This window comes from Ictalurus punctatus, chromosome 6 (assembly GCF_001660625.3).
Source record: "Ictalurus punctatus breed USDA103 chromosome 6, Coco_2.0, whole genome shotgun sequence".
Lineage (NCBI taxonomy): Eukaryota > Metazoa > Chordata > Actinopteri > Siluriformes > Ictaluridae > Ictalurus > Ictalurus punctatus.
Genome location: NC_030421.2, coordinates 22,446,646 through 22,571,168, shown reverse-complemented (window position 1 = coordinate 22,571,168; position 124,523 = coordinate 22,446,646). Strand labels below are relative to the sequence as shown.

The 124,523-nt window shown below is 37.2% G+C and overlaps 3 protein-coding genes across 6 annotated transcripts; 1 reads left to right on the top strand and 2 right to left on the bottom strand.

The window, feature by feature from the left end:
- Positions 1-5,408: 5,408 nt before the first annotated feature.
- On the bottom strand, positions 5,409-112,139 carry LOC108266954 (diacylglycerol kinase beta). Of its 4 annotated transcripts, none has more exons than XM_053681023.1 (26): positions 111,637-112,139; positions 74,585-74,939; positions 67,346-67,422; positions 63,958-64,111; positions 62,934-62,996; positions 62,283-62,513; positions 60,924-61,076; positions 59,779-59,828; positions 59,366-59,440; positions 58,979-59,098; positions 58,704-58,821; positions 58,281-58,369; positions 56,581-56,697; positions 55,926-56,024; positions 55,712-55,819; positions 55,523-55,596; positions 54,354-54,428; positions 50,311-50,396; positions 49,003-49,092; positions 47,410-47,570; positions 35,973-36,037; positions 26,872-26,962; positions 23,155-23,356; positions 13,720-13,840; positions 12,592-12,652; positions 5,409-9,506 (listed from the first exon to the last, which is right to left on the bottom strand). In XM_053681023.1, the coding sequence occupies exons 2-26, from the start codon at positions 74,649-74,651 to the stop codon at positions 9,408-9,410; spliced, it is 2,646 nt and encodes an 881-aa protein (XP_053536998.1). In that variant the 5' UTR covers positions 74,652-74,939; positions 111,637-112,139; the 3' UTR covers positions 5,409-9,407. The 4 variants fall into 4 exon arrangements, with proteins under 4 accessions (XP_053536998.1, XP_047011983.2, XP_053537000.1 ...); XM_047156027.2 differs by lacking the exon at positions 111,637-112,139 and adding an exon at positions 96,803-97,164; XM_053681025.1 differs by lacking the exons at positions 62,934-62,996; positions 111,637-112,139 and adding an exon at positions 96,803-97,142.
- A 6,876-nt stretch (positions 112,140-119,015) lies between these two features.
- LOC108266955 (gamma-crystallin S-1) lies at positions 119,016-119,865 on the top strand. Its single transcript, XM_017470795.3, has 3 exons — positions 119,016-119,069; positions 119,199-119,441; positions 119,531-119,865. Exons 1-3 carry the CDS (start codon positions 119,061-119,063, stop codon positions 119,804-119,806), a joined length of 528 nt encoding a protein of 175 aa, XP_017326284.1. The 5' UTR covers positions 119,016-119,060; the 3' UTR covers positions 119,807-119,865.
- Positions 119,866-121,438: 1,573 nt separating this feature from the next.
- Positions 121,439-122,519, bottom strand: LOC108266801 (gamma-crystallin M2). Its single transcript, XM_017470544.3, has 3 exons — positions 122,511-122,519; positions 122,171-122,413; positions 121,439-121,856 (listed from the first exon to the last, which is right to left on the bottom strand). The coding sequence occupies exons 1-3, from the start codon at positions 122,517-122,519 to the stop codon at positions 121,584-121,586; spliced, it is 525 nt and encodes a 174-aa protein (XP_017326033.2). The 3' UTR covers positions 121,439-121,583.
- Positions 122,520-124,523: the final 2,004 nt, after the last annotated feature.

The window sequence follows — 124,523 nt, the reverse complement described above, 5'->3', positions numbered from 1 at the left end:
AGGCTCTTAAAGAGACACGCACAGAAAAATTAGACTCACAGGTAAAATTCCCCTCACTCTTATCTTTAAGAGTCACGACACGTTTTCAAGGATATTTGGACGTCCTGCTTTGAAAAAGTCCGACACCGTAGTATATCATAAAATATGTTTGCAACAGTCAAGTAAAAAAAAAAAAACAAAAAAAAAAAATCTAGAATACACTATGAAATATAGGACAGATATATATATATATATATATATATATATATATATATATATATATATATATATATATATATATATATATGACAGAAATATATTCTCTGTAGGCCATTGTATCACCTGCAGTGTCTTATAGCAGACTAAAAACAGTTCAACTAGGTGGATATTATTTACAAGCTGATTATTGTACCTGTTCTGAACTAAGCCTATACTTCGATTATATATATATATATATATATATATATATATATATATATATATATATATATATATATATATATATATATATATATAAAACAATTTTATATAAATTTTGGCAAGTGATAACTGATACTGATCATGAATTATCACTTATTCTCACTCACTTTCAGTAAGCACTTTATCCTGGTCAGGGTCAAACTGGATCCAATACCTATCCCAAGAAAATTGTCTGTGAGGCGGGAATACTTCCTGGATGGAATGAACAGTCCATTGCAGGTCACCATGCATACATACATCCACACATTCATTTAGACATAAGGGCAGTTTAGCATAGCAAATATAGCTACTGATATGTTTTGGGAGGTGGGAGGAAACCAGAGAACCCAGAGGAAACCCATGCAATATAGGGAGACCATATGAAACTCTGCACAGAGAGTAACCTGAGCCCTGGATCAAACACTGGAGCTGTGAGACAGCAACGCTACCCACTGCATGACTGTGCCTCCACTTATGAATTATGTTTTGCTCAAATATGATAGAATAGACACAAGATCTTTTAAAGGATGTCACTGAAAAAAAATCATAAATCAAATTAATTCAGTTTTTATATCAATTCTGAAGATTGATCTTGCTTTTGTGTTGTGGAAGAAGTCTGACATGCATCAGTGGTTATACAGTATAAAGTCAGACCATGTAATTTTTTTCAGACAGCCTATGGTCAAGCCAACTTCTTTGAACATGAGTGAGAGAAATCCTTCATCTGATGTAGAGCATTGAAGTCAAGCTTATATCATTTGAGGCAGACAATTTTATAAAACAGATACATTACAGATGTTATTATTGCCTCTGAAGGAGGGTCTGTCAATTACACCGTACTGTGGAGGTCTCCTTTTTATAGTATGCTTCAGTTGGCCACTGCGGATGCAGTGGGAGGTGAGGGGGGGCGGCGGGAAAGAGCATATTGTGTTTCTATTCTGATTCTTTCCTTAAATAAATCCAAAATGGTGACACATACTACAGAGTCACTGCAGCATATCTCCCATTGAAGATTTTTCACAGACAAAATTTTAAGGGAGTCAGGAAATGATTATTGAAACAAGGGAAAGGGCCTATTTTTTTCTTTCCTTTAGTACACGCATTTGCTTGATGATGTGATGTGGTTACTCTGACAGGGATAGTGTGCAAGTTTGCCTCTTTTTGGAAAAAGTTTCCTACTTAGACGTCACATCAAATTTTGGCTCTAGATTTAAGAATGAGGAAGCATTGTTCATATTACAGCACATCTGCTCAATAGTTTCAAATGTGCTATAAATCCCAAAAGCTATTATAGTATCACAGTACTATTTGAATATATTAATACCCAGTCAATCAAAATGTTCTACAACCCCAATTCCAAAAAAAATTGGGACAGTATGGAAAATGCAAAAAAATCAAACAAAAAAATCAAACAAAAAGTGTAATTTGAAAATTCAGGTCACCCTGTACTATATTGAAAAAAAAATTATTAGATATTTTACTTTGTGAAAATTTAGATTAATTTCAATTAAATTTATGAACTAGATTACGGTCAATAATTAGATTATTGCTGTGCATGTAAACATAGTCAGTGACTACGTTTACATGGACAGCAGTAATCTAATTATTGACCTTACTCTGAGTAAGATAATGTGATTAAGGTGTTTACATGAGTCGCTTTTACAATACCCTGTTCCCGTTTTACATGTTTTAGAACATAATTAGATTAACAGCCCGCGTCATTACGTCACCGTGCCACGCCGTCCCTCCAGAATTTCACGTATCAACATACAGTTCGTCTCCGTTATGGTACCGTATACAGTTTTGGGTGTTTTTATTTATTTTTTTTTTACGAACGCCTTAAGTGCAGTTAATTATTTGTCATGCTATACGTGCTAACAGACAACTGCTTGAAGCGGTGGGTGTGTCCCAAATCGCGTAGTTACCGTCTATATAGTAGCCGAGATACATGTATTTTTCCCCACTACAGACCTATAGTAGGCAAGTATGCGGTTTGGGACGCAGCCGAACTCTCTTGTTCTCCGTAAAATATAAAACTGCCGTGTGTGATCGTGTCCTGTCGCAAAATGCGGTGAAAACTCCCACACGACGCTCATAATGTGATTAAGGTGTTTACATGTCACTACTACACGTCCATAATGCGACTAAAACAGGAGTACTCCACGTGTCTTAATTAGATTATTGCTTACTTCGATTATGACCTTAATTAGATTAAGGTAAGTAAAAATTGCTGTTTACATGGTAGTTTCTTAATTAGAGTATGGTCTTAATCGGATTAAGAGTGGATTATTGTTGTCCATGTAAACGCAGCTAGTGTTGATGTATGGCTTCTACTCTGTATAGTAAAGCCTTAACTTGCATCTCTGGATGCAGCAGCGAATGTTGTTGACTGACAAAGTTTTACCAAAGTATTCCCGAGCCCATGTCAGGATATCCATTACAGACTCATGACGGTTTTTAAGACAGTGACATCTGAGGGATCGGAGATCACGTGCATTCAGAAGTGGTTTTCGGCCTTGCCCTTTACGCATGAGATTTGCCCGGATTCCTCTAATCTTTTAATTATATTGTGTACTGTAGAAGGTGTAATGCCCCAAATACTACCATCTTTGGGGATTTATCTTTGGGGATTTGTCTTTGGGGAATGTTGTTCTCAAAGTGTTGGAATATTCACCGATGCATCTGTTGGAAGATTGGCGAGCCTCAACCCATCCTTGCTCTTGCAGGACTAGGCCTTTTTTTGGTGGTTCCTTATATACTATGATTAGATGATTACCTCACCTGTTTCACATTACCATCTTATTTCAACTCATCACGTCTCTATTAGTCCTAAATTGCCCCTGTCCCCACATTTTTGGAACGTGTTACATGCATCAGTTTCAAAATATACGTTTAACGTCTATGCAGTTGATTAGGTAAAACATCAAATAGCTTGTCTTTATACATTTTTTTGTTTAAATACAAGTCATGTAAGTACATTTACAAATCATTGCTTTTGTTAGCATTTTCCATACTATCCCAACTTTTTCAGAATTGGGGTTGTACGTTAAGCATAGCTGAGTTACACATCTGTAGCCTTGATGGGAAATCAGTCAGATGCAGATGGTTGGTGAAAGTGGAATGAGGGGAGGTAGCGGCTACAGGCCCTTGGTAGTCTCCAAAGCAAAGACGAGATGTGACTTGCGGACTATTAATAGCTCATACAGAGATAATTCCTGTCTCATTATCTGTGCATGCCCAAGATGCCCAGCTTTCACCCTAGGGCTGAGCTTCTACTTGTATAATCAGCATACTTAAAGACCTATTTTGGCAAGCAAAGTGCATGCCATGATAAACAAATTTGCAATCTGTAATCTGATTCATTGTGTAAACATATTGTATATTGTGTTTGGTTGATTCATTCCTGTGAAAACACCAATTTGACATATATTAGACTTTTCAAAAAATGCCATATTTTAGCTGTCATTACCCTATTTTTTCTGTTGAATATGTGTAATAATTAAGATGAACATATGACACCTTATATAATTAAAATAAAGATCACTTCCTTATGAGTTGGAGGGAGAGTATAAAATATACGAATGGAGAACCCCACACTACAGAGTGGGCCGGAGGGTAGAGAGTAGAGAATAATTTGGAAATTACTAGAGAATAATTTGCTCATGACCATGGAGACAATTTGACATATGACCATGGAGATAATCTGTATGCTTGGTATTTTGTCTGTGAAACAATATGAAACAAACAAGCTAACATGCATAGTGATGTTGGCATGAGACAATATTGGAGCTCCTTTCTGCCCTGTTACTACAACACTGACTGAACTAAAGAGTATTCCCCAAGAGGGATTCACATCATTAGCATAAAAGCTGTGACTTTGATTAAATTGAAATTCAATCAGGTTAAATGGAGGATAAACTGAGTGCCATTATTGGATAAGTGCATTTCTGCAGCTCTTTTCCAATCAACAACACCAAAGTCAGTTCACAACCTGCCCTTTAATTCAATTAATCTTTTGTCCATCAACATGGATGCCTAGAATGACTGAGTGCTGGAGTGGACAGACGATAAAAGGGTCAGGAGAAGAAGCAATCAATCTTTTCTCTTGAATCACATCTCAGTTCACGGCTCAGGGTTTCAACAGTGCCCTTGACCCTTGCTGCTACACAGATAAGAGTTCCAGCAAGCCCACTAAGTCAAAGGACATGGGTTTATACAAACATGTGGGAAAATCACACTGAGCGATAATACAGACTCTACTGCATTTCTGTCATCTAATACTGTTTATCTGTCCCAATTAAGAATATGTGTGCATTTGGCCTTTGTCAGACCTACAAGGTCAAAACCAGAGTAAAGGAACAATGCAGAAAGGATACTAGGCATTTTAATAGCATACTTGCCGTTTCTGTTAAAAGAAGAAGATGTGTTGATCTGAGACTGGGTTTCCTCAGAATATTCCATTTCTAATATATGAGTAAGGTATTCAGACAAGAAGTAGCATTTTTTTTTTTTTAGATTATATCACAGTGTTACATGTAAGAACAGATGTAAGACAATAATAGTATTAAACACTGATCACTAAGACAAGTTAGAGAAAATGTGCATGTGAAATATTAAGGACAAAAGACTCTGATGACATTTGTGATGTCAAGACACACAGAGGCTGATAATAGGGCAGGCCAGAATGTACAAGTAATGGTAATGGGTAACTAATCTTGCTACACAGTACAAAAATGCTTGATGACGTTCTTGGTTGAACATTCAGTTTGTATTGAAATGCTATTTTGTGTTTCCTGTTTAAGACTACTAGTTATTTAATGTATATTAACAAATAATGAAGAAGGTGACAGTGGTATGTATCAGAGACGATGATGCCCGTGGGAAGAATATTACTTCTGTTCCCTGTTGACACATGATCTGGGTGCCAGACATTTCTCTACATAGAACCTAACAAAGAACAGCCACATTGGTGCTTTTACTATGAACATGTTTCAAACATATTATGGGAAAACACAATGAATAAAGACAATAGGCTACAACAATTAAGCAAAAGTAGAAAAGGTCTAGGAATATAATCATGAGAAGATGGCAGACTCTTGCGACAATCAAGATGGTCTCTCTACGAGCAGACAGTGTTGTCTTCTTTGCTTCAGTAGGCATGCAGTGGTGTCATGTTAGCTAAAATATATATACAACAATCATTGAACAACCCCAATTTTGAAAAAGTTGGGACAGTATGGAAAATGCTAATAAAAACAAAGAGGAATGATTTGTAAATGTTGTTTGACTTGTATTTAAACAAAAAATGTATAAAAACAAGGTATTTGATGTTTTACCTAATTAACTGCACTTTTTTTTTGAAGGTAAGTGTTTATTTTGAAATTGATGAACATGCAACATGTTCCAAAAAAGTTGGGATGGGGCAATTTAGGACTAATAGCGATGTGACAATTTGAAATCATCTAATCATAGTATATAAAGGAGCCTAGTCCTTCAAGAGCAAGGATGGGTTGAGGCTCGCCAATCTGCCAACAGATGCATCAGTGAATAATCCAACACTTTGAGAACAATATTCCCCAGAGACAAATTGGTAAGATTTTGGGCATTTCACCTTCTACCGTGTACAATATAATTAAAATGGTAAATGGCACACTTATATAGTGCTTTTATCCAAAGTGCTTTACACTGTGTCTCATTCACCAATTCACACACATTCACACCAATGGTAGCAGAGCTGCCATACAAGGCACCAACTTGCCATTGGGGGCAACTTGGGGTTCAGTATCTTGCCCAAGGACACTTTGGCATGTGGAGTCATGTGGGCTGGGAATCGAACCTCCAACCCTACAAATAGTAGACAACCCGCTCTACCACCTGAGCCATAGCTGCCGCAAATTAAAAAATTTGAGGAATCCAGACAAGGTAAAGGGTAAGGCTGAAAACCACTTCTGAATCTGTAATGGATATCCTGACATGGGCTCAGGAATACTTTGGTAAACCTTTGTCATTAAACACCATTCGCTGCTGCATCCACAGATACAAGTTAAGGCTTTACTATGCAGAGCAATAAGCCATACAGCAATACTGTCCAGAAGCATCGCCGAGTTCTCTGTGCTCTGTCTCATCTGAGATGAACAGTAGCACAGTGGAATCGTGTTTTGAGGTCTGACGAGTCAACATTTCAAATAGTTTTCGGACAAAACAGCCGTAATGTTCTCCGGGCCAAAGAGGAAAAAGACCATTCAAGCTGTTTTCAGCGTCAGGTCTAAAAGGCAGTATCTGTCATGGTATGGGGGTGTGTCCATGCCCATGGCATAGGTAAGTTGCACATCTGTGAGGACACCATTAATAAAGAAAGATATGTACACATTTTGGAGCAACATATGCTGGCATCCAGAGCAGGACAACGCCAAACCACATTCTGTCCGGACTACAAGCACATGGTTGCATAAGCAGAGAGTGCAGGTACTAGCATGGCCTGCGTGCAGTCCTGACCTGTCTCCGATTGAGAATGTGTTGCGCATTATGAATCGCAAAATAAGGCAATGAAGGCTCGCTCCGTACAGTTGCGCAGCTGAAGAAATGCATAATGGATTAACTTAACCAACTGTTGTGTTCAGTGCCTGAACGCTTAATAAGTGTTATTAAAAGAAAAGGTGATGTTACACAGTGGTAAACAGTCGACTGTCCCAACTTTTTTGGAGTGTGTTGCAGTCATCAGATTTGAAAAGAGTAAATATTTTCAAAAATGTAAAAAATTAATTTCACAAAGTAAAGCATCAAATAATGTGTTTTCAATATAGTACAGGGTGAACTGAATTTTCAGATGACTCTTTTGTTTGTTTTTGCATTTTCCATACTGTCCCAACTTTTTCGGAATTGGGGTTGTAAATTGTAAAATGAAAAGAAATTGTAAACATGCACTCATAACCAAACCAACATTCTTTAAGCACCAGAGGACCATAAAAGTCAACTGTCTGATGACCACAGGAGACATTGAAGTTCTAGTGAAATTCACTATTACTTTTAATTGGAATGACATGAGCTTTGCTGATTAAAAAATACCAAAGTTATATCCTGTGGTTATCTAGGCAAATTTGCACTTTGTAGGACCTTGATACTGCATCTTTGATTTGGTGTTCATTAAAGGGAACCAGAGGCAGAGTAGTCTGCCTGTTTGAAGAATTGTGTTTTGAGAACATCAGCTGTACAATCAGTGCTGATCTGAAATTACCTTAAAAATGTCAAACTTGAAGTTAAATAATCTCAGACTAAAAAAACCTTATCTGATCCCAGATTTAAAATGGTGACGCTTAAGGAATTTAACTGTTAGGCACACAGTTCTACACAGTGCCAATATATCTGACTATCATAGAGTGCTTATCTATATTGGGGACAATATGTTGGAAATTCATGTCACCCGTGAGATAACGCTACTAGTTTCTAAAGCTATATTACATTACTCACAAGTTATATCGTCAAACACATTCAAATATATGCACACAGGGTTCTCAGAATATACAACTACTGTGTATTCATATACATGATGGTAGACATCTTTAGTCTAACACTGATATCATCTCCATCTGCTATATATGAAAGGTTTAAAAAGTTTACTTCACAGCATATATGATGTCCAGCCATCAGAACATGAATATTTTCTAAGCTTGGACACTGGCACAAACACAGTAACATAGATTTGTTTCCTACATGGATGATTTAGGTGTTTTAATACCCCTGTCATCAGACTTGAAATTATGAGCTGATGGTTTCATGATGTATTTTGGTATAGTGTTTCATGGGAAAGATAGTGCCTGAAATACTGTGATATATTTAGGTTTATGGTCAGTCAGATACCCATGTAGGATCATAGGGCTGGTTTTAATCCAATGTGGTCTACTTAATATTGTAGACATGGCCTGAGATGTTAATTTCTGACACTTGTTTACTCAATCTATAGTGCATATGCAGACTGATGAGAAATTGATGTTAGGGAAAGGACCACCCTCTTGATTTCTAAATAGCTAAAAAAGACTTTTTGATAAACACATCAATTTTTTACCTCCCTAGATTATCCTCTAAACAGTGTCTATGGTGTCTGGACCTACCAGTAAGCTATGTATTATTTTACAAAATTGACACTGGCTACCTGTGGATATCAGTGGTCTGAAGGTGGATACCAGATAGGTTAGAAGCAAATGATAGGGCCTACCTCTTCTAAACAGCCCACAGGCCATAAACTAAACACTGCATAAAATATGAGCTCACTGTTTTGTGTCTTTAATTAGTGGCATGTTGTGGGGCTTTAAAGAGGCGTTTGAGTGAACACTCTTCATGAATTGATATATAATTCAGCTGACTCCTTCAGGATGATGGTGTCATTTGGTGTGCCCCACCCACTTTAACTTTCATAACAGGGTAAATATGTCAAGCAGTCACCCCTGGCCTTAGCACTCTTTTTGAAGATGTTCCTGAGCACCTTAGTTTATTCTTCATATATCCCTTCCCTTCTCTCTCTGCAAGTCAGTATTGTCTGATGAACCCACTGACAGGAAGTGAGAGAGAGCACAGAATGATACAAAGTTAATGGTCTGGTGGTCCTGGCTCTGGCAGGAATTGTTAAAAAGCTACAGCCTATACAGCCCATTGTAGGAATATCAGAGATTCAAACACACAGGTATTGGTCAAGATGCTGGGTTGGCTTCTTCAGTCACTGAAGTCTCTAATGGTTAGGCTACTACAGGCATCAGAGTCCTCTGTCCATGCAATATAAAGGTATGAGTTTAATATTTGTCCATCGCCAAATATTGGACTTCTGTACTAGTTTTCCTCTCAGATGTCCATCTTCACCACCCCAGCAGAGTAGATACAGTGACTGAGATTAGTGAAGATATGTGTGTGTGTGTGTGTGTGTGTGTGTGTGTGTGTGTGTGTGTGTGTGTGTGTGTGTGTGTGTGTTGGAGGTGAGCCTAGTCCCGACTTCTGTTGCGCCTTTTGAATAATAAGAAGGGGGTTTTCTGTGGAGGACCCATCAGCATGGGTACCTGATTCTTGTGTGTAATTCGTATCTGTGGACAGAACAGAAAAAAGATTAGGACATTAATCCTATGTACATTCAGGTTACCTGTAACCTGAAATTCACACTGGATGTGACACTGGATGTGTAAACATTACCAGTTTGTAGGCAATAAAACATGGGGGGGGGCAAGATGAATTTACTGTATCATTACTGTGCAATCATTTGCTCTGCTGCTTCACTCTTAAAAATTGGTTCCATCTAGCACCCAGAGTTCATCCTGTTTGCCTCTCTGAGAACCTTTGGAGGTTCCCATGTCGAACCTTACAGGAGAGGGTTTTACTTTCAGAAAATGTTTCAAGTTGAACCCCATTAATAAGAATTTCAAACTAGTCTAAGAACCCTTCATGAACCTTTTTCTCTATGAACTTAATGTTCACACACTCATATAGAGCTGCAACAACTAATCGATAAACTCGGTAATAATCAATTATGAAAATCGTTATCAACGAATCTCATCATCCATTAGTTGGTCTGAGCGCGGCACATTTACTACATTACTTCTGTTCCGAAAACACACATCAGAGAGTAAATACTAAAAGTTGTGTAAGAGAGTAAATACCAAAAGTTGTGTCCCAAATAATGTACTCCACACTTACACTATGCATTATATACTCTACCGTCTAGCGCGTGTATCTTAGAAGGGTAATGTCATCTCAAATGGAACACTAGCGGTTTTTTACTAACCCGAAGTATAAGCTCTTTCCCAGTTGATGGCTCATGATGTAAAATGCTTGTAATGTGACACCTCTCGCTTTAGCAGATACCCAGACTCACCAACAATGAATTTCTTCAGTTTACTGTTTGTCAGCATTACCTTTTATTCCCAACATGACCTCAGTCACCATCAGACGGAGGAGAAATCATCAAGTGACTGAGGAAGAAAGTGTGCGACCCAAGTCCTATAAGGCAGGGGGGGCATTTTAAATTAAATGCTGTGAAGGTGATCAAATTTTACAAAGCGGAGCTTGTGTAGCACGGACACACGACATTGATGCACAAGCACAAACTTCTGTTTTAATCCAAAATGCTCCACTGTGTGCAAGGTGTTGGGGAAACTGGTGCGAGTTGCTTAAAAGGTTTAATTTAATTCACGTTTATTGTGATTAGATGCTGTATTTGCGTGATGCAGTGTAAATTCTGTCGTTTATTATAACAAGAGCGATCTATCTGTAATGAGCCCGCGTTGCTCCTCGTGCGCAATGTAGACGGTGATAAACAGTGTAGCGCAAGTAAGATCTGTAATGTTTAATTAAAATGGTATGATCAAAGTAAACATAAGTAAAAACAATATGCCTAAAGGCAGTGAGTAACAGAAACTGTAAGGTGCAGTAAAAGTGAGATTGTATTATTAATTTAGAACTGTAGTTTAATTATCAGTGCTTTTTTTTGTGCATCCATAAAAAAATAATGCATAAATACTTATATATAATAAATTAATATATTTGGACAAACATATAAAAATATGTTCAAATACATTGTGTAATTGTAAAGTTTTAGTCTGAAGTTTATATTTGTAACACTGAGTTTGTGGAGTTTATTTTAAATAAACGAGAAAATGGTATTGAAAATTTGTCGTCGTATATAAAAATAATCGTTAGTTGCAGCCCTACACTCATAATACTTATGAACTTTATGATTTTATTCAAATGAAATTAGCAAAAGTATAGAAAGTGGCAGTATGTGATTTGAACGTATCGGTATGGACTTTATGCTTCACAGTGTGAAAAACAGAGCAGGTTGAAAGGGGTTGTGCTTTGACAGATGTGAGTCACCCACCTCAAGGAATGATACCTAGTTAAGATAAATGCTAACAGACAACTAAGAAGACTTATAGGGATCACCCAAAAATTAAAATTCTATCATCAATTACTCTCCCTCATGCAGTTCCAAACATTCTCTCGTGAGAACGTCCGCTCTCGCAATACAAAGGTACCCGGAAGCGCTGTGCTGTTTACAGCAGAGGAAGAGGGATGCTGTACATAAACTGAGTAACATAGAACAATCTTTGTAACAAAGATGTCTGCAGAATTCGACATAGAGGAGGACGTGCATTTTTTTTTGTCTGCTCTTGCGGACATTTTTTTTGTCCGCTCTTGCGTCTACACAACACAGCATGCGTTGTGGTTCTCTCGTGAATGTGCATCAGAGATCTATGCAGAAGTGAAGATATTTTGTGAATAAAGACTAATTTGAGTTTTTTTGCACACACAAAGCGTTTGTATCGCTTCAGAAAATTGTGATTAAACCGCTGGAGTCATGTGGATTACTTTTACGATGCCTTTATGATATTTTTGGAGCTTGAAAGTTTTGGTTACTTGGACTGTAGATGGTGGGACAGAAATCTCCCTGGTTTCATTAAAAATGTCTTCATTGTGTTCTGAAGATGAAAGAAAGTCTTACGGGTTTGGAACAATGTGAGGGTAAGTAATTGATGACAGGTTTTTCATTTTTGGGTGAACTATCACTTTAAGAAATGCTTTGCTGTGTGAACTGTATTACATATTTTACAATGCATGTATAGTTCATTTAATTTACTTTGCAAGAGCTCATTGCTCTGTCAGTGCCATTTTCCGACTGTGCTACGGCTTTATCTCTGCATAACTGGACAAATGAGAGAAGCCTAATAATGGGTTGTAGGTTTAGCAGAGGACTTTGTGCTGTAGCTGCTATATATGCAGACAGACTTCTTTGTGCACATTCCTCTCTCTTTAATAGCATAATCAGTCAGTGGTGGGGTGTGACATGACAGTGTTTTAATTAACAGGGAGCTTGCTGAGATGCCTGCAAGTGTCGAATAGAGGGATTAGGGCTGCTATGGATATAAAAACACAGTTAACCAAATGGTCTGTCTTTCATTTTGTATAAACCTTAATATATTTATCTTTTTCATACGTATGCTTAATATGTAATTAATACATAAGTATATAAAGAAATAAAAGAAAGGCACTGTTGTCAGAAGGACAGAAACAGTGTAATGAGCTATGGTTTGTAAAAAGAAGTGGTGAGCTCAGAGTTTGGCACATAGACACATGTAAATGAGGGAAAACACTGAATGAAACCCAAAGTCACCTCACCGTGCATGGAGGCTGCATCCATGGCTCCCCGTCAATCTGCATAGGCAGCAGTCTGAATGTCCTGAGAGAGAGAGAGAGAGAGAGAGAGAGAGAGAGAGAGAGAGAGAGGCTGTCATGGGTGAGTTTGCAGGCGACATATAGACATCAGGTTCCTCTGCAACACCATTGCGGGATGATTCTGCACACTGCTTTCTTTGTTCCCACGAGTCATTTCCCACAGTGGGCCCCAGTTTCACTAAACTCAACACACACACACACACACACACACACACACACACACACACACAATTCAGCACCCCTGCCCCCCTATATACACACTTCTACAAAGTTAGTACACTGTACTGGTCTTAACCCCTTGAGAAACCTTTTTATTCAGACAACACTTGAGAATTTTTTAACAAAAGCAAACCTAATGTAATTTTAGAGTTTTTAAGAAAAATAGATTTAAAAAAAAACTTTATATAGAGTCCCTTAGACATTTCCCACCATGAAAATAGCCATAGAAGCTGGCATGGCGTTAAAACACAAACAAACAAACAAACAATCTACAAAGTTAGTTTAGCCTTTACAGCTGGCCCACTGAATATAAATGCAATGCTGCATGGGAGAAGATGGAAAATGAATGGCCTTTTATTATTGATTTTATTTGATGTATTTATTTATTTTTTAAATATTAGGTAGACAACATGTGAAAGGGAGAAAACTGTTCACAAACTTTCTTTTTTTCAGTGAAATGCAAACTGCTTATTTTCAATGTAAAGGCAAACAGAAAGGCCAATCTACTTAAACCCTCCACTGGTAAATTAACATAAACTAGCATAAACATGCAGTGCATGCTCAGACATTATTACTGTGTTTGTGACAACATTATTGTTCATTGGGCCTGGCTGCTTTGAATGCTGAAGCTGCTTGACTGAGTAGAGTGGTGCGAGGCTAAAGGTTAAAGTTATTGGCTGAAGTGCTCAGCAGAAAGCCACCTCCTGTTGTGTCATCAGGGTTGTGACGGAGAGCAAGGGCCGCTTCTGTCTGGGCGCATGAGCAGACAGAGAGGCAAATGAACCCTGAAGTATATGTATATGAGATGGAAAGATGGTGACAATATAGTCAGAGTGTTTGTTAGACACTAACCTGATGGTGACACTGGCACACTGGGCGAGGCGTCGACCAGCACTCTTGAGGCCTGTGTAGATCTGGCCCATCTCTATGGCCCCTTCTAAGCCCACCACCTCAAGCAGCTGGTCACTCAGATCTGTCCAGAAAGACAGATAAAGAGAGAGGAATTAGTCAGTCCTGACTAGGACTATTATAATACGTAAAAATGTATTATAAAGCTAGAAGTGACTGAGATAAACATTGACAGATAGAAGTAGCAGAAATAATAAGATCAAAGGTTCAGCACTAGACAAGGCTAAGCTTTAGTACTTGCTTGTAGAACACTGTTTAATCGCTTTACACACACTCATTAACTCTCTGTCTTGCTCATGTAGGCATGTAAAAACAGGGTCATGCAAGCATAGCGATACACACCATGGTAATGACGCAGTATCTGTGTAGAGAGCAAGGGTCTAGGGCAGGACATGAATGAGTTATAAAGTACTTCTGTGAAAATACACATACTGCAATTATTTGGTACAGAATCAGGGCTGGCTAAAGTGGTCACTGACCCACTACTTGTCTTCAACTGTGAACATGTTGCTGATTTGGTACAGTTCGATGTTAGTGCATCATTTGACACTATTGATCATGAAATGAACTGACTTGAAAACACAGCCAGTTCACACAGACAAAGGGTCTGGTTCTTCTCGTTTGGTTTAAATCTAACCTAAAAGAGACTATTCCAAATTTGTTAGCATAAATGGAGATACTTTGGAGCTTAAAAAAGTGCAGTGGTGTTTCAAACATTATGTTGGTGTTTGCTTCTACAGTGATGATACACAATTATATTTATTAGTTCAGCCAGATTTAAGGGCAGCGATACGGTAAAAAGAATATTGTACAAAAACACTTCCTCCTCCAAAACCAAAATATTGTTGTTAAGCAAAAGACTTAACAGTAAGGTTTCAGATTTCACCCTAAAGCTCTGTGGCTATTCTGTGAAACCAAACACTACAGTTAAAGACATTGGTGTAAGTCTAGATGCTGGTTTATCATTCAATTCCCATATAGATAACATGTCTGCAACTGCATATTATCATGTGAGAAACATAGGTAAAATAAAACATATTCATAGTTTTAGAACCTCTAGATAGGATTATTGTAACATGTTCTTGACTGGCTTCTTGAAGGAAGCTTCAGTATTTTCAGAATGTAGTGTCCTTAGCCGGAAAAGAAAACCAGAGGACATTACCTCGGTCTTATTCAAAGTACACGGACCGACTATTAAGGTCCACACTGACTATAAAGTCTTGCTTTTGATGTTTAAAGCTCTGAATGCTTTAGGTCCGGCATATCTCGCTGATCTTCCGAAATAAGATAGCCCATCCCGAGCACTTCACTCAGCTGAGGCAGGTGTACTTTTAGACCTGAGGATCAGTTGCAGATCAGCTGGTGGAAATGTTTGATATTGCCTATAACCTCTGGAATCATGTTTCAGAGAACATTAGGAACACTAGCTCAGTGGGTGTTTTTAAATTCAGATAAAGGGTAGGTAAAGCACAGAAGTACTGTAGTCATATGCATGTAGAAAGAGTGAGACTAATAATGCAGCAATTATTGGCTCCAAAGGCTGCTCTCTCCCTCTCTCTTGTCTCTTTATAAAACCTGACCTACATTCCCTGATAATCGGTGTGTACTCTCACTGCTCAGTGGCCATTCAGCCAATTAAAAATGGCTTCATCTCCACATGCCCATCACTACAGTCTTTTTATTCAAACATCTAAACCACTGCTGGGCATGATGGCCAATTCAAGACAAGTAATCTCTATAATTCAAAGCCCTGCTATATCATTACACAAGGAAAACAATGCATTCTGCAATCTAAATGGGAGACCAACAAATATGTAGCTGGCGTACAGCACTACACTCTGTGCCAGAGTACAAACACTATTAATAATTGCACATCTGACATAAGACAGATATGTTATTGTAAGAGAGGAAATTGTTTCTGGTTTATTCTGGACAATGTTCGAGCATGATGATTTATACAAGGCCAGTGATGCAAGTCTCAACTGTGCAGGAAGGTCAGAACAGGGACACTCCATGCTGACCTGGCAAAATCTGGGCCATTTTTGAGACTGGGTAAAGTATTGCTAGGCAGTTTGTAAATTGAATATTTTCAATAGATACAGTGCCCTCCACTAATACTTGCACCCTTGGTAAATATGAGCAAAGAAAGCTTTGAAAAATTGACTTTTTTGTTCAAACTTTTGATATTTTGTTAAAAAAATTCACAAAAATAACCTGCTTTCATGGATAAAAACAACTGTAAACACAACAAAGGTTTATCCAAAAAAAAAATCTTTGTTAATTATAGCTGTGCAACAATTATTGGTACCCCTATTCATATGGGAAAAATATTTTAAGTATATTCCCATTGATATTTAAATTATGTTTTTAGTACACCTGGGTGACTAGGAACAGGAAATTGTTCAACCATGACATTCACAGAAGTATAAATATGAGGTAACACAGGCTAAATTCCCTTAGTCATTCATAACAATGGGTAAGACCAAGGAATATAGCTGTGATGTGTGGCAAAAGGTTGTTGAGCTTCACAAAATGGGAAGTGGCTATAAGAAAATAGCACAAGCATTGAAAATGCCCATTTCCATCATCAGGGCAATAATTAAGAAGTCCCAGTCAACTAGAAATGTTATGAATCAAACTGGAATTGGACGTGTGTTTATATTGTCTCAACGCACTATGAAGAGGATGGTTTCAATGGCCCAAAAATCTCCAAGGATCACAGCTGGAGAATTGCAGAAGTTAGTTGTGTCTTGGGGTCAGAAAGTCTCCAAAACTACAATCCAAAATTACCTACATCACCACAAGTTGTTTGGAAGTTTTTCAAGAAAAAAGCCTCTACTCTCATCCAAAAACAAACTCAAGCATCTTCAGTTTGCCAGACACTACTGGAACTTCAAATCGGATCAGGTTCTATGGCCAGATGAAACCAAAATAGAGCTTTTTGGCAATAAACACCAGAGGTGGTTTTGGATCACACAGAGAGGTAGCCATATGGAAAAGTATCTCATGTCCACGGTTGAATATGGTGCTGGCTCTTTAATGTTTTGTGGCTGTTTTTCTGCCAGAGGACCTGGACATTTTGTTAGGATACATGGCATCATGGACTCTATCAAATATCAACAGATATTAAATGAAAACCTGACTGCCTCTGCCAGAAAGCTTAAAATGGGCCATGGTTGGATCTTCCAGCAGGACAGTGATCTAAATAAATACATCAAAATCAACACAAAAATTATTTACTGACCACAAAATCAAGGTCCTGCCATGGCCATCCCAGCCCCCTTACTTGAAACCCATAGAAATTCTGTGCGGTGAACTGAAGAGGAGAGTCCACCAGTGTGGGCCTCGAAATTTGAAGGTTCTGGAGAGATTCTGTATGGAGGAATGGTCTCAGATCCCTTGCCATGTATTCTCCAACCTCATCAGGCATTATAGGAGAAGACTCAGAGCTGTTATCTTTGTCAAAGGGAGGTAGCACAAAGTATTGACTAAAAGGGTGCCAATAATTGTTGTATGTGCCAATAATTACACCTGTGTTTTGTTTGCAATTGTTTCATATCCATGAGAGCAGAGTGTTTTTGTGATTTTTTTTTTTAACAAAAGATCAAAAGGTTAAACAATAAAGGCAATTTTTCCACAGCCATCATATTTACCAAGGGTGCCAATATTAGTGGAGGGCACTGTATATTAGTCCCGGTATATCAGATATGCCAGGACTGATATACAGATCTAAGAAATGGTTCAATGTTTAAGGCAAAAATATTGTCAAACCCATGGCTGAGATAATGGCCAAGAACTGATGTATCTAAAGACCATTAACACACCTAATATTAAAAAAATAACAACACACAAAAAAACACACACATGAGGGTTGGGTTAAAATGGCAGCCCTTCAGAGTGTATGTATCCATAAAACTCCACTACATAAATAACTTGGTATAAATCCGTTTTCTATGAGATCTATGTGAACTCATGAAAGCAGCCTTGACTATTGGAATATTAAGTTAAGAAAGTTAGTGAGTCATTAAATGTTTGAAAAAACATTTAAACACAACAAATCCTTTGGGTGAACATTACTAACTGTTAAACTGAGCCAAGAACAAGCTGCTTACGCCTACTCCTACTTTCATTTATATAATAACTAGAGCACTCAGACAGTATAATATAAAAGAGATAGTTGCAAGTATAAACCTATAAACAATGTACAGCATATGTAAGAGAGTAATTAACCTGTAAGCAGTTGGTGTGTTATTAAAAAAAACAAACATTTATGTATCTATTTTATTAATTTTGTATTACATTTAATATACCAAATGTATTAAATTTAACATAGACACTGTGGTCAAGGTTTTTTTTTTTTTTTTGTATTATTTTAAACAAAAATTTGTATTAAGAAAAATAGCAACGGCTACTTTACATCCCTTGCATGACTTTCATCTAAACTCGACACAAAAATATAAAAGCAGTAATGCAAATGTTATAGGGTAAAGTTAATGGCAGTCAGAAATATGACCGAGTTATAATTTAACACATGAAGTCTTGGCTAGTTGTATCATTTTTCTCCCTCATGTTAACACACACTTAACACAATATGATACAAACCGTTTTAAACAGGGAGGACAGAAAAAAAGTATGTTATTAATTAACACAGATTTCAAGAGTGCAGGTTTTCCCCGCTTTTCCCCTTTTAAATTTGGATCATGATTTTCACCTTGACTTATGGTGAAAAAACATGACTTGGCTTATTGTACAAACGAAAATTGAAATACTATGCAGAGAATTTTGAAATAGCAGCACTAGACTGTCCTTGAGTGGTGAGATATGACCTTGTGGCCCTCCCCCAAAGACTGCTCTATCGGCTAAACTAGTCTGAAATGCAAATGCACACCAATGCTTTGGTTGTATAATTGCCTAAGCCTAATGGAATATAATCTGTATCTTTATACTGCTGATCTTATACTAATATGCCAAACTGATAAGCATTTTTTAATTTTCCCAGAAACACTAATAACACTAAGAGTAACACAAATTTGAAAATGGCTTCATAACTTTTGAGTGCAGATCAGTAATAAGCATACTAATTTATACATTTAGGTATTAGTAATCAGTAATATTTTACTGTGGTATCAGTAAAATCGATTTTGAAAGAGTTTTCCTTGTATTTTCTTTACATCATAAATGCTCACAGCCTCATCTGGGCTTTTTTATACCAGGCTTTTCATTACAGAAAGGCAAAGCTAAGAATAACTCAGAAACAGCTTCTTACATAACCCCGTAGAATGTATTCTGGTGAGGATGGCAGATACTAGACATACTGAATTGGCTGTTTTTGCTCCAGTCTCGAACCAGATTAACCAACATCAAATTAGATCACTGTGACGAATCTCAAATCGGCTCTTAAATCCGCTCTGCCAAAAGCCCAAGTGCTTACTCTGGGGCCATGCCAAAAGACACAGACAGGCTTAAAACAATAGCCCAGACGTGGACTAGAGACACACCTAACCTCACAGCAGAGGCTCCAAAATGCACTGGAATTGGTAGGCAAATTTAGTTCTGCTCTGCAAAGCATCTGTTTGCAAATGGGCTCCTTTTAAAAGAAGAAAAGTGTCAGGTATTTCTTTCTGTACATTGAAATCTGCCACAGCTCCCAAAACATTAGTAATAAAAAGGGGTGTGATTGAATTGTAAAAAGTGACAGTAAAAACTTAAAAATAACTACAAACCCGTAATTTGTTACAATTATGGACAATTTGGATGTATGGGTTTTTTTTTTTTTAAATGAGAGCTTTTATAAAACCATGTACTTTTCTCCAGCGTAGTCAAAATATCAGCCTTCACCCAGTGTGTGAGAACTCCCTGTTATGCAGACAAATAAGTGGACATGTATTTATTTTGTGTTTCCGATCTCCTTGTTCCTGAGCTCTACTCTCAGTTTTTTGGGCTGCTTAGAGAAATGGCAGATGGTCAGGAGGAACTGGCCATGGTGGAGTCGTAGTGGAGGTGCGGGGGCGGCCCATAGCTTGGTGTGAGAATAGAGTGCAAGTGCTGCCTCTATTTCACCATCGCACATGTTTAGAGAGCAGAGAGAGAGAGAGAGACTGACTAACTGCTTGAGAAAGATGTTAATATATGCTAATATGTTAAAATTGGCAACATTTTACTTTTTAGAAAATTTTATTTGTAAAGTTATACCAATTTTATTTAACTACATAACAATATAACACAAGATAGTATATAGCATGGGATTACATAGGTGTTATGTAGCCCTATGAACACTATTATTAAGTAAAGTTATCAAAAAATCAAGTGATATTTTTCTGCAATAACATACTGCTTTCAATTTTCTAGTCTACTCTTTCCAAGCTTGTCTGATCTCTTCCTTTGCATTCTATGTACATCCTATGAACTTTCAAGTTAACAGCAATTCCCATGAAGTCATAAAAACACAAGTACCCTTTTTAATTTTCTTTCATCTTAGGTTTTTTCTGTGACTTAATTTGCAAAAAAAAAAAAGAAAGCGAACCTGCAGAAACCAATAAAAAATTTATAGACTGCTGTGAAAATAATCTTCTATTTAATTAAGTATTGGCACCCACTTTCTTCCTGTGCATGCTGTATGAGCCCACTTGAGGCATAATATGTGCTTGTGCTGCATACATAAACGCATCCCGTCCCATCTTAATTATTTCAAACCAAGGCTCTTTATTCACACGCTCTCTTCTTATGCACTCTGTACTAACACACTGTTCACGTGCTCCATGCTTACCCAAGCGCTTGTCACTCTCTCAACCTCTGTTTCCCATGCCATTCACAAACAAAGCTTCTCTCACAAAGTAGGCCCACAAACACAACTGTGAAGAAACAGATCATGGGAAACAGCCTTTCAGGTCAAAAGCATCCTCAATCAATATGAACTCCAAAAGGATGAGAGACACACTTAAAGATGCCCGTTGGTCTGTTGAATGCGAATGACTGTTGAATGGCTGGTGATGATCGCTGGTAGAAGAGACTCTTCAACTAAGTCTCAATGCTTCCATAACAATTCTACTTACTGCATTCAACTTCTACTGTGTGTGTGTGTGTGTGTGTGACAGAGAGAGAGAGAGAGAGAGTATGGGAAGTAGGCCAAGCGATTAGTGTTACTACTCCAGTTTGACCCTGTCACAAGGAGAGATGAGGTGAAATAACACCTGCCATATGACAGCTGCATTAATTTAATCTTATAAAAATTATCCAAATATATGATTTCATAAAGAAATTAGTATTTCTCAGACTGATTATTATGGCAATTGCAGACACTGAATGTAATTAAAGACAATTAACGCTGATTTAAGAGCTGAAAATTGTCTCTATACATGCTTCTACTAGGCTTATAAACACATGAACTGAATTATATTGCAGTTTCTCAATATAAAATGATTTGATCAATAAATTAATTTGATCTGTCTTTACTTAGTTAAAAAAAGCACCTTTATAACCTTTAAAGGCTCTACAAAATGCTTTACACTGTGTCTCATACACCCATTCACACACATACTCACACCATGACAGCAGGCTAGTAAGGTGCTAGCCTGCCATTGGGAGCAACTTGGGGTTCAGTATCTGGCCCAAGGACACTCTGGCACGTGGAGTCATGTGGGCCGGGAATCAAACCGCCAACCGCCTACGATTAGTAGGGACAACCCGCTCAACCACTTGAGCCACAGCCGCCCCACAGTTAGTGCAGGTGTGGTAGCTTAAATTGATTTTCCTGTGTAGCTGTGTATTAATCACATCATGCAGTAACTTTAGTCTCATTTAAATATTAATTGACTGGTGCATACTCAATGAGGCCTTTAATAATACATACTCTATTGTAAACATATGGATAAAAAGAGCATTTTTTATTTCTTTGTTTCAAAAAATTGGCTGAAGAGGTCAGATGATACCATCCACCTATACAGCTGTAAATAGCAAAACCAGCTATACAAGAAATCAACAATCCTGGCAGTGTTCTCCTACTACTCCCCGAGAGCAGGACGTTAATGCAGTTTTCTTGTAGCACAGCATTAATGATAGACTGAAAGTATGATTCAGTGAAAGAGGACGAAAGTGATGTGAGCACAGAGCTACACTCCATCCTGGTACATGCTGTATTATGTGCTGGGTTGAGTATTTCTGCCTCTAGGGCAGATTACAGATATGAGTCATGTTACTGGTAACAGCACCAACACCATCCTCCCACCGATCCCTCCATCCTACCACAAACTCCCCCCTCCTTGATTTCTTTGTACATTTGTGACTCCCATCAGTCCTGTTACTATGGAGACCCCCAGGCCCTGCACAATAAGAATGACAGGACTGGAGTCAGGATGAGAGAGCAAGATATTGTGCGAGAGAAAGAGAGAGAGAAGTATAAATAGGATAGTGATAAATCAGAATGATGTTTTCAAGGGCGAGAAGGCAAATAAAAAAGGGCTGAGGTGTCAGTTTCTTCTAAAACATAAATGCATCAAAGGCGGATATGACATTATGATATACTTCTCACATAGGTCACGGCTATCATCGCCTCGATAACAAATAACACTTCAAAGAACAATTTTAATTGCCCAATGCTTCACAGAAGGATACTGAAATGCAGCATATATAAAGAATAATGCATTAGGAAGTGATTTAGTATGAGGTGGAGATGAATATTACAAAAAGAAACTATGTTTTATACACAAATCTGACCCAAATGACCAGAATACCGAAGATTCAGGGTGTTTGAAGTTAACTGCTGATGGCATACAACAGCTGTTCCTGCTCTGACCTTTTGCACTATTAATACAGCACAATGTGTTCTTTCCAACTCTGAGCAGTGAATAATGACGTTGTGCACCGAAGGAAGCATCCCTAAGGTGTGTGCTGTAAAATGCTTCTTGGAGGGAACTCAGAGTTCTGAAAACCAGCATCAAATATGACATTGTGAGAGGCTACAAAGTGGAGCATCTGACCCAGATCCCCAAATGCCCATTAACACTGCTAATCATTTAGCCTGCAACACTAATGAAGGAAAGTCCCAAAACACAGTGAGACTGGAGAGAGGTGGAGTGGTAGCCTCACTCATGAAAGCTGTGAAAGAGCTATTGGTGAGTCAGAGCTGCAGCTAGTGATAATGCACATTAAGCAGCTCTGAATTGCCAGCTGCTCCACAGAGACAACCACCAGTTTTATACTCGAATGGAAATGGCTGGAAATCTGATTTCACTCAAACCTCTTCAGGCAAATTACCTCAAACGTATCCCAACAGTGAAAATTTATAGTTTTTAGGGAGTACGTGGACTGAGGCTTCTCTCATATAAATACTCGCTCATATAAAATGCTAAAAGATTGGAATGTTCCCAGACTCTGACTTACCTTGTACACAAAATTTAAGTTCCTTGGCATCAGTGACGGTGGTGACACACGTCCTTTCAGGTAGCTTCTTACTCATGCGGTTGTAGTTGCGTCTCTTCTTGGTTTCCCCCCACAAGTTGGAGCCACCATGCATGCTGGGAATATTGAGCACAGCAATCCCCTCCAGAGACGTGTTGCTGAGGTCCAGGATGATGCCATCACACTAAGAGTAAAAATTCAAATCAATCCATCTGTGAAAAAGATAACGTATCATACTGTATATATTTGTAACTGTTCACTGACACATTTACAGTATGTAAGATAATTAAGGCTTCCTTACATAAACTAGCTGAGATTAATAGTATGCAAAGTTTTGTGTGTTCCAGTTTAAAACAAGGCTAAAACTTATTTCTATTTATTTTTAGCTCACTACCTTGTTCGTGTCACTTTTCCCAAGACACGTTATTAGTAAGGGTGAATCCATATTTTTGAACTTATTTAGAATTAAAATAATAAATTGGGCATTTCTAAGTGCTATATAATAGAAATCCCAGTAGTTGCAGAAAAAGCACACCATCTGCGAGCAGGTGTGTGGCTGCCTGCAGGCTTTTCTTCATGCCTGTATAAACTAAGATGCTTCTTGCCAGTAAAGTGGTTTGTTTCAGTGGTTGCGTGTTAAAAGGTAAACAGCAAACGGAGACAGATTTGAGTTTGATTAAACCATAATTACAGCTGCAAAGAGTAAACTCCAAAGCAGAAATGCCTTCTCTAATAGAAAAATGGTGGTGAAGTGATTTTGTCGCTCATCGTCTGTATGTAACTACCTGTGTGGTGAGGCAGTACAGAGACAGTTTATTTTACCTAGTTTAACATTCCTTAAGTTGACTCAACACCTCACAAGTATGTCAAATTTTAATTAAGATTAAAAGTGGAATATGATGGTGAACCAGCTGTAGTAATTTTAATGTGTACTCTAAACATGAACACATAATGCAGTGGATAAAAAAACAATAACAAAAAAACCATTTCATGCCATACTGGTCATTTTTCCTGTGTGTGGGTGACAGTGGTATATATTTTGAATAATGCTTTCTTTTGAAAAAAATAAATAGTAATTTTGCCTGAAATGCCTAATTGGTGGATCCAGACTCACTTACCTATTAGTTTTATTGTACTTACTAAATAATTCATGGTAATTACTAAATAGTTCCTATGCAGGACTGTAACTACCAGCTGGGGATTAACTGCAAATCTCCTGTACCTCGTGCCAAAAATATTGTCAGTTGAAGCTATCATGTGACACATGTTATTGGTTTGTAATAGTGGAAAACATTGGCATGACTGTACAGCAGTTTTAAGAGTGACCCAGATACAGATACAGATCAAGTATTCAGTTTTCCCAGGAACGTTCGGCTGCAAACATACAAACATTAAAAACTTTCTTCCTCAACAAGCTGAACAACCATGATGTCACAGTAATACTACTACTACTACTACTACTACTACTACTACTACTAATAATAATAATAGAGTATGAACTGTTGCAATTATATTACAATTACAATGCAGTTACAGCAGAGATAAGATCATGCTCCATGCCTAGCTCAGTCTTGACTGACTGTTAATAAGTAATTGTAGTTTATATGTAGTGGTTTTAGTGACCAAACAGTGAAACCATGAGAAAGTATTTCTCAGTGAAGATATCATGTAATATCCAGTTGTGGTCATTGAGTTTAAAAACTCTGTTAATGTAAACCCAGATTTCATTTAAGTATGAAGTAAAAGTAAATAAACTTATGTTCTTCACAAGCACTACTGGGAGAGACACATGAAACAGAACATAAATAAAGAAGTATAAGAACAAAATATCCAAGGAGAAGAAGCTAAAAAAAAACACAACACATTACTGTATGATGTCAGTGACCACTGTGATTTAACTCAAAAAATACACAAAGTCTAAAAAGCTGAAAGCTGACACATTTATGACATAATGAGATGTTTCAGTGTGCAGAAGAACCCACAGAGTGCAGCAATAAGAAAACACAGCTTTGGAGACTTTACTCTTCATAATTCCATTCCCCAAACAGTTTTCATGGAGTGTTTATAGTTTGACAGGTGGGTCCTTGATGATCCCTAACTTCTGGATGCAACTATTCAAGTATGAAAATAAAAAGTTGCCTGACCAAGCTGAAAAAGCCAAATGTCATAGCAATGGATGATGTATGTGAGCTGCTAAATGCAGCTTCTAATATCTCCTTCTTTCCATGCACTTCAATCCATTTTGAATTAACCAAGATGTTATGAACAGATAAGATGATAAAAAGCACTTACACTTGAGGTTACATTTTGGTACCAAACAAACAATGAAGAAGCTACAATTATTCTGATTTAATATTAAGGGTATTTAGCCAGTGCAACCCAAGGGAACGTAATGTACAATGAGAATTCAGCCATCTCATTGCCCTGAAGTGAACAGTGATTTAATACAGGTTATAGCACAGTACTGGTGAATTCTCAAATCTGATTGGCCAGAAGGTGTGGATAACTCATTATAACAGCACAGCTCTGACAACAGTTTCGGCTGCAAGACAAATCACAGGTTATATTAACGTGTTCATTCTAATATTCTATCCTTTCTATAGTAACAGCTCATTCAGTGGGACTCATATAATCTAAGATTATTAATAAATTTAAATCGTGTTATTTGACAAAGAAAAAATATGCTACAATTGTTTTTGTGGTAAAGCTTTATATTATAAGCTTCTAGTATAAGTGTCTATTTAATATTATGGAAGGAGACTCCAGTGTCAGTGCTTTGCAGCAGTCAGTATGTTTTCCGCAACAGAGAAGTCTTATTATTATTATTATTATTATTACTTTTTTTAAAATAGTATTATTAACTTCAAGAGAGATAGGAAAAGAGAGGCTGGTGAGGAAAAACCATTTATAGTTGCTATAACGTAAGTGATTAGAGGAGCTAAGCTTGTTTTGCACACATTCCACAACATTAAATGTAATATATAAATGTTTAAAATGTATGATGTGTTGTTCTTTAATAAATAAATAAATAATATTCGAGATGTGATAAAAAAAAACAAAAAACCAACAACCTCATTTCGAGGTATCACACTGCCATGTTTTATCCCTTACATAAACTACTTCAATCTGTGAGGTAAGACATGTTTATGTACCCAATATACTGTATTATGGTATAAGTAGAATGATTATACTGTAGCTGTATTAAGTGAGGCCAGAGTGGTTCACTGTTTTACATTTTAATTAAATTTCTTCAAACCTTTGAAATTAAACACAGGCCCACCAGTCACTTATTAAATATGTCCTGCATTGTTCTCCACTTCATTCTGAGATAAAAATAGGTCAGCTCCTTTCTTCTTGCGCCTATGGCCTGGTCTAGATTACCAGAATTTTGCTGTGACTGTGTGCTTTGGGCCCCTCATGCTGATGTGTTGCCGCACCACAGCACAGATAGCTGATAAGACCAGTAGGAGCAGCCTGAAATCTGTCGTATCTGTGAAAAGCCTGCTACTGGATTGACAAATCACAGTTTATGTCTTTAGAAACACCTTGTAGTTGATAGTAGGCTAGTGGAATAGCATTTTGAGAGTGACTGGCACCTTCAATGTCTTTACTAAAATTCTAAACATGCCATAGAGTTAATGTGGGATTCCGTGTGGCCTTTAGATACCCTTTTTAAAGGGGTTTAGGAGCTGAACTCACCTCCACTTCCACACCCTCATTCAGCTTCTTGCACGTGGCTGAAATAGTCTCTGTGGTGCCAAATTCAAAGTACCAGAGCTTATTCTTCATCCTGAGAGGGGGTAAGAAATATATAATTGGAGACATATAGAAAGAGAAACAGGTATTCATGAAAGAAAAGTGATCTTAAGGTTTTAAATAAATCTGTGATGGTAATACTGTAAAAACCTTCAAGATAATATAACCGTGTGAATCCCAATGCTGTCTTTTTACAATCGCACTGACTAAAAGTTAAACTAGTATCTGAATTTGCAGCTGCTCTGTCATTGGAACAACAAACAAGCTTGTGTTGACACACCCGTATGCTAATGCTGGTGTGACAACAAACACTTCGGAAAAAACGCTGCCTTGGGTTGTCAACAGATCAAACAGGTTACCCCCACTGATCTCCAGCATACAACACACTTTCAGCAATTACAGATATTTATGTTCATCCCAGCCATCAATGTGCCACATTCTTTACTCTTCTATACTGTCATGAGCACTCGTTTTTGATCCTGGAATATAATCGATGACATTTAACAAAGCTCTTTGAATTTAACTGAATAGCCTAAATGTAAGTGAATTTGTTTTTAAATAGCTTAGATCATTCCAGGAGAGCCTTTTTGTGAATCGCATCTTATCTCTTTGGTATCCAATTACAATCTCTCTTGTCCCGGAGGACATGACATGGCTACTTCTGCCAAAGGAGCTTTGAGCTTATCTCCCACCCTGTGCCCTTCCTCTTGCTGCTGAAATATTGATGTGCAACACTGAAAGCCTGGGCAGACAGGTGTGAGAGATCATGAGTGGCACTGAACACAGCTTCAATCCCAGAGAGAGAACAGAGCTACGGACAACAACCTGAGCATGACATCCCACATGGGCCCTGAGAGCTTGTGAGGAAGGAAACAGTGTGGAGAGGAGAGAGGAAAGAGACGGGCGTTTGGTGCAGTGTATGTGGGTGAACTTGACAGAGTACCAGAGAGAGGAATAATTTTAGAAACTATCAGAACATTTGAATGAACACAGTACCACAGGGTCCTTTCGAATCTCCATCCTACATAAAAGTGTTGTATTTTCACTTTGCTAACAAAATAAGCAATTTACACCTATGCCTACCCATGAGAGAGTCCAGCACAGTGGAGCACTGCCGATAATGATGGTATGAGTGTTTAATCAACGAGCCCTGCTGCAGCTAGAGGCTGACAGTGTAAATGATGGATTGCACCTGTTAGTCATGAGATTTAGAACCCACAGAACCAAACACAGCTACCTAGGGCCATATTATATATAACATCTACTATTTATTATATAAATGAGATAAAGAGTACTTTACCAGTCAAGTGTATTATTGTCAAATTACTTCATTGCTCAATTCATGCTTAACGTTAGACTGCACTATCATTTTAGGTCTCTTTGTCTCTCTCACCTCCAGCAGCTCACTACCTTTACTCTGTCAAATTAAAGGATTATGGGCATATTTGAGATCACAATTAGACATGCTTTGCATTCTCAATGGGGCAAGCTGCCTAACCTCATTAGCGAGCTTCCACTTGAAAAGCCCTGTAAGAAAACAATTAGGCCATGATTTTCTCCTCGCTTTGGAATTAACACTTACAAAATTGAGTTTCTTTAGCAGCATGTTATCAGCATATAAGCATTCACTTTGCCAAAAGCAGAGACACCCACCTAAAAAGTTATAGGAAATAATGTTTAAAATGGGCTTTTCTTTCAGAAGTAAATAGTTTTTGTTGGCACTGGTAGGTCCAGTCATCAAAAGTTAACAAGCACTCTGTCAGTGTGATTCCTCTGTATTTCACTGTTTTACTACAACTTTGGGTCAGTGGAAAGAACACATGAAGACTTGAGTGACTGAATGTGTGACTTTATCACAGCATTGGTCAGCATGTGAATTTACATAAGCCAAAGGTCAGCGACCTTTGGGATTACACAACCACATTACTTAAGCCCAACACACACAAGTACCAAATACACACCCACACCAACATACACTTAACTCAGTGTTACCACCTCAAGATAACCATCTCCTATAATCCCCTCAAGGTCGATGACCTGTGGTGCTCTCTCTCTCCATCTCACTATGGTGACCAGTCACAATGCAGCTTAGTACTCCAGTAACTGATCCTAATCTAGTTAGGCAATCTAGACAGCCTCTGGGTGATGTTTGAAGGGATGGAGTGTTGGGGAGCCTGGGGGTGTTCAGGACATTTAAGATGAGTTGGGGGAGGAGAGACAGCAAGGCCACACTGACCATCCACTCCACCCATCCACATGACTGATTTCCATCCACTTCCATTCAACAGATAAAGACAATAATCTAAAAGATCACACAGTGTACAGATTTATATGCTCAAAATAAACATTTTAATTTATTAACCCTTCTATAGATTTTCCCAGTTTTATTATACTATTTTCTCTTTTTCATGCACCATATCACCCTTATGAACCCTTGATTCAGGCTGTAATTTGAGCTGCACACCTAGTATATGAACCTCTGACCTTGCAGTTGCAGACTTCCTGGCAATGTGCCACTGTTTCAATTTGCTTTAGATCAACACACTTGCTCCTGATATAGACTGAACGGTGCCTTGAATTGTTAACAATGGCATGGGCCAACTGCACACCATGGTCAAACATGCTCAAACATGACTTTACATGTCACTTGCAGTGACATGTAAAGTCAGTACCATACAGTTTGTAATCTTCAGCTCTTGCCTTTATAGACACTCATTAGACACATAATTGTATGCACAGAGCTCTGCAGCTTCACAGTAAAATGCAAAGGCAAAGCAGAGGGATGACTCAGGTCTGGGTTCAGGTAGCCTGCGGTGTGTAACAGCCCCTTGCAGAGTGTATACGACTGAGGAACAGCAGGAGAGAGGCGTGAGGCTTTGTCGGGCTGTTCTTTTGGCAGGAGAGGAGTAGAGGAGTATATTTATCCCTCCACACCGCAGGCATGGAGCAGCAGGGAATGACACGTTCCAGAACACAGCCACATTGGGTCTCTTCTGGACCCTGGCTTACAAACACACACACACACACACACACATTCACACACGTACGTATATATGCAGTCATCACACTCGTACACTCATGGGCACATGGCATACTCACAGACAATGCAAACACAGACATATGGCTTATGAAACCCAAGCTGGTATGACAAGCAGAGGCTGGAGTTAGGACCATATTTGGTATTTTCCTCTCTCATGTCACAGGGACTTACAAAAGTCTCTCATGGACTTTTATCTGAAATCCTTCAACCCATGCTATTTAAATCAATGGCTAATGGAGGATAAAAGAAACTAAAGGCTAGATAAGGATTGAATAAAAGAGTATCATCCATTATACTGAAGTTATTTATTTTAGCCATGAATTAACTGAAATAAATGTGATTATGAACATATTTAACCTACATCACTGCAGTTTTGAATTCCGACCTTCCATGTGGCAAACACTTGATTAAGAGTCATACTCTAAGCAGTCTTGACTTATTGCTTTGCCAGTGGTGTGTGTACCTTAAGCCACTGTTCTCATTTAGACAATATCCACTGTTCTTCTGAGATCAGCAGCAAAAAGGAATAACCGACAGTATTACTGACTACAACACAATGTGCTAATAATCAATACCTCACAACAAAGCCAATATTCAGCATTTCAGTACCAACCTCAACCCGCACGCATACAGACCCTTTTTAAAAATCTAATGCATATGAACAATGTGAAATAAATAGGGAAATAAGGGATGTTTTTGTGAGGACCAGAATAGATCATTGATAATAATCTACAATTATTCTATATTGATTATGAAAACATTTGAAAGAGAATAATTTAACCTTTGAATTGTTGACCTTCTTACCATTGTTCTGCTTGGAAACTGAATGCCAGAATCTTTATTGTTATTGTAATCAAACAGACAAAGATTTCCCCCCTTTTCAATAGGGCAATCTGATGCCTCTTAATCCAAAACTTCCTCTCTGTCCCCACAGTGAAAGGGTGGGAGTGGAATTGGACACACATCCATGGTCCACCGTGATCTGTCTGATCATTAGTACTTGGACTACATATAGTACTCCTTGGGGAGTTCACATGCTAGTGAAGCAACATCACCTAACACATATAATGAGGTATTGTACATGTACAAATACATTCACAGGCACACACACACACACACACATAAATATAAATATAAACCATTGGGTAATTCGGTTTCCTCCTCCAGCATGCAATTTTAGGCTGATTGGTGTCTCTAAATTGTCTGTAGTGTGTGAATGGGGGTGTGAAGGGCGTCCCGCGCCTTGTGCCACAAGTTCCCTGGGATAGGTTCCAGGTTTCCCCGTGACCCTGTGCAGGATAAGCGGTATGGAAAATGGATGGATGGATGGATGGAATTTGGAAATGCCAATCAGCCTACAACACGTCTTTGGACTGGCGAAGGAAAATCGGAGAACCTGGAGAACTTCGGGCACAAAGGGCGGAGACAGAATGCTAACCTCCAAATGTGCTAACCACTAAGTGAATATATATTAGGGACAAAACAAATACATAAATAAAAATAAAGTAAGAGTTAAAATACTTTGGGACATGCTGTTACAGGAAAATAATCAATCATGGGGTAGTGTGAAGTTGATTATTTTCAAGTGTTTTATTTTTCTTTTTATTCCTGTTTTATAACGTTGTGGAATTTCAGCAGATAGTGTAGACTCCAAAAATAAATGTCTCTTCACAGAAAGCTGCACCACACCAACATTTACACATTTTTTTCAATCCCTGTGTTAGCTGTTACTATAGATATGATAACATACTAGAATGAGTGCATTAAGATAAATGTATGGTTTGCCTTTCAGCCAGCACTTCTGTAAGAGTTGTGCTGTTCTTCTGACCAATCAGATTTGAGAACTTAACAGCACTATGGTATATTTAAAAATAAACACTTTAGCTCTTACTTATGACCTCTTATACCATAGTGCTGTTGAGATCTCAATTCTGATTGGTCAGAAGGTTTTTTTCTATGACAGTATGCCCCATTGCATTTTATTCCTTACATTGTAAGGAAACACGTATGCAATGACAAGAAAGTGGTAAAGCTATATACAATAAATATAATTTTACTGTTCATTTTACATTTAAACCTACAATAGAATATAGAACATGTTTTTTTCCCCTGTTGGGCTCATACTTGACTAACTCTGGGACCTGGTATTGAACATTACAATATGCTCATAACATTTTTTCCCCCTTCACATCTCATCTCATTTCATCTCTCTATCCTTCAGCCATTTGAATAAGCTCACCAAATACTGCAGTGTGAAATTGACACCACTGACAGGCTGCTAAAATCTGTCCAAGAAGACGCCACGTCTCCTTTAAGTCACTGTAATATGAGAAGTTGTGCCCATAAATTAGGACTAAATCTGGACTAAACCAGCTAATTCACCCAGTTTGGTTCTACCGCACTACCACTGATTATAACGGATCTGATTATAATGCCTTTGTGCCACTAGTGCCATTGAAACTTACATTGTTAGACTTTAAACAACATGAGCCTTACTGTCTTTATGTAAATCTTTATGTAAATCTAAATATTCAATGTCACCGTACTGTGCTAAAGTCACAGATAGATGTTTTTCAAAAATAATGACATGAAAAGTTTCTTTTTTTATATAATATTATTTTTTCCCCATTTTCCTCTGAGACACATGAAGACAGCCATTCGACTCTTTTTGAAACGGTGCTCATACTGCACCACAGGGCAGCATAACGCACTCAAAGGAAAGCACTATTTGTGCTGTTCTATACACAAAAGCTCACAGGTGCACATGATTGGCTAGTGCTGCTGTGATTTACAGGAGAGAGAGAGAGTATGCCAAAATTTAAAGAAATCTAAAGAAATTAGGGTGCTGAAGACTTTTGCACGGCACTTTGTCACTCTACTCTCTGTACTGTTTGAGAAATTAAAAGTTGGAACTGAAATTACAGCATTTATTGTCTGCCCTGGAAGAGTTCAACTGCAAGCTGCAAGCTGACCTTCCCTGCATAGTATGCTGAAGCCTTGAGGGAAGAACTACTAAGTAGGGCTAAAAAAACAGCCCTATTTTAGTGGAGGTCTTCTCTTAAGTTGACCTGCCAGGGGCTACATAGGCTTTTTACTTTCTCAATAGATGCGGCATCTGATAAGAGCACGGGACAATACAGCAGCTCCACTTCAAAGCAGTCTATGTCCAGCCGCTGTATATGCACTAGAGGCACAAAATACCTCTTTCATAAGTGACAAATGCATTGTATTTTGATACTGAGAGTGGTCACCTATAAGTGCTGTTATTAGCCCCAGTGCAGTGTGTCTCTGAGGTGGGTAACTACATATAAAGCCTCCAAAAGTTTTTCTTATTCAGAATATGGTATCAAGTCTTGGTGATGCTTTAAATGAATTTAAAGAAATTAATTTCATTCAGTATTATAGTGTGAATATATATTTGTTGTTTTTTAGAAACATCAATATCTTCAGAGAGCACTTACAGTATAAAATGGTATGATAAAATGGTATATGATATCAGTGAATATTATATCTAATGGACTATAATTTTAGTTTTCTAACAAACATGACATAAAACATAATATTTTAAATAACTTATACCACAGCATGGTTGAATTCTCAAATCAGAAGGTGTGGATATTAATTTTTCGTGACAGTCTCAGATAGTAGTTCTGGCTGTAACATAAATGCTAGGCTTATACTGTACAGGTGCATCTAAAAAAAATTTAGAATATTGTGGAAAAGTTCATTTTTTCCTGTAATTTCTTTCAAAAAGTGGAACTTTCATACATTCTAGATTCATTACACATAAAGTGAAATATTTCACGCCATTTTTTGTTTTAATCTTGATGATTACGGCTTACAGCTCATGGAAATCTAACATCCAATATCTCAAAATATTAGAATAATGAATTTATAATACAGAAATGTTGACGTGAGAAGAGCTCTAATCAGCTAATTAACTCAAAACACCTGCAAAGGTTTCCAGAGCCTTTAAGCTGTCAGTCTGGTTCAGTACACACAACTACAATCCTGGGGGAGGATGAAAGTAAATTTTGCATTTCATTTGGAAATCAAGGTCCCAGAGTCGGGAGGAAGAGTGGTGAGGCACAGAATCCAAGCTGCTTGAAGTCCAGTGTGAAGTTTCCACAGTCAGTGATGATTTGGGGTGTCATGTCATCTGCTGGTGTTGGTCCACTGTGTTTTCTCAAGTCAAGAGTTAATGCAGCGTCTACCAGAAGATTTTAGAGCACTTCATGCTTCCATCTGCTGACAAGCTTTATGGAGATGCTGATTTCCTTTTCTAGCAGGACTTGGCACCTGCCCAAAGTGCCAAAACTACTAGTAACTGGTTTGCTGACCATGGTGTTACTGTGTTTGATAGGCCAGTCAACTCTCTTGAACTGAATTAAATGTGCAAAGGACAAGCAGAATCTATGAGAGACACCAGACCCAACAATACAGATTAGCTGAAGGCCGCTATAAAAGCAACCTGGGCTTCTATAACACCTCAGCAGTGCCACAGGCTGATTACCTCCATTCCACGCCGCATTGATGCAGTAATTTGTGCAAAAGGAGCCGCAACCAAGTACTGAGTGCATAAATTAACATATTTTTCAGAAGGTTGAAATTTCCATATTATAAATTCTTTATTCTAATATTTTGAGATACTGGATGTTAGATTTCCATGAGCTTTAAGCCGTAATCATCAAGATTAAAACAAAAAAGGCTTGAAATATTTCACTTTATGTGTAATGTATCTAGATTATATGAAAGTTCCACTTTTTAAATTAAATTATGGAAAAAATGAACTTTTCCATGATATTCAAGTTTTTTTTTTAGATGCACCTGTATATTAATGTTATTAAACAAAGAAAAACATATAATCATTGATATGGTGAAGCTTTCTGTTAGGAAATGTTTATTTAACATTTTTGGAAGGACTTTCCAGTGTTAGTGCATTGCAACAGTCATTAAGTTTGCTGACATGGGAAAGTCTTCAGGAGAAAGGAGTTTGCATTTTCATATTTCTCAGTAATGCCAAGCTGTTTTTTTTTTGTCCAATTAGCTTCAAGAACATTTGCTTCTTTGATAAATTTGTCTGTCTCTACATTTCAGATTAAATGGTACAATTAGAAGAATATGGAAAAGCAGTTCAGATAAGGTTCAGTCTATTTTCCTTCTTGCTATAAATGTCCTTAATGAGAAATGACTAGCACTGCCCTGTAAGCTTTGGATTCTGAATTGACAAGAGATGTATTACACAACATTTAATTACAAAGTGACATTCATTCCACCTCTTCCTGCATCTTGGCCACAAGCACCATTGTGCTTAACCTGACAATGACCTAGACAGTTTTCAAAGAGGAATGAAGCAAAGGAGCTCTCATTTATCAAGCTTTTCTGTGTCAAAGCTTCTTTTAGAAGGTTACAAGGCAAACTCACTTCAACAAATGTCTTTGTGTTTGAGGATGTTGACTAATGGAGCACAAGTTTATGTTCCTGATCACTTTTTAACTGTGAAAAAAAAACGCAAGACCCCAAAACATACTGTACGCGAGGAAGGAAATATCAGACATCACAAGCTATACAGACTAGAAAAGTTCAAGAACTCAGCAATAAAGAGCATGGTTATATAAAACTGTTACACATTATGAACTGGTTGCAATTTCCGACTGTAGCCTAGCAACAGTAATCAATTGATCTTGCCAGGTAGGTGGCATTTATTCACGTATTGATTTCAGTGAATTGCCCAGTAGTTAAAGCTGCAGCCACAAGAGGCACAATAAAGCAGCAGTGTCAGTGAGAAAGACCAGAACTAGAACACTATTTCACTTTTTTAAGGACTAAGTCTTAAATATTACCATTTTGATAACCTATGGGTATCTAAAACAATCAGGGTGGACAGTGAAGTATGTAAAACAGTTAACGTTTAAGATTGAAATGGTTATTTCTTCTTTTAATCAATTCATTGAAAACATGTCACTCAGATTTTTCTAATCCATTTACACTGATAGAACTTTACCTGCTGTTGAACTTTTCAGGATGTTTTTCCCTCATCAAGTGGAATCGGTGAGCTATTGATGCATCCTACAGAGAAAGAAAAAAACATTAGCTAACATACCTGTAAGACAGGCATTTATGATTTGCACATTCAGAAACTGTTCCTGCATGCATGGTTGTGTGTTTAAAAAAAAACAAAAAACCTTTGGATTCTACATCATGCATAAATTTCTAGGGCTTAAGAGCACATCATTACATTGCCCAGATATGACTCAGACATGTCTGTCTATTGCCCCTAGCAAAGATCAATGTCTTTTTTGAGATGCATCTGTATTTTTAGTGCAAAGCTTTATGGAACCCTGATCCAGCACCAGTTTTAACATATTCCATAATGTGCTGTAATCCTGTTCTGTGCTGTAATGTGCTGTATCCTGTTCCCAGATCAGTGATTGGGGGGAATGTTGAGTTTTTTTTGCAATGAAAATGACATTTTGTTGCTGAAAAATGAAGCATGCTCATGTATTTAGGGAAATGAGGGGAGAGGTGAATGAAAGCCCTTTTTTGTGGCCAAATGAGAAGATGTTTCAGCAGATAGTCCTGTCTGACTGGAAAAAGTGGTCAGTGGGGCCACAGGGTGCCTTAGCTTAATATATAAGTGTCAGTCAGCCAGACGCATTCCAGGAACATGGGTTGAGGGAAGTAGAAAGGGCCAAGGATTAATGACATGAACATCATAGCAGTGGCAGAGCAAAACCATACTAAAGTCTCACTCATATTTTTCAAACAAACCCTTTTTTTTCTGTGTAATTTCATAGGTTTTAATTTCACAGCAAATGAAAACATCTGATGTCCATTTTCATCATTCTCTTCATTATAAAATGCTTTCAACAATCTTTTCTTTTCAGACAGGGTTCTAAGTAGAACAAATTAAGGAAGCTGATAATCAATAACTATCCAAAATCCCTTAAAAAAAAACTTTTTCAAATTTTTTTTAGAGCATACTTAATTAGGTAAAAGAAACAATATTATGCACAAGGTATAACTCAATCTCATCTCTTCTCAAGTATGTTCATTAACAACATACCTTATTTAGAAAGCAACAATAAGAAATTCAGCATTCAGAACAACATTTTCAACAGACCCTTCAACGTTCAACAGGAACAAACAAACTAATTCTATTTCTGAAAGTAAACCTATCAAAAATAGTTCTTAATAGTGGATTAAAAAATGGCACTCAATCACTCAAGCTTGCATGATATAATGAGCCAATGATGGTCAATATTCCTTCTCTAAAATCACTAGTCTACAGTGTAATGAGTCATGATGTTAAATTTCGATTTAATGATATAAGCACGTTATCTTAATCAGCCTCCTTTAGGAAATATAACTCTTGAGGGGCAGGGGTATGTTTAATGAAACTATCTAATTCATTTATCAACCGAAAATTTCAATTTATCTTTAGCTTCCAGCTTTTTTGCTGAACATCAATCATTTACACTCATTTAATTTAAGAATTGTTTTTCCTTTTTTTTGTTGTAATAATTAACAGAGATAGAAGATGAGAGAGATGAAATGGCAACAGAAATGTGCATCTACTTTCATGCTACAGACCTGAACTGGATTTAATGTAGTTTAATTGCAAGGTAGATAGGCAGGAAGATGAAGGCATGGTCTCAATGGTAAATGAAAAAAATAAACTACAGTGACTCATTACATGTTCTGCACTTCTCTAGCTACATAGAAATGCTGAGTCTGCCTATGCAATGTGGTAGTAAGGGTTAGGGTTAAGGTTAACCCTAACCCTAAGCCTTGGATTTGGTGGGGCAGGACATTAATTACGATACAACCTCTGACAAAATTAAGTCGAGAGGGTATCACACTTGACTTATGCTATAGGCTACTTGTGAATTTTTAGAGTAACCGTGTAATAGACAGTTGAGAGCTGACAACATGCAGTCATCCATCATACAGTCTACCAGCTCATACTGAGCAGATTTACACATACATTTATTCAACTCGCTTATAGCAGGTGTGTTAGCCAAGTTTCAAGAAAAATTTCCAGCCCATCTACATTTCATCAACCACACAAAAGACCTGAGATGATCCTAAATTTGAATCTTTTTTCTAGGCCTTTGTCTGGGAGAAAGGTCACTGTGGTGGGCACACATTTCTGATTTACAGATATTTATCCACTTCAATGTCCAGCATTACACACATTATACATAATCTCCCTTTCCCTCTCCTAATCTATGCAATATGTATTCCAATAGAAATGTTTCTGTACATCATACACACACTATCTGCACTTATACTTTGCCTTTGTTTGTGGAAATGTATTAGAGTTAATTCTTATTATTTGCTATAAAACAGGATCACCAGATGTCACTCAACACAGGTAACTTGTATTTTAGTGGAATTTAAGATGTATAGAATTCTGATTGAGAACATTTGATGAGGAAGATTCATATTTGTTGAATGGCTGATGTACTGTATATGATGGGGGGCTCTGCCCCACCTTCCACCACTGGAGAAAACCAGAGCAAATTAGCTTTGATAATGTTTTTTTTTTTGTTTTTTTTTTTTTAAATGGATAATAGTAATATTGCCCATATTTATATATCAATATCAAGGCTGTTTGTGCATGTAGTAACTATCAGGTCTAAAATACATCCAAACACAATGCTTGGATGAGAACTGATACTTATGATTAAATGAATTCACCACTGCAGAGAGTTATGACACACTGAGCAAACAGCGTCAGAGGTTGTTTGCTGCTTGCTTGTCTAGCAACACGCTGTTGTCACAGCGATGTTGTCTCAAGGGTACGTGCTGCTGTCAAACTAAACCTTGATTAAAATCAAAGCAACAGAGCCAAAGAAGAGAAGCCAATTGATAAGTCAGGCTTCTAACTGTAACAGATCCATCCCTATATTTAGACGCAGACATGCACCAAGTCAAGGGAGCTTAAAAGCCACCACATCCTTTAGCAGGCCCAAGCTCAATAATGCACACACACACACACACACACACACACACACACACACACACACACACACACACACACCGCCTGTCTCAGCGAGTGACATGGAGCAGGGTCTCAGCACCTCACGGTGCACACTCAGACAGACAGGAAGTGAGCGAGTGCGGGATTTGCAGAGTTTGATAACTGACGGGGCGCTGATGAAGCCACGAACAGACCAGGCTACGTTAGCACCTGCGCTGGCTTCCTGCCTGGCTCTGCAGGTGCAGCAACGGGAGAAACAGGAAACATGCAAGGTGGTCGGTTTAGGGGAGTATACCTACTTTGGTTTGCATTCTGCCCCTATCTGAAAACAGCAGAACACATCTTTAAAATTTAGCATTGTATTAGCTAAATTATTTACAAGGTACAGAATACTTGTATCACCAAAAGTATGAGCAAAGTTTTTAGACTTTCCTGCGTATTAATAACTGAATTTGTGCCAATCGTAACATTTTAAGTACCTTACATCTCAGAGAAAGTTTATAATTACAATACTGAGATTTTTTTTTTATTGTAAAAGTTTTAGTCTGTTTTAGCCTGCATAAGCTGAAGCTGATGCTTTTGTGATGTGGAAGTATAGTACTAGCAAGACTAGATGTGTGTGACTGAAGAAGGCCAAGGCAGCTAATATCATGACATGATATGACATGAAGTGACACTAGACTAATACAGTGTTTGCCAGGGTTTCTTTAGATATGTGACACAGTGCAGTGACATTTCTAGTTGGACACCATTGAAGGTTGTTTTGATTTTGCTGTTTGAACCTTTGCAGTAAGGGGTCACTGGGGAAAGAACAGAGACAAACAACCCAGTCATGCACCAGAGAATGTCACTCACATCAACAGTGGATTACCTCTTCAGCCTTCATTTCTGTAACTTACACTTTCAGACACACATGTGCTGTTTCAGACACTGATATGTACTAGCAGTTTATTTAAAATTTGCTGCATGAAACCTACATAAGCCATTCCTGACAACCGATTATTGATTAAATATTAAAGTGGCAGGTTTTTGTTGACATAAGGTTGTGTTATAGCACTTTCCAAACTGACTTCCATTTGAACATCATGACAACTGACACTGTATCGGTGCAATTCTGGTACGTTAAAGTCACATACTGGTGATGATGTCAAACATCAAATCTATACTCAATCTAATTTATTGTAAGGCGACGTAAAAATGAATAAACTCATTTTACTTAAGGAGTGAAAGAAAAGGTAGAGGTTTCTGTCATGACCAAGGAATGGAAATCGACTTATCAGACATTTTCAATCAGTATAAACAAATTAATTATTTTATCACCCCAAGTCTGTAACAAGACTGTTGAGGACACTGTTGGGTATCTGTTTGGAGAGTATCATGACTCTGTATTTAGCTGCTGGTGATGGGAAAATGGAGGCGAGTGTGTCTCCTGCTGCGCAAACAATTCCCACCTCTGCACAATAACGTGGTACGGACAGCACAATTAAAGCCTTTTTGATGGTAAAACACTGTATACAACTGCCAAAATAAAATTATAACATTAAACCTAGTAGGCTAGATAAAAAAACAGGAATACTTATGGAAAACTCGAAATTCTTAAAGCCCTGAGTGTCTAACTTCATATGAACCATTAAATACTACTGTGGAGTTAAAATGTTCATGTGGATGGCACAGTGGTACAGTTTCACATGTTTTTCCTGTGTCCACATGAGTTTCCTGTGGGCTTCTTCAAACTTCCAAAAATATATGTCAGATACATGTAGATGAATTAACTGCTCTAACAATTGCCTCTAGGAATCACTGTGTGCATGGTACAATGGACAGTGTTTCTAAGGTGACGTCATGATCCCTCAATAAAGATGACAGTTTGTCTTTGGGTACATAACCCCTCCCATAAGCCAAGGAATCTCTGGCGCTTAGAATCCACTGCCCTAATGACTTGAATCTGGTGATTTATCCTTACCAGATTCAAGTCATTAGCTAATTACTAAGGTCTTCATGGGCTGCTTTTGAAAAACTCACACTGTCCATATTACACATTTGAGAGTGTATTGCAAGGGTGCAAAGTTTAAGAATATTAAAATGTGGTGATATTCATGTCACAGTAATTGACATACAGAGTTATTACATTAGTCCACTGTGTTACTGTTAATCTGTGGTTCTCATAGTATATGAACATGGGACTAATCATCAGCCTGGTAATAACTATATGCAACTGTAATGGGGTTTTTTTGCATTTGTTTTTCATGCTTGGCTGAGGGGAAAAGTTCTGCGTTCTTTCTCTCTTTAAGACTCTCGAGGTGTTACTCAGTACAGCCATTCGTTACAGCAGTAACCTGGTCTGAACTTGGCAGCCAAACACTTCCTGACACTGATACTTCCTCTGACCTTCAGCCTGTGCCAGACGCACACACACACACACACACACAAAGAGCAGCAGCAGCATAGAGCAAACATGCTTATCATACTGTTGTTTCCTGGCTTTTTTTGATCCCTGATTACTCCTCTAACCATGGCAGCCTCTTTCAGCAATAACCCCACCAAATACCTGAGCTGCCAGACTGCACAGCACATATGGAGCAAAGGCCATTAATGGAACTGAATTCATCTGAAATCGACTAAATGAGGGGAAAAACTGAGTGAGACTAAGGAGAACATGTTGCCAGAGCTATGCTTCACCCACTGCCAATCTAGGGAGGAAAGAACAGGGACACAGATAGCTTGTTGATGGCAGGAGATGAGGTTAGATTTCATCTGCCAGGCCTAAGGGAGCTGACCTGTGCTGGGGGGCAGAGCAAGGTGACGTGTGTTTAATGCCTGCTGGTGTAATGTGGTTGCTCTCTCTAATTCCCCAGGACATATTCTTTCCAGATAGGGGGAACTTGATCAAGCAGAAAACACTTTTCAGCAGGACCACTAGACTGTATTAAGACAAGATAGAAATGTCTCAGAAATTTTATTCATAGTTTTCACTTATGAACTGGGCTTGCTTACTTGAAGTCACTAAGTCAGACTGAGATGAACTAAAGGGTCTAACTCATTCTCCTATCTTCTGGGACATCAAATGTTAGTGCTGAGGGTAGCAAATAAAGAATGGACATGAAACCTAAAGAAAAAACTGTCCAAAGTACACATACTTGAATCCATACTTTAGTGTATCTATTGATTAATACTGTATATCATTTTGGGTCAGAAATCACAATGTAGAAATCAGATTTTAGAACACAAACACAATTCTGGGCTCATTTTATGTTTGATTGATTAAAATAAATCAAATTCTCATCCTTAATGCTGTGTCATATATAATATTGTAAAATTCAATAAATATATGTTGAAAGCTCTCAAAAGCTAGTGAGCTAAACATTATATCTAGCTCTCTTTCTGATTTTTGCCCCTTCATCCACCCTGCTATTGTATTACACATTAAAGAAAAAAAAAACCCTTGAATGAAGAATTGTGGGGATGAAACATAGAACAATTGGATGAAAAAGTATCATATTTCCTGATGATGCCTGATCAATCACAACGTTTCCCATGTGGGATAAACGCATCACTAGCACTGACATCATTGTAAATATTTATGAAAAACTAATATTTGTATTACTGAATAACTTAAACGTTCCATTTTGAACTATTGTACAAAACTCAAAATGTTGTTCTGAATCAACCTGACGTCGAATTTTGGAACAGCTCACATTTGGAAAGTTTCATTACTCTCTTTGGCTGTCAAACAGGCTTTCTGTTAGCCCAAATTAAATCACCGTCATCTACACGTGGTATCTTGCAATTGAACAGATAGGATGTGGATGTATTACTGCTTTTTTTTTTTCACTTGTCTTACATAAGCAGCTCTTTTCTTTCTATGAAATGTACTCTTTTGACTGGCAGCAAACATGAAACAGATGACCCTGAAGCTAGCTAGCAATGGTGGCCTGGTAACCACTAATGCCATGGCAACCCCGGTGGAGGGTGGCAGGAAAATGTTCCCTTTTGGGAATTATAAGGCTGTGCAGCATTGCTAATGATTACATCAGCACATGAGTCACCACACTGGTTTGCTCAGGTGTCAGAGGCTCCCGATGTGGAGCCATCTGTCCTCTCCTCATGGACCATGCCATGACTGTGCGACAGATAGCAGGGCCTCTGTTGCCACACCATTCCTACAATCTACAATTTATTACACTACGAATACAATTCAAAACATTGGATGCAAACATTGCAATAAGTAATACTGTAATATGCTCTGTAATATAAGAGAAATACAACATAATGTGATGAGATGATGAACATTGGGGTGGTGGAGTTACTGTTAAGTCCCCAAAGTTGTTCATTTTCCTTCTTCTTCTGCTTCTTCTTAAAACAGCATGTCCCAACAGCATGTCCCAATTCAGCGCAGCAATTTGCCAACATTAAACATTTTATTTATCAAAGAATGTCATGTTGTAGGTTTTATCCATTTATAGTTACATTTAATATTTTGGAATATTTTAGAAACAAGTTAGTGCCCAAAAATGCAAACTTTCTCCCTGTAACCTCAGTCATATGTTTGCACTCTGTCCCAAATTGCAGAACTTTTGGAACTCTTTCTTCGAAACTATGTCCGACATTCTTAAAATGAAATTGGATTTCTGTCCTTTAATTGCCATTTTTGGTGTTTCATCTCAGCGTCAGCCTCTGAACCATAAACAAGCTAGTGTTGTGGCCTTTGCATTGTTACTTGCTCGGCGCAGAATATTACTGTCTTGGACCTCACCACAACCCCCCTCAATATCAGTCTGGCTTAAAGACTTAATGTTCTTTTTAAAACTTGAAAAAATCAAGTACAACATCAAAGGAAGGTGTGACTAATTTTTGGGAAAATGGCAACAATTTATTACCTACTTCAATGATGTATGCACCCTGGAGGTGGACTGAGGAGAGGTAGACGGTAAACACTAATCATCTTACCTTTTTTTTGTTATTGTTTTTTTGTTGTTGTTTTTTGTGTGTTTTTCTTTGAATATTTGTTTGTTATTGTCTTTTGTTTCCCCCTTTCTTTTGGTTTTGGCAGTGGTTGTTTTGTTGGGGTTGTTGGGTGTGGTTATAATGTGTAAAATGCAAATTTCCAATAAAATTCTATGATAAAAAAATAAACAAGTTAGTGCCCTTTATCACTTTCATTATAACAGCTTTCTCCATGGCAGAACAGCTTCACCTTAAAGCTGACACTGACTAAATGCTTCTTTTATACATAAATAAATGTCTCCTTACAGGAACCTTCAACAAAGCAATTATTATGTCCACTTATTGTTAGGTTTAATTTAGTGAGCATCTGCTATATACTTCCTAGTGAATATGTTGTTGATATAGAAACCATAATGTATTAACGCAGTAGTATATACCTGATATTTGAATTATTGCTGGAACTTCTGTCAGAGCTATGTAGTTATTAAAAAAGAAGAAGAAGAAGAAAAGAAAATCAACACCTTCTGACCAGAATCAGAACTACATATCTAATAAATCTAATAAATAAGTATCTACAAAGTGCTATATACTTCCCCAATATTTCTAATTATGTAAAAAACAAAACAAAACAAAAAAAACGCCGATTTATTTATTTGCCTTGTGAGGACCAGAACTGGTGCCAAGCCATGCATGGAGCCTCCTGGCACAGGCAGCCAATACTCATCATAGGACTCACGATTCACAGAGCATCCATTGTCCACAGTCAGCAGTCACACTGCCGCCCCACCACATCACCACAAATGGGCTGATGCATGCTTCATACTCTCAATACCCAACACTGTTACTTAGTTTCCTCTTGTATATTATGATAAAAAAGAAATAGCATGCTGTTTGCTTCAGAGGGAACATGATGATACGTTTTCTTTTAGTAGTGTTGATAGATTGGTCAAATCCGATCTTGTAACCAAGTCTAGGTGTTATTTTTCCATTAGTTCAGCATTCTGAAGAGTCAGGGTATTACACTAGCACGGCTTCTCCTGAGTCGGTGGATGTTGATAGCTGAGGAAAACCGAGCCTGAGCTCTAGTCAGTAGGAGGCTGAATTTAGTTACATAATGGCACTGCAGTGTGTCACATTCTGGTGAGGTTTTTTTTTTTTTCTTTATTTTTGCACACCACCTTGCCTAATCCTTCCTGTGTCTGCCCCTGCCAATTCACTTTCATTCAAATCAGGTGGTCTATTTCAGGTCTCTTCTCTATTTCTGGACATTCTAAATGTGACCTGGGCTACCTGGTATCCCTCACAGTGATGAAGCAGCATGTAACCAACACACCTGGCATGAATCAGATTGAAATATATTTTTTCCCAAAATGAAACACTATTTATAGAGCACCCATCTATGAACAGCACAGGAATGAATCTAAGGATTAATCATTGTCTAAAGAAAGTAGGGGAGTATGTGGGCACTCATACTGTGACAGACTGGAACTGTAGACTATCTAGTGTTCTTCTAAAATACAATTAGATTTGCATATACTAATAAAATAAGAGCATATATTTTTGCCCTTACCTTTGTATATTCCAGAGACTAAATGTGTTAATGCTTAAACTCACAGAACCCTTCAGTAAGTGTGCTAAATATATGTACATTACAATAATTCATTGTAATTACTAAATAATATGCATTACAAGTCCTAAAAATTACTACTACTACTACTACTACTACTACTACTACTACTACTACTACTTCTTCTTCTTCTTCTTCTTATTATTATTATTATTATTATTATTGTTACTGTTATTATTATTACCTGGGTCTTAAAAGGGTTGATCAAAATTACAAATCTTGAGAGCCTTAAAATAGGAAAAGCATTAAAGTCACATTTATTGTATTATGATAAGCTTTCTTAATCATTCTAAATTAAATTATGCTGAATGCCTCAGATATCTTTTGAGCAATTCAACAGTGGTGTCTTCTTGAACAAGAATCAGAATGTTGGTTGAAATTTTTGTGCCATAATTGCTGTGAAAGACTGCACTTCACAATGAATATGTTAGCATCAATTTGATCTTTTCCCACCAAACTTGTCAACAAATGGCATTTATAACATTGCAATGAACAGTACGGTTGCTAAGTAACTGAGTGCAGGCTACTTATTTTTCTTATTTTCTCCATTCCACAGAAAATCATGCTGCTCAAGTTTGGGCAAGTTATTATTCTTCTAATGTAATGATGCCTACCTTTAACATTACATATGGTAAGTATCCCATTAAATGCCCATTAGGTCTAATGAACACATAATGATATCTTATAAACTTACAAATATCATTTGATGATAAATTAACTTCAGCCTTTGGGAAGTATGTAAAAATATATAATGTAATTTATGGAACGTGAATAGGAAGTTCTTCATGTGGATAAAACAGACACCTAAAACTTGTGCAATCAGAAATGTGTTGGTTTACTAAAAATCCACAACCTTGATTAAACTCCAACTGTCTCTAGTAGAGGTGAAGATGAAATGGTTGCTAATTATTTCTGTTGGTTTTACCTGGATTCTACTGGACTGTCCCAGTTTCTAGATAAAACAAAGTGAACCTACATGACTTGAAATGCAGTCAGACTATAACTTATAACCATTGAAATGTTTTTGCAGAGGCCATATACATTACAGTGTTGTAAATACTAGCAATTATACACTATTAGAAAAATAGAAAAGGGTTCATCACTTAGTCTGTTTGTATTAAACACTACAGAGTGTTTCCATATGAGAGTAGAATCTCTTTAGGCTGCTAAGTTAGTTGCTTAACTATCCAAATAGCCCCTTTTAAGAGTGATTTCAAATAATCTTAATTCAGATCTAAGACCTAATGTACAATTAGGTAAATACAGGGTGTCCCTAAACTCTCCATACATAGAGGAAATTAACACTTTTTAGCAAAATGACTTCCAAAAATGTTTATACTTAGTTTAGATTATATATATATTTTTCAGATAGCCCTGAAGAATGCCTGAAGAATTCTCATGGCTGGATCGGGAAAAGGTTGCAATGGACTTTAACATTAAACATAGCAAGCACATCACATACAACACTGTTGCCAAAATTATTAACAAATTCAAAAAGACTGGAAGTGTTGCGAACCAACCGAGAAGTGACGAACTGACAAAGGCACAACCGATGTGGTGCTGGCAAACATAGTCCGCTATGAATAGAGACTTTTAAGACACTCTGTATGTATGAATACTTTCTTAGCCTGATCCATTTATGTTGTATTGATGCAAATTGCTCTTGTGGCAAAGTTGTGACATCTGCACAAACAGTCTATTTTATCTAGAACTTTTTGAGCAGCAGGTCTGTATTAGCAAAGTAAGATTTTAATCCATCCATCTTCCCTAACGCTTATCCTTACTGGGTCGCGGGAAACCTGGAGCCTATCCCAGAGAGTATCGGCACAAGGTGGGGGTAGGATTTTAATAAGAATGAAAAGTGCACGGCATAAAAGTGCTCACCACTCCAATGGAAAAGTAGTTATTGACTATGCTGTATGGCACAGGGTCTCCCTTTTCTTCCTTGTTGTCAGGGGAAATGTCAATGTTCCAGCGGTCCAGCACTACCTCACTACTGTGTTCAATGTCCCTGAGGAACTTGAGAAGATTGCCTCCCTCATAGCCTGGAAGACAGAATACAGCCATATAACACAACAAGTAGGTTAGAGGTAAACAGACAAGCCTGTTAACATGCACACTTAGTAGCACATGCACATTTATACTGCAGTCCTTGAATGAAATCTATAATGAAACATGAAGGAGGTGATTTCCCTTTTTAAACATCACCATCATTTGCAAGTTATTTTGATCAAATTAATTAAAGGAATTAGAATGAACAACAACATCTAGACTCCACAATATGTTGTTTGTGTCAGCGTTTTTGGGTATGTGTCAAAAGAGATATGCAGAAATGACTACAGCAGGTTAACACGTTTGACTTATTGCACCATCAAGAGACCTAAGTAGATGTAAAAATAAAATAAATATTGGGAAGTAAAAATAAAAATGCTCAAACTGACAACTGAATCAAGTTGAGGCCATTCTGTCAGCACTATATAGATGATGTGATTGACATTCTCTGCCCAGAGACAGACTCCCCAGTGTGGCTGTCTTATATTACTGTATTAGTTGTATGGACTGGGTAGTGCACAGACACAGGGTGTTACTTTACCAAGGTGGAGACGTTATGTTTTAACAAGGGCCAACACACTGTGACTGAAACAGGAATATTGACACGGTCTTGGCAACCCTGTTTGTCTGGGCTCACATGTGATGACACCTGCAGCCCATTCCTCCCTGAACAGAACACAGTCCTATGCACACTTGCACTCACACAGACCAGAACTCATATAGAGGTCTTGTAAAATTCATTATTAACATTAACATTAATGATTGTGTATACTTAGGTTAGGTTGTTCTCAATTTCAAGAGGTTTATTTTTTAACTTTTGAATAAACATTTCAGTTTTCACTCCACTACATGGCACCAGATTGTGTTATGTTGTAGTTATACAATATATTAAAATGCCACTCTTGCCAAGATAAAAATATATTGACAGCAGTTCTCCAGTGGACAAAAACTCATTCACATCGAAAAAAGAGACATGATGTAATAGGGTAACTATTCCACAACCGCCTAACAGCTGAAAAGTTATTTATTTATTTATTTATTTATTTATTTATTTAACTTTAATCCACTTTAGCCTAAATGCCCACAGTATTCAACATTTTGCTCCAATATATATGAATGGTCTTCATAAGAACACCATGGTTTCAATTGATGTGTAAAGTGATGCGAGTTTGTTATGCTTGTTTGTTATACCATTTTATGCCAGTGAGTGTTTTCTCACATTATCAGCCAATTACTTGGGGGATTAGATCAAAAACATGAAGTAAAATATTCTTTTAAAAAGATTAATTGATTTTGTGATGGAAATAATAACTAAATATAACTCAAGTACAATTACTCGAGTACAAATTTTAGCCTTAACAGTAACCTGAATAGTTATCCAGTAGGAAATACCTCCCAGTGCATAAACATATATAAAGGTCTCACCTCCACCCCAGCGGAGGCAGCGTGCCAGGTCATTCCCAGTACCCAGTGGTAGGATGGCGACAGGAGGGTGGCAGGCAAAATTAGCCTTATCTGGAGAACAGCACAGAAAACACTGCAAAAAATCCAAAAGTACTTGAATGCATTCTTAATGCTTACAGTGTACACTGAAACCCCCCCCCCCCCCCCCCCCCCAACATATAGATAGATAGATAGATAGATAGACAGCAAATGCCCACAAAAGCATGAAGTGCATAATACAAGTCTACTAGCCAAAAGAAAGTGCACGTGTCTCTTATTTATATTTATTTATAGTAGGACTGTATATGCAATATTTCTTCACTTGCTGATCATCCTAGTATGGCTCTCTGTCCTGTAGTTTGCACAAGGCCTGTTGAGATATTGCATTTGTTGATACTCCGTAGATTTATTGCCTAACCACAAAGATTAACCATCGTCTGCCATCAGAAGCTATTTTCTAATGCATGTTAAGCTCATGTGGGTGAGGAGCTAGAAGAAACTCCAGAAAGCTGATCGAGGATCAGGTTGATTTAATTAAAAGTCAGTTTTTGCCATTAAAGGAGCAATGAAGGTGCTCTTAAATCAGCACTCAGGCTACTTCAACAAAGTTGGCTTTCCCCTGCTCTTCCACTAATGGACACTCACTGGCTCCCATGAGAATAACAGCTCAAAACCACCGATCCAGGATCAGATGAAACTGATTCAAATCAGCACTTAATGGCACTGTCTATCACCCCCCATGCTGGCTCCTCTGTAATGCTTACCCATTAACATCACCATGGTTGTCAGTGGGGGGAAAGGCAAGCCATTATCTCTTCACTGCTATCCACCACTCAGTCATATGAAAGAAGTCACAGATGAGTGTACACAATTCCTAGGTAATTTATGAATTTATAATCCTTTCAGAGGCCCATTAAATGTTACTATGATTATATGTGCAAGTTCTTCACTGAGTTGTTTCTTTTTTTTTTTTTTTTCTCCCAATTTAGCCCACTGAGCTTTAATATTTAAATCATTGGCCATAGTTAAGACATCTATGGCAGAACACGTGAGACAATGTTTAAAATAGTTCAGTTCACCCTTGATTTCAGCTCCAGTTAATATAAAGTCAAATATGCCATTTGAGTTAGGGCTCTAGACTACTGATCGGAACGCTGAGAGTTCAAATCCTACCAAGCTGTCACTGTTGGGCCCTTGAGTAGGGTTTTAACCGCCAAATGCTTGTCTCAATTGTTAGATGCCTTGGATAAAAGCATCTTCCAAATGAAAAAACTTCAACGCTACACTTACCAATGCAATCCAAGATCCAGCCCACTGTTCCATCTCCTCCACAGGCCAATACTCGGAAATCAGGCACATCACGGAAAAAGTTTAATCTGGAAGGCAATGGAAAAAAGTCAGAAGATCAGGCAGATGTCCTTAATTTTTTTCATGGGGGCTTTTAAAAATAAAATATATAATATATACTGTATAATATAATAATAGGTAATTGAGCTACAACACTCTTTATTGATCTATATCAGCAACCAATTCTATCAATCTTACAGAACATATACAATATGATACAAGCATTATTCTATGAGACACTGACAATTTGTGTGGACTTTCAGCATATATTATAAAAAAGAAAAAAAGAAGAAAAAAAAGATACTTTGTTCTAAGTTTTAAATGGAAGCTTTTAACTGCCCCCAAATACCTACATGGCACCGTACACGCCCTGGTTTACATTACACCAACCCTCCCACCCTTAATGAATAATACAATGTGCACAGGGCATGAAAAGACTGAAATGAATGTTTAAAAAGTTCCCAATACATTGCAACTCTACATCCCGACATCTTTGCACACCCATGATGAAGCTGGAGACATTGAGTCAATATGGAGAAGTATAACTATGAGGAAATGAGAGTGTAATCACTGTAAATGTGGCTCCACATTAAAGGCAAGACAAATGCTGTGTTTATTACATTGTGGTAATACCCATCGAGTGACTGTTTTGTTTGAAAGGCACAGAATTTAGTTGCTGAGGTGTAGGAAGAGAACAAACCAGAAATCTGTATACACAATGCATTACAATTCACCTTATTCTGCATAAACTCAACCTCCACCCTTTGTATCCCGGTACAAGAGACACATGATCTCAGGAAACAGGAAAGTCTTAGTAACTCAGTCTTGGAGTAAAAATGCCTACAGGTATGACATAACATGCAAAGCTATCTCTTCCTAATTTCAATTTCCTACTTAATGCTGAAGTATGGGTCTCATGCTAAAATCACAAGAGAGCACGACTGCTAAGAATGGCAAAATCCTTTTCCAAAAGGCATTACAGTGTGTAATTATAACTATAGAAACAGCATTATTTACAAAAAAAGATGATTGCTCTTTATAATAAAACTATTATTACACATTTCTGCTATATTTATATTTTTAATCTATGGTTTTAGTTCTCCTGTGCGCTCCCACATTAGTGCCTGAGCAGCTCTCAGTATCTCCCTCGCATTCCTTTCTCTGAATGGCTTTTTCAAACTGAGCACAGCTCTGGTCGTGTGTGGGGTGTGTGTGTGCGGGGTGGTGGTGGTGGTGCTGAGGAAGGGGGGGTTAGCATGTCGGAGAGAATGGGTTGGCTGCTCTTCTGTGTTGCAACTTCACCTTTTGTTCTTGTTTTTTTTTTTCCTGAGTGAAATGCCCTGTTGAACAACTCACTCAGAGGTACAGAATGTTCTGAAGCGTAACATGCATGTGTCTCTGTGTGAGTGTGTGCGTGCGTGCTTGTCTGTGTGCACGTGCAGGGGTTCGTACTTCTATGAAGTGTGTTAATGGTTAACGTGTCACACATGCAAAACTATGAGTAACTTAGGACCACATGATGACATACAGTTATTCAGTGCAACACACATCTTGATAATTACATCTGTATACCAGATGCTTTGAATTAGTCATTAGAAAGTTGTTATGGATTAAATTATATTGCTACTGATGGTTCAGATTTCTCCATCACTTGTCTGTCAGATAAATGTTTGTCTCAATCCCTGACTCAATGATTCATATTCCATAGAAAACAGTGATTAACCTTCTTCAGGAAGGATGACTCATCAATACATTTTTATTATATAGGGACGAATTCATGAATTTAAAACTGTGCAATGTTTTGCATTCCCTCCCAACATCACATGGGTTTCCTCCAGGTTTAACAGTTTCCTCCCACCTCCCAAAAACATGGCTGTAGTTGGATTGGCTCCTCTAAATTGCCCCTTGACAGATGAGCATGTGCATGTGTGTGCATGGTGCCCTGCAATGGACTGGTGGCTCATCCAAGGTGAATTCCCACCTTGTTCCCAGTGTTTCTGGGATAGGCTCCGAATCCAACGCAACCGTGACCAGAGTGAAGCGTTTAGTGAAGGTGAATGAATGAATAAAGATTCAAGATGTGGCACATACCCAAGTCATTTATCACTGCATCAATTTTCTCTGAAGGAAGCAAAACCATCAAACATTTTCTATCTTTCAATAAAATAAAAAACTGAGTTGAACTATACCTACACTTTAATCTGCACCTCAAAGACACAATATTTACAGTGCATAACATATTCAGAACATAATTCTCCCATTTTTGGAAATGAAATTTCCAGTAGAGTTTGAGGCTAGTCCTTAGCTTCACCAGACTTTTCTTTTTCCCAGGAACACACTCTCACTGTTGAATACTGCAATGTTGGTACACACTATATGCACAAAATCAATTTCCAGAGGATTTTAATGAATGTTTAATAAATCCACTGGAATAGACAATTTTTTGTTGCCATTTTTGTAGTTCTGGTCTCAGTGCTAGTTGTCACATATGATGCACTTTAACACCCCCTTTTTGATGATGATGTCTTCTTTAAAACATAAGAAATTAAAATACTGTTGAAGGGTCTTACAAGAGTACACAGAGCTCCACATTGGTTAGGTTTGTGGATTACCTGGCAGTTACTTAATTGTGCAGGGTCCAGAGGTTAATTTACTTGGGACAGGTGGGTGTTTTTATGAGTTAGTCCTGAGAGAAGCTAGAGTGATGGTCTTGCAGTTTTTATGGAAATTAAAAGAAAGAAACACCTCATCCTGCTTTAAGTGTACAGTCAAACTTTTTCCTACCCAGTACCTACACCCAGGGGTGCTTGAAAAGATAATTGCACAATAGGGGACTTTACCACTGGCTCTGTGAGTCACAGTAAATGTGTCTGCTTAAGATGCTCTGCTGGTCCTATGCTTTCTGAACTGCCCTATGGCCAAGTTGATTTTAGATGATTTTAGATCTATAGACATGCAGGGATGTGACAAGGGTGTACTTGTTATAATTTTTTTAAAAACTGCGTGAATGTTTTGAAGAAGGCATTCAACAGCCAAGAAATAATGACTTCAAAAGCATGGGTGGATCAAAACTTGGTGGTGATATGTGCTTTCTGTGGCCTGAGGAAATACTGTACATTTTCAGTACAGTTCTATCTCAAATCATTTGTCCAAGGTAGAAACTGCAGTGAACATATATATTGGGTTTTTACTGTAACCACCAGGTGCTTGGGAGGAAAAAAATATGCTGCTTTTCTGCTCTTCCAAGTGCCTGGTAGTTACCATAAACCCTGGTATACTGTATATGAACACTCCAGTTTCTACTGCAACTGGCTTGACTGTTTGAACCAATGAATGTCATGAACATGTATGAGCTGAATGCTGCAGAAGAGCCAACACATTTTTAGTTATCGTTACCATTAAAAGTCTGTTTAACACTTTGTTGTAGGCCTACTTAATCTTTTTTTTCTGATCTTTCAATTGAAAAAGTACCATTTTGACTATCTTTTTGGCTGAAAATTTTTATGGCATGCATAATAAATACCAATAGCCGATGTTAGTTTGTCTAATGTCTATGTAAGTCAAACATAATTTGATAGAGTTTATTTCACATTAACGACCTCAAAACGTTCTCCATTTGCCTTGATGGAAAGTGAGTGCACCATGTCTTTCCAGAAAAAAAATTGAGCTGAGATGCAGCTTACTAATTAGTTAGCATTGGAAAATTCAAAACATCTACACAACCGTCTGCCATTCCAAATTCATGTCAGTTGGTTCATCTGTTGTTTTTATTGGTGGAAAAAGAAAGCTTTTCTTTCTGTGTATTTTGAGTCTTTACTCCTTGTAGCCTACTCTGATGTTAGAAGGCAGAGTTACCACACAAAAAAAGGCTGACAAGTGTGTAATTCATTCAGTCTACGATAATCCACAAGAAAAGATCTCACAAAAAAAAATTCTCCCACTAATCCTCCAAACTATCATGTTCAGTGTTCTTTCTGGTGACTTACCCTACCATGGGCCCTCCACGATCTAGACTGTAAACCTGTCTGGGGTTAAGCAGGTACTGGAACTTCCGCAATACCCTTATGGAGAAAAACAGACAACTGTGAGTTATAGTGAATGATAAAAAGCTATGGAGAGATTTATTTAAAAAAAAAACATGAAGACCAACTGATGCACTTCATACATTCTCGCTCTCTTTCTCACACCCTCACACACACACACACACACACACACACACACACAGTTAAGCAGCTTTCAGTATCTGTGACAAGCAGGTACTACTTGAAATTATAAATGAAATCTCTGCACTGCCCTTCACTGTTGTTTTGTTTTTTAATCTCTTACTGCTTCTTTCTGTCTCAGTAGAAGAAACAAGGGGGGGCACAGAGAGAGAGAAACAGAGAGTCTGAAAGTCTGAAGCGCATCATACAAAAAGCTTTTAGTCTAGAGCATTGCTCATTACGTTAGGAGAAGCGATACTCTGAGCACTTATAACCATTAAAAACACCATTCTTTCAATTGGAAAGAATACAGAGGCAGAGTTAAGAGTCTAAACCTCCCGAGCTAGCTTTCAAAGCGGTGAACACCATGAAGGCAATGGAAAAGTACAATAGGTACCCAATCTGATTCAGTGATGACCATTTCATCGACTTATTTGCATCAAGGGAACAGTTCAAATAGTGTTCTTTTTCGGATCTGGGGCAGTTAACACGTCTTTGTGTGAGCTTGAGTCTAATAATAGGGAATAATCGGGCCATTATTGGTATTTATAAGTACGTTGCTATGGTGACGCTCCTGCTGGATCCCAAATTGGTCCCTCGGCAAATTGAGGATGTGTGGTGGGCGGTGAGAGCTGTAACAACACCTACATTCATCCTTCTTGAACAGCAGTGCTGCCTCCTGTTTGCTTTGATGATATTTAGGACAGAGTGACCAGCAGGAATAGCAGAATAGACATGGTGGACATGCTAGCTATGCACATTAGGATTACAGAAAGCAGAAATTCTGACCACTGACAAATCGGTTTGAAGTTCTGAAATCACTTAAACAACATAATATCATAAAACTGTATGACACAGTGACATATAGAATGCTCTGGTGTAAAATGATGGTCAGGTAAATATAACATTTCCATGGTTGTGAAATAGTGAGTAAAAAAAACAATGCCTCGCACCTTTCTCCCTGCCGACCACCACTCTTTGGATTAACCAGCACCAGTAAGGGATGTGTTCCCGGAAGAGGGGTGATCTGAAAATGGATAAAAGGAAAAACAGAGACAGCACATCCACATTAAAATACAAAGACTCAGTTAAAGTATCTGAACTTGTTTAGACAACAACCAGCCTGCATTATGATAGCTGACCTGTAGTGCTTGACCATCGCCAGTGAACTTAAAGCACTGGTTGGAGTCATCAGGACTGGTGTTGGGGGAGGACTCACCCTCTCCTCTTTTTACTACAGAGTGACGGTCCTGAGACCAAGAGAAAAGGCAGAGTGTTTCAATTATGCAATAACATCCAACATGTGTTAGAGCTTGTTAAACAGATACAGAGCATGAATTAAAAGACTGGACTGACCAGTACAACAGGGCAGATGTAAGATGGCAAGAGGGTGTGGTCTTTCAATGCTCCACCATCACAATCTGGCTTCACATGAGATGCACACTTATTATGGAGCTGCAGATAAAAATAGAAATCTGCAGTAAAGAACCAGAGACTCACCAATAGCCTGAGCTAATAAAGTCTGCTCCTCTTTCCCTTGACTCATACAGGAACACAATGTTAGTAAAAATAATTAAATTTGATGTTCCACTGAGCACTGTGTCTGAGAGAGGTTTTTCAAAAATGTAACATGTAGTTGATTGATTTACACTGGGCATGCTAAAGTTCAGCAGGATAGTATAAAGCAAAGGAAATACTGCCACCATTAGGAAGAAAGCACACATTACAATATCTTAAACTAAAATAATCTCTATATTATTGAAACCAAAAAGAAATAAATTTTTATTATTCTTTAAAATTGTTCATTTGTTCATAGTTCATCAAAACTACCTCCTAATGTACAGTAAAATATATCTAAATACAGTGCAGTACAGTGAAGAACTGTTCAAACACTGAAACACTGACATTATTTTCAATTAAGCCTGTAATAAGCAAACTGACTGCTTAAAGTCGAAGCAGAAATTTGATGTCAACCTTTTAACGGCCACCAGACAGTGATATGTATACTTACAGTAATTTGACACCAAACACAATGAAGACCAGTAAGGCCCTGGTAGTACTTGATACTGCGGTGACATCGATCACACTTGGTTGGAGAATTGCCCTCCATCCATACATGCTGCATAGCCTGCAGAGAGGAAAGAGGGAATGTTACAAACTGTGCGAAAACATAAAAACATAACCCAACTAAACAAAAATAAAAAAAAATGAATTTTCTCTTTTTTTTGGTCAAAATGTCATTGTAGGTAATGGGCCACATTTCATTTTTATCCAATGTTAAGTGGGCCAGACCAAAAAAATCAGGTTAGTAACCAATAAAACATCATCAACTCCTTTTAAATGTGTTCGTATTTCTGCATTTATCTGGTTCCATTCTCAATCCACAAATGGATATATCACGTACAAAATAGATTAACAGGCTGTAATTCAGTACCAAAAACCAGATTTTCCAAATTATGGTTTTATCTTACAGTGTCTTGGATATGCATTCCCCCCTTCCATCCTGTCCGTTCAAAAAGGCCACTTTTCTGGCACATGTTGTGCCATCTGACTCATTCATTTCTGACCACAAAACAGCAACTGAGTGTAATAACAATGTGGAGTCCAATTTAGCCCATATGTACTCATAAAAGACGGATACAGCAGATTTAGATAATCAAAAATAAGGAAAAATAAGGACCAGACTCATATTCTGTAAACTGAGGATACTTCGGTTTCTCGGCTCTCTGCTGTTGACTGCCTTTGTTATGTAGACTAGTCCCACCTCTCAGATTTTATACTCAGTAACCCATGGTTTGGTTATTTCAATTACAAAAATGATTTATGTCTTCACGTCCAACAAAATAAAAAGGATCCCTTCTTTCCTTAACAAGACAAAGAACACAAAGAAGAGTATCAGATGTAACAGTATTATAATTCTATACTGAAATTGCTAAACAAAGAAACAGACAAAATCACTGACCATAAAATATCATTCCACTTTCTACATGGGTGTATTTTGTTTATTAAAATATTCAACAACTCTACCAATTGTATGATGCAATAATAGCAGCTTCTATACCAAATTAACATTGATGTGCTATAAGATTATGATCTCACAGTACACATATCTTTTGCCTATAGTGAACATCGTTTCTGTAGTTGTTTACAACACAAACAGGCTAAGCCCAGGTGTCAATTCCAGAAGCTTTGAATCAGTAAAACAAATTAGAGGTTAACTGCACAAGCTTTGCTACATGTTTTATACCATTTCCTATCTCTTTGTTTACACAGCTACTTGTACGCAAACACAAAATGTTCTTATAACGTCCCTGACACATTCACTTATGAGAGCTTAGATTCAGATAAGTAAAAATAATGGAAAGTGGACAAATTAGTGAGTTGCATACTTTATAGGAATGCTCTCTGGAATATGATTGATATGAAATGTTTGATAAGAGACACTGATTTTAAAACAGTTGACATACTTTCTACCTTTCTAAACTTAAGAGGTAGATAAAATCTTAGAGAAACAAACATTTAAACACACCATTTCATACCTTTCTAAAACAACAGCTAGGGTAATAAACACTGTCATGCTAATAAGTTTTAGATAAAAAATGATCTACTTTATAGTATTGTATAGTATATGTAATATATAGTGGGTAGGTATGTACAGTATGTGTGTGTAACAAACCTGTGCCAGATGTATTTTGTGTCTGGTTTACTCACATTGGTGTGTCTGCGGGACTTGGCATAGGTGCTGATGCAAGCAGCAATGTCTTTGGACACACAGCGCTCATGGACTGTGTACTTGCATACTGCCAAAGAAAAGTGGATTGAGGAAGTTAATCATTAAGCTTGGGGGAAGGTTGGAGTGTCATGTCTTCAAATAATTCAAATTATGCTTATATGCAATTATATTTATAGCTGTCAGACAAATTAAATGGAAAGACAAAGCTCTTTTATGATGTATACCTTGAAGCAAGTCCATAAATTGATACAAAAAAAAAAGATGACAAAAATCCCAACCCCAAAATGCTCCATGACTCCTTTTTATCATTTATATTCCTTTTGGAGGATGACACTTACTGGTTTTCCTTTATAGCTCCATCACATCATCACAATATTTCAGCATACAGATCAGGTGCTTACGTGAGCAGCAAAGGCCTTGTTTACGCACTCCTAACAGCATAGTGTGACAGTAGTTACAGTATGCTGGCTTGTTGAAGTGCTTCAGTCTCCATACATGCTGCCCATCTTCTTGTACATTCTGAGAATAGATGAGGAGAAGGAGAAGGGAAAGAATCACTCTCAACAACTACACATGCCCTAATTTTTCAGTCCAGTACTCAGCCTTCAGTACAGCTGGCTTTATGACTTTAGTATCAGAGAGACACATTTATGCACACACATGAGCTCTGACTCACCGTCTCCATGCCCAGCAGTACCAGCAAGGGGATAGTGGTCATTCCCCCTCTGATCCACTCTTCTAGTGTGACTGTTCCATCATGGTCGTAGTCAATCTCCTCCATCATCTCCTTCAAGATCTGCAACAGAAGCACATACGTGGAAAAACTTCGATTTTTTCTTCTGGTTGTTTTAAAAAAAAATCTATTTTTGAGTTTATGTCTATGTCTGTGTATTGGATTGGACAATCATTTCATTTGGAACTTTTTGGAATTTTTGTTATTTGTGGATAAATTGCAAAAATAGATATATATTTTCTAATTTCATTTACAAAAAACAATGGATGATACAAACTTTTTCAGTAGACTATAAGCACATGTGAACTTCAAATACAAGGGTGAACTTACTGGCTTCAGCTCTGTTGAGTCCCATTCCAGGTATTCTGCTACATGGACCATCTGATTGATGATACGGTCCAGTTCCTGAGTGGATATTTATGCTAGAGTTAGATTGAGTTTAATATTTAATGATAATAAATGCACAATGCAGACTGAAACCACTCAATCTCAGAATGACCCTGGTTTCCTGTCAGCCTTCCCTTAAAATATCTGATGAAACCAGACATATCATTATCTGAATTTCCCTCTCTAAGTTGCTGCTGTCTAATGCTAAAAGAAGGAGGTAAAAAATGGACTGCATGATGATGATGCATACAGTAATCCATGAATGCAATAGTAAGACTATAATGTAGCTGTTCAATAGAACCAAAAAGACTGCAGGTTATATATGACCTGGAACTGAAGAACCGTAGCTGACTTACTGAGCTGTCCAGCAGGCCATTGCCATCCGTGTCATACAACCGGAACATGACTGCAGAGCAAGAATAATAAGAGAAAGAAGAGATAAGAGAGCCCATCCTGTAAATTTTAGGGACTTCATTAACACACAGGCCAACATTGGAAAAGACAGGTGCTCCCTGAGCCCAACACAACGGCACTGTTACATGTGGGTTTTATAATGGTGTTTTAAATATGTAAACTCTGGGTAGACAGAACTCTAAGAATCAGCTGAGCTCAGCTGATCTTACATACAAAGAAGCATATATGAATATTAGCTTTCCGCCTCTGCTCACTGATAGAGGCCCAGCATACAGAGTTTATAGTACAAATTTAGAGTCTGATAAATATAGTCACCGGATACATATAATTGTGATCCTAAGCCATATAATCTGAACACAATGCAAGAGTTCATAACGACTGAAAGGGAAAAACTGGAAATGAAAAGCAATTTGCTCATAGTTTATTAAGCATGTTTGAAAATGACACCAAATCTTTGTTTTCTAAAAAATATTCAACTTGGTATGAAAACCTGGTGTCTTTCCAACCAAAAAGCAGACTTTGCATCTTTACAGAAACACACACTTTCCACTATGAAATTGGTCTTAAATTATGTTTGGCTTCCACAGCAAAATGGATTCATGCAAGTAAAAATATCTTTACTTCACCTTTTGTTCAGGAGTGTGATTCAAAAAGCTGCATATGAAAAGATGTCTTTTATGATGGGCAAATATAAAAACGCAGAAAATATTTGTCTTCTCAGTGGCTTATAGGATACGTTATGAAAAGCAACGTATATAATAAAGAAGCCAGTTATTCAATTGCTTGAATTCGTATGTTTGCTGGTGCTTTCTATGATAAGCTGCAATAACATATAGGCTCTAAAATTCACTCTACTTGAATGGTTCTTCTTCAATGAATAATGGCGTGAGGATTGAGCGCAGGGAGCTAATGTGTGTATTACTAAATGAAAAACACACTTATATGCCCTTAGATGGATTGGCACCCCGTCCAGGGTGTACCCAGCCTTGTGACCCATGCTCCCTGGGATAGGCTCCAGGTTCCCCGTGACCCAGTAGGATGAGCAGAATAGAAAATGGATGGATGGTTGGATGGAAAACACACTTACACTCTAGTTTGTCCTCTGGAGTCCCTCGCTCCAGTAGAGAGAGGTAGCACACAATGTCTTTCAGGAAGACGATCTGTGGTGAGGACGGGGTGCAACTCTTCTGAGGGGATGGACTTTTCCTCAGAGACACCCCCTTGTCTGATCGACTTTGCTCTGAAAACATAACAGTGACCATGTAATAAAGATAAGCTTTTGTCTCTTAACACTCGTATTGTGTTTATTTCTCATATTGGGCGTCATATCAAATCAAGCAAACTCTTTTAATTTATCATTATCACTACTATTTTAATATTTATTTTACAATGCCCAATATAGTCAATGAATCTTAGTTCATGTCAATATAAACCATATTAATGGAATTAAACACACAAACCCGCTTTATGAGTTTGGAAATCCTCCTAACGGCAGATGTATGCAGAAGTAATGCAAATGCAAATAAAAGATGGATGGCATGACACAGGCAGTAAAATTACCATTTAGTTTCATATTTACAAAGACTATTTTTTGTTGAGGTTCTCAACATGGTAAAACTTATGTAACTTGCAGTTGATGCTTAGTGTAATTACAGTGCAATATTAGTTATGCATAGTCTTTTCTTAGAAATTTACCAAAAAAGTTGATATTTCCAATCATTTCCACTGCCATTTTAAATTCCATCGCCATTTTCCACAAATCATGGCTTCCTTATTTCCCAGTTGCCTAAAACAATGTTCTCACAACTTTTATCAGATGAGCAGCGTGTAATTGTGTAATCGTCTTCCACATTGAAAGCACAAATTCATGATATTCTTTTTTAATGCACCATATGAGATGTTCATTTGAGAAATTGAACTAAAAAAATACACTTTCAATGAAGTAAAAATTATTTTTCTTCTTTTAGCAAAAAATAAATAAATATGGATTTACTACCTAGCATTACATGTGCAATAATTTTTCTTGAACATTTGTGATGAGTAAAAAAGATTAAGTCTTTTTTACAAACAGCGAGGTGCAATGGGTAGCACTGCTGCCTCACAGCAGGGTCCCTGGTTCGATCTTGAGCCAAGTTACTCGTTTCTCATTTTCTCTCTATGTTCACAAGGGTTTCCTCTGGGTTCTCCAGTTTCCTCCCTACTCCCAAAACATGCTAGTAGGTGGATTGACTACTCTAATTTGTGCCTAGGTGTGAAGTGTGTGCAACTGTGTGTGGCCATGGTGCCCTGCAATGGACTGGCATCTCATCCAAGGTGTATTCCTACCTCAAACCAAATGTTCCTGGGATAGGCTTCACATTCACTATGAACTTTACCAGAATAATGCAGGTACTAAAAATGAATGAATGAAAAAAGACAATCACATCTGCTTTTTGAGGACTCTAACCTGGGGAGAGTCGAGGCGAGTTGGCACTCTTGGTGGGGGCCAGGGCATTGCAGCTGCTGCCTGCTGAGGGTTTGGGTGAGCGATGAGGAGTGTGACCCCCTGTGCCTGAGCGTTGTGAAGAGGAGCGGGAGGAGCATGGCGAGGTGGTGGCACCGGATCCTGGCATCACACCAGCTGGGTGCTCTGAAGCGTGTCTGCCCATAGCACTGAGGATACTTTTCCCATTCATCCCTGAGAGGGGACCAATTAAAACAAGAAACAGAAATAACTGAGATGTGTCAAAGACGTGAGAACAACAGGAAATGTATCCAGACAGAGCTGCTGCAAGAATCCTGCAGGTAAGGACAGTGACTCAGAGGTCTTAGTGCTTCAAAGCTGAAGGGGAAGAATGACACCACAGTGCACAGAAATAAAAGCAACACTTCACAGTATTTAATCACTGGGTAGAGCATGGAGAATATGAAATGTGAGCACAATTACTCTTTGCCATGAACACTAAAAAAAGATCAAATGACAACACAAAATCCGAAGGATTTGTCACACATTTGGCAAAACACTGAAAACCAACACAATGATGAGGGGATGTGGTATCTCTGGAGTGGAAAGCTGCTACAGGTGATGTTTCTCAGGTCGCACTGTACACACAGATACCTGTTATAGGAGCGCAGGCCACTTCTGTCTGAATAGAGATACCTGCATCAATCGACTTGGGTTCTGCAGACAGAGTGAGTTACAGAGGAATAAAGGACATAAAAGAAGAAGACAAAGATGGGGAACACTATGAGTGTATGAAAAAGTGGGAATATCAGAAAGGTTGGTGTGTTCTAAATGTTCTTTGCTGTTTGTAAGGCAGTGAGGGAGAAAATTTGGCATAATTAGTGGCAAAAAGGTTGATAACATATTTATGGATTCTGAAACAATGAGATGCAGTATTCATCTGTAATTCCTACAGGATAACATTCATCACCAGTGGAAAAAAACTGTTAAATGTAAACATTTCCTAGCACTAGATGGCACCATTGACCACCTCTGTTGCACAATCTGTACATTATGGAGAAATTTGTGACAGAGCAGAGAGCTATGAGGCATTGACTTGAAGCCCACCCCCTTAAACAGAAGGTGGTCTTTTGGACTGTAAGTTTTTAGCATACAAAGGGGCATAATCCATCCATCCGTCCTGTTTATTTACTCACCCAGAATAAACAGAGAGTCAGAGCCTGAGGAAGCAGTGCCAGGGAGCAAAACAGGTCTCCCTACACCAACAGAGCAGCCACTTGAAAATCTCCCAACAGTTTGGCTCGAGGTGTTCTGCTACCCAAAACTTAATTGTTTTAAAAATATAGTAAAGTATTTAAGCACCTCTGTACATGTCCTTGTGTAATCTTTGCAAACGCAAGTTTCAAACGTACCGTATGTGATAGATCACTATCACGGTTTTTTCCAGATATTAACATTCATAAACATTCTTCTTATTCACATTTGTTGATTATGAAAAGAAAAAAAAACTTGATGGTGATACACTAAGGAAACGATCATTCTAGACATTTTACATATTATGACCAAACGCTTCACTAGACGGTGAAAATAAATACAAGAGGATTTTTGTAGATGCTATCTCACAACTTTTTCAGAGTGGCTATGGAGAACTTATCAGTAATTTAAGAAGCATATCTACCGAGCAGCGTTGCTCCGGTTCGGGGAACATCAGGCGAACTGCTTGTTCCGGTCTTACTCTTGAATGAAGTGAAGAGATGTTGGCACAGTTCCTCCGGGATGTCATTCTCTAAGTACGTGGCCATGAAGAGCTGGAAGCCCTCATAGTCGATAGGCTATAGGCAACACACAAAGATATGATGAGAGAGAGAAAGATGTAGAACATTACGGGAGACAAAAAACAGACTACTTTTGGACATACGTAATAGCTAACTTTTAAAAAAAATATATACCCTCATCTCATCTATTCTATTATTTTGCTGGCACTATGCGACAGGCCAGATGCCCTTTTCCAGCAGTGCTTTTGCACTTGTATAGCTGTATACAATTTCATATATATATTATAACGAAAACTGGAAAACCCTGAGAAACAGAGCATGTAAAAATAAAGCAGAAAAAAACAACAACATTAAAAACTGCTGATTAAAAAGAAAGGTGTACAGTTGCAAAAACATCAAGACATTAAAAAAGTGTCAGACAACATTCAACATATTTTAAAAATATTAAACATATGGTAGACACATAAGAAGCTGGCTATGACCTTTAAAATTTAAGAGACAGTATGACCTGTGTGTGATGCATTGACAGAAACAGGAATGGAGCACTATGTTATGTATTATGTTTGGCCATGTAGACACATAGAAGCACAGAGCATGCAAACGCAGAGGGCTTTGGCTTACTTGGTTGAGAACATCTTGCTTCTGTTTGGCAGTCACAGGGGTGAGGATAGAAGCAGAAAGGGAATTAAGTTCTAATGCTCTAAGGTGCATTTGGTAGGCTTCCATGAACTGCTTCCATGAACTAGCTGTTATTTCTGATGACCAGCATTAAAATGTCATCATTGCTATTCCTTGCCTTTTTGGGTATTGATTTGTTCAATCACATAGCTTAGAAAAAAAAATCCCCCCAAAACATAGGATTAAGATAAGACTTAGTTATGCTGAGGGTCTGGAATGACTGATCCATCTGACAGAATCCTCTGGAACCATTGCGTTGTTAAAATTAAAACTTTTTTGTAAAAGCCTCAAAGTCAATCAGAGAGACAAGAATAAAAAGGCCAGAGGGCAGGGAGCAGAGCAATGAGAGAAGGAGCACATGACCTCACATGATCGGATCTCCCTTAAAAAAAGAGAAAAGATTCAAGTCTGAGTGATACCAATAGGCTAGTGTGAATCCACAGACCATGCTGAGGAAAACATGCGTGTGTATATGCCAGTAATGCAGTATGGGAACATGTAGTAACTGGGGTAGCACAATGTGAGATTACTATATTGCTGTATATATATATACATATATATCAATGGAAATACATGTAAATACATGTAAATCCATTCCTACACATAATGAGTGAGATACGCCTTGCTATAAAGGAGAACACACCAGGCACTGCACCATTTCATCATAAATTACTGCACATTTTTGGACCATTCAGTGTCATACCATTATATACAGTACCATTACAGTCAGTCTTATAGTATACACTTTGATCATCGTGTTCACAGCACCATGGTTTATTTTTCTCTTTAGCTAAGAACTGCTGGACTACTAACGTGGCAAGAATATGACCACGTAGGACAGTTTGCATACTTTTAGGATGATTATATTACCAATATGAATACTGTATTAATGAAAAGTATTGTATCGAGCCAGATCTGTTTTCCAGCACGAGAAGTTTATCTTTTAGAGTAGAAAGTGCAAAAAATGACTTCAAAAAGTGCTTCTTGTTTGGATTAGGGGTGCTAAAACTATCAAATTATAATAATGACAATAAATGTACTTTACATGAACTGGATAGCAGTTTTATTCCATACCTGTGTATATTTAAAACAAATCTAAAATAATGAAAGTCTCATTAAATGCTAAAACATTGAATTGAGAAAGAGAGTCATCACCAGAACATGTCAGTATGTGTTCCGAGGCAGAAGGCAATAAATGCTCATAGAGTGAAACAGAAAAAAATGACTTCATATTTTCCTGATATCCGGCCAAACGAGTCATATGGCTAATAGTAAGAATGTTTATTGGCCGATTATTTATTTATTTATTTATTTATTTTAAAAGTCTTCTTACCAGAGGGCAACATTTTTTTTTTTTATTATTTCCAACTGTTTTTGGGGTGCCTGTGTTCAGCATTGAATTTATTTGAGATGGAACATTTCACAGTATTGGGTAATGGCTCATATGAAAGTAGACACTCAGGGCTTTTAGAATTTGTAGTTTTTCCTAAGTATTTCAGGTGGTTAAAATAACGTTCACCCGCTGCCTTTAAAATGTGAGTAAACTCAACTTGAAAATCCTTTGTTTCAACTCAAAAAGTTAAGTCAATACAATGGATTACTTTAAGAATTTATAAACTTGAGTTCAATATCCCAAAACCTGTCATGACAATTGGAGTTAAAGAGAAGAAATACATTTACATAACTTAATGGGGCCATCATGTTTTACAGTGCAGGTTTAAAAGTTATCATTTTATTATGGCCCTCCCCTTTCCCATTGCCCTGCTCACCAGCAGCCAAACACAAAGAAACGATTACATACAGAAACCCAACAGTGTCCTGACTAATTTTATAACAGACCTGTGGCGACATAATAATTAACTTGTTCATACTGATTGAAAATTTGACTTTGATTCCACCTGTGGAATGGCATGCCAGTGTACTGTGAGAAACGATTAATCTATTAAACAAAATGCATGGAAAAACATCAAGAACTCGATTTTTGATTTAAACTGGCTTGTACTGCCTTTTACCATTGAAGGGCAGTGGTGTAAACTAACTACAAAAAAAAAAAAAACAAGACGACGACTATCTCTTTTACTTTATGGTCTTAAAACATTAGGGATAAAGCCTTCTCTAGGATGTAGATGTTCCTTTTCTGGTTATGTCTGATTCACTTGTCATGACAGCAAATGTGTTGGAAAGTCCTGCACTCTGCACTAAAGACAGCATGTGGGCAGTGTTAAACCACAGGCTCGCTGACGCTGCCTGCAGACCTGCTGACTGCACTACTGTTATTTTGTATTGATCCAGGAGAGGCTCTGGGTCACAACCAGTGGCGCCAAACCCAGACAGGCGTAATATTTGTGTCAAGGTGGAAGAAAGCAAAGAAATATAATAGTGATACACCATTAAGCAAATGATCAGTGTATCTGCCTTTTGTAATGTAACTTGATTCGTGGGCTTTGTGGTGTCAGTCCAGGCGGTACTGAGTAGCTGATGATGAAGCATTTCAGGGTGAGAATCAGGCTGTACTGCTGACTGGTCCTGCTACCTCATAGCCACAATGTGAGGACACAATGTGTTTTTAGATGGCATTTAATCACGTCATCACAGATCATGTAGGAGACATACCTGCTCTGGGTTGTATTTGGAGAGTATACCATTTCCATGAAACTCCTCCAAAACATCTTTTAGCTTCTTAGAGGAATCTGTGTATGATAAAAAGAAATGTGTGCATAAATAAGATATCATGAAAGAAAAATTAGTCCAATCTTAAAGTCATTTTAAATACACCTATGTATGTAACTACAGATATAGATTTTAGTCAATTACAGTAAATCCTGAGACATACAATACTGTGCAAACGTCGTTTATTTGGGGTCTTGTGTATTAGTGTATTAGTAGAAACAATAACATTTAGATCCCATTCATTTTCAACTAAATTAAATCTTACAAACAAATTTTTGGAGCTATATGTGATTTGTATGTTATATTTATAAAGAAAGTAACATATTAACTTAAAGAACACTGACTCAGATAAAATCATCATGGACGATGTCCAGCACCTGCTAAGACAGAAGAAAGTGCGAACAAAAGTCTACAGAAGAAATGTGGCATTTTCCCCCAAGACGGTTGGAACAAACTACCAGCGGATTTCCTTAAAAAACTGCACAAAAAAAAAGGTACTAAACCATATGTTTCCTTTTCACTCAGGCGGTACACTCAAGAGTACACCTTTTGTACCGTATGTATCTTTTACCTAGAAAGGTGAATGTAGTTTACCTTAAAGCTTCATGCTAAAAATAAATTATGTTTATGCACCTTAAATAATTTTAAAGGTAAACCGTATATTATATATATATATATATATATATATATATTTCACTTTATAAATTTTGAAAGCATCTCTGTTTTCCAGAATGTGTCTAAGACTTTAGGACTGTAGATTAGCAGGACTAACTAACTAGTCTAGTCAGCCTAGTAAAACTAGTTCTAAATGGCATATGTTATACCTTATTTATGCATTTGTAATATTCATATGAATACTTTTAAAACTGCAATAAGGATTGTAATGCCAACAAATAAGGCACACAGCTTCACTCTGTTTTCTCATACCCACCAGTCTATGTTTGAGTCATTATGTCTATTAGTAGCGTTTACCACAGCAGAAGTTGTTTTTGCAGACAAATACTAATGTCTGAACTTGTGCAGTTGGGGTGATTCCAGTGTCTCCCACTGACAACAAATCAGACTCAATGTGACTGAACTGCTTACATCTCACACTAGAGCTTTACAAGGGTTGGACAAATTAGTAGCCTAGGCGCTGGGTCAAGCAGATTTTGTGTCAGGTTATTCATTTTTGTGTATAGTCTCCAGAAGACCAGTAGATTCAACAACCAGAAAAAGAAACAAAAAGCCCTATTTCTTTTTTTTTTTGACTTTTGTTTTTTGTTGACTTTTGTTTTTTGACTAGCAAGTTTTCATCAAAAGTCCAGTGCAAAGCTGTCATATACATAGGAACATGTATATACTATATATATTAGGAACATTATATATATATATATATATATATATATATATATATATATATATATATATATATATATATATATATATATATATATATATATATATACATACATACACATACACACACACACACACACACACACACACACACACACACACACACACACACACACACACACACACTACAGGTTGCATAGGCTCACTGAACCTAGCCAGTAGAAGATTGGAAAAAGATGAGGCGATGTTTTTCCAAACTTATTCTGACCAATTTCAGTTCTTGAGTTCTTCTCTGACTCAGATTCCTGTTCTTGGCTGATAGGAGTGGAATCTGATGTGATCTTCTGCTGTTATTGCAGCCCACCCCCTTATGGTTTTATGTATAGCATTCTGCGATGCTTTTCTTGTGAAGAGTGGTTATTTGAGTTACCATAGCCTTCCTGTCAGCACAAACCAGTCTGGCCATTCTCCCCTAATCGCGCTCATTAACAAGGCATTTCCACCCACAGAACTTTCTTTGTTTTCAGACCATTCTGTGTAAACTCTAGAGACTGTTGTGTGTAAAAATCCCCCAAATTGAATATGTTTCACATGTGATGTAACGTTGGCCAACAACTTGCTGACTTTTATAACATTTGAAACTTTCTTAGGAGAGAATAAGGAGAATACAATTAAGATATGAAATAATTGTGCATCTTGTGGTCTGTAGTCTAGCTCTTACTAACTAACTTCTGGGAAACCAAATGATGGGATTGGGCTAGACTGGGCAGCACACTAGGGCTTTTACTTGAATTCATAATTTGTTCACCCCTGTTTACTGTCTATCCCCCCAGCCCCCAAAATACCCTTACAATAATGCGTAATATTGTATAATGTATAATATTATAATACAAAATGTTACAATATTAAATTTAATTTAAATATTACATTTGATTTAAAAAAAAAAAAAACAAGATTAAATACTAGGTGATTTTTTTCTACATAAATAAAAAATTGGAGAAAAAAAATACAAATACATGATAGAATGAAATGACCAAAATAGGAAAAATAAATGACAAAGCAATCAAAAGGAAATGTACTTTTTATAATTAATATTTGGATTTAAACGTTAGAACTGATACACCTATGAAAGTTTACCAATTAACTAGTGGGTGGAAGGTATTTTCCCTCCAAACTGAAGGAGCCAGTTTAGTCAGAATGAAGCACTATAAACTAAAAAAGAGCAAAAACTAAACCTAACCACTTCATGGCCGAAGCAAAAACGAGTCATTTTCCACAGGTTCAACTGGCGACAAAGCCAACTTGTGGTTAGTGAAATGGGAAAGAATGACCTCACACTATCACTGACTGAGATTTATAAACTGTTTGTTCAGTTTTGATCACAGTTCCATGTAAATGATCCTCTTTACTGCAAAATGCCAGAGGTTGGATAGAGAGGAGGAACACATATGATGACTGAGGGCTATGCAGCGCTGAAAAATACATCTGCTAAATGCCATTAGTATTGATGTATATACATCTAAAAAGACTAAGCTTTGAGTTGACATGAAGCAGAGACCCAGAGACCCATTATTCTCCTTACTTTGAGAAAAATCCACACACTGACACTGAGAGAGCATGAAAAAACACATCTCTTTAGGCTGATTTTTTTTTTAAGTCAATCTGGCAAATATATTTCACACACACGCGCGCACACACACACACACACACACCTTTCAAATACGTACCTTTCAAAAACATGCAAGGGATGAAATGGAGGAGAATAATTCTGAGAGGAACTATAGAATCATATTTATTTGCTTTGTGACTTGCTGTCCCATTAATGCTGTAGCTGGCAGCAGGGTAACAGTAGGATCTCTATCTACCTATCTCTATCTGCAAATTTCTATCTGACTTAGTTAAAGGAACATTAGCCTGTCCACTAACACTTATACAACTGACACAAATACAAAATGCATTGCTTTTAATGAACAAGACGATTTTCTTCCTTACAATAATGCTCATAATTGCATCATGTATAAATGCAGCTTGTATCAGAAGATAACTGTACATCTGTAACAGTGACTTGTTGATTACTGCTCATTCAGAAGGCAATTTAGGTGTCAATACTTTCCCAGACAGCACAGCATTGGCTGCAGGTTTTCGTTACAACCAAGCAAGAGGCAACTGATTCCATCAATTCATCTTGGTCTTCAATCGACTGTCAGATGGCTCCTGCTTGGCTGGAATGAAAACCTGCAGCCACATTGGTCCTTTGCGGATAAGATTAGACCCCAGGACATATGGTATATGATCAAATGCCCATATCCTATATGCAAAAGCTGTTTTCATTCAATAAAGATAAAATTCAAATGTGCCTGATTTTTGAAAGCTGGGATTTCTAACTAGCTTTTAAATATATAGCAGGCATTTAAATAGGGATCCAAGTAGTAAATTAGACTCCTCTATAAATCACACTATATAATTACAATTTGCAATATTGATACATATGTGTTACATATGCATAGAACTACTGAATGTGTACATGTTATGCTCAGGTGGGCTACTGAGCAGTGTGAGGACTCAGGGGAAAAAAGGTCCCTCTATGTTTGTATAAGTGTGTGTAAGTGTGAGAGACAAAAATATAAGGGCCAATGATAACGCATATTCTTCCAAAACACACACACACACACACACACACACACACACAGACACACACAAACTCTTGTGCTGGCAGCGGTAATATAACAAACCATTTATAATGGAGGTACATACATAATGTGCACTACTTTCATCAACAGTCATCCAATATTTAAATAAAAAAATCTCAATGGCTAAATAAATCTGATAATTATTAACAATGTTACAAAGTTCATAATGACAGTATATCAATTTTTTCAACCACCCAAAATTGTTGTTTATGGTCCAAAAAAGAGGGTCAAAGCTTTTGTACTAGGCTGTTTAAGCCTTGTCTTTTACTTATTGTCTTTTAAAATCTGGTAAATGTTAAAAGTAAAAATTTTTCATTTTATCTGATTTGTATTGATCTCCTTTCATTTCTGCCTCCAATTGACAGTTATTTGGAAAAATGCTTCAGGGTTGACATCTTACATAATAGTGTAAGAGGGAAGCAAGCATTACAGACTACACACATGTAAAAGAAGGCCATAGAACCACTGCTGATCAATAGATATTAATGGGTGCTGGACAATTCCCAGTACTGTTGACAAAGTAGTGACATGGTAGTGTGAGCAGTTATTGGGGATTTGAAATAATGTATATTCTCACTGGTCACTTTATTAGACACACCTTTATTTATTAGGGCCTACATATCAATTGTGTCACTAACTTCTACACAAGTGAGTGTCCCATAAAATTCAGTCCAAGATCAGACCTTTCATGCTCAGATTAATGAGCACATTAAATGTTGATGGGTATGAGGTGTGTGAGTGTGTGTGTGTGTGTGTATATATTATATATATATATAAATATAAAAACTACATCATGCGACCTACAGGCCTCTGTGAGCACATTAAATGTTAATGGGTATGAGGTGTGTGTGGTGATAAACTGTGTTTGGATTTTGCCAAACATGGCTCTGTGCATGAGGTCCAAACATCTCTACCTAGCCATTTGTCCATGACAACCATACTTGCACAATAAGAATAAATACTAAATAAGTATGGCTTACATGGACAAAGAGCTAGGTAGAGATGTTTGGACATCATGCACAGTGCCATGTTTGGCAAAAACCAAACACACAGTTTATCACCACACACACCTCATACCAACTGTCAGGCATGATAGTGGAGGGATGATGATTTGGGCTTCTTCTGCAGCCACAGGACCTGGGAAACTTGCAGTCATTGAGACCGTGATGAATTCCACTTCATACCAGTATATTCTTAAGACAAATGTGAGGCCATCTGTCCAGCAGCTTAAGCTGGGACAAAATTGGGTCATGCAACAGGACAATGATCCCATGCACACCAGCAAAGCGACATCTGAATGACTAAAGAAAAATAAATCAGAGTATTGGAATGGCCAAGTCAAAGTCCAGATTTCTACCACATTGAGATGCTGTGGAGGGATCATGAGAGAGCTGTGCATAAACAAATGCCCTCAAACATCAATGAACTTAAGTAAAGAAGAGTGGGGCTAAATTTCTCCAGAACAATGCGAGAGACTGATAAAGCCCTAAAGAAACTTTTACTTCAAGTTATTGTTGCTAAAGGTGGTTCTACATGTTACTGAATTATAGGATGTACTTATTTTTCCCCACTTGGTTTCTAAATGTTGGTTTACTTTTTGGAAAAAAATGACTACATATTGAAATCTGTTATGTTTTTTGTTGTCACCTGAGGTTATACGTTTGTTTACAGAAGTTGATGAGGACCACATATTTGTTATAAAAAAAAATATATACTTTCATTTTCCCATGACTGTACATTGTAGGTATATAATTAGAGACAATTTATGTTAGTTGTCCTCTAGTACTTTGTTGATGGTGGGTTTCTCAACACAGGATACTATTAGATGGATATTTTTAGCTGTGGACAATACTCAACCTAAAAGCGTGATACACATACTGCCACTAACACCACTTTGATGTGGTTAGTTCACCACTCAAATAAAATCTGGTCATGGGTGTTCCTATGGTGGTCCCTTTCCTGATGTTTCATGGCACAGGGCATCAATACTTGCTGTCAATATAGCCTACATTCCCAAAAGTTTCCCAAAAGCCTGGTGTCAGAGACATTTACACATAATAGCTCCAAATTACATGTTCAAAAAAAATTACATTTAGCTGTCTTACAGACTACAAAAAAAAAAAAAAAAAAATCATTCAGCTGCCTAAAAATAAGATACTAAATATTAGAAATTGGAAACAAATTATAGAGGAATAAAAAACTAAATTACAGTAGGGGTGAATTGTTACATGGGATGAATGCATCCTGTTTTATTTTGCAATCCTGTCTTATATTCCACATCCCCCTTTTTTATGTTTGGTTTTGGCGAGTAGGCTTTTTGCTGTTTTTGTCAAATGTACAGTATTTGTTAACTGTTATTGTGTTTTGTGATGGCGCTCATTGTCTATGTGTTTGTGGCTGCACTAAGCGTTGTGTTTACTGGCCTCACAGAGTACCGGGCTATGGTGGATTTCTACTTTGCTCTAAACTGACAGAAACTCTATATTATTAGTCTATTCAATGGTACTGATGCACTGGTTGATATGTATATAGACTGAAGATCAGGGAGAGTGTCTTTGAATAGGGTGTGTCCTTGAGAATTTAGTATATGGACTCAAAGAAGTGTCCTTTCTGAGGACACCTTCACATTCATATTTTTTATCATGTGTTATAATACAAGGCAATGATTGTTGTGATACTGATGCTGAGTTAGTTATAGGGTATGTGCCATTTGCCATCACAAAGACCAAGAATGATCTAAGAAATAGTTACTCTTAGATCATTTTTATGCAGTTAGGAGACAAAAACATGGTGGAGTGGACATGTCAAAATTAAAATATAAAAAAAAGACAGATATTATATAGCTAGACATTACAAAGAATCTACAGTTTTATTAAGTGCAGTCCCATATGATTCTGCATGCAATTTATTAATTTTAATGTTTGATGTACTTGAAAATTTAATTCACAGGGCTCTATGAATGGTGATGAGATATGAAGGCTTTCTTTTGCTCATTTAAATACTACAATTTAATTTAGTTAATTATTTAGCAATAATTTAGCTGTTGTAGAATGATGGAGCAAAGACAGCATGGAGACCTTGATGCTCTGAGTCTAGGATTCAGACCATCAAGAACACACTTTCGCCCTGTGGATGACTTTTGCTTGGTACTCACACTCGCTGTATTGCTGAAGTTGGGAGAACTCGGCTGGGCTCAAACACACCCAGCTACAGTCGCCCATCTCGCCCGCTGCGGTGTGTGTGGCGAGGAGGGGTGTTTGGAGACGCCTCTGATTAGCCCTGGTTGAAACAGAAATTGTAGGTGTGCATGACTGGCATCATCCCAACTCCCTCAGTGACCAGATGGCAAAAAGGTGGTGCTGGAGGGGGGCAGTGCTGGAATGGAGAGATGAGAGGGCACGAGTGCAGAGTCAAGGTGAAATGGACGAAGTGTGACAGGAAGGGGTTGTGATTTGCACTGGAGGGAACTTCACACAGGAGAGAACGGACGGTCCATGAACCACATCAACCTACAGAGAGAAACAGATAATTAAATACTAGTATACATATTTCGATGATAGGGGCTTAGAGTAAATGCATGTACAGTAATCAATAATATCAATAATGGCGCCATAATATAAAATAATAGTGTGAATAACTACTACATATTTAGATATTGGATTAAGCACTGTAAGTATATGTAGTAAGTATAAGTAAGCAAAGTTTTTGTAAGTTATACAAATATCATTGACACAATAGTGAAATGTGTCATTTAGCATCCTTTATTCATGTGTATAATGTGTTACTCCATATAACGCTGGGTCAAATTGGAAAATAAGCTCTCCAGAGAAAAAAATCTGCATCCACCAATACTGTAGCAGTGCCTCATCCCATCCCACATTTCAGAATAACAACTTTAGGGTGCATTGGGCCAAATCTGTGTGTGAATTGTTTGGCAAGCATGACGGAACACTGAGACAGCTTGACTGACCCAGTCACTGATCACCAGGCCTTAATGTGGGTTTATTTGGCACTTCAAATTCAACAAATTTTACTACATTTTTTAAATCCTCCATCATACTCCCAAAGTGTCTGAGTATTCCATCATGTTTTCAAATAAGTCACACACACATTTGGCACTACACACATTACAGTCGTCATCCTGGAACATAGGAATGTCAGTGTTGTGTTCTGCTTGGACATGAAGTACAAAAGGCAACCTCAGTATCTGGTCAATAAATGACATTCTGCTTTTAAGTTAAGCTGCATTTGTTCAACCGGGCAACCTATTGACACTATACAATAAGGCCATGCTGTTGGTGGATGCAACTAATTCTTTGGCCAGGGAGTTTATGTCAAACCTGATATAATACTGATCCAGTCTTTCAAACCAGTTTTGGTAATGATACTCAGCATTGGCGTATCATTAAAAATGTAAATAACTATTTAAATTCAATATAGGAAGAAGTGCTAAATATATAAATATTTGTTCATTTTATATTGAGAAAAGGTTACTATATTATTAATCCCAAATCCAGGACTTTATTTGTTCCAGTTAATCCTTAGAAAACAACATAGCATTGGTCTTCCACACATTTCATGTTCAAAGGGCCAGTCAGTAGCTGGATCACATGTGCATGGCCTGCCTCTGTGCTCAGTGTGCAACACCAATCAATGCATCTCTCTCTCCGAGAACAGAGTGAGGTTTAGCGCAGTGAAAAATCAACAGCAGTTTACCAGCATTGCCATGGGGAATGGGAAGAACAGGAGATCAAAGCCCATAAAACATCTGTTAGGAGACTGATCAAGAGGAACTGCAATGATGAAGTGGGGAGAAGCAAAAAGAAAAGAAATGACAAATCTATAGGTAATGTTCTATTAGTTAAGGAATGCCACAGATGATTATTACTTCTGTTTTATTTTATGAGTAACCAACAGTCTCCAGGGATTAACAGCACAAAGTGTATTATAAAATGTCTTCCTGAATTATACATCTCTTTACTATCTCATGACTACTTATTATCTGGTATCAGTATCAATACTACCAGACAATCTCAGAAAACAATGCATCACAGTGACATAATCAAAATACCTTTTTCATTTAATTGAAATTAACATATTTATTACACAGTGTTAGTGGTGATTTGATAAATCTTTGCCTCCAGATATTAGAATAAAAAACATTAGCTGCAAGCAAATATCAAGAGGCAAAAAGGAAAAGGACAGCAGGGGTTAAATTGGGATTTAGGGGTATGCTAATAATGAGGGAACAGTACCATAGGAATCAAACCCCCAACCCCACAGGTGCAAGGCAAACATGCTAACCACTAAGCCACCATGTACCATTTCATTAATATGTTGATGTTTGGAGTTGCCCAAATTCATTGCATGAAAATGTGATTAAAACAATTCTTCAACCAATCTGTTATGTCCTAAATGTTTAATTTACCTAACTACAATTAGGTGCCCAGACTTTAATGTTTTGCATTTTTGTTTGCCAGGTATGTCAAAAATACATAATAAACTAATCAAAATGAACACACACGTTTCTGATAAAACTTAAATATGCAGCCATTGTCTTTGACTTTTGCAATTTTGAAATCAAGTTCAGCTCCACTTGCCATTCATACAAACCAATTTGACACATAGTTTAAAAAAAAAAACGACCATAATCAAGAATTAGCACATAGTTTATGCTATTGTTTTATAAACATTATTAAAATGTCATTATTTGAATATTTTAATACATTTTCTAACTTTTGACAGTTTCAGAACATTCTAACATGTCTATATATGTACTAAACATGTATGTGATGCATCATCAACCCATGAATCTTAAGCTTTCAATATTTTTTGTTTGATTAAGTTAACATTATATGTTACAAGTTATTCTAAGTGACTCAACTCCTAGGAATTGCTCTCTATTAACTGATTTGGTCTATTTTCACTATCATTATATTTTACAGTCTTTAAAGACAAAAGGTTTGGGACCTGTATGTGTGGGTGAACAAGTGTGTATACAGTATATGGTGCAGGCAGGTCTAAAGATTCAAGGGCCCTCACACATGCTATGACATTTAAATCAGCTTGATCAATGTAAACTCACTGGGTTTATTTTAAGCACAGAATAAATGGAAAAGTAGTAGCCTCACTTGTGTTTTTGTTCCACTATAGTTCTGGCACAAGAATGCATTGAGAAAATAACTATTAGTGTCACACAATCTTAGTGCAGCTGATGGTAATGTGTCAACCTAGCACGAACAATACTGACATCTGTTATACCTGTTTAGTCTCTTTTAAAAACATGGCATTTAACATAGACTAAACTAGTCCGAAAAGGTATTGGCTGTGTATCACATTCAGCCCTGCTACTAACAACAGATTTTTAAGAGCAGTTTCAGAGCATGCAATCTCTGTAAAAATGCCATTCAAAAATAATGACAAAAACATGAAAATTACATATTTTTACTGAGACGTATCAGAGAGTAACATGTTTCTTGACAAAGAACAAAAAGATTTTTATACCATTTCTATTCTATGGTTAAAATCATTGCCTGGTTCCCTGCTGTTGGCCTGTGTGTATGCATTATGAATCAGATGTGTAAATAATCAGTTATATGATAACTCTCATATTTATATGAATCTATCCAGTAGATACAACTGATGCAAAGACATATGATGACATGGAAAGTCCTAGTATATTTGCTCATAAAAAACCTAATAATAAATTTATAAACCATGATTAAAGGCTGGCCAATTTTAGTTGAAAATTAAGAATACATGCCTAACCAGAATGAATAAATTCAAATATCTTTTCACAAAAATGGTCATATCCTGAATTATATTATGCTGCAGTTTTCAATATATTGAAAGCTGTGAGAATATATTCACAATAAGTGATGCTGGTGTACTTTAAACACATTAAACAGGAAATCATTCCAGAACTTGGAGGTGTTGCCAGATATTCTGGTTAATGTAAGCGCTGTAAGCTCTCCTTAGTTGATGTCTAGCTGTGAGACTATCCATAACCAGCCATAGTTTTTCATTGCAACCCATCACTTTGTTTCATCTTTGTCTCATCAGCGAGGCAGCTAACCATCAGAGGAACTTAATATAGGGCATGTAAGCTTTCAAAGATGAACACTGATTGACACACTGATATACTGTAAATTGGGTTTGATTAGTGGTGCTTATTCATGTTTAATTAAATGATTTGATTTAAAGGAATCTAATAAGGCTATGTAATTATCTGGAAATGACAGGAGCTATATAAATACGAGTAATAACTCCTAATGAATGTCAACTGTAATTATGTATAGAGTATATGTGTAAAATTCACATTATATACAGTCAGGTCCATACCACCAAGATTGATGTGATTGTGAAAGTGTAGACTTTCAGTTTTAATTCAAGAGTTTTAACTAAAATATTGAATTAAATGTTTAGGAATTACCGCCATTGTTTCAGTCACATCATCAATAAGCACCAGTGACCCAGTTCCACTGACAGCCATACTTACCCATGCGATAGCACTTCCTCCACATGTTTGACAGATGATGTGGTGTGCTTTGGATCATGAGCCCTTCCTTTCCTTCTCCATACTCTTCTCATCATTCTGGCATAAATTAATCTTGCATCAGAACTGGTCAGGCTTTTGTTTCAAAGTCTAATCTGGCCTTTCTGCTGTTGAGTGTTACCAGTGGTTTCCATCTCGAGGTAAACCGTCTGTATTTACATTCATGAAGGTGTATCTTGATTGTACACTTTGACAATCATACACCTACAGTACCTCCTCTAGAGTGTTCTTGACTAGATGTTGTGAAGGGGTTTTTCTTTAACAAGGAAAGAATTCTGCAGTCGTTCACTTTAGTTGTTTTCCATGGTCTTCCAGGCCTTTTGGTGTTGCGGAGTTTGCCAATGCATTCCTTCTTTTTAAGAATGCACCAAATTGTTGATTTGGCCACTCCTAAAGCTTCTGCTATTTATCTATAATTTTTTGGAGCCTGGTGTTTTTTTTGAAAAACTATTATTAGCATTATTATTGTATGTATCACTGTCAAACAAAATTTTGGGGACACAAATCCGTACAAGAGATATTTGTAGACAACAGACACAGGCCTACTCCACCATACCTTAAACCAATCACAGTGATTTGTGAGGAATTACACCAAAAGATTTAAGATTGATCTCCAAACACCTCCACAAATCTATAAGGGAAAAAACCCAGAAAAGTATCCCTGAAAAATGGCTGGAAAAATTGCTTAGCAATTATTTATGTAGAAAGTGTTTGTCACAGTTACAGCTGCTAAGGAAAGATTTTTTTATGAATGTATAGATTTCATTGTTTTAGTGTGTGATATTTTCCTCAAAACTCTAATGAGTTTTTATTATATTACCATCTCTTTCCTTTTCTCTTTTTTATTTATTTCTATTTTATTCTACAGTATTGTTATTTTTAATCAGAAATCCATTAACCTATTTTAGTTCTACTGTAACTTCAACCTATTTAATTTCTTAAATGATGCAAACATAACACTCTGTTTTACAGTTTTTTCCATCATCCTGATCCAGAAATAATATGGAACATAAACAGATGAGTATAATTTCCTTCTGCAGGCTGCTGCAGATTTAAGAGCTCATTTTAATTGTTTAATATTTTTATAGCCATATGTCAATGTAGACTTAGGCTATAGAAACTACACTGATCTACTGCTATGACCATTACAAATAAATCAATGGCTGTGCAAATATAAAATTCAGGGAAAAGTTATTATCTCAGTTTCATGTACTCTATCCCAGTGATTCAACATTGCATGAATGAAGATACTAATGTTTGTGACAGTTGAAGAGGCTGAGAGGCAGGTTGGTACTGTCACTCTAGCAAATAACTGAGCACCCATGAACACAGACAAAACACAGTATTACTGTAATAAATGCCCTCAGGCATGGTGGAGCTGTAGTGGTTGTAGTCCACATATATGCACACAAAGCTCAGGTCCTTCAATATCACTTGCTGATACAAGTTACACTAATTTTTAGCTTGACATCTTTGCCATGGTGATATTTAGTTGACTGTATTTAGTCAATGCATGGACTGTAATATAATATTAGCACTGCTAAATATGTTTCATTATCACACTGCACAGAACTGTCTGGGTAAGAACTGATAACGTCACAGTTCACAGTGGTTGACTGTGGAAACGTCAGTCACAAGTGTTACACATGAAGAACGTGAACAGTATGATGGGAATTAGGGATGTCACGATACCAAAAATCTAGTAGTCGGTACCGATGCCACCAAAAGTACACAGTACTCGATACCAAAGTGTGGTATAAAAATAAAATTAAAAAAATCAAATAAAAAAAACTCTCCTGGAGGACATCCTCCTCTGGCTGATACTGGGAAAAAGAGGGCGAGGGGGAGAGAGACGGAGAGGGGGAGAGAGAGGGGGGGGAAGAGGAATAGAGGGGAGGGTATTTTATTTATCAAACACTGCCTGACAATGAGTCTCCAGAGGTGCACTCCTAAACGTGAGCACACACACACACACACCTTATACTCTGAATGCAAGCATTAGTTTAAATTCACTGATATGGTGGCAGGCCAAAATGATTTATTAAAAGCATGAACATTTGAATAATTATTAGTGACAGTAGCTACATTTAGCTGACAGGACACGGGCTGAATGGCGATGCATGGTGACCCATTCGGAGGTAGTTTATAACATCGCAATGCGTTAGAGTCGTTAACAAATAACTGGCTATCGCAAACATTACATGGAGCATAACGTTAGCTGGTTTCACGGCAACAATGCTGGCTGCCGCAAACAAATATAATATAGGACCATCTTTCAGGTGCTTCGCCAAATACTCGCTTTCCTCTCAACGAGTTGGGGCGGAGCTAAACTTGTTAAGCTAAGCTAAACTTCTGTAGTTTTTCCTGTGTGCTTGTAGGCGCTCCTCTTCTTCTTCACCACTTGTGGACCGACTAAAACACTTGCACGTATTTGCTGCCCCCATCAGGTGCGGAAGAATAGCAACCTTGGTACTTCCGGTACTTTCGTTACAAACGGTACTAATGGTACTGCAGAAAAACAAGTACCGTCACGTTTTAAGAATGTTGGTACCGACTTGTTACCGAAGTATTGGTTCTCGTGACATCCCTAATGGGAATTATAATATGATTGATAGCAGGCATAATATACTGTATGGGTGTATCTGGCACAATGAATCAGTTATCTATGTAGAAAGACACCAAATCTTTTTCCTATTTCTAAGTACAGATTAGGGATTAGGGATAGGATAAGGAATAAAAGCCATATTCAAAGTCAGTAACTTAAATTCAAAAGTTAGATCAATATTTATACAGGCAAAGTTCTCTGTATACAGATTTGGTTTACACAAGTGCTTAAGTTGCTTTTTATTTAAGTCAGACATTCATATTATGGCATATTACCTGTGTAGTTAATGACTCTTAAGATTTTTAGTTTAGTTCAGATTTTTTTTTCCATAAAGCACATTTAAAAACAATAGAAGTTGAAACCAAACTGCTGTACAAGTAGTATAAAACAGATTTAAAACATTTAATAGTATCAAATAACGATGGACAAATGAAAATTCTACACCCTCAGACCGAATTACTGAATATAATGTATAAAAATGGGTCTTCAGAGAAGATTTGAACATGACAATAGTGGGTGAAGTTCTAATATGAAAAGGGAGACTATTCCAGAGCCTGGGAGCAGCTACAGTCATGGCCAAAAGTTTGCGATCACTTTACATATATAATATATAGTATAGTGATTGCAAACTTTTGGCCATGACTGTACTACGAATGCCCGGTCACCTTTGGTTTTAAAACGTGAACAAGGGACTGAAAGGCTGGATGATCGAAGAGATCTTGCGGCAAAATACAGGCTAAGGAGATCGCATATGTACTGGGGAACAAGTAAATGCAAAGCTTTAAAAACGAATAACAGAATTTTTAAATCAATGCGGAAATTGACTGGCAACCAGTATAAAGAGGCGAGGACAGGAGTAATGTGCTCATGTTTTCTGGTGCCAGTTAATAATCTAGCAATCTAGCTGCCGCATTTGCAAGCGATCTAGAGCAGTTTTAGGCAATATAAAATAGAGGGAATTACAGTAGTCTAACCTTGATGTTATAAAAGCATGAATATCCTTTTCCAAGTGTTTCTTAGAGAGCATTTTCTTGATTTAGCAATAGATCTCAGCTGAAAAAATCTGCTTTTGACAACAGTACTGATCTGCTTATCAAAACATAATGAGAATGACACCAAGGTTTTTGAGACAATCATGCACACTGGTAGACAGAGGACCTAACTGACTGAAAATAGCAATAGCTGAAATGATTATTTCAGTTTTATCACTATTTAGCTGTGAATAAAAATTCGTGTCCATCCAGTATTTAATGTCATAAAGACATTCAAACAAATTTGACAGAGAACAGCTGTTATTCGAATTTACAGGAAAATAAAGCTGTGTGTCATCAGTGTAACAGTGATTTGACAAGTTGTGTTTCTGAATAATGTGACCAAGGGGAAACATATACAGTATCTCACAAAAGTGAGTACACCCCTCACATTTTTGTAAATATTTGATTATATCGTTTCATGTGACAACACTGAAGAAATGACACTTCGCTACAATGTAAAGTAGTGAGTGTACAGTTTGTGTAACAGTGTAAATTTGCTGTCCCCTCAAAATAACTCAACACACAGCCATTAATGTCTAAACCGCTGGCAACAAAAGTGAGTACACCCCTAAGTTAAAATGTCCAAATTGGGCCCAAAGTGTCGATATTTTGTGTGGCCACCATTATTTTCCAACACTGCCTTAACCCTCTTGGGGCATGGAGTTCACCAGAGCTTCACAGGTTGCCACCGGAGTCCTCTTACACTCCTCCATGACGACATCACGGAGCTGGTGAATGTTAGAGACCTTGTGCTCCTCCTCCTTCTGTTTGAGTATGCCCCACAGATGCTCAATAGGGTTTAGTCCATCACCTTCACCCTCAGCTTCTTTAGCAAGGCAGTGGTCATCTTGGAGGTGTGTTTGGGGTCGTTTTCATGCTGGTATACTGCCCTGCAGCCCAGTCTCCGAAGGGAGGTGATCATGCTCTGCGTCAGTATGTCACAGTACATGTTGGCATTCATGGTTCCCTCAATGAACTGTAGCTCCCCAGTGCCGGCAGCACTCATGCAGCCCCAGACCATGACACTCCCACCACCATGCTTGACTGTAGGCAAGACACACTTGTCTTTGTACTCCTCACCTGGTTGCCACCACACACACTTGACACCATCTGAACCAAGGAAATGGTTCCAGTAATCCAATTAATTAGTCTGCTTGTCTTCAACAAACTGTTTGCAGGCGTTCTTGTGCATCATCTTTAGAAGAGGCTTCCTTCTGGGACAACAGCTTCAGACCAATTTGATGCAGTGTGCGGCATATAGTCTGAGCACTGACAGGCTGACCTCCCACCCCTTCAACCTGTGCAGCAATGCTGGCAGCTTTCATATGTCTATTTCCCAAAGACAACCTCTGGATATGATGCTGAGCACGTGCACTCAACTTCTTTGGTCGACCATGAGTGGAACCTGTCCTGTTAAAGCGCTGTATGGTCTTGGCCACCGTGCTGCAGCTCAGTGTCAGGGTCTTGGCAATCTTCTTATAGCCTAGGCCATCTTTATGTAGAGCAACAATTATTTTTTTCAGATCCTCAGGGAGTTCTTTGCCATGAGGTGCCATGTTGAACTTCCAGTGACCAGTATGAGGGAGTGTGAGAGCGATGACACCAAATTTAACACACCTGCTCCACATTCACACCTGAGACCTTGTAAGACTAACAAGTCACATGACACCGGGGAGGGAAAATGGCTAATTGGGCCCAATTTGGACATTTTCACTTGGGGTGTACTCACTTTTGTTGCCAGTGGTTTAGACATTAATGGCTGTGTGTTGAGTTATTTTGAGGGGACAGCAAATTTACACTGTTACACAAGCTGTACACTCACTACTTTACATTGTAGCAAAGTGTCATTTCTTTAGTGTTGTCACACGAAAAGATACAATCAAATATTTACAAAAATGTGAGGGGTGTACTCACTTTTGTGAGATACTGTATTACAAACAAAAGAGGTCCCAAAATGGAACCCTGAGGAACACCATAAAAGATCTGTGCATGAGATGAGAAACAATTTCCTACATTAACAGAACAAGTTCTCCCCTTAAGGTAAGAAGCAAACCACATCAACACAGGTCCTTGAAACCCAGCCACATGATTAAGTCTCTTTAACAGTATGTCATGATCTACTGTATCAAAGGCTGAACTTAAATCCAGCAGGATTAAAATACAGCAGGAACCAGAGTCAAGAGAGAGTAAAATGTCATTGGTAACAAACTATGCTGTTCCCTAAAACCAGACTGAAATGCATCAAAAATGTAAAAAGTACTCATGTAAGAAGAGACCTGAGAATAAACAACTTTTTCCAAGACTTTTGAGATAAAAGACAGTTTGGAGCTGGGTCTGTAATTATTCAGATCATGTTGGTCAAGATGATGCCTTTTTAACAATGGCTGGACTACAGCATGTTTAAACACAACTGGCACAACTCCATTTTCTAGGGCGCTATAAATAATAGCAGTAACAACCTGACTTAACACTGGAAAACACCTCTTTAAAAATGTGTGAAGGCAAAACATCTAAACGACAGTTTGTGGACTTCATATTAGAAACAATATCAGAGAGTTGGGGAGTTGACCCAAGTTGAAAGTGATGTAAGAGCTCTGATATAGTGTTTCTAAGAAAACAGAGCCACAGGGTGGTATGTTAGACCTCATGTCCTCAACTTTATGAATAAAATGATTTGCAAATTGGTCACACAGGACAGTAGAAGTCTCTAAACGGCCACTCAAAGTAGGATTTAAAAAGACATTAATTGTACCTTTGGCCTTTGTGCATTTTGTGCAATTAAATCTGAGATATATTTGAACTGTGCTTCCTTAACACAGCTCTGATACTGCCGAAGACACTCCCTAAGAATTTCATAAGATATCTGTGGCTTATCTTTTTTTCCATTTGCACTAATTAATTAATTTTCTTGAATAGAAACATCTGAGACTGTTTTTTTTTCAATAGCACATGCTCCATTACTTTCATTCATTCAGTTGTTTTCTCACACAACATTAAAAGACTAGGATGCAGTAAGACCAGTAAAGCCAGTAAACACATAAAGCGATGAAAAATGAAGAGACAAGGTTAATAGGTGTGTGTGTGTGTGTGTGTGTGTGTGTGTGTGTGTGTGTGTGTGTGTGTGTGTACATGTACATAGTTAATGGGTTGCTAGAGCCACGTGCTGATCTGAGAGATGGGGTGACCCCTCCATGCAGAGAGGGATTCTGTTTGCTCATCCAGTTGCCTAGCGACCTGACGTCATGCATTTGCAAGGAGATAAAGTGAAACAAGAAGGTTGTGTGTGTGTGTGTGTGTGTGTGTGTGTGTCTGTGTGACTATTAGAGTACCTGTCTGTAGCCTAGCAGCATAACAATCTAAGAACAAAAGCAATCAGAAAATGCAATGCACATTAAATAAAGTATATTATTTATATCACTTTGATTGTCAATTAAAGCTGTCTTTTTTCATATTTCCAGAAAGTATCAGTGACGGCCTATTTTAGACTTTTCGCCTGATGTTTCTCTGAGAACAACCAGGTCAAGGATAGCACCGTCTCCTTCATCGCTAGATATCTCCTTAAATCCCAGCACTGCCAAGCTGCCACTGTTGGGCCCTTGAGCAACCATCTGTTCTTCAGAGACACCGCATTCCGGCTGACCCCGCCCTCTGACCCCAGCATGTTGATGAAAAGAAAATTATTTAAACTGTATCTTTATTTATGAGTATGCATATGTATGTGTGATAATAAAGGCTACATCTCGGTCTTAAGTTTTTTGGGGAGGTTGTTCAAAAGCAAACATTGCTTGACAACTAAAAATAAAAAAAGCAAGTGCCAACTTTATAACAGACAGTGTATGTACAGTTTTAGGAAGCTTTATTATGTATTATAAAGCCAGAGTTTGTTGGAACAGTTTAGATAAGGTAAGATTTTAGCTGGTTTATTAATATTATGTGCTATATTCAGAGCTGGGTATAATGCATTACTGTAATCTAATTACTTTTTCAGATAACTCAGTAATGTAACGCATTACATTTTAAATTTATGTAATTTGATTACAGTTATTGATGTCAATAAAATTACATTATTTGCATTACAAAATTATTGTTAAGAAAACAGTATTAAGTAAAATGCATTTTTAAAATAAATCTCGTTTTGCCCTGAAGATCTTTTCTTTAGCCCCGAATAATTCTCCACTTGGAGCAGTTCGTCACTACGTAACTGAATGTCAGTAAAAGAAGACGGCGGTGTTGTAATTTTATATCTTCAGTAAACGGAGGTGAGAGCAATCAGACAGGGTTTACAGGAAAATACGTGGAAACACTCGTGTCTTATCCACTGACAGATCTCAATTCTGCCAAACGCAGCTCACAGTCAGTGTGAGGAAAAATGGATAGTTGCCGATTTATTTTTTTTAAACCAATAAAGGGGGTGAAACTGAAACAGTAACATCCTCTGATACTTAGCAGGAAAACAAGGCGTGTAAATGTCTATATGAGTTCCAGTTTACATGAACATGATATGAGCAGAGCATGAGAAAAGATAATGTACTTTGCATGGCACTGTAGCAGCTAAACCCATACAATGATAGCTTAGTTGTGCCTCCCCTTGGCTAGCGACACTAAATTATTGTGTTTGTTTTGTTACTTATTTATTTAAAATGATCGTTTTATATAAAAGTTAATTTTCTTTTATTGTATAGGAGCTCGCGGACGCTTGTTTTTCCCTTTGTAAAAGCGCCCCTAAAATTTATGTGCGGCTAGCTTAATGGTGCTTTCAAGATGAGCGGCTGGCTTAACCTCAGTAAACTAGCCTAGTTAGAAAAGTTTTATATTTTATTGGTCTGGTAGTCCTACAAACAGTGACAACACCCGAGGTTTTATGATAATGCCAATTGTCTAAAAATACTGAAAGAACTATGAGTTTCACTTTAAAGAGTATTTTTGTGGGTTTGAAAGTAACGTGAAAGTAAAGTAATTAGTAATCTGATTACTTTTTACATGCAGTAATCAGTAATGTAATCAGATTAGAATTTTAAAGTAGTAATTAGTAATCTGTAGTGGAGTACTTTTTTTGAGCAACTTACCCAACACTGGCTATAACACTGGCTATACACACAGAGAGACAAATTGGAGCATGACCATGTTTAAAACATAAGAAGGGAGACTTTAAAAAAGGCTCTTAGACAGAATCAGCGTCAACTGCGCTGTCGTCCTCCATACCTCACCTCTATTCAAGAGATAATGAGCCTGAGTCATTCAAGTATTCAGGCTACACAAAAAGTAAAAGAGGAATGAACATTTCTCTGTTGGACAGTCTCGCTTTCACATTTCATCTGTCATCTATCCTAGAACTGACTACCTTTCTCTGAATTTGGCCTTGCTTCTAAAAGGCCACTTAAGGAACAATAACAGCCAAAGTTTTCTTTTTCTCCTTTCGTGTGGACAAAGAAGAAGACTTTTCAATGACAGTCAAGTTCAGGGTTATATCTTCTTTTGCTTAATTAAACAGTAGGTGACCTATAATAAAGGTCTCTTTGTACTTTCTTTGTCTCACAGCAGAAACTTGATGTACTTTCCCAGATTTGCTATTCCACTGACATTCCATTATATTATCCCCAATATAGCAGCCTGTTTAAATCTCTCCCTCACATCTATTTTACATCATACTCTCTCTTTCTCTCTCTCTCTCTCTCTCTCTCACTCTCATCCCCTCTCTTCTTCTTCCTCTCACTCTCAGTCTATCTGCCTCCCTCTGCATTTCATTTTCCCCCTTGTACAAGCGGACTGGTTTTTAATTACACTTCTGTTGGAGTAGAATTGATGTGACTGTGCCGCTTGCTCACCTCTTTACAACAGCCACACCCAATGTCTGTCTACACAACACGACTAATAAAACCTTTTCTCTCATCCACTGATTATATTAGACGGTTTATGGAACGCAATAGAGATGTACCCATTAAAATCTTAATGATGACAGTTATATTACCCCACACACAATACCTAAAACACAGTTGTCTTTCTGTTTAGCGAATAAAGCACTGCTTTGCTATCCCAGTCTCAAATTATTTAGTCCTAAAGCAAAACAACACAAAACTTCTAAACATTCTCCAATCAGTCTCCATTATCAGGAGTTTTCCATTGTAATTCAAAGAACAGTTTCAAATTAGTCCAATATTCTTTTTAGCTCAACACATTCATAACCAGAACAGATTAAAGACCAGCAAGGTCATGTAATTTCAAAACAACATAAAAGTCCACAGTTAAATATTGTACATACACAGTTTCTAAATGCAGTTAGAATTGCAATATTATGCTGTAGTGCTGTTTGACATAATCCAGAGCCACCATTTGATCTCAATTCTTGCTTGACACATTAATTACACCACTTTTCCCATGCAGCTCTATCTAAAATTTACCTTTCATATATGTATTTACATTTTTCATGGAAAATGACCTGTCTCAAACTAAATTATGTCAATTTTGATGTCATACAACAAGTTCTGCTAACCTAATGGAATTTGTTTCTTTGAGAAAGCATTTTGAACTATATCCCTGAATCTCTTACCACTTCTAACCACTTTGCTGAAGAAGCTGTATTGCCAAATTAGGACACTGAACACACATGGGATAAAAAAAGCTTCAGAGGTATAGCACTGTCCACTACATTGATATCATCCTCACTGTACAACAGGGACAAACACAGACATTACATAGAAACATGAAAAAAGTGACAGATCATAAGATACTCACAGAAGTATTTAACAAGATAAATTGGCTAAGAGGTTGGAAATTTGGCACTTGCAAATAACAGCACTCATAAACACACACACAACGCTACTGTAATAAACGCCCTCGGGCATGGTGAAGCTGCAGAGGCTGTAGTCACACAAACAAGCACACGAGGTACCATTCTCCAAGTCCTCCAGTATCACTCAAGTCTCATTAGACTGTGGCTTAACTTGTCATGATGATTTCTAACTGTAGTAGTACTGCACTGGACTGTAATGTAATGTTAGCACGGCTAAATACTGTATGTGTCATTATCACACTGTACAGAAGTTGCTGGGTAAGAAGTGATAAAGCCACCTTTTACAGTAGAAAACATTAGTTACAAGTGTTCCGCATGAAATAGTGAACAACATGATGGGGGTTATAGTATGAAAGATAGTAGGCATATTGTATTCAAGTCTACTAGTTTACTGAAAGGAAAATTAAAGTAGAAGGGCCGGAATAAGTGAACATAACTGATAAGATTCCTAGCTCAAAAAATACTGCCACAATGAATGTATTTTACACCACAGCGCTGTTGAATTCTCAAATCTTTATCATAAAGTGTTGATTAATGTTCTATAACATTAATTTGGCTGTAAGACACCACATGATTATATTAATTCACTCAAACTAATTTGGTACTGTTATAAATGAATTTAAAAAAACAACAACATGTAAATGTTAGAGACAAAGCTCTTCCTTTAAGCTTGCACACACAGGAAAGTCTTCAGGACAGAGGACTTTGTGGTTTCTCCGTAACATGACAAGCTGCATTTTTTTTTAGAGAGGGAAAAGAGAGGCTGGCGAGGGAACGACTATATATAGTTACTATAATGTAAGAGATAACAGAAACTAATTTGTTTCCTGGATGTTCCACAACATTAAACATTACTGTGTTATAGGATGAATAAAACACTTCTGGGCATAGCATTTTATTAAAAGAATCAACTTTGGGATGAAAACTCTGCATCGCGTAGGACTACAACACACCACCTTATTGTTGATTATTTTCTAATTAAAAAATGCACAATTAGGCTTTATTCCTAATTATAATTTAGATGATTTATATGTATAAACTAAGGCCTTACTAATATTATAGACTGAAAGCTTAATAAATATGATAAATTGTTGTTTTTTAAACCAAACACACCAATGGAAAGCAGTCAAATCTCTCATTTAAAAAAGTAAGAGGAAAAAATCCATGAGTGTCCATGAATGAATTTTCTGAAGGACTGCATAAATATTAAATTAATATGCTACAGCAATCTGGATGAGAAATAGGAATAGAAAGCAGAGAATTCTGCAGGCCAAATCAGCTTAAATATTCCAGCACAAAGAATGATGCATTAGCAACATTAGCAACCTACTCAATTTCTTTACATCTTCATCACATAACTGGCATTCTGATTGATGGAAAAAGATTCAAATGCTGATTTTCTTTACGATGTTCATCAGCATTTATGAAAACAGCAACATTACTACGGTAGTGTTAAGTAACATTAAGGCACTGTTCGAAGAGAGGCCACTTGCTAGGCCTCTTGGCTAATTTGTGTGCTTGAGTTGGCAGCTTTGGATAGGCAAAATACAATAATGCAGAGCTATGCCATCACTCCATTCAGCTAATATCACTCATTTTGCATCTTTACCCATTTTCACACGATTTGAAGCATCTGTGAGTCATACTTATCCAAAACAACCACAGTTTTATTATCATAGTTTTTTATTCATATGATAGCATTTTGTTGTTTTTTATTATTCCCTGTCTTGTCTTTTAAATTAAAAATCATGAATCATTCACGTCCAGATATCAGACCAGCACCAAAAAATTCATTATCCACTTATAGAAACCCTTAACCTTGAAATCCTGCCTTTCACAAAACACTTAAATTAATTTACATGTACAGTGCCCTCCATTAATATTGCCACATTTGGTAAATATTAGAAAAGAAGGTTTAATTAATATTTCATGAGTTAAATGAACATTTGTCTTAAGATTAAAATCATTTATGCTTATAAGAATTCATAAGAAAATGTATACATTTAAGGATATTACAATACTGTCTTAACATCTTCTGGTGTTTGTGAGCTCAAAAATACTGCAACTATTTAGAGAAAGCTTGGATGGATGTCATGGCAACAGAAGGTGTTGGTTTGAAATTGCAATGCAATGACAAACAAAATAAGCCACAATCTAAACAGGACATGCTCTATTTCTCTTAAACTTGCTGCCCTAAGCAAAGTCTGATCTCAGTGTCGCTTAATGGAAATGAAAGTCATTAAGGAGCTGTAAAATGAGATGGTGAATCTCAATATAGAACCTGATATACTCTCTGATACTCATTGCATATAAATATAAATAAATAAACAAATACTACATACATACATATCAGAATAAGTACATACCAACATAGTTTCTCAATTTTAAAACTGAAAACAATCGCCAAACATAATATATACTCAGCAAAAAAAGAGAAATGATTTAAACAATGTTTTTCATGCTTGTTCAATGAACCATAAACAATTATCGCACATGCATCTGTGGAACAGTCCTTAAGACACAAACAGTTTACAGGCGCTAGGCAATTAAAGTCACAGTTACAATAAGTTAGGACACTAAAGAGACCTTTCTAGTGACTCTGAAAAACACCAGAAGAAAGATGTCTAGGGTTCCTGCTCACCTGCGTGAACATGCCATACACCTGCTGCAGGGAGGCATGAGGACTGCAGATGTGGCCAGAGCAATAAACTGCAATGTCTGTGATGTACGACGCCTAATGCCGAGTTTACATTTCACAATTTTAGGCCCGATTTTCACTCACCGACAGTTTTGTGGAGGTCACCGTCAAAAGCCTGAAATTATATGCAATTCAGAGCTCACTCCCGTGAGCCATGAACGCAATGTATGAATTATCAAAGACACAATCTGAGAGAAGCACTGACGCGTCGCCGATGTCAGCAAGATACGTAGCATGTTAAATATCTGGACGTAAATATCTAAATGTCTGTGATTCCAAATCGCGTAATGTGAAATGTGTTTTGACTGAATATAACTGCAGCATTGACCTACAGCCAATGAGAGAGCAAGAAATGGGGCATGGCCCAAGTAGTTTCAGTGGGAGGAGTCCTGATGTACCTCCAAGTCTCTCCCCAGAACAGACAATCCTTGCTGCCCGCGTCTCCCCAACTATTCCCTCCTACATAGACTTTTCTTCTTCTTTTTTGTCTTTTCGCTGCAAATCAATGCACAAACAAGCTTCTTGTGGTCTGCCATTTTCAAAACCCTGCCCAGAGAAGCATGAGAACGCCTACTCATGTGTGATCTTGTATAACTCTCGTATCACTTCTCGCATGTACTCTGTTGTGAAATGTAATTTGGAGCCCAGGCAGAGTTGTCGGGGATTTGTCAATAGTGAAATGTTCTGTAATGTGTTCACCCCTGTCGCCGATTGCTCGTGTAATTTGAAAACCTTACGACTTCCATGACAAGACAGACAGTTGTGTAGTATGAACAGTACCACATACCGACATCTTTGAAAGTCATGTAGAGTGTAGAAGCCATAAGACAGTGCACAGGGAGACAGGAAGGACAGCTGCAAGGAAGGACTGTCCTTGCAGTGCAAAATTACATGTAACCATGTGTCCCCCAGACATGATCAAGAACTTACAAATGCCTTGGTGGAAGAGTGGAGTAACATCTCACAGCAAGAACTGACAAATCTGGTGCAGTCCATGAGGATGAGATGCACTGTAGTACTTAAAGCAGCTGGAGGTCACACCAGATTGTTACTATTGTTACTGACTGTTACTTTTAATATCGACCCCCCTTTGTTCATGGACTCATTATTCCATTTCTGTTCCTCAAATGTCTGTGAAACTTGTTCAGTTTATGTCTCAGTTGTTGACTGTTTTTATGTTAATAATAACTATTACACATGTTAACAAATATTTACACTTGTTAAGAAATTTGCCGGAAATAAAAGCATTTGAATGTGTCTTTTTTTGCTGAGTATAAATTCAGTATTGTGCAAAAGTTTTAGGCACCCTATTTTTTTCAGTAGATTTCAGTACAAAAACATTTTAGATTCCCAAACATTAGCTTTCTAGCACATTTGTAGGTCAGTAAAGAAAGCAGCATATTACATAAGAGACGACTTTTCAGACAAAAAAACACAATGAAGGCTTTTGGGGTTTGCTGCAAATATAAGAAGCAAGTGTGACAATCTCCAGAAGAACCATGGCTGGTTCTGCTAATTTCTAATAAAACTGCACAGATTGTATCTGAGACTACTATTTTTTATTTTTTTGTAAGGCCAAATATTGACTTTGTTTCATTTACTACTGTGTACTGCTCTTTACAGATGTTAATACGGTTGTCATTAAAGGCACCTTTAAACATTAAAGGCATCTTTGCTCTACAGCATTTCTTTGCATGTGCCTAAAACATTTGCACAGACACTAGCTTCTGGCAGCATTCATGAGGGATCTTAGCCCATTCCTCTTGAGCAATTTAATTAAATTCAATTATTTGTATAGCGCTTTTTACAATGGACATTGTCTCAAAGCAGCTTTACAGAAAAATATAAACACAGGATACAGATTTTAAATTTGTGAATTTATCCCTAATAAAAAAGCCGTTGGTGACGGTGGCGAGGAAAAACTCCCTAAGATGATATGAGGAAGAAACCTTGAAAGGAACCCGACTCAGAAGGGAACCCATCCTCATCTGGGTAACAACGGATAGTGTGAAAGTAAATGAAAGTTCATTATAATCTTTATATGAAGTCAGTTTTGTTGAACCGATCCACTTTTCACTAAAGGACACATGAGTGCAAAATTGTATGTGGTAATTGCAGTCCTAAGGCCATAGCAGCAACCATAGTTCCAGGACCACAGCGCAACTGTTCATATGAAATTGATGTCCAAAACCATTTCCATGGTACTTCAAGTGGCACCATCCTCAGCAATCTCAGCAATCTAAAGGCTGCAATGGCCTCCAATTCAGTAATATTCTTGGGTTTGCATGTTGCAACCGCCTTCTTCAAATCCCATCAGAAATTTTCTGTGGGGTTCAACTCAGGTGACGTGTGATGTAGAATCTTCCGGGAGTTCTTCTGCAACCAAGCCTTGGCGGAATTTGAGGTATGCTTGTTGGAAGGTCCAATGACAGCCAAGCTTCAGCTTCCTCACAGACAGCATGATGTTTTCTCCTAGGATTTCTTGATACTTCAATGAATCCATCTTGCTTTCCACATGCTGTAGTTTTCCAGTGCCAGAGGATGCAAAGTGGCCCCAGAGCATCACGAGCCACCACCAAGCTTGACTGTGGACAGAGTGTTCTTTCTTCATTCTTCTTCCTCCAGACATACAGCTGATCCATTCTGCCAAAAAGTTTTGTTTCATCACTCCACAGAACAGAATCCCAAACTTATGTAGCTTATTTATATGATTTTGAGCAGACTTTTTTGGTGTACGTTGTGGAGTTCTGGCAGGTTAACTTTCTGCGTTTAGTATACGCCTTACTGTGCTCACTGAAACCTCAGTGCCTGTTGCAACCAAGTCTTGCTGCATGTCTTTTGCAGTAACTCGAGTGTTTTTTTTGTTGTTTTTTTTTTTTTTACAACCTGCCTTCTCAGAAATCTGATTGCAGCCATTAATAGCTTCCTTATTCTGCCCCGTCCAGGTATTTCATGCATTTCTACCCCTAGCCAGTTCAGGTATTTCATGTGTTCCATGAAGCCCTTGATTGGTTGCATCAGGTGTGCTTGAGACAACACCAGTTTTGCATATTTGTTCTGTTGTGAGGGATTTTATTCAGGGGGTTGAATAATTTTTAGACTGGAGAAGTAATAAATTGCATTTTCAGTTGAATTTGGGGAAACCAATTGAAGCATTCGTTGTGTTGGACTATTTCAGTTGCTTTTGTTTGATTTGTTCATTGCAAACATCTGAAAGTCTGTACATTTTGACAATAAACATGATTTGCAATGGGGGTTGAATGTTTATGATTGCAGCTGTACACACACACACAATTACTGACTGGTAAGTGCATTGCTGTTATTATTTATATATTAATATATAAATAATTATTATTTTAGTTATCATATTTAGTGAGATTCAATTCAGATTCTCCTAATATGTATGTGTTTCTTGCAATATGGAGTTCAGTTCAAATAAACAATCTTCTAACATTATGGTAGCATCTATTTGGTCAGGATCATGAGAAACTTAGGACATACTGAAAAAGTCATCTGACACTGACTACTTAATATATGCTTAATGTATGTGATATAGTTTATAGTTGTGTATAGTGTATAGTTTCTTGGGATGTTCCGTTTTTCCCATAAGACTTTATTATTTGACATTATTTGTACACACACATGAAGAGAGCGATTATTGTCCGTGTCTTTACAAGAACCGAAGAACCAGAACCTCATATGTTTGCACAATAAGCTGTAATGAAGCATGGTCATTGAGCTTTCTCTGAGACCATATCTAAGCAAGCAAGCTTGTATGTACTGTGTATATTGTATTAGTTCTATAGTTGTATTTAGAAACAAGACAGACTGGTAGTCAGTGTTGCAGTGCACGAAGTGTAAAACCAAAAGCAAAATGGTTGAGAAGTGTATTCATCACAATATAACCGATATTCCATTCCCATAGACACAACACTTTGCTGGTATTTTTTACATTATGGTATTGATCTTTTTGGTAAGCGGTTGTGCAGCATGTAAAATGTAGACACAGAGGTCTGATATTTTCCCCACACAGAAGACTACATAAACCATAGGAACATAATGAGGTAGTAATCATGTCCCTAACCTGACAATCTACTATATATTATACATATATTGCATGTTTCTCTGTGTGTGTGTGTGTGTGTGTGTATGTGTGTATATATCCATATCTATATATCTATCTATATATATCTATCTATATATATCTATATCTATCTATCTATCTATCTATCTATCTATATATATATATATAAAAATATAAATATACACCCACAAAGAATGTCATGTAATACACGATATTCAGCCAAGCTACATACAGTAAATATGTGTATAATTATGTTGGTAAATAATGCTTAAATCGTACCCTATGAATCTGCATAATGTGTGCATGAGATACATGGCATTTGTATACACTTTTAGAAACCCGAAACATGCAATCAGCCTAATGAGACCCAAAATTAAACACGACAGTCAGTTCCTAAATACCCGTCGTCTGCATGTTATAAGAATTACAGTATAGAGAGTACAAGTGTAATCACGAGAGTCACTGTAAATGGTCACAAGGATGTCAGTTGTCAGGCACCTACGTTCTATGGATCATATATACAGACAGAAATCAATGAGAAACAAAAGTGGCTCACAGAGAACAAAAAAGAGAAGACAGCAAAAAAATAAGGACATCACATCCTACCTCTGGTAATCCAGGTGATGATATCGTGAGCGTTTCAAATGGTCAGAGCACAGACCCTCAGTGGCACACAAGCACGAGCACAAAGCTACAGGCAGCAGTGTACACACAGCACTCGAGTCTTTTTACTCAGTGGCAACATCTCCCCCTTCCAGCATGAATTAATTAAACATCTCTCCTCTCGTGATTATCCGTCTGCTGTTTCTATGCAATGCGCTCCTGTCAGCTGCAGTGTACAGAAATGTCTCTGCACTTTCTTTTCTGACAGCTTGTTTACACAGAGACGACTGCTCTCCCTCTCTCGCTCTTGCTCTCTGACTCGCTCTCTCTCTCTCTCTCTCTCCCGCTCATGCACTCTCGCTTGTTTCCACCCCCCACTCCATCGACAGTGCAACATCAGTGTGTCTGTCTAATAGGGCCAGTGTGACCACTGAAAATCAGCCCAAACATCACAGCTCATGCCTCATTGCCCTACTCTCCTACTCAGTTTGCCACATTTCTCACCACAGCCTCACGATTTTGAGTGCATACATTGATCTGTGTTGCCATGCATTTGTTTCCATGAGAAATAATAATAAAAAAAGAGTTCATGCGTGTGATGTGAGATAAATCCTGAATGACATCCTGAAACCTTAATGTCCAGAGTTCATTTATTGATTTCTATTTACAGACAGCAAATTAATTGGTTGTGTTTTCATATTCATATAATGTATGTATCATTTATTGCTATATTAGCAAAAATTATTCAGATAAAGTACCCATAACATACATATCTCTGGACTAGCAGGGAAATGCTAAGTCATTGTAAGTAGAAATAGTACTACAACTGTCAATGTGTTGTATTTTTCAGAAAATGTTACTTCATAGACTGGCTGATTTTGTTACTCTTTGTGACACAGAAATGATCAAATCAACCCACCTATCTAAACATGCAGAATTCATATTTTCAGTATTTTGTTTACAATTTCTCCAGTTTGCATTATGTCGACGGTTAAAAAAAAAACAATACTCCACTGTTAGCTTCATTAGTGACAATGGGCCATGTGCTCGTTCTCTCCCTGGCAGCCAGCTAGGACACATACAAAAAACATGGTTGAAAATAATTTTCAATGACCAAATTCCATATAAAAGTGCTGATTTGCTGATTTACAAAATGTCTCTTTTACCAATATCAAGCAGAATTTGCCATTATAGCACCTATTGTTGTCACAGTTTCGGTTCACTTCTGCAAACATTGTGAAACTTAGCACCCCTTCACAATGTCAACCCCACCCCTTATTGATATGGATACTGGGAGCAGTGGTCGTCAACATACATAATCAACACCCATAAATGCCCAGTTCTTCCCTCTGGACAAAATGTTTGCATTTAAAAAATGCTGTGCCAAAGCACAATTGAGGTGTTTTTTTTTTTTTTTTGGATGTCTTTCAATGTCATATTTAACATGATATTATAATTATCAGCAGATTACTTTTCAACCATTCTAAACAATGCTGACACCCCAATGGCGGTCACTAATAAAGGCCTGAAATGAACACGTCAGCACCAATTCAGTGACTTGTTATGTAACACACTTTATACCTGCAGGAAGTAAAAAGCAACAAAGCTTCATATAATAAGTTTTGGCTTTGCAAAATCAAAATGTCTCACACAGACCTAAAACAGTGTACTAAATTCGACATTGAGATGATCAGAGTGGAAAATTCATAACATGGGCTATAATAACAACTGATTTCCATAATGGAAAAAAAGAATGTCTGAGTTAAAGATATTTTTAAATGATGCCTCTCAGCAAATAGTATACATGACTCAAAAGGAGGTTGCTGCTTATCAGATAAAGTTCACTGTTATAGGCAATGTTCAGATAAACTTCAAAACTAGCACTGCATTGCGTAATTGGTAGAGCAGACAAATGGACAAAAATAGTTCTCCTCTTCTTCTCCACTTCTATGTTCAAAATGAGACTGTTTTCGTGTAGCCTAACTAAGGTTTGTTTTCTTTTCTTCTTTCATTTACACTTGCTTTATTTGTTTCCCTATTCCATCCTTTCATACCTGGCAAAAGACTTAATTTACAAACCTGCTAATAAATGTTATTAAACAAAAGTTTAATATGGTAGGACATGAGCTGCTAGTGACTTTGCTTGAAACTTACCTCAGTGCTGCAACAGCATTTAGTGTTATAATAACAGATATAAGTTTACCACAGAAAAGCATTGAATTAGTGCCTGTGCCATGTGTTCTTTTTACTGTGTTGTAGTTGTGAAATAAGATAAAACATCACAAGCAAAAGCACCTACAGTTGGTCAAAGGTGAAACAAGGCGCAACGCATTGCATCCTCTTCTAGGCATGTTAACTCAAGAACAAACTGCCAAAGACAGCAAAACAACCATGCACTGCTATGACATGACAAAAAAATTAAACATGATATAAGATAACATTGTCTATCTCTACCTATTTCTCTCCTGTTCTGTCTCTCTCTCCTACTCTTCTTTTTTTTTTTCCTCAGTCTCTCTGGAACTTTCCCCTCTGCTGTGATGAGTGGAGGCTCTGCTTCATACCAACAGGGCATTTGCTTTCACATCCTGTCCTGCTCTAATTTTCATCATAGTCGACTGGAATAAAGAGTCAACATTACGCCAAGCCAACATTATGAATGGTGAATAACTAACCACACTGCTAGTCCAACTCAGTTGTACTGGCTTCTACTATGTGAAGAAAATGTATTCAAATAAATCTGAGTGGGGCCTATTCTTCAAACTTTCTGTATATCCAGATGTGTGTCAAGAAACAATTATGCAATAATTGCAATGTTGATGGTGTTAAATTAACTGCTACATAATTTTTCATTGCCAATTCACACCCATTATTTGGTTCTCCCCTGCCACACAACCAACCAGAGAGGGTGAATAGAGGCTAACACAAGACATTCTAAGATATATGAAACCAGACATTGCATCTTTTTAAACTGCTGCTCATGCTACACTATGTCAAAGGACAGCTGAACTCAGAGTAAGGCACGAACTGCCCTTTCCACATGCATAAGCTCACAGACACCCACAATCAGTTAGCATTGCTCTGATCAACAGGGGAGAGACTAAGGCCATCATTCCCACATAGAGAGCACAACCAAATATGCTCTTTTGGCCTCATGGACATAGATGGCTATGGCATTGTTGAGATTCAAACTTGAAATCTCCCAATGACTGGGTGAAACTTTGCTGTTTTGCTGTAATCATAAACTGTTTGACTTATTTAACGTTGATATAAGGCCATGATAGAGGATTGCGAGTGTAAAAACACATGCCAAAAAAGCTGCAAGACGATTTGATATGGAGAAGTTCAACATTCATAAGAGCAAACTAGCACATCTTGTTGATTTGCATGTTTACCTTAATAAATATGCAGAAACGTGCATAATACACGGTGGTGTATGCAAATAGATTAAAATTTAGCATCCACAGTGTGATTTAGCACAGCCTGAAATTCACTTCACGAATGGTGATTGCATGCACAAATGAATAAAACCAAAGGACAGGCATTAAATTAGCATAAGCCTGTTGTAATCAACTGAGGTCTAAATGAAACCATTATTTAATTAAGGTTTATCAGAATTATGCCTCGGGATTGAAGAAAAGGGGGAGATTTTTCAAAATTATGACTTCATATTAATGTGCATGTTTATCTCTCTGTGTGTGTGTGTGTGTGTGTGTGTGTGTGTATGTGTGTGTGTGTGTGAACTGAGCTAGAGAGATAGACACTGTCACAGAAAAATGAAGACAGAAGATGTATCAACTTCAACTATTTTTAGCCCTCTGGTTGTCACTGCTTCCTAAGGTGAGGAAACACAGGCATATCTATCTATTCACAAAAATCACTTTTCAAATTTGAACCATATAGAACCATCCAATGTAAGAGAGATTCTGGATGACTTGGATAGGATTTATACTGTGTTATATGTGGACATACGATTAGTTCTTACACCAGCTTTAAATATGTGCTAATGGTCACTGAGACACCCAAGGTGAGTGGTTTTGTTCTTGTTCAGTGTAATCCTCTATATTTATGGATACTGCATGCAACAGATGTCAACAACTGCACTGCAAAACATGATGATTCAATAAAAGATAAAATGTCTTGGAGGAAGGAACAAGAAAGGGTGCAAATCCTGGAATTCTTTTATTTCTTTCCTTCTACACAGTAAATGAAACTGTGGATATGAAAAGCAGCATATGCTGGAGAGGCCAGACAGCCATCAATGCAGCTATGCAGATACATTACACTAATCAGATACACATCCACGGTAGTTAGGGTCAATCCAGAGGGAACCAGGGACTGTAAAGTGATTATGATGAGGAAGAGAAAGAGGATGGGTGAGGATACACATAATAAAATGTGCTATATATGATACAGTTTCTCATGTACTGTTACAGAAAATAGCTTAACAAACTTATCAAGAAATCAAGTTAGAATAAACTTGGTTCATATGTATGTATGTATGTCTGTATGTATGTATGTGTGTGTGCGTGTGTGTGTGCGCGTGAATAAATGTAAAAAAAGAAAATTAAATGGAACGACCAGTACACAAGCACACAATATATCATTTCAAACTCAAACACACGACCATGCAACTGTCTGCTTTTTAAAGTAAAGTTCATGTGAATTTTAGTGCTATGTGGGCTGCCAGTTATATTTCAGTGAACAGAATGTAGTTGTGGTGATGCTTTATTGCGTCTTATATTGTACAGCCTAAAATGTCACTCAGCTCTTTTTCTCCCCGACTTTATACTCATGAATGTGCACCCATCCTGTATGTGCTTACACCCACACAAAAACAGGGGTGATAATCTCACTGCAACCGCTTTGAAACACCTATGTTTTGTCTTCCTACTAAAAAAAAAAAAACTGTTCATATACTACATGCAATACATACATTGTGGCTATATATATATATATATATATATATATATATATATATATATATATATATATATATATATATATATATATATATATATATATATATATTTCAATTTACAACAAACACACTTATGGTACTATGTACTGGTTTAGAAACTTTTGATATTCAGAAATGTATGCAGGCGCACACACAAACACACACACACACACACACACACACACACACACATATATATATATATATATATATATATATATATATATATATATATATATATATATATATATATAAATAAATGTTTATTAAGATCAGCAATCTATGACTGTCTTAAGCAACCACGTCATTGGTTGAAGTCCCTGTTTGAGGCAAAAGAAAACTTCCTTTACTTGTAAGAAAAATAACAAAAGGTTCAAATATCTGCTTCATCTTTTTCTTTTTTCTTTTTGTCACCACAGTTGTGCACACGTTTGCGGATACACAGAGCTCTCATTTCCTCTGCAGGCCGCCTACTCTCAATCCAGCATTTCCTCTTATGTCATCATTAGCACTTTAGTGTCTGTGTGCATAAAAAAAAAAACTTTCACCCTTCATTGACTGTCACTAAGTTGTTGCTACAGATACACACTACATTTATCTAATCACCGTCACTGGGGTCCAAACCTTATGATTTTTCTCTATATAGCAATATAATCATAAACATCTAATATAACAATCTGCCTACATATGAAATAAATGGCAGCTGAATGCTTTCCATCAGCAATGTGTGTAACACTGTGCGTTTGTAATACTGTGTCCTATTTTCCTGAAAATGACAGAATTATAGTCATTCACATTTCCATTGCAATACCACAGAAATCACCTTTCAAACCTCTAGGGAGCACTGGCCACTAGGTATTGATTATTATGGAGGATGGGCAACATAAAGAATGGCCAATCTTGAATGGTCAGTTTTGATTTCAGCAAAATAATTATTTTTCTTTTTTCTTTTGTTAAATAGTAGAGAAAAAAATGATAACTAAAATGGTGATAAAAAAAATAGGACTTTATTTTAATATTACTTCACAAGTACTCTTAGTGAAATACTTCATTAGAATTTGGTGAAATTTAATTAAATATTTTACTTGACAGAGAATAAATATTATGAAATTGATTTCTGTTGTTTTAAAATAGTGATGGTAGGGACACAATAAAATAACTAGAAATGGATTTTTAAACACAACTGCTTAATTCAATTTAAAATTCAGTTTAATTGGTAAAAAATAATTTTACAGTGTGGTACCACTGGTGCTTGTTTTACCTGGTAAGCATTTTGGTATACATGTTGTTCAGTTGGTCATTGTTCGTCCTACAGTTATAACAAAACTCAGAAATATACTATAATATATAATATAATATACTCAGAAACTCATTTCATCATATAATTTATCTTCATAAAATGCAATTAACATATCATCATATTGTACATCTCGCCCTTCAGGCTTCTAAGATTCAAAGATTAAATATTTACCTACAATAGGACAAATCTAATATCAGATGTGAACATTTTTCTCCCACTCAATCATCATGTTGTTCAAGCCTGTGTAATCCTATATCGTTGCTCCGTTTGGGCATTACTTGCCTGAGAACTAGCACTACAATAAATATCTGAGTGAAAAATTGCCTCACATCAGTGTTATTTGTGTTTGAAGACTGAACTGGATGAAGCATGTCATACTAGTCAAACTATTACTTTCTTATCAGCAGTTGCTAGCATATTCATTTTAGTATTCTTGCAAGGTCTCTGTTGCAAGGTCTCTCAGGTTTCTGATTTTATTTTGAGAGGACAGAAGAAGTTGCAGCCTGGCTGGTAAAATGAATCAGCATCTAGGGAATGGCCACAGAGTAAAAACTCTTGTGATAGTCCTTTAGCTAAACCCTGTGGAGAATAATAAGAGAACAGTGGGGGAACCCATGAGTATAGAATAACTGCAGCCAATGAGTCAGTCTTTAGAGCAGACTTTAAAGACAGTTTTTCTTTTTTTTATGTGTCTGAGGAGTGTATAGGGCCATAATCAGTGACAACTAATCATTACACCCACCACGGACAGATATTTATCAGCTAGAAAATAATTAGCTGGTAAATAAGAGAATCAGATGCAAGAATAGAACTAGCTTTGAAATTACAAGTTCCCCTGTGAGAGAGGTTCCCCTGAGTGTGTTAATGCCACCTGTGTTAGGATATCGTGGTCAACTGACATTAATCATCACAAGCCTATTCAGTGAAGTCTAGTTATTGTTGTTTGTGTATTTAAACACTTTAATTTTGTTGAAGAAGCTGCTACAATATATGCCGTGAAAATAGGTCAAATATTTCACTTGAATTGCATCTTCCTAGCCAAAAATAGATTACCCTTATTTATTAAATTGAGCTTTATCAGTGAACAAGGGGGCAACACAATTCTGCATTAGAATGAGTCAGGATAACTTATTTTTAAAAAAAAGTGATTTTGAGTGATTTTCTGGCAAATTCTGTATGAATTAATTATCAAAATTATTTGTCAATTAATCAAATCTACTGTTATAAAAAGACTATTATAAAATGGTCATTAATAGGTATTCATATTTATCTTATATTAGTTATACAGTATACTGTATATTAGCCTTCCCTTTCAATTTTTTTTTTAAGCTTTTTATAAAATAACATACAATATGTGCATTAGCATACAAATGTTAGTGTTTCGTTTCCTTAACAGATTAAGATACTGTATTTTCCAGCTGCACTGATGTAAATACACACCTGACCTTTCTTCCAGCAGCTATGATACAGGCTAAGATCCTTCCAGGACCTCCAGGATTATGAATGAAAAATTATCATTTGGATAGAATAATGGAACGTAATCAGTCAATGAAATTTGCTGGTAATTAATATGAAAAATGTGATATCAACTTTGATGATCATTTTTGTCCCTCTCTATGGAGCCCAAATGCCATTTCTTATTAGACTACATGGTTTCTAATGCCTTTGTAATCATGTCTATATCATGTCCGCCTGTTGGGAATTACCTTATATTTCTGAACCAACAATGCTCCAAATATTTCTCAGACTCACATATTAACATGATTAACGCATACAGCAGAATATAATGAAAGATGAATTCCCCAATAAGATTGATTAAGCTCATTCTGATTAAGCGTGGTGTTCATTCTTACTCTAAAAAATAAACAGAGGGGAATACAGTAAGGGGATGCATGCAACACACCTTCGCTCAACCCCAACAACCTGGTCTGGATGACATCAGCAGCTTGCTGTCACCATGGCAATGGAAATCTCTCAGGAAATTGTGAGCATGGCGATTGGAGGCTGGGATCCAAGCAAACATCTTGATGGCCACCAATACTTTGGGCTTTTCAGTTGAAAATACACTTCTATTAGTGTACAAATATATACCTAGGATTTAACCTATCACCATTACAGCACAGCAACATGCAGTGTATTAAACTCAAAAACATGCACTTACACTTAAGTTGAGAATTGAAGAATTTGCTGTCGATATACATATACACTGCCTGGCCAAAAAAAGGTCGCTGTTTGGATTTAAATAAGCAAATACTTAAGAGCCCACAATTTGAACATTATTGCAGTGATTAATATGTTTCAGCTAGCAACAATTCTTTTAACCCTAACTGATGCAGTGTGTAGTTTCTCATTTCTTAAACAACCGTGTCAGAAGACGTTTCCCATGGTCGTAGAAAAGATATTATTGTGTTTCAGAAGGGCCAAATTATCAACATGCATCAAGCAAAGAAAACAACTAAGGAGATTGCTGAAATCCCTGAAATTGGGTTAAGAACTGTCCAATGCATAATTAAAACCTAGAAGGAGAGTGGTGAAATGTCAACTTTGAGGAAGAAATGTGGAAAAATGAATGTTCAAAATCTTGAATGATCGTGATCGGAGATCTTTAAAACGCTTGGTGAAGTCATACCGTAAAAAATCGGCAGTAGAACTTATGGCTATATTTAATAGTGAAAGTAAGAGCATTTCCACATGCACAATGTGATGGGACTAAACAGCTGTGCGGCCTAATCAGTGTGAGGCTCATCAGATAAAAACGACTTTAATTTGCTAGGGAGCATAAAGATTGGACTGTGGAGCAAAGCAAAAAGATCACGTGGTCTGATGAGTCCAGATTTACCCTATTCCAAAGCAATGGGTGCACCAGGGTAAGAACGAAAGCACATGAAACAATGCACTCATCATGCATAGTGCCTACTGTAGAAACCTCTGGAGGAAGTGTTTTGATCTGGGGTTTCTTCAATTGGTCAGGTCTAGACCATTATGCAGCAATAAACTGAAGTCAGCTGAGTTCCTGAATGTACGGAATGACCAAGTTATACCACCACTGGATTTTTTTGTTCCCTGATGGCACAGGCATATTGCAGGATGAAAATGCCAAGATTCATCATGCTCAAATAGTGAAAGAGTGGTTCAGAGAGCATGAGGAATCATTTTCACACATGAATTGGCCACCACAGAGGCCTGACCTTAACCCCACTGAAAGTCTTTAGGACGTGCTGTTGAACACTTCACGGAGTGGTTCTACTCTTCTGTCCTCAATACGAGATCTCTGCCAAAAATTAATGCATATATATATATATATATATATATATATATATATATATATTATATATATATATATATACATATATATATATGACCATTCCCAAAATACATAATTTAAAGAATCTAGCGAACATTTAGTAGTCCATCTGTAGTTACAAATTTGGGTAGCAGTGAATTAACAGTCTTGGGAGAAAGTGGTTTCCAAAAGGGACGTGATTACAGTGTAACAATGCAGTAAAAATCCAGTCAGACAAATTCTGCTTATGGTGTATAAGCTGTGAGCAAGTGTCGAATACATTTGCTGTAAATTATTCAAGAACTCTCTCTGCCTGCATAATCAACATTACTTTATCTGTTTTCCTCAGAGGAATGGCTGGTACATTTGGGAAGGGAAACCTTGGAGTGCTGGCATCCTCTCCTCCCTTTGGATATCTGTTTCTCAGCAGTTTTTAATTAAAATGCTCAATTTGTGCCACCTATCCGGGCTGGCAGTGAGTACAGGACAATATATTACTGCTCTCCTGCCCAGAGAGCTGGTGAGAGCCAGACATTTCACTGCAGTGCATTATGGTCGACAAACCACATTTAAAAATGAATGTATTGGATTTAGTTTAACATTGTATATGAAGGAGTTTAAGCTAAATTTCCAATGATCTGGCTTAATGCAGGTATGAATCATTTGAGCAAACATCCTGGTTAAGCTTTACAACATTTATATATAATTAGGTTTATACATTTGGCTGACACTGGTATCCAGAACAATTTACATGTGAGGCAGAATTCAAACCAAATATCACTGTTATAGAAGCTGTATAAATATAAATAAATGACCTCTTAGTAAATGACCTCTTAGTAATAATAATAGTGTGATGCATGTAACCTTGAGCAATAACCTGTTGATTGAGGTAAAAGCACAGTAAAAGTCACAGACATATATACCAACACACTCAAAGGGTTTTGAGGGAGTACCTGTCAATGTTTTTTTGCCTGGAAGTTCTATTTTATACTTTTATTTAGGACATTTCGTTTTGTTTTTTTTTAATTTTAGGATTATTACGAGGTGAACATATGACATTCTTTTTTGAGGTTTTGCATGAAGTAAATGAAATTGGACCAGATGTAGAAACGTGGTAGTACCTTTGAATTTTGACCCCACTAAATGTTTGTTGTACCACTAGCTAAACTTCAAAATTCAGCATATATGTAACGGCTGATAAGGTGAATCATAAAATGCCAGTAAGAGACTCCAACTGCCACTTGTACATCAAATACAATTATAATTTGCACATTACAAGTCATAAATATTCCTACTCCCAGAGTTATTATTGTTTGTACATGCCTGCAATGTTTTCTAATGAACTTAGAGTGGTCTGTTTCCCAAAATATAGGTAAAGAAGCAACTTAAACCACCAGGATCTTGACCAGCATCAAGCAGATACTGAGGGTGACATGCATGCGCCACATGCCACCACACAAGCACCAGACTGCATCCAGTATGCTCCCATGTTAATCAGCATGGCCTCTCTTGGAGTCTCATATCTGACCACTCACTCTAATCTGCATGAGAATCTGCACGACTGTTACTGGGTCCCATAGGATCATAGTCCCAATGCACTCCTCTAGTGTGTGGACTATCTTGGTCAAGAACAGACCTAAAAGAGCCAGGTAATGAATACTATACAAGGTCTTTATTGTATTTTCCAATCCCCAGTATAAACTAGCTGACTTTTTTCCACTTAGCAATACATAACAAACGTTTAATTTGTCAATATAGCACCCTGAACTGGAACAGAAATTGGATAGTGTATTCAGAAAGCTAAACCTAAACGGTGGTATTTTCAGTAATGTTACATTTCAGTAATGTTTTCCTATTCTAGTTTTAACACCTATCGTTGCTGTTTTATGGGTCACCGTAAATTATTCACCATCAAAGAACAATTAATGTTATATATATATATATATATATATATATATATATATATATATATATATATATATATATGGCGTGGAAAATTTAGAGAGAAAGCAAACGCACATAGTGTTTGATAATAATCTTACTCCATCTGTTATGACAACCTTAGGAGAAACACTGTAAGAGGAACTGTGTCTGCATGCACGGTGCTTAGTATCAAAAGACACTTCACTGTCAAACACAGTTTGGCAGATAGGAATGCCTTTTGTTACATCCATACAGAACTCCAGTTTTATACAACTGCTCAGCCACAACATTTTCCAAACCTGTAGGTACAGTTCTGTGTATATCTATCATTACTGTCAGTTACAACTATTTATATGCTTTAATAATCCTGCCAAAAATTCCTGCACAGAGAAAGAAAACCTGAGAATATATATCTTTCCCATCCTTTAAGTTGTTTTTGGCACTAAAGCCTCCTCTTGGATGTATTAAGAAGGATCATTTTTTCTTTCTTTCAGAGGATCGTTTTTGCTGTCTTCCAGAGCAGTGGGATACTCCATGCCTCAGTCATTAGAATGCAGACCGCAGCTCACTGCTGTGCGCAGAGGAATGATGAAATAAGTGCTATAAATAGCAACCTCCCAGGATCCCCTTTACACACATTGTAAACATTTCAGAGCAAAGTAGACATGCTGCTTCTTCTCAGAATTTCTCAGTATGCCCCCTTTTATCCATTTACCCTTCTCACCTATACAGAGCTGCAAGATGGAAAATAATCACTAAATCAATACAGCATGCAGTAAATAAAAATTTTTTTTTTTTTTAAAACCCCCGTATTACAATATTATTAGGTTAGGGTTGCCATGCTTAGGGACTGTCGTTGAGAGACAAGGAACTAGCCAAGGCATCCCAGAATAATTAAAAATTCAATCAATCAGTACGTTTACATGGACAACAATAATCCAACATTAACCCGATTAAGACAATACTCTGATTAAGAAACTACCATTCAAACAGCAATTATTGATTACCTTAATCCGGCTAAAGTCATACTCAAAGTAAACACAAATCGAATTAAGACATGTGGAGTATTCCTATTTTAGTCGCATTATCAACGTGCATTACAGACATGTACACACCTTAATCACACTATCAATGCCGTGTGGGAGTTTTCACCGCATTTTGCGACACGTGGCATGTGCTCAACCGTTTGACGGCAAACAAGAGAGCACGGCTGCGTCTGAAACCACTTCTTACCTGCTATATAGTAGGTGAAATACATGTATTTTGGCTACTACATAGTAGGTAAGTATGCGGTTTCAGACGCAGCCCACTGCTTCGTCTGTCGTCTATTTACACGTATAGCATGACAAGTAATTAACTAGAAGCTTTTGCAAAATTAAAAATGAAAACAGCCAAAACTGTATACGGTACCATAACGAAGACGAATTGTATGTTGATACGTGAAATTCTAGAGGGAACGTCGGACGGTGTGGCATGGTGACGTAATGATGTGTGCCATTAATCGATCTATGGTCTATAACATGTAAAACGGGAACATGAAAAGGATATTCTAAAAGCAACTCATGTAAAACCCTTAATCAGAATATTGTCATTCAGAATAAGGTCAATAATTACATTACTGCTGTCCACGTAAACGTAGTCATTGAAAAATTCTATAGTAACATTTATTAATATCTGTGTCTACAAGCATGAATGTGTTAGCCAAAGGTAGCTCTGTTACCAATGTGTTGATAATAAAAAGAGTGCCATTATGATTAACAACTACAAAAAAAATCCCCCAGATTACAGTTTTACCGAGTAAGTAACCCAATACTGGTTGTGTGATTATCAGCTCATTTCCTCTTGATAAAGCCTGTTTACCATCACCACAAGTGGATGCTGCAGTGTAGCGCTTGTTTACTACTTAGCAAAGGATTTACTGTTTATGGATCATATTTACAGCTGACAGCATGTTTGGCCAAGTGAGAGAGAAAATACATTTTGAAATGACCAACCATCTTTGTTTTTTGGGGAACAATAACGGCTACTTCCACATTAATCAGTATAAATTTGAAAACGCATCTTGCACCTTCCATCCACACTGAGACGGTTTAGATGATGTCCATTTACAAAAACAAATCAGTGCTTTTCCTCGACATTGCCACAGCAATTCAAAGAGACAGATTTATAAATCTGTTATAAAGATACAAATGCAGATACTAATAAGAGGTGCACTACTGTTTGTATTTGTTTGATTGTTTTTTAAATAAAGCTTGCCAAAAAGGTTCGTGTGTATATGGTATCTGATTGAAACTAGAGGTGTGCATTGGACTGAGATTCCGGGGGATGCAAAAAATGTAGGAGGTTTTTTACTTTCAAGCAAGAGCTGTCAGCGAGCTGTCTGATATTAAGCTTGTGGCATAGAGAAGGAACTTAAACTTGAACAATGCATTTGCAGCAATAGATTCTTTCATTAATAAATAATGTATAAATAAAAATAATAACCGTGGGAGCAGAATTTGAGGGGGGGGAGGGGGCACCTTAAATTTAGGCCACGCCCACTTCAGATTTAACTCCTAATACAGATACCAATATTTGTGTAAGGTTAGTGCCATAGAGGGGCCGAACTACAGTACCCATCAGCCACTGCAGGCCACATAACCCTATCACATGTCCCAATCACAGTCACCTGTGCCTGTCTAACCCTCATTATCACCTCTATTTATATTCTAGTGTTTGAGCCCCTCATTGTCAAGCTTCTGTTGTTGCTTAATTTTTGTCTCCACATTGCTTTGCCTACCATAATCGTTTTTGTTTTGTGTCTAATCACTTTGTTAGCCGTTTATTTTTGCACTATTCACAATAAAAGTTTGCATTTGCATCCTTCTGCACTTGCATTTCATGACTATTTGGAGCATTAACCAAATACACATAGCCTATAGATGTTTATAGTGATGTTGTGTTTAAACCCTTAGAAGCAGGGTATAAAAGATGCACCAAAAGTAAATTGGGCTTTTCCATGCTCAGTAGAGAAACTGAACCAGTTGAAAAACACTGTTTAGTATGGTTCCACTTTAAACTGGTAATTTTGCCTGGGACAGAACACAAGGGTTAAAGCTTCAAGTGACAAAAGCCAGTAATTATACCATTCACTGAACTTCTTCTTTCAGTATAACAACATAAACGTAGACTTAACACAATTTTCAAACAACAGGTAGGCCAACAGTGCACAAAAACACATATATAATAACAGTGACATTCTGGAAGGACTGTTTCTTAATGTTTCATGTTTTACCAGCGTCTACATTTAACAGCTTGTTAGCAGGTCGGTATACTGTAGGATCTGAACCCACAGTGATCATTTCTCAGTGTGAGTACAGAACTAAACCACCTACCTCCAGTCTGTCCGTGTGTATTCTCCTCCTGATTCCGAACACGAGAGAGAGGGAGAGGGAGGAAGCTGATCATCCACGCAGATTTTGAAAAGGTGGCTTTTTTTTGTGCAGCTGTCGCGTGAGAGAAGCCAATAAAAAGTGCGGGGTAAATACGTGTCCTAGTAAACAGAGGAACTCTTCATTAGCGCGTGCACCATGTGAAGCAGCTGAGCATTCAAATTTCATTTCAGATCATCTACTTCCAATTAGTTCCTTAATGGTTCACATCGGAACTTATCGTGCTTTTGCTGTGTTTACTGTACGCTGTTAAGCGTGTCTGTCGTAGGAGAGGATACAGGATGATGTCACTGCGTGCCGTTTAGTTTATTTTTACACCACTTAAAACCTTTTTACAGGGGTTGGTATCACAGGGTATGCACAGGGTCGATTTTGTGTCAGAAGTAGCCTTTTTCGGTGTAAGAGGGTGCATGTGCATCAAAGATGGGTTGCGACGAAGAGATTGGTTGCCATGGCAATGCTTTTTTCCCATGCTGACGTCACGCGGGTACTCTTGGTGAATCCCTTTCCTCTGAGGTGATAACGTGATTGAACGCTCACGTCACCGGGTGCTCTGGTTTAAGTAAAATAGAGCAGTAGTCTTGTCTGACATGAGCACGATCAATTATGAATCATTTTTTCTGAGAGTTTTTATGCTACCCTCGCTGTCTGCCTCACGATTTGCTCAAATAAATCAACACCGGACTAAATAACACGTATAAGACATACATTACCCCCCCCCCGACACAAGGACAACCGTGAAGAAATATCCCTTCAGCCTGCAATCACCCATTAAACCCATGATTTGCCTCCAATTAACGTCTCCCATCTTCTAAAAATCAATTCAGTGCTGCCACCTTATGGCAAAGACACTCCACTGATACTTTACTGTTCTTTAAACCTTTAGTTCAAGTTTATTTTATTGTTTTATCCAGTAGCATCTGAAAGTTAAACCACTTTACATGGCTCACTGTGTGAGATTATGACCATAAAGTGTTAATGGGCGAGAGTGCTCAGTCCCTCTACCTGTGTATTTTTTAAAAGATCAATAGAAGGTCATTTGTCCCAGGCCAAGTTCCATAATTAAGGTCTCAGCATGCCATCCTCAGCCAGGTGTATGATGGGGCATCTGTCAGCACCTGATGGGAGTGTAATTAGCACATGGCTTCAGCGTGCTACTTCACTCCTAACACATCCTGTCACAGCAGATACACACTCCTAACAACACAATAAAGGATTAAAGCTTAAGTGATAATGTACAGAGTAATACATTAGGTAACATATATCATTTAGGATCTTTAAAGTATGATGAGTTCTTTTTTTTCATGTATTTAATCAAATGAGCAACTGTAACTCAGAACCAATAACTCTTGTCTTTTGCTATATCCATTTATAACAAAGAAGGACAAAACTAATTATACTCTAAGTCCATATTTGTGCCTTCTTATGTTGGATAAATGGTTATTATTATTTATTATTTCCTTCTAGGTACAGATATTAATAGAGTACTAGGAAGAATAGTTCAGTAAATGGAATACACATCACTTGAACTAAATAAGCTACAGGATATACTGCCATTATCTTTTTTTTTATGTCAACTGCTCAAAATTTATGGTTAAAGATTTGTTTTCTTCTGACTAATAGTAAAAAATAGCTGTGTGTGGGAGAGAGGATGCTACCAGGGTTGAGCAGATGCTTTGTTTACTGTCCGATAAAATAATTTCAGTTTGAATGCTACACTTTTTGTCGTTCAGTGAACAGGTAATATGTAATAATACAGGTCATTCCCTTGGGTGGCACTGGCTGTCAGTCCATGACAGTAATGAGAATAATTGATGCAGTGAATGGAATGTCATTTAATCTGCAGAAAATGTTTACAATATATATTAATGGTTCTTGCTCACTCTGCTTTCTCTCATTCCTTCTTCATTCCTTCACCTTCTAACTTCAGAAAAATGCATCTACAGGCATCAGCCTACCTTTGAAAAAGACCTTTGCTTTTTTTATGCATACGACTCATTTCGCCCTCTTTTCTCTGCCTTACAAGGCAACCATCCTGACTGGAATGTTTACTTGTGCATTTTTTCATGGGATTAAAGTAATTCTTCTCAGCTGTGGAACTCCAATGACCCAGCAGAACAAAAATAACCCATGGCTTGGGAATGGAGTGCTGTGCTGATTAAAGCATTAAGTAAACAGAACAAATCAACATGAGGCAGGTCAGCAACGCTGTCATTCTGTAGTTTGGTTTCACAAAAAGAACACAGCATGATGGAAGAATAACACATTTTTATGACTTTGTGCATACACATGTAACTACATTCTTGAAAGCCAGTTAAACAGTTTCAACTCCCACAGCAAATTTGTGGATTCTTTAAAACTGGATAAACATTCGGGCACCCAAGTTCAAATGAAATTCACAGCTTTTGTATGCAAGCAAAAACCTGCAACTGCTGAAGAGTTTTATGCTACTATACTATTTATTTAACAAATACTGGAACAATAAACCATAAAAAATACCCAAAATAGGCAAACACTGTATTCAATTAAATTTTATTTATATAGCACTTTTAACAATGGTTATTCTTACAAAGCAGCTTTACAGGTATCCTGATATACTTAGATTTGTCCCCAAAGAACTAGCCAGATGTGATGACAGCAAAGGAAAAAACCCTGAGATGACATGAGGAAGAAACCGTGAGAAGAACCAGACTCAAAAGGTTAGATACTGGATAGTGAAAATATAAATCATTAAACTTCTACAGCTGTAGACTATAGAGTCAAGCAGTGCTAAGTGTGTTGGAAAGAACTTTGGTATAAGCATTAGGGTCATTATTATTATAATTTTTTATTATTTCAATAGAGTTTAAGCTTTAAGTTATCCATTGTATAATGACTGAGACTTTAGCATAGTTTGTACCAAGTTTTGAGTAGTTTTAAGTATTATAGCAAGTTGAAGCCCTACTAGATGCTTTGCCCCTTGTAAGCTCTGCCACTGTATAAGATGTCTCCATCTATTTGCCATACTTTTACACTACAGCAGGGGTGTCTCCATGATGACCTTGCAGGATCCCATCTCAACTGCCAGCTAATTAACACATGGTCCACTGTGTTAAATTATGACCACACCCACTGTGTTAGTGCATGTCTGATTGTAAAACCTCTGTGGTATTGAAAAGCACATTTTACATATCCAAAATCGTATAGAACCAATATTTTAAAAACCTCAGGGTTTTTAATTGGTTATGATAAATTACATTTTTTTATGTATGAATTAAATTAATTCAAAATTTAAAACTTGAACGAATTGCTACAAACTGAAGCTATTATTTTTTGTAGTTTAAAACAGTAAATTAATTCCACACATTGTGATTATATGATTTACATGACTTGTTAAGTTTTCATTTAATTTTTTATTGGTTGAGATACACTTACTGTACTGCTTTGAGGCAACTTTTATAACCAGAATAGGAAGTTTCAAGGTTCACAAAAATACAATACAATACAGTATCTACAAAGAACTGCCTTTTAAATAGCCTACAGTGTTGTGAAAAGTATTTTCCCCATTCTGATTTATTCTATTTTTGTGTATAACTCATACAAAATGGTTTTAGTGCTTCAAACGAAATACAACATAAAACAAAGGCAACCTGAGTAAACACACAATACAGTTTTTATTTAATTTTTTTATTGAAACAAACAAACAAAAAAGTCATCCAACACCTATCACCCATGTGAAAAACGAATTGTCCCCTTAGTATTAAAATCCGGTTGTGCCACCTTTAGCAGCAATAACTACAACCAAACACTTCCGATAACTAAAGATCAGTCTCTCACTTACATCTAGGACTAGAATTTACTCCTATGCTTTGGATCATTGTCTTGCTGATTAATCCAGTTGTGCTTGAGTTTCAACTTACACACTGAAGACTGGACATTCTCCTTTAGGATTTTTTGGTAGAGAGCAGAATTCATGTTTCCCTCAATTACTGCAAGTTACCCAGGCCCTGAAACAGCAAAGCATCCCCACACCATCACACTTCCACCACCATGCTTGACCGTAGGTATGATATTCTTTTGTATGGAATTCAGTGTGTGGTTTATGCCAGATGTAAAGAGACCCTTGTCTTCCAACAATTCCACTTTCGACTCATTAGTCCACAGAACATTCTCCCAAAAGGTTTGAGGATCTTCAAGGTATGCTTTGGTGAAGTTCAGACAAACCAGAAGGTTTTTCTGGGTTAGCAGTGGTTTTCACCTCGCCACTCTTCTATGGATGCTATTTTTAACCCAGAGTCTTTCTGATAGTGGAGTCATGAACAGTGACCTTTATTGATGCGAAAGAGGCCTGTAGGTCCTTTGATGTTGTCCTTGGATCTTTTGTGACTTCCTGAATGAGTCGTTGCTGTGCTCTTGGAGGAATTTTGGAAGGTTGACCACTTCTAGGAAGGTTCACTATTCTGCTGTGTTTTTTTTTTTTTTTCCATTTGGAGATAATGACTCTCACTGTGGTTCTTTGGAGTTCCAGAGCCTTTGAAATAGCTTTGTAACCCTTCCCAGACTGATGTATTTCAAGCACCTTCTTCCTAAAAATTTCTGGAATTTCTTTCAACATTGGCATAGTGTGTTACTGGGTAAGATCTTTTAACCAACTTCATGCATTTGAAGTTGCATTTAAGTGTTGTTTTGATTGAAAAGGGTTTTCAGTAATCAGGCCTGGTTGTGTCTAGTTCAGCTGAACCCCATTATGAATGCAGTTTCATAGATTTGGGGAATTAGTAACTACAGGGGCAAATACATTATCACACAGGCCCAGTTAGTATTGGATAACTTTTTTGCTTCAGTAAATAACATTAGCATTTAGAAACTGTATTCTGTGTTTACTTAGGTTGCCTCTGTTTCATCTTTTGATTTTGATCGATTTTGACAGATTTCGATTTCTGAAAAATTTAGTATGAGATATACACAAAAACAAAAGAAAAAAGGATGGGGGAAAATACTTTTTCCACAGCACTGTAGATAAGTGGATGCCTATCAGGATGTATGAATAAAACATGGGTTTAGAATTCGTGTTGAAAAACGTTTGATTAGTAGGTTTTCACAAAGGTTGTTTCAGCAAACCTCTGCCAGCAGTGTAGCCTTCGGATAAATACCAGGTATTGTACAAATCACCTGAGTCATCAACATGGTCTACTTCATTCTACTGTATCAGTTTATTTAGGGAAAGTGTTGAGTTGACTGGCAATCACCCAAACAAGTTTCACAAGTATTCACACGCACACAGTTTGGGATATGTGATCTCTTTTTCTATCTATTTTTCATGAATGTTATGGTTCATAAACTTCCAATTCTATCATATGGTCCAATTTTAAATATGTTCAGTTTGTGCCTAATGGAAAAAAGAGTGCATTAATAAACATTGTTAAGTATAATGTTTAACCGCTAGAGGGAGAGATTGAGACAGAAATGAATCTGAAAGGGAAGATATGTTTTGATATTTTTGATGATATGAACCACAATTAATCCAATAAGTCATCACTGTGAGTAAAATTACAGAAATATAACTTAATTATGTATAAGCTTTACATATAACATTTGTCTAAGCAGTGATGTGATTTTTAAATCCCAGTCTATAATTGATCACAGCTAAATGTATGAATTTTATAAATGTGAACACAGTGTCATTGGAGACGAAGCACTGCTCCTACACTATGGTATGTTTTTGCCTTTGCTCATCTTCCCAACACAGCTAAAGTATATAGTTCTAGGATAAATATTACTACTAATGCCACCTAAATGACTTATTATGAAATGAAATATATGAATGAATTATTACAGTGGAGATAAAAAAAAAAAAAAAATCTACGCACCCCTGTTAAAATGTCAAGTTTTTGTGATGAAAAAAAATTAAACCAAGATAAATCATGTCAGAGCTTTTTCCACGTTCAATGTGAAACTACAAAGTATACAAATTAAGTGAAAAACAAACAGAAATCTTTTAGGAGATAAAACCCCTAACAATAACCTTGTTGCATAAGTGTGCACACCCTTTTATAATTATGGAATTTGTGGCTGGGTTCAGACTAAACCAATCACATTCAATCTCATGTTCAAAAGTAATTATTATACAGTTGTCATCACAAATTATTGATTCTGTAGGATTTTCATGACATATAATTGTTTTCATCTGGTCTTTAAAAAAGCTGACAAAGCCCTTTCTCGCAAAAAACAACAACAAACAAACAAAAAAACAAGCCCAACTAAATCACCCCAAAACATGTGGCAAAATGTGCTATGGTCTAACGAGAATAATTCCAAGTGGTATAATAATTCCAAAATTCCAAAAGTTATGTTTGGCACAAAAAAAGCACATCAATAAAAGAACACCATAGCCATGGTGAAGCATGGTGGTGGCTGAATCATGCTTTAGGGGTTCTTTTCTTCATCCAGAACTGGGGCTTTTTTCCGAGGTGGAGGGAATCACAAAATGCCATTGGATTTTACTGCAAAACATTCAGGTGTCTGCTAGTAAGCTGGTGATAAAAAGTAATTTTACCTTTCAGCATGGCAATGACCCAAAGCATACATCCAAATCAACAAAGGAATGTCTTAACCAAGAGAAGATCAATGTTTTTGACCTGGATTCAGACCTGAATGGGATTACCTGAAGTAGACAATTGTTGGATCTAGAATGTATGTTCAAGAAAGAGTGGGAAATATTACCAAGTCAAGATGTACCACACTGAAACACTCTTACCCAGAAAAGACTGAGTGGTGTAATAAAATCAAAAGGTGCTTCAACAAAGTATTAGTATTAAACTTTCTTTTTTTTAAAAAAAATCCTATTTTCCCTTCAAATGTTTCTGATTGTTTTTCCCTTTTTTTATGCCATGCCTAACTACAATTGGATATTTTTGTCCTTTAGTTTTGGACCAAACAAAATTTCTTACTGCAAGCTCTACAGAATGCATGTAAACATGGATCTTTAAAAATGAAGAGGCATAACAATTTCCAGATTCAGAATACTTAGATTTACAGATCCGAGCCGATGGTTGCACAGGGGTGAAGTAGATGATGTTAGTGCTTTACTGCTCTAGAGTCCAGGGTTAACCTTTAGTTTGCGTTTTGCATATTCTTCCTAAATCTGTTTATTCTGTTATAACACACATGCACACAAAGGGTAATTATTACCATTTAATTCTTTGTCAGAATGAACAAATGTAGTGCAAATACCTTTTGTTGCTTGGCAGCAGACCATTCTGTTGAATAAAAAAGCTGACTTCAGAAGTTAATTGATGTCACTGGCAATGTGGGTTATCTGAAAAAATATAAAAGAGTGGCTGTTAATCAGTGGCAGTGTTGAAGTGATACACTGCTAATCCATCATTATGGGAAAGGTAAGCCTACTATCATCTCTTTATTTATTCTATTTATAGGCGCTTATAATTATATATGTAAGTGAAGAACTAATTAGGTTTAAAAAAATTTCAATAAACATACCATCTAACAAAAATATTTGGTTACAGATTATCTTCTACGAGGATAGGAACTTTCAAGGCCGTTCCTATGAGTGCAGCAGCGACTGTGCTGATCTGCACTCCCATTTCAGCCGCTGCAACTCCATTCAGGTAGAAAGTGGGTACTGGATGGTGTATGAACGGCCAAACTTTATGGGTTACCAGTACTTTCTCCATAGAGGGGAATACCCAGATTATCAACAGTGGATGGGTTTTAACGACTGTGTCAGATCCTGTCGTATGCTACCTCAGGTGATCCTCTATGTATAATAGAAATATATTTATATTTATATTAATATTGTTGATTTCGTGTATATGAAGATTTTTTTTTTCATCTCTAGCATCAAGGGTCTCATAGAGTGAGGATCTATGAGCGTTCTGACTTTGGTGGACAGATGATGGAGTTTACTGATGACTGTCCATCTGTCTATGAGCGCTTCCACTACAATGACATCCATTCCTGCAAAGTGCTTGAAGGATTCTGGCTGTTCTATGAGCATCCCAATTACAGAGGCAGACAGTATCTGCTGAGACCTGGTGAATACAGAAGATACAGTGATTGGGGTGCCATATCCTCAAGGATTGGTTCCATGAAGTGCATTACCTATTCAAACTGAGAAGCTAAAATCTTGATCAATGAAGTTTAACCAATAAATTTCAGTTCATTATCTCCAAATTGTTTCTGTTTTTGTAATTTGGTGGGTTATTGGTGGTCCTGAGTGTACAGTTTATCAAAACAGTTAGAATTCATTTTCAAAATCAAAAGGGTAACACTGTCTAAGGATAACAATGATTCTTGACTATAAAATTTTACAAATGCATTTATAATCAATAGTTTATCAATTACAAATGAGAATGAACTATTTCTAAATTTGAAAATAGAATATATAGATCATGGTTTTAAAATAAATCATTACAAAACCAACCTAAAGTTTCTGCACTATTAACGGCCATTGCTAATTCCCAGTGCCCTTGATCATAAAGGAAAAAAATCCTAAAATTTAAAAAGTTTAAAATCTTCAAATTCAACATAGATATATCAGTTTTCCTCAGATGAATGCAAAGTAATAAATGTTGTTGTTTTAGAGACTCATTCTCAATCTTTTACTTTATAGTTATTTTATTTTATTTTTATTTTTAATATAGAAAAAACTACATCTTAAAAATTCCAACATACCCCCAGTACTTCAGTACAGATACCAGAATAACTGGTATCATTGCTTTTGTATCATCTTCTTGGGTGTGCAAAACAAAAGGTCGTGATGCCTCTGGCATCTTGTTGGTTGGTTTCTTACAGTGATGTGATGACTAAAGGTTGGGCAGTAATGACCTTGATAAGAAACAAAAATACATCATGGTATTCATGATGCAAAACACTGATGCTTGATGACTTGTTCATTCTGACTAGGTTAGTTGTATATTCCAAGCTTAACAGATCATATAAGAGGAGACATGTTTTTGAAATGGGAGACATTCAGCATGTTTTTTTTGGATGAGTAGGACATCTGTTACAGCCCTTCTGCAGTTGCTGGATTTAAAACTGCATCATAATTGGTATCCTGAGGAGGTGCTGTTTTTTTTTCTTGTCTCCAGAGCACTTGACATTGTGTATTATCAGTGTACCCAACACCATGGATGTCATATCTCAGCCCAGCCACGACTCGATTTCCCGGGGAAACACCGCTTCAAACATGGCCGCCGACATGCTTCCATCCAGATTCCATCCCATCTTTACTTCTGAGACTCTGGGTCTCTAAAATACTCTTTTTATACCCAGTCATGTTACTGACCTGTTGCCAATTAACCTAATTAGATTCAAAATGTTCCTCTAACCGTTTCTTTTTAGTAACACTTTCTTTTCCAGCCTTTTGTTGCCCAGTCCCAATTTTTTTTGAGACCTGTTGTGGCCAGTTTAAACATCTGATGTTTTCTATGTTCTATTGTGATTAAAAAATAGATTTGAGATTTACAAATCATTGCATTATGTTTTTATTTACATTTCAGTGTCCCAACTTTTTTTTGGAATTGGGGTTGTATACAGGTGCATCTCAAAAAAAAATTTATATCATGGAAAAGGACTTTTTTTCCTGTAATTTAATTCAAAAAGTGTAACTTTCATATATTCTAAATTCATTAGAAATAAATTGAAATGTAAAAAAATACTCTTTTTTTTGTTTTGTTTTGTTTAATCTTTAATCTTGACGATTATGGCTTACACCTCATGGAAATCAAAAATCCAGTATCTCAATATTATAATAAAGAACTTATAATACAAAAATGTTGACCTTCTTAAAAGTATGTTCATTTATGCACACAGATGAAAAAAGCAAACAGATGATATAACATGGACTTATATGAAGGAATGAACACTCTTTTTAATGAATAGATCAATACTTAAAAATCAGTGATGCGTCTGAAAGAGCCTACAATGGAACAAGTAGCACGCCAGTCACGGTATCTCCTGTACTCTCCAGGTTTCAGGAAGTACTGTCTGCCTCTGTAATTGGGATACTCATAGAAGATCCAGTAGCCGTTCATCACTTTACAGGAGTAAACATGCCGGTGATGGAAACGGTCCGAAACACTGGAACAGTCATCCATGAACTCCATCATGTTACCATTAAAGTCAGCCTTTTCATAGAGTCTTAGTCTGTATATGCCCCTGTACTGAAGTCAAATAAAATAATTTATTCAGAATATATGTACACACAGAGATAAAGATCATTTAAATTTACCACATAGCAGGTTTAGACAAAACAATCTGCTTTTGCATGTGATTTGAAATATGGAAAAACTACATTTTAAAAGAAATATAACATGGGGAAAGTTTGAAAATGGTATATCTATATTGTTTCGATATACTGTAGATATCATTATGGATCAAATATTGCGATTTTATGTTGATTGGTTATCATAACATGACTTCTTCATACAGTTTCAACTTTACTCCACAGTATAGCAGAATAGCAAACAAAGCATACCGGTGGAATTATGCGACAGGATCTGATACTGCTGCTGACACCCTTCCAACTGTGAAAGTCAGAATAGTCACCTTTTTTCATGAAATATTGTTGACCTATGTAATTTGGCCTTTCATAGATCATGAAGCAGCCACTCTCCACTCGGATGGAGTTGCAGTGACTGAAATAGGAGTGCAGATCTGTGCAGTCGCTGCTGCACTCATAACTACGGCCTTGGAAATTCGTGTCCTCGTAAAAAATAATCTGGAATATAAAGCAATGGTCACATTACTCATAAGAATAGTGTAAGGCAGTTAATGCTTTAGTTTAATACAAACAGTGGTACAAAAAAAACTCCCACCTTTCCCATGATGTCTGATGGAGAGATTCTGTTTCCCAAGCTTTTTATAGTCCTCCTCACAAACAAAGTATTATCATTTAAATCAACAGGACTGCATAACTATAGGGGACTGACATGTTGACTGTTGTATGAGAGAACAACATTGGTGCTGTAATTTGAAGCAAGAATACATAACTACTAGGTGTTTCCCCCCCCACAGACAAAGGGAAAGGACTGGTGTGGTATCCACTAGTCCATGTTACAATAGTAACAAGAACAATATGGAATGTCCATGTTGCATTAAAAATGCTGTGTGACAATAAAACCAGGTAAAATCTTAGTCCCAACCCTCATGTATGAACCACATGCAAATAATCTGTTCTCCAGACTTCACAGGATTTACTGAATGTTTACTACATTTTTAATTAAAGGCCAGTACTGAATTCATAAACAGACTGGCTGTAGTTTCACGTATACAGACATGTAAAATAGCAATAATTATGGAAAGAATCCACCACACTGGGTCAGTCATCCACAAGATCCATCGTCTGACCTGCATACTACATTCAGTCAAAAAACTACTCTGCAAATGTAGACCCCTGCATCTGGTCAGAGAAACATTTGCATATATCTGCGGTAATGTATCAAATGAATGTGCGTTGTATAATTTCATTTCAGCTATTTATGAGATAAACACTACACTCTGCACCTAACTTGCCAATGTTAGCAGTTCTAACAAACTCGATTCCTGTATAATTATGTTAGAAAAAAACATAATTATTGAAATGTATACCACAGTGCCAGCAATAAAGCAAACACAGGTTTATGTTAATACTCTCATTCTAACATGCTATCCTTACCATAGTAACAGCTCAATCAGAGGGACTTATATGGGCAGACGATCCACGTAATCTATGAGTAATAATATATGGATTAAATACTGTGTTATTTATCAACGATTATACATTTTTCTTTGTTATGATGAATCGTTTTGTAAGGAGACATTTCTTAAACATTTTGCAAAGGCTTTATCTGTAACAGGGCAAGAGCAGTGGTGGAGCCAGAGGGGTGTCAGGGGTGCCACCCCAACATTTTATTCGCTACTAACAGTTGCTGATGCTGATTGACACATCATTTCACCTCTTGTCAAAAGAGGAGTTTAGGGTTTTTTTGACGTTCACCGGCAGCGCATGCAGTTTTCAAATCACGGACGAACCGAGGACGAGAGAATATGGCTGTAAGATACTGAAGAATAAGAAAACATCATATTTGAAGTACGTTTTTAAGGTTTAGCATCAGGTTTATTTGCTGAATAACTTTTATGAGATATTGAATGATTAGATGTAACCGATGTAACTGTCATATTTTTGCACAGGATCAGTTAAACATGAAAAGAAAGGGAGAGATATCAGTTCTTTTTAAAGAAGCACAAATAGGCAGATCAGGTGCAAATTGCAGTGTGTGTGGTGGTGGTGTTTTTTGTAAACAAACACAGCAGTTCATGTAACATACACATGCTACTGTATCTTATCTCCTTGGTGCTTAAGCTTTATTTTCTGAAAATATTTTGGATGTTCAACACTTAGACAGAAACAGAGTGACCCAATTCTTTCTTTGTGTGTGTTATTACTATCAATACCAGAAATTTTTGGTCCCATGAGGAAAACAGCTTATAAATCATACATACTATATTTTTAAATGAAAAAATATTTTTTGTGATGTTTAGGTGATGGGTAGGTTTAGGGGATAGAAAATAGTTTGTAAAGTATAAAACTCATTATGGAAATTTCCCATAAAACATGGAAACCCAACATTGTGTGTGTGTGTGTGTGTGTGTGTGTGTGTGTGTGTGTGTGTGTGTGTCCACCCCCGGTATAAAACTCTAGTTATGCCACTAGGCAAGAGAGAGAAAAGACTGTTTATAGCCATAATGTAAGTGATAACAGGAACTAACTTGTTTCATGGAAGTTCCACTACATTAAATATAATTATAAATGGTTAAAATATATGATGCATCATTCATTACTAAAATAA

Excerpts from the sequence above, each read along its gene's own strand:
- LOC108266954 (XM_053681023.1), bottom strand. The coding sequence starts at position 74,651 with ATGGGCGACTGTAGCTGGGTGTGTTTGAGCCCAGCCGAGTTCTCCCAA. Across the intron at positions 56,698-58,280 it reads AGTCCCGCAGACACACCAAT|GCTATGCAGCATGTATGGAT; the intron begins GTGAGTAAACCA and ends TCCTCTCTGCAG. Across the intron at positions 50,397-54,353 it reads CGTGGAGGGCCCATGGTAGG|ATTAAACTTTTTCCGTGATG; the intron begins GTAAGTCACCAG and ends ATTGCCTTCCAG.
- LOC108266955 (XM_017470795.3), top strand. Across the intron at positions 119,442-119,530 it reads CCTGTCGTATGCTACCTCAG|CATCAAGGGTCTCATAGAGT; the intron begins GTGATCCTCTAT and ends TTTCATCTCTAG.
- LOC108266801 (XM_017470544.3), bottom strand. Across the intron at positions 121,857-122,170 it reads CCTGTCGCATAATTCCACCG|TACAGGGGCATATACAGACT; the intron begins GTATGCTTTGTT and ends ATTTGACTTCAG.